The 144,179-nt window shown below is 36.9% G+C and overlaps 1 protein-coding gene across 3 annotated transcripts; it reads left to right on the top strand.

Moving 5' to 3' along the window:
* Positions 1 to 47,017: 47,017 nt before the first annotated feature.
* Positions 47,018 to 130,981, top strand: TRAPPC8 (trafficking protein particle complex subunit 8). Of its 3 annotated transcripts, none has more exons than XM_007093056.2 (29): positions 47,018 to 47,510; positions 55,924 to 56,118; positions 60,107 to 60,196; positions 61,714 to 61,888; positions 64,434 to 64,587; positions 67,102 to 67,195; positions 68,504 to 68,760; positions 69,113 to 69,228; positions 69,922 to 70,072; positions 74,805 to 74,905; positions 80,595 to 80,700; positions 88,241 to 88,372; positions 92,078 to 92,302; positions 93,116 to 93,224; positions 95,257 to 95,451; positions 95,870 to 96,000; positions 98,364 to 98,438; positions 99,000 to 99,126; positions 99,552 to 99,706; positions 104,786 to 105,228; positions 109,228 to 109,375; positions 110,709 to 110,805; positions 111,975 to 112,043; positions 112,132 to 112,190; positions 114,374 to 114,547; positions 117,365 to 117,466; positions 121,761 to 121,906; positions 127,440 to 127,529; positions 128,461 to 130,981. In XM_007093056.2, exons 1-29 carry the CDS (start codon positions 47,354 to 47,356, stop codon positions 128,693 to 128,695), a joined length of 4,308 nt encoding a protein of 1,435 aa, XP_007093118.2. In that variant the 5' UTR covers positions 47,018 to 47,353; the 3' UTR covers positions 128,696 to 130,981. The 3 variants fall into 3 exon arrangements, with proteins under 3 accessions (XP_007093118.2, XP_007093117.2, XP_042818915.1); XM_007093055.2 differs by having other exon boundaries at positions 68,501 to 68,760; XM_042962981.1 differs by lacking the exons at positions 47,018 to 47,510; positions 55,924 to 56,118 and adding an exon at positions 56,816 to 57,396 and having other exon boundaries at positions 68,501 to 68,760.
* The last annotated feature ends 13,198 nt before the right edge of the window (positions 130,982 to 144,179 follow it).

Here is a 144,179-nt window from a genome sequence, read left to right as displayed (position 1 = left end):
GCGCTCTGGGCTGACAGCTCAGGGCCTGGAGCCTGCTTTGGGTTCTGTGTCTCCCTCTCTCTGCCCCTCCCTCACGCATGCTCCGTCTCTCTGTCTCTCAAAGATAAACATTAAACAATTTTTTAAATAAAAAAATTTTAAGAAAAAATAAATAAACAATTGGAAAAGTGGGACAGGGTGGAGAGACATGGTCCATGTAGGTATTAGGTGCACACCCATGGACCAGGTGGGATGATGATATGTGGTGAGGCAATTCTCCAGATGCCATGCTAGGTGCACAGAGCTTTCTCACAGCAGGTGCCCCGCCAGGTCAGGTGGGGTGATGGCTGGATGGGGTCACTCTCTGTCCCTGTACAATTAGCAAAATTGCTGAAGGAACAGATGTTATGAATCGGTGGATGCTGGATTAGCCTTATTAATTTCACACTTCAACTGGATTGCTAGAAGTGTAGGATTTCTCCAACTTCAGTGCGATATACCAAAACAACATATCATCGCTGGTAATCAAGAGTTTATTATAAGCACAATATCCAAGATTATAGAAAAGATCGTTCAAAGGGAATTAACTTAAATCCATAAGTCCTTCTTCAAGGCACTGGGCAATTGGATACAGTGTGTTAGGAATCTGCCACAATTGTTTTTTAGCGTATGTATGTTTATATTGGCCATTTCCTCCTTTTATTGATTCTAATATAAAACTGGCTACTCTTCCAACATGAAACCAGCTGTTATTAAAATGCTACCATGCATAGGGGCATATGGGTGGCTCAGGCAGTTAAGTGTCTGACTCTTGGTTTTGGTTCAGGTCATGATCCCATGGTTTGTGGGTCCAAGCCCCACATCAGGCTCTGAGCTGACAGTGCAGAGCCTGTTTTGGATTCTCTCTCTCTGCCCCTCTGGCTCTCTCTCCAAATAAATTGGTAAGTTTTTAAATGCCAATATGCATATAGTGAGGAATTTTGTGATCAAAAACACATCAATACAGTCTGTCAGATTTGAAGCTATTAATTTTTTAGTTTACATATGAGTCTAATCAAAGATCATTCCACTTAAAGAAAAATAAGCAGCTCTAAGTTTGCCCTCTAGTTAACCTTTATGTGCAATTGCTAACCATAATACATAAACTAACAAACTCAGTAGACTTAATGACAGTATTGTTGTGTTAGGTTTGCTTTAGAGAATTATCTGGAACTCCATTGCCAAATGAGAATGGAGAGACAAAAGACTGGTCAAAAACTGAAGTTATTAATGGTGATCTGTAGACTAGCAATAATATAAAAGACAAGAAGACTTCACACGGAATGAAGTTCATGTTAGAGTAATATAAAATTGACGTTAATCAAAGATTAATTCTGCCATAAACAAGAACTGTAGGAGTAAAACCTAAACAAAAAATCTAAACTGAACCCCCATGCCCCTGGCACATATAAGGCCTGACTCAGAAATAATGGCCTTTTCCATGGCATAGCGGGACCCTCCATCTAGCTTGTCTCCGTAGTATTAAAGTGAATACAGAAAACTCAGGTGATTCTAGGTCAGCAGTTGCAGAGGTAAGGGAAAAATCATTGTTTTCTTCACTGTAAGGCTCTGGAGAATCCTCTTTCAGGAGACAGTGGAAAAATCGATGCTAGATGGCTCTCAAGGAGATGCTACTAATGGTTCTGCTATTGTCAACTCATCTGTGAAAAAAAAATTCCTTTGCAGTTAATCGATAGAGCAATGCAGCTCTGGAAACCTCATATCCTGTGAACTGCTGATCTCCCCAGGAGAGGAAGGCACCCTGCTCGGTCTCATTCCTCTGCAGGCCCTAGCGAAGACCATTGCTCACAGTGCCAATGATTCATGACTTGGTTCAGACAAAGCAGCAGAAAATTTCCCCTTTTCCCTTTTTACTTGTTGTTGAAATGGTATTTTAAGCAATTAAAGAAACTTTGTAAATGATATTAGATACTACTTATAAGGCACTAATATTGCCAGTGCATTACTTTTTCTATTGAGGCATAATCAACATACAACAATTTATTAGTTTCATATGTATAATATAATGATTCAACATTTGTATACATTATGGAACAATCACCCCAGTAAGTTGATTTTCTGTCACTACACAAAGTTACAAAAAATGTTTTTCTTGAGATGAGAACTTTTAGGATTTGCTTTCCTAGCAACTTTTTTTTTTTTTTTTAATGTAAGCTCTCTGCCCAATGTGGGGTTTGAATTCATGACCCCAACAAGAACTGTATGCTCTAGGACTGGATCAGCCAGGCTCCCCTCTTAGCAACTTCCAAATCTGCAATACAATATTATTGATTATAGTCCCCATGCTGTACATTACTTATTTATTTTATAACTGGAAGTTTATACCTCTTGACTTCCTTCACCCATTTCCCATCTACTCCCATCTATTCTCTGTATCTATGGGCTTCGTTTTGTCTGTTCATTTGGTTTGTTTATTTTAGATTCCACATATTAGTGAAATCACACAGGCGTTGTCTTGCTCTGACTTATGCCACTTAGCATAATACCCTCTAAGTCCATGTTGTTGCAAATGGCAAGATTACTTTCCTTTTTATGGCTGACTAGTACTCCATTGTGTATGTATACACCATGTTTTCTTTATCCATTCATCCCTCAGTGGACCCTTAGGTTGTTTCCATATCTTGGCTATCGTGAATAATGCTGCGATGAACACAGGGGTGCATGTATCTTTTCAAATTAGTGTTTTCATTTTCTTCGGATAAATACCCAGAAGTGGAGTTGCTGGCTTTTATAGTAGTTCTATTTTAAATTTTTTCAGGAACTTCCACCCCATTTTCCATAGCGGCTGCACCGGTTTACATTCCTACCCACAGGGGACAAAGGTTCCTTTTTCTCCACATCCTCAGCAACACTTGTAATGTCTTTGTCTCTTTGATAATAGCCATTCTGACAGGTGTGAGGTGATCTCTCCCTGTGGTTTTGATTTGCATTTCCCTGATGGTGAGTGATGTTGAGCGTCTTCTCATGTGTCCATTGGCCGTCTGCACAGCTTCTTTGGGAAAATGTCTATTCAGATCCTCTGCCCCTTTTAAAAATTGGATTGTTTTCTTGTTATTGTAACTCATTCATCCTTCACTCTTGGATGGCATTTTCACCATTTTAAGTGGAAGAAGTGGCATGAGGCCAGGCAGCCTGTAAGTGGTAGAGCTGGAGTGTAGACACAGCTTGTGTGGCTGAAGTTTCTGAACTGAAACTCAAGTCTCTGTTGTTTTTTAAAAATTTTTTTAAAATATTTATTTTTGAGAGAGACAGAGGGAGAGACAGAGTGTGAGCAGGGGAGGTCAAAGAGAGAGGGATACACAGAATCCAAAGCAGGCTCCAGGCTCTGAGCTGTCAGCAAAGAGCCTGACATGGGGCTCAAACTCCCAAACTGTGAGATCATGACCTGAGCTGAAGTTGGAGGCTGAACCAACTGAGCCGCTGGTAAAACTGCTTTCATTTCCTTGTATTGTCGCTCATATGAATATTGCTGCAAACTTCTTTTCGGTTTATTGTTGCCCCACTGTCTCTCTCCTTTTGGGTCAGCAGGAGTAACTGTTTTCCTAGAAATGACCTTGCACCCAACACGCCTTCCCCAGCCACCAGTCACTGTTTATTAGTTCAAAGATGGCTGCCTGACCCAAGCTGGGTTGAGAAGTTTGTTCTGTAGGAATTTTGAAATTTAGGCAGAAAGATTTCAAAAGCTAGGGAAGGAGAGAGCAATGGAGGGAGGAGAGAAAATGAATCCATTTCTCTCTGCTTTAGCTAGAACATGTAAAATTCAGAAGCTACATGTAGTCATATTCCACTTTTTGGACTGCAGGATAGAGAAGAAAGCCTTTGGGGAGTGACAAAAAGGCAGAAGCACCAGAGAGAGACAGAGAATGAGGACTCTTGGGTTCTCTACAGCATTTCAGGCTTTCTCTCTTCCTGAGGCCCAGCTGTGACTCTGTCCTTGGATTCTGTGAAATGTGTCAGTTTTCCAAAAAGTTCTCTTTTGCTTAAGATAGCTACAGTTGGCTGTTGTCATTTGCCACAGAAGAGTCTGAATGAATATTTTACAAAAAAAAAAAAAATTCTCTAGGCATTTCCCCAGTTGTCTGTCTCATAAACATATCGATAGGTCTGGAAGGAAGACAGTGTGAGTCAGGTCTGCAGATGTCCCTGCCATCAGCTGCGAGCAAAGACAATCTGAGTCACGCTGACTTAACCAGTCAGGAGACTCACTGGCTCATGTGGCTACAAGCCCAGAGCAAGTGCAGGCTGTGGGGTGACTTAATCCGGAGGTAGCAGCACCATTTCCTTTTGCCTTGCCTCCTCCTCCACGACCTCTCCCTCTCAGGCGGGTGGTGAGATAACTACCACGTACGACTTCAAGGAAACTCTCCTACTGTCCCCAGTGCGTTTTCACGGCCCTTAATTCTTGCTACCATTCCTGTGGCCAGGGCAGTGTCGTGTGCTGAGGTGGGGCCCGAGGTCCTGAACCAGCATCTGGAATGTTGGATGCAGGACAAAGATTCATCCCTAAGATTATGGCTGCTCTTGTAGGGCAGGGGTGGGACAGATGATGGAGTTTCTTCCACAATCTGCTCAACGTCCCTTGGGCTCGCTGGCATCCTTAAATGCACTCCTTCCTCTTCCTTGTTGAGAAGCAAGAGTTATGAACAGCACTGGCTGTAAAGGCAGACTGCCTGAGATTTTTCAGATTTCTGGCTTTCCTCTGAGTCCTGTTCCTGTCTTCAGCAGCAGCTGCCCCTGTCATGATTCTTGCTTAAAGAAAACGCTGAGGTCTTTGGTCTGCACTGAGGAGCCTTTGCTCCCCACTGACCCTGATATGGCTGCTGACTGCCCCTTCTGAGATAGCCGGGGAGGCCAAGGATGAGCCAGGGAGCTCCCAGAGTCAGGGATCCTCTTGGCCATGTGCAAGCTGAGCCCGCTGCCAAGCTTTATCTGGGCTGATCTGCTTCTTGTAGTAACTTGATGTTTTTCTTGGCCCTGAATTTCTCAGCAGTGATACTGGGTATGAAGGTAGTTGGCATGAAATGAGTACTACCCTAGTGGTTGAGAGGCAGAACAGAACTCTCAAAACGGAATGCCTAGGCTTGGATCCCAGCTTGGAAGCTTACCAGCTGTATGACCTTGGACAGGCTACTTGATCTCTCTGCCCCCCATTCTCTTCATCTGTAGAACGGGGTTAATGATGGGTTGTGAGAATTAAGTGAGTTAATATATGCGAATCCTTTTGAAGAGTGTCTGGTACATAATAAGCCTGAAATATTTCCTGACAATATTGTTATTGTCATTTATTATCTGAGGTTGAATTCCCAGGAAGTAGGTTCTGGGATAGGAATTTAGGTACAGTAAAGTTATCGGGCAGTACTTTGGGATCGACCACTGTGAGTGAGATTGGGATTGGGCAGAGGGAGGAATTTACCTGTGATGCAGTTGTAACGGAGCCCATAGGGAGAGGTGGGCAGGGAGTTGTCCTTCTTTGAAGCCTTTGTACCACCTCTCACTTCGCCTGCCTCCCTACCCCGCTATGAATAATGTTGGCTGCCGGCTTCCCCTGAGGACAGACGTAATAAGGAGGTGGGGCAATTTCCAGGGTGAGACCTGGCTGTGAGCCCCTAACAGACATCACGCTTGGAATGAGTGCTTTGGTCATGGAGGGGTGATCTGGGTAGTGCACTGCAGCATCCACAACATACATCATCCTACATGACCCACTTCTGAGATGCATTCACCCAGGAGTCAACACAAAGACGTGCAGTTGTGGGATCAGCAGCAGCTTCCACCATCTGGGCACTGTGTTGTCATCTTTATCAATCCCAGCTATAGCTCCTCAGGGGGCCTGTGTCTGAATGATAAATCACCCCCAGCTCCCCAGTATACAAAGAACCAGACAACTGATTAAAAAATGGTAAAACAGAAGGCTGGACAACAACACACCGTTCCAAAAACATATTCTATCCTGTTAGACAGGAATAACAAGAGCTCCCTGTCATGCAGAGAGGTGAGGTTCTTGGTTAACCACATTGCCAGCCTAAGCCTGTGCCCCCAAGAGGGTTGCCCTTTCTATTGCCTTTGTTGTGCCCTAGTTCTGTCCTCTGGGAAGATCTAGTCTGTCCAGTGTCCTCTTTGGCTATATCCAGGGTGAGCATCAACTCAGAAGCCTCTCCTAAGGACTACATCTGTTAAGCAACCTATTTCCTAATGGTAGGCTTTCCAGGTCATGGAACTGCTTGGAGATTGAATGGGCATAAGATATTTAAAAACACTTGCAAAAAAGCCACAACAGACTTTTCTTATTGGCTTGAATTAAGTCATATCCAAATTTAAAGTAAGAAAGGTCTAAATGACTTAGGCCTGGGATCCTGAATTAATAATTGGGGAAGGGGATGGGTTTATCCCATAGAGGTTGGGCATACCTCTATAGAGGCCATCAGTTTCTCAACCCTTTGGCTGCTATCCGATGGGAAAGAGAAATAATAGATGTTGGTGAGCGATCCACATATTGCCCCATTAGCAATTTAACTGGACCAGCTGGTGGAAGAGGCAAGATACATAAAGCAGTAATGAATTCAAAAAAATTTGCAGGCTAATCTCCTTCAGTCACACTCAAGAATCCCCAATTGTACTTCTAGCCTAAAGAATTGCTTAAGGGAGACCATCTATTCCAGAATAAGGTTGAGGTAAAGGCTTAACAAGGGATTATGTCAGCAGCAGAGAGGAACAATTAGCATATCAATTATTTGGCCTTACTTATATCACTGTATTGTTCATTTCAGGAATTCTGATTTTGACCTATGACCCAGGACTCGTACTACCAGGTATTTATCCAAAGGATACAAAAATGCTGATTTGAAGGGGCACATGCACCCCAATGTTTATAGCAGCACTACCAAAACAATAGCCAAATTATGGAAAGATCCCAAATGTGCATCAACTGATGAATGGATAAGAATGATAAAGATAAGGAATGTATACACACACACACACACACACACACACACAAAATGGAGTACTAATGGAGTACTACCCAGTGATCAAAAAGAATGAAATCTTGCCATTTGCAACAATGTGGATGGAACTAGAGTGTATTATGCTAAGTAAACTAAGTCAGTCAGAGAAAGACATATATATGATTTCACTCATATGTGGAATTAAAGAAACACAACAGATGAACATAAGGGAAAGGAAGGTAAAATAATATAAAAGCAGAGAGGGAGACAAACCCTAAGGGACTCTTAAATACAGAGAACAAACTGAGGGTTGCTGGAGGGGAGGTGGGGGGGGGGGATGGGCTAAATAGGTGATAGGCATTAAGGAGGGCAGTTGTTGGGATGACCACTGGGTGTTATATGTAAGTGATGAATCACTGGGTTCTATTCGTGAAACCGAAGTACACTGTATGTTAACTAACTTGAATCTAAATAAATAAAATTTTAAAATAAAGTAAAATAAAATAAAGAGTTTTGAAGATTTTTTAAAAATTCTAAAAAAAAAGAAGTTAAAAAAAAGAAATTCTGATTCTGACTAAAATGTAATTTGTGATCGACTTGTCTGTCTCCCAGTTAGGGACCCAATCTCATTCAACCTTATAGACCTAACATCTAGCAGAAGGTCTTAAACATGGTAAGAACATGACGAATGTTTGTTAAATGGCAAGTGGAAGTTCCTTGTAACTAGTCATGTACTCCACATTTACTGGCATTTTTATTTTTTAGAGAGAGAGAGCACGCAGAAATGGGGAGGAAGGGCAGAGGGCAAGAGAGACAATCTTAAGCAGGCTCCATGCTCGGTGCTGAGCCTGACATGGGGCTGGATCCCATGATCCTGGGATCATGACCCGAGCTGAAATTAAAGAGTTGGACGTTCAACTGATTGAGCCACCCAGGTGCTCAACACCCATACTGTTACTTTTAAAATGAGCTCTACTTGGAATGGAACTTTTTCTTCTCTCACCTCTCTATATACTTAGCACAAAATGCAGGAATATAGTACATTTTCGAGAAACGGAATCATTATTATTAATGTCAATATACCTTTATAAGCAAATGAAGTCTTCTAAATTATTTGAAAGTGGTTGAAAACAATTTGCTTTTGAGAGCGTATAAATATGTCAGCTATGTCCTGCAGGGAAAACTGTTCCTTATGGGAAAAGTGGAAATGTGTCTGGTTTTCCAAAGCCACATCTGTTTATAGAACACATGGAAACATACTAACAATTTCACAGATTCTCAGTGATGCAGGAGCTCTTCCACCCCAGTCCTCCGTGAGCATCAGTACTTCTGGGATTTATCACATGTTTCCCACATATGCAGCAGGGCCTGTTCCCATTGGGCACTCTCACTGCTTCACAGTACCTTCTTGGTCAGATCACACCACCCCTGGCTGGCTGCTGCTTTGTACCTTTGCAGGGCTGCCCCAATTCTCTGCCTAACACAGGTTTTTTTGCCTGGTATCCTTACCTGTTTTTTTTTTTTTTTTTTGAAGTTTTTTTATTTTGAGAGAGAGAGAGAGACAGCAAGTATGAGCAGGGAGGGGCAGACAGAGAGAGAGAGAGAGAGAGAGAGAGAATCCCAAGCAGGCTTTGAGCTGTGAGTATACAGCCTAATGTGGGGCTCAAACTCATGAACCGTGAGAACGTAACCTGAGCCAAAATCAAGAGTTGGAGGGGCATCTGGGTGGCTCAGACCGTTAAAGGGCTGACTTCAGCTCAAGTTGACCTCACGGTTTGTGAGTTCAAGCCCTGCATTGGGCTCTGTGCTGACAGCTCAGAGCCTGGAGCCTGCTTCAGATTCTGAGTGCGTAGGTCTCTCTCTCTCTCTCTGCCCTTCCCCTGCTTACTCTCTCTCTGTCTATCAAAAAAATGAATAAATGTTAAAATAAAAATAAATAAGAAAAAGAGTTGGACCCTCAACCAACAGAGCCACCCAGGTGCCCCTTTACCTATGCTTTTTTTATTGTTTAATTTTTTTTAAATGTTTATTCATTTTTGAGAGAGAGAGAGTGTAAGCAGGGGAGGGAAAGAGAGATGGGGGGACAGAGGATCCAAAGCAAGCTCTGTGCCGAAAGCAGAGAGCCCAATGAGGGGCTCAAACCCATGGACCACAAGATCGTGACCTGAGCTGAAGTCAGACAATTAACCAACTAAGCCACCCAGGCGCCCCTACCTAGGTTTTTAATAGGCACCCCTGTCTCTGTTGGCTCTTATCACTGATTCTATATTAATATAGAAGATGTGAAATATATAAAATATTTTCATTTGCTTATATTGTCATTTATGGACACATGATAATTTATATAGTTTTACTGCATATTTTCGTGGCATTTATCCATGTACCCTAATTGATTGAACTAATCCCCTAGTATTGGACATTTGGTTAGTTTCTTTTTTGCTATTATAAATAATGCTGCAGTGACCGTCCTTGCAGTCATACCTGTACATTTCCATAATTTTTGCTTTAGGATCACAATAGCGAATTTAATCTGTTTTACATGCTTCTTAAAAACGAGGCAATGATTTCGTAAGTAGTTCAAGGACCGAATAGTTTTCAGAATTTAGAGGAGCAGCTGATAAAAATAGAAAACACTAACAAACGTACTGTGTCTACCAGCTTAATTACCAGCTACAACAATTCAAGGAAGAGCTGTCCAGTGGCCTAGAGCTAGTATCTTCCTGGCTACTTTGGTTTTGTGTAAATGCTGCTTACCATCAAGTAAACAATGTGGTTTTGAAAGAATTTTCAGACGTTTTATTGCTTTTGCTTTAAACATGTAATGAAGGCATTTGAAGCTAAAGAAAAGTACAACAGAATAAGAACTAAATGAGCTCCTTTAACTTGACCGTTTTTTACCTGTTTGAGTCGTATAAACATTGAAACAGGAGAAGTAGAGTTTTAGAACAGTACATTCGGGAGAAGCTAATAAGGGGAACTCTAGTGAGGGCAAAGAAAGGGCTTCAGGAAATTTCTAAAGCAGACCTGGCTGTTTGATTTGCCAGGAAGCATAGGAAAACTAGCTGAAAAATGGAGATTAGGAAGGAGACAGCAGGTCTCACCATTTATGTTAGTTCTGCTTTGTTCCTTCTGCTGGCTTCTTCGCTGTCAACCAGCATCTGAATCTGGTTTGCCAGGGGCAAATCCCAGGTCAATCATGTACCTCTTATTCCAGTCTTCTTCCTTTTTCCAGAGTGGTTCTGTTCACCATAACCTTTACTCACCGAGAGGAAATTTCTCTATATCCACATAGATCTCCCAGTTGTGACACTACATGGGGTGACTTACAAAGTAGTCGCTTGCCTAAAATAATAGTAGCTATTATTTATATGTACCATGCACTTCCCCATTATTTGATTTTACCCTCACAATAAACCTAGGTTGCTGTAGTCTAACAGATATCTGGCTCACGCTTGCTGAAACAGTAGGAAATTGTATGGGTTCATATTAAAAAAAAAAAAGTGCAATATTGGCTTCAGGCAAAGTTTGATCAGGGTTCTGTTTCCATTTCCCTGCAATTCTGTTCAATTTTATATATCTGCTGTGTTCTGAAGCTAAACTCCCTGGTTAAATGGAATGGGTGCTGGTGGTAGTGGGCACTACATTTTTGCTTTTTGAAACACTGTTGAGGTAGGGCTCCGACATATGAATTTTGTGGGGACACCATTCAGTCCACAGTCTTTCATAATAGCTCCTTAGCCATCCCAGGTTCAATCATTAGCAAGGAGAATGAGATTCTTGTGATTGTCTTAGGTGGATCAGCTGAAGTAAAAGGAATTTGGGGAAGTCAACTACAAAGTGTATGGAAAAGTAGGTACAAATGAGGAAACTGAATTTAAGAGATGTTAAATGACCAGCGAAGGTCGTGTATATAACTAGTGGGAGAGTCAAGATTTAAACTCAGCTGACTGTGAAGCCCTTGTTCTTTGCACCCCATGACACTAGTGTCTCGTTTGCTCTTCTAGTTTGCAGTTTATCTGTTCCTTCTGGTTTTATTTTTTTAATGTTTTTTAATGTTTATTTATTTTCGAGACAGAGAGAGAGACAGAATGTTGCGGGGGGGCGGCGCAGAGAGAAAGGGAGACAGAATCCAAAGCAGGCTGCAGGCTCTGAGCTGTCAGCACAGAGCCTGACGCGGGGCTGGACCCCACAAACCATGAGATCGTGACCTAAGCCGAAGTTGGATGCCTAACCAGCTGAGCCACCCAGGCGCCCCAGTTCTTTCTCACTTGAGGCTGTTTTCTCTTTCCCTAGCAGATACCTTGCCCTGGCCTTGCAACCGGAGTGGATAACCCAGGACCCTGAGCTCCATGTCCCCACCTCGGGCTGCAGGCACGGAGGGCCAGACCCAAATGGGAAGGTTCCTGATGCTCTTTGGACCGCTATTTAAAAACTTTTTACAGGGGCACCTGGGTGGCTCCAGTCGGTTGAGCGTCCGACTTCGGATCAGTCCATGATCTCATGGTTTGTGGGTTCGAGCCCTGCGTTGGGCTCTGTGTTGACCGCTTGCTCAGAGCCTGGAGCCTGCTTCTGATTCTGTGTCTCCTCTCTTTGCCCCTCCCCCGCTCATGCTTTGTCTCACTCTGTTTCTCAAAAATAAATAAATGTAAAAAAGAAAATTAAAAAAAATTTTTTTTTTTTTTTTTTTTTTTTACAAAGTCCTTGCTTCCTAAGGGCCTTTTAAGTGCTCCTTCTTACCTTCTTTGGTGGGATGCCACCCCTGTACTTTCCTGAAATGCCCCCTCTTGTCCAACCCGCTGCTTGCAGAACTCCAAACAGGCCTTCCATTGTCTGATCTCCTCATACTTGTGCACACTGCTCAACCTGACTGGAGGCCCCTGATTATGCTGTGTGCCCCCCCAATGGAAAAAATAGAAATATTGAAGTAAGATACCATGATACTGTGATTTATAGTGGGAAATATAGATTTGGTCTTCATCCTTGTTTCTGTTTCACAGACCTCCAAAAACTCTTGGAATTTCTTGAGTGATAGGAGCACCGGCAGCAACTTTTGCTATAGCATTTGGTCTCTTATTCTTGGCTCCTGAAATAGCTTCAGAGCCGTAAAGCTGAAAGGATTGTCTTGTTATTTAGAACAAGCCCCTTTCAACTACACACGAGTTTATCTTACCGAGGTGACATAAACACAGACAGGTTCCTCTAAGGATGGGAGCTGGTTGCCAGGGGAACCAACCATGATCACAGGATGGCACTTTCAGTCCCACCCTCCAACCTCCAGGAAGGGAAGAGGGGCTGAAGGTTGAATCAGTTGCCAGCGGCCAGTGACTTAATCAACTTTGTCTATGTCATGAACTCTCCGTAAAAGCTTAAAAGGACAGGGTTTGGAGAGCTTTGGGGCGGGTAAACGTGTGGAGGTTGAGGGTAGGGGTGTGTTCAGAGAGGGCAAGGAAGCTCCACACCCCTTCCCAGATGCCCTGTCCTATGCATCTCTTCCATCTGGCTTTTACTGAGTTATATCTTTTTGAAATAAGCCGGGAATCTAGTAAATAAATTGTTTTCCTGAGTTCTGTGAGCCGCTCTGGCAAACTAATCAAAGCTGAGGAGGGGTTATGGGAACTTCCAATTTATACTTGGTCAGTCAGAAGCAAAGGTGGCAACCCAGACCTGTGACGGGCAGGTAAAGTGGTGGCGGTGGGCAGTCATGTGGGACTGAGTCCTGTTGAAATACATTTCTAGGCCCAAGATGGAGCTGCTTAGGGTTCCACATCAGCAAACTAAAACTTAGATAATGTCGGCATCCCTGTAAATGCTCACTTGACTAGAATCTCAGTATATCCAGCCAGCCAGTCCCCAACTGCCAAGAATCTGTAATTATTTCCCTGTTCTAAATAAGGTCAGATATGGGGTGCCTGGGGGGCTCAGTTGGTTAAGAGCCCGACTCTGGATTGGGTCATGATCTTGTGCTTCATGGGTTCGAGCCCCATGTTGGGCTCTGTGCTGACAGCTCAGAGCCTGGAGTCTGCTTCGTGGATTCTGTCTGTCTCCCTCTCTCTCTGCCCCTCCTCAGCTCATACTCTGTCTCTCTCTCTCAAAAATAAATAAAACATTAAATAAATAAATAAATAAATAAATAAATAAATAAGGTCCGATATGCAACCTCAGCCAATCAACTGAAAAATACTTTTTCCTTATTCTGATTGACCTGCCCCCCTTATAAGGAAATCCTCGACCTCCTAGCCAATCACGTCCTGTTTCCATATTGTCTCTTCTAACATTTTATAAACCTCGCTCTTTCCCAAACAGCCCTTTGGAAGAATGCTCCACTGCCTGTGAGGCACTGGACTCCCCCAACCATGGATTGCTTTCCAATGCATAAAGGACATCGAACTTCTTATTAAATTGCTTTATTTTTGTCAATTGAGAGCGCCTAACCTGTGGGATCTGACACTATTCCCAGGTCGATACTGTCAAAATTGAGTAAAATTGTGGGGCGCCCATCTGGGATCCCAGAATTGCTTGGTGTGTCAGAAGTGAGGTATTATTGTCATTGAGTATTGAGAGTAGGGGAGACACAGATGGGGTATACTTTTTGTCCTTTACAGACACGTGGGCTCAAGCCCTCTCTTCTGTTCCCTGGCTGAGTGACTAAGGAGAAGTTGCTTAAACCTTTGGAGCCTCAGTTTCTTCCTTTGTAGATTATGGATACTAATACCCATTTCATGAGGTTAATCTGAGGAATCGGAATTTGTCTGTGAAAATACCGTAACGAGTAATAAGTAAATAAGTAATAAATTACTTAATAAATGGAAAGTCTCACTTCCTTCATAAGTTGTCTTTCATCTTCTTGATCTGAAGTGGCTACTCTCTCTCTGAACTGTCATAAAAACCACAGCTAACACAACTGGTTTGACTATTAACCAGGTGCTATATTGTGATAATTCTCCTGTTGCGGTCTTAGACTTCATTTGAAAACTCATAACTATTTAACTTTCCAGTTGGATTATAAACATGTTGCCATCTCTGTATTATGCAGCATAGTGTTTTGCCCATATCTGGAAAGAATACCCAGTGCAAAACTTTCTCTTCTTCAGGCATGGTTAACACTACTTCAATATGCTAAACTAATACCAGTCATTCTTAACTATGAAGCTGACAGTAGAGACCTGACCTAGGAAGACTATGTCCCCCTGCATTTTGAAAGATTGCAGGGGTCATTGTGAATAAGGACACAGACTCTTATTGGTACTATTTTTTCTTTCTTTCTTTTTTTTCTTTCTTTCTTTCTTGCTTTCTTTCTTTCTTTTTTTTTTTTTTTTTTTTTTGAGAGTGGGGAGGAGAGAGTGGGTGTGAGCAGAGGAGGGCAGAGAGAGGGAGCGAGAGAATCCCAAGCAGGCTCCACCCTCAGTGCAGAGACTGATGCCATGATTGATCTCACTAACCATGAGATCACAACCTGAGCCAAAATCAAGAGTAGGACGTTGGGGTGCCTGGGGGGCTCAGTCGGTTGAGCGTCCGACTTTAGCTCAGGTCATGATCTCACAGCTCATGAGTTTGAGACCTGTGTCGGGCTCTGTGCTGACAGCTCAGAGCCTGGAGTCTGCTTCGGATTCTGTGTCTCCCTTTCTCTCTGCCCCTCACCCATTTGCATTCTCTCTCTCTCTCTCTCTCTCTCTCTTTCAAAAATAAAAATATTAAAAAAAAATTTAAGAGTAGGACGCTTAACCAACTGAGCCATGCAGGTGCCCCCACATTGTGTTCTGATGTGGATGTGGTTAGTACCGACTTTGAGATTCCCAGTCACTCCAAGGGTAGTTCACTCAAGCCCCCACATGTGGTCCTAGACCACAGTTCCCATTTTAATACCCTTTATCCCAATTTATAAAGATGGCTTCTGCCTTGGTTCCTGTTGCAAAAGTTGTTTTCCTGGTATCCTTCTGAGCACCCCCCCCCCCAAGAATGACAGGATGTATTGTCCTAAGTAGGAATCTCTTGAGGATGAAAAGGAATGTTATTCATACTTCTATTAAGACTCACTTATATTAAGGCATCACACAGTACTATTCTAGGCCAACTATCCATCCTTCTCCTGGTACTGGAGCTTTGCGTTACATTTGCTTCTTCTTCCTTTGAAGACTAAGAGCCTGTCCCTGAAATCCAGTTTGGTTGATGAGTGGATATCCCACACACAGACTGCCCTGAGGACAGTGTCTTTTGCCCTTGTGGATGAACTCCTGCTCTCAGCTGAGACAAAGTCTCCCATCCCCTTCCTAGGGGAATGAGTTGGGCCAAGTCCCAAGATGAGTGCCTGCTTTACTCTGAGAAAATAGCCATGTTTCCGTGTGATTGGGCAAGTGCTGCTGTTAGCCAATTATCTGGTTAAAGTACAAGCAGTGCTCAAATAAGGGCACATAGACACAAGGTGCTTTGCACGTAGAGCACTCTGCCAGTACCACGTGTGCTGTAATCTATCGCACTCCCAGCCCTGCACCAAGTAGGTCAATGGGTCAGAGTGCTTTTGGAAGTTCCAGCAAACGTATGTCACCTTGGCTGTGACTCCCAAGCAGCTTCTCTCTCACCCCCAGCTTTTCTCCTGGGGGCTCTCTCCGACTTTCTGCCAAGTCATGAACTTGGGTTTTAGGCACCACTTGACACCAAACTTCTCAAGTCATCTCTGCCTGTCATTACAATTCCTCCTTAAGTAAAAAGCACTTTCCCTAGAAGGCCATATCAAAAGTGTACATTCGTGGTGCCTGAGTGGTTCAGTTGGTGGAGCGGGACGACTTTGGCTCAGGTCAGGATCTCACGGTTCCCGGGTTTGAGCCCCGTGTCCGGCTTGCACTGACAGTGCCCAGCCTGCTTCAGATCCTGTCTCCCTCTCTCTCTGCCCCTCCCCCACCTAAAAAAAATTGCAAGTTTTTTCAAAAAATAAATAAAAATGCACATTCCCTTGAAGGGAAAGAATGCTAATTATGACATATAAGATGTCATTGCTTTTGGGTTATCAGAATAATGATAATTCAGAAGGCAGAGCTTTTAAAGGTGGGGAGGGTGTCCTAGACGTATTTGCCAAAGGCTTTATCAGTATAGTTTCATCTCCTTGAAGGTATTTCCGTTAAATAGGAAGACAAGATCGGAAGAGTCCAGTTAAAAGATCTTCCTTCAAGTAAGCTCAGTCCCCTTTTCCTGGTCTGTATCTCCCTTTGGTGATCTCTCCAATTCTGGAAATTCAGGTCAACTCAATTCAATGAGCATTTATTGAGGCCAACTTTGTGCATGGTATTGTACTAGGCACTGGTGACACCAAGGAGAATAAGACAGGGGCCTGGCCTTGAAGAAACTCAAAACTTGGTGGGCCATTCAAAAGAGAATTATATATCCCATAAAACTTACTATCTGCCTTCATTTAGTCAAAAATTCAGCCCCAACATGTTGTTTTACTTCATTTAAAAATTACACGTGCGCGCACACACACACACACACACACACACACACAATTATTAGAAAAACAAAACAATTGCGCTAAAAATGATCCACCACTCATGTATACCTGCTGAAAAAGAATACATTAGACATGTCTCTTTTAAGGAAAATTTCCCATTAGATTGCAAATGTATTCTAATTCTCTATGACTTCTAAAGGTTTGTTTTTTTAATTGTTGAGTCTGTATGTCTAAAGTAGATTAAATACAACTAGATTCACATTTACAGTAAATCCCAGTGCATGGTGCCTTCCCACCTGTAGGAGCCAGAGGAAAGACAAAGATGGTGGAATGGAGTATGATGGCTGTCTTCATAAAACTGAAAAGCTGCAACCTGCACGGGAGATGTGCTCACTCTGGTTTTCTTCAAAAGACACATGGGTCCGGGTAAGCATCTCTGGGCACATTTAGGAGGAACATTAGCAAAAGTCTTCTAATTACTAAATTTCCTAAAAATACAAAGAGTTTCCTAGAGATAGTGAGTTCTTTTTCACTAGCTTTAAATAAAGTTGAAGCTAGAGACCCTTGGGTAGCTCAGTGGGTTAAGTATCTGACTTCGGCTCAGGTCATGATCTTGCTGTTGGTGAGTTCGAGTCCCACGTTGGGCTTTGTGCTGACAGCTCAGAGCCTGGAGCCTGCTTCGGATTCTGTGTCTTCCTCTCTCTCTGCCCCTCCCATGCTCATGCTCTGTTTCTCTCTGTCTCTCAATAATAAATAAACGTTAAAAAAATTTTTTTAAATAAAGTTGAAGCTAGACAACCTGTTGAAAGGGATGCTATAAACATGAAGATGCCTTTATTTTTTACTGAGGCCTCTATGGGCTATACTCAAGGGAGGGAAGGAGGGACCCCCGAAGGATGCTGGGCCGGTTTGAATGGCACTGAACATTTTGAAGGCCACCTTTTTTCTAAAATATGAGTAGGGCATATTTATTGAATGAACCTCTTTTCTTGGGAATGGAAGGAGCTTGATAAAACACAATATTATCTTACGCAGATTTGGAAACTCTCAAGGAAACTAGGAGTGATGATTGGGTCCCCAGGTTTTGTCAACTTATAAACTCACCTCTGTTTGAGGAGTGACCCACTTGAAGCTGAAAGGCTATTGCTTTAAAAAAGAGACAGAATCTGGGACATTGTTCAAGAATTTAGAACAAAGTTTAAACCCAAACTGGGATCAGTGCCTGAGTATTCATCAACTTTGCAAATAAAAACAAAATAAAATTGAAAACAATCTGTTGATATTAAGTAAGGAAGGAAAAGAGTCATAGGTACATTTGCCTGTTTGTGAAGATGTACTTTTAATGTTGCTCCTTGTAATGTGCCATCGATGACAATTTAGATACAAGTTTTAAACCAATTGCACAATTCCTTCATAACTGTTTTAGAAAGGGCTGTATCATTAATTTGAAAAAACTGGTCACAATGAAACTGTGATTTATAGTAAGAAATGCGTATTTGGTCTTTATCCCCCTTGTTCACACAGAGCTCCTAAAATGCTTGGAATGTTCTAGGTGATGAGAGTAATAAAAGTATCTTTGGTTATGTTAATGAAACGACTTTGGAAAGCACCTAAGGAAACTGGAGCCAATCTCACTGTATGAAGGTTTGAGTTTTTAATCCCACCCCTCAACCTTGAGGGAGGAGAGAGAAGCTAGGGTGGAATCAATCACCAATGGCCACTGAGTTAATCACTAATATCTGTGTAATGAAGCCTCCATAAAAAACGAAAAGGACAGGATTCAGAGAGCCTCTGGGTTGGTGAACACATGGAAATTCAGGAAGAATGGCGTGCCTGTAAAGGGCTTGGAAGCTCCATGTCCTTGTCCTGTGCATCTCTTCTATCTGGCTATTCCTGAATTAGATCCTTGTATAGTAAACCAGTGATCTAGTAAGTAAGATGTCTCTCTGAGTTCTGTGAGCCACTCTGGCAAATTAGTCAAATCTGAGGAGGGTCTTGGGACCCTCTGATTTACAGCCAGTCAGAAGTACAGGAAAAAACCAGGACTTGTGACTGGCATCTGAAGTCCAAGGAGGAGGTCATGGGAACCTCCAGTCTGTAGTTGGTTGGTCAGAAGGATGGGTGACACCCTGGACTTGTGATTGGTGTCTAAAGTGGGTGAAGGGGAGAGACAGTCTATAGGACTAAGCCTCTACCCTGTGGGATCTGATGCTATCTCTGTAGATGTGCCAGAATTGAGTTGAATTGAGTTGACATCTAACTGGTGTCCCATGAATTGCTCGTTGGTGTGGAGAAACACCCCAGTCCAACACTGGAATTAGTATCAGAAGCTTTTTATTCATTTTATTTTATTTTTTATTTTTTTAATTTACATTCAATAGACCTTTTTCTTTTATAAGCAGTACATGTGTCAGTGATACACATAGCAGAAATCTTCTTTGGATTTTTGTTTTTGTTTTGTCTTAGGTTTTTCGTGTGTGTTTCTCAAGGGGATTGTCATGCTTCCCTTTATTTGAGCCTGTCTCAGAAGCTTCAGAAAAGGCAATTGATTCCAAGACTCTTAAGACTCACTTGTATCAGAATCTCTGGAGGCAGAGTGCTTTAGCAGTGTCCCCAATGATTTGCATGGATATTGAAGTTTTGAAACCCTCTGCTGTTATCGCTATTGAATTTCTCAAAACACAGGTAGCCCCTCTCCTTTTGGAGTCCTACCCTCTCAGGGTATTCCTCTTCTTCAGTTTCTTGCTTTTTCTCTGTCACTGGTGCTTCTACTGTTGCAGGCAAAATGGAAAACTTGCCTCATCCTGAGAAAATATAGTTGGAGCCCTCTTCCTGTATTTTTTTTTTCTTAATGCCGAATGTTGGGGAAGAGGTAGAATAGAGAACACACACCCTAGGCAGAGATGGTTTTGTTAATAAGATCAATCACTATAGTACACACATACACCATCAAGATTTGAAACTAGAGCTATCTTTGTGTTTTCTTTTTTTATAAATTTTTCTTAAATGTTTTATTTATTTTTGAGAGAGAGAGCGAGCAGGGGAGGGGCAGAGAGAGAGGGAGACACAGAATCTGAAGACAGGCTCCAGGCTCTGAGCTGTCAGCACAGAGCCCGACGCGGGGCTCAAACTCACAAACCGTGAGATCATGACCTGAGCTGAAGTTGGACGCTTAATCGACTGAGCCACCCAGGCGCCCCAAACCTAGAGCTATCCTTAAAAGTAATACATGCTTATGGCAAAAAATTAAAACAATGCAAAAGGATACACAGTGAAAAATAAGTACCCCCACCCCCCCCAGTAACACCCACCAATGACATACTCCTGTGGCCAGTTTATGAGGTATTCTCCAAGGATGCTTTATGCACATCAAGCATACAGATATACATATAAACCCCTTTTTGTACACAAATGGGAGCATACTATACACAACATTCTATGGCTTCCTTTTTTCATTGAATAGATCCTCTTTTGTCACTTCATGGGTCAAAAGATGATACCGAGATCTCTTCAATGCTATGCTCATTCTGTTTCTAGGCTTTCCAAATTATGCTTCCTTCAAGGCATCCTTCAGTATAACTGTAATGAGGTGGCTGTGGATTATTCAATTGCACTCTGTTATTTGGGTTCATCCTAGGCTGATCTTAGATTCAGTCAACAATATCGCACAGCTTACAGATAAGAGGAAGTTAAAAAGGATGCAGAATAGGAGAAATTGCTGAATCACACACTATGTATTTGCTAGGGCAGTAGTTTTCAACTGTCGATTGTGACCCACAGATAGGTTGTGAAATCCACTTATTGGGTTTTAAAATCCAGGATACATTAGAATGTAATAAACGTAGAATAGAAAATAGATACAGCACGTATAGAAGAGGTAAGTAGTATTTGATAAAACATTTGTTTCAGTTTTACATTCACAAGCATGTATGTGTACTGGTTTCTGACATGAAATATATCCCTAACTGAAGTCACAGGAAAAAAGAAAAAACAACAGAAAAAAAACATTGTCCCCACATGCGCTCCTTGGGAAAGTAAGTCCATTAAAACTTAAGAAAAAGTTAGAGGTGTGCGGTCAAATAAGTTTGAAATATGTCTGAGAACCAATTTGCCTTTTGGAGATTCAAAACTCAGGTTAGTATATGAAAAGCCCTTTATAGTCTTACAGTGAAGAAGCTTGTTTAACCAAACATTTCCCAAAGATTGGCTGCAGAACTTTTCTCGGTATTCCAGAGATAGCATTAACATCCTCCATCAGGGGTGTGAGAAGAAGCACAATTTCATCTGTGCTGTCATGACCTTCAATTTCTACTGGCAGGCTGTTTTCTTTGAGAGTGCTAAGTCCTGTCCCCAAATCCGATCTACTTCTGTCTCACCCAGAATGTTACAAAGAGGGCTAAGACCTCTTCTCAAGCTTCCTCCAATCCGGGCATGCTAAGGCAACTAGTCTGGGGCCAGAGTGTGAGAACCCAGGGCCTTCTCTTAATAATTCCTTTTGCAGCTCCGATGGTATAACAAGGAGCACTGGCTTAAGCGCCAAGAGTCCTAACATCTAGGAGTGATGCAGTAACTAACCAGATTAAGATACTATCACCTTGGACAAGTTACATACGTCCTTTATGTTGCCAGTTATCATATCTAAAATAAGGAGGTTGCACATTGATTTTGGAGGTCCCATTTTGCACCAATATTTGGGTCTTTATCTGGTGTTCTTCTTTTTTTTTTTTTAAGTTTATTTATTTTTGAGAGACAGAGTGTGAGTGGGAGAGGGACAAAGAGAGAGGGAGGCATAGAATCTGAAGCAGGCTCCAGGCTCTGAGCTTTCAGCACAGAGCCTGATATGGGGATTGAACCCATCAACCATGAGATCATGACCTGAGCTGAAGTTGGACACTTAACCTACTGAACCACCCAGGTGCCCCTGGGTCTTTAACTGGTGTTCTTAAATCTTTACAGTAATTCTGAAACTTCTTCCCTCCAGCCTTTGCTTCCTTCTTTATTTTTTTCTTAAAGTTTACTTATTTATTTTGAGGGGGGGAGAGAGAGAAATAGAGAGAGAGAGAGAGGGGCAGAGAGAGAGGGAGAGGGAGAATCCTAAGCAGGCCCCACCCTGTCAGCACAGAGCCTGACCCGGGGCTCAATCTCCTGAATCGTGAGATCATGACCTGAGCCTAAATCACGAGTTGGATGCTTAACCGACTGAGCTACTCAGGTGCCCCTCCTTTCCTTCTTTCTTGACTTACTTTCAAAAGTTGTTTTGAGAGCCTGCTCTTTGTCAAGCATTGTATCAACTGTTGGAGATATGGTGAACAAATTTTTACATCCCGTACCCAGCAATTACCTGCTTGGACAAAATGATAATTCCTAACTCTCTCTAACTTTGGCCCAAGTGAATTTTGAGAAGGATAGTCTTGTGTCTGATCATTATCATTACTACAGAAAACATTTCTTCATTTTACTGAAACATCTATTCTGCTCAAAGTAAATAAATATATGACTCATATTTACATTAGAAAATTGATCATGCCAGTTTTCTATTTGGGATGCTTCCCCAATACTATCCTCCTTGTTCCCTTGGAGAAGGGCCATAATATCTATAAGTGCTGCCACCATACAACAGCTGGTCTCAGTTCTTATATTCATGTTCTAAACAAGCCCTATCCAGTGGAAATTAGTTCAGGCAAGAATCATTTCTGAGCAGCTGACAGACTGACTTAAACCTAAGCATCAAGGTGGACACAAAATTAAATGTCCCATAACCTTTATCTTCTGCAAGTTTTCTTTAAAACACACATATATATGGGGAACCTGGGTGGCTCAGTCAGCTAAGTGTCAGACCCTTGATTTTAGCTCAGGTCATGATCTCACAGTTCATGAGTTTGAGCCCCGCATCTGGCTCTGTGTTGGAAGTTTGGAGTCTGCTTGAGAGTCCCTCTCCCTCTCTCTCTGCTCCTCCCTGCTCTCTCTCTCTCTCTCTCAAAGTAAATAAATAAACTTAAAAAAATAATAAAACATACATAAACAAAATAAGCAAAATATGAGGGCTATTCCGTTAACGGCCCTCAGAAATACCTGCTACATACATGACAGTCACCGTAAACTTTATTTTTAGAAAACTTCCTACTTGTTAGTTGACATTTAAAAATTTTTCTAATGTTTATTTAGTTTTGAAGGAGACAGAAACAGAGTGTGAGCAGGGAAGGGGCACAAGAGAGGGAGACACAGAATCCGAAGCAGGCTTCAGGCTCTGAGCTGTCAGCACAGAGCCCCACGCGGGACTTCAACTCACGAGCTATAAGATCACAACATGAGCCTAAGTCAGACACTTAACTGACTGAGCTATCCCAGCGCCCCTGTTAGTTGACATTTAAAAGGTATATTTTCCAAGGGTGCTTGTCTGACTCAGTCATAGGAGCATGAAACTCTTGATCTCAGAGTTGTGAGGTAGAGCCCCATATTGGATGTAGAGATTACTAAAAAAAATTAATAAAGTTAAAAAATAAATAAACTTTAAAAATAAATAACTAAAAAGTAAAAAAAAATAAGGTGTACTCTCCACATGATGGAAGATAATCATCGCATTTTACTTTGTACTCATCAGATCATATCTGGAACACTGTTTGATTCTAATTACTGCATTTTTATTTTTATTTTTTTATTGTTTAATATAACTTATTGTCAGGTTAGCTAACATACAGTGTATACGATGTGCTCTTGGTTTCGGAGGCAGATTCCTGTGATTCATCGCTTATGTACAACATCCAGTACTCATCCCAACAAGTGCCCTCCTCAATGCCCATCACCCATTTTCCCCTCTTCCTCCACCCCCCAATCAACCCTCAGTTTGTTCTCTGTATTCAAAAGTCTCTTATGGGTTTGCCTCCCTCTCTCTTTGAAACTATTTTTCCCCTTCCCCTTCCCCATGGTCTTCTGTTAAGTTTCTAAAGTTCCACATATGAGTGAAAACATATGATAGCTGTCTTTCTCTGACTTAATTCACTTAGCATAATACCCTCCAGTTCCATCCATGTTGTTGCAAATGGCAGGATTTCTCATTGCCAAGTAGTATTCCATTGTATATATAAACCACATCTTCTTTATCTCTTCATCATTCGATGGATATTTTGAAAATCTCTTTCCATGATTTGGCTATTGTTGAAAGTGCTGCTATAAACATTGGGGTGCATGTGCCCCTATGCATCAGCACTCCTGTATCCTTTGGATAAATTCCTAGTAGTGCTATTGCTGGGTCATAGGGTAGTTCTATTTTTAATTTTTTGAGGAACCTCCACACTGTTTTCCAGAGTGGCTGTACCTGTTTGCCTTCCCACCAACAGTGCAAGAGGGTTCCCGTTTCTGCACATCCTCGCTAGCATCTGTTGTTTCCTGATTGTTAATTTTAGCCACTCTGACTAGTGTGAGGTGGTATCTCAGTGTGGCTTTGATTTGTATTTCCCTGATGAGTGATGTTGAGCATTTTTTTCATGTGTCTGTTGGCCATCTGGATGTCTTCTTTGGAAAAATGTCTATTAATGTCTTCTGCCCATTTCTTCACTGGATTATTTGTTTTTTGGGTGTTGAATTTGGTAACTTCTTTATAGATTTTAGAGAAACACAGACAAATGAAAGTATTCTCAGAGAAGTGAAGGGAAAATGGAAAAGGAACTAAAAACCATGCCTGAATGGAACTGTTAAAGATGTGTATATTTTTAGTCTAGAGAAGAGCAGATTATAAAGGCACATGGTACTTAGCTGGCTCTCTTCATATATGTAAAAGGAGATAGTATTTTTGTTATATAATGCTCTAGAGAGCAAAATCCAGACAAAGGGTAAAAGTCATGAGGAAGCATGTTTCAGTTCAGGCTAAGATGTGGCTTAGACATTGGCTTTGGTATTCAGTCATCAGAAGCAACCAAGTAGAGGCTAGACTATCACCTGACTGGAATATTATAGCTTTTAATTCTAGTTTGAATATTAGATTTTATGTCCCTTCTTGTCCTTTGATCACTCGGTGTGAAACCCAGAATCTGATGAAGGAACTAAGCCACACTGCACAATTCTACAATATATTTGAAAAGCTTTAGCTGGTACAAGTTGATACAGAACCTAGGTGGGTTTTTTTGGAACTGTGTTACTCACAGCTCTAAACTGACTGCAATGTAGTGCGTGATCTCATTCATATTTTTGATGTGTATTTTCCAAGCATAAGTAGTATAAAATATCTCATACAATGACTTCATGGACACAATTTCAAGATATGTATAACTTGCAGGGCCAGAAATGTAGTCTTCTGGCTTTTTAAAAATTGAAACTTTAAGAGAATTTTCTTAAAATAGAATGAGTTGAACTTGCCCTGCAATTTTGTGGAAGAAAACCTGTTATCAATTTTCAGAGAACCATCCTGGAAAGTGCTCTCTGACTTTCAGAAGTAGGATGAAAATCATATCCCATGGGTATCACATCCTGTGTGTGGGTAAAGTGGCTCTATAAAGTGTCACTCATAGAGGCGTGCCCTGAGTGAGGGGTTGGGAAATGGGTGACAGAACAAAGCCGAGGAATGCATGTGGCCTGAGGTGGGAGAGGGGGCGGCCATGACATAAGAACGAGGCTCTGCAGGAGAAAACGGGAAGGACTGGTAGGGCCACTGCAGTCAGGGGTTTCAGCATTTAGCAAAGCAGATGAGATTAAGCACAGATCCATTCAAGGCTGCTGGAAAGAGTAAGAGTCCCCTTTCCTTTCCAGAAGGTCACTCAGATGGATGAAAGGAGAATTGTATACTCTCAGATTTCAATGCATTGGTGTTGAAGAATAGAGAAGCCTACAGATTCTGATGGTAAAAGTACTACTTTATATTTGCATACTATCTTTGAAATACTATTTTGAATAGTATAGGATTTTGAAGAGTATTTGAAATATTATTTTCCAAAGTTCTTTTCATTTAATGGAACCAGATATAACACTGTAGAAACTTTAAAATATGCTTGATATTTTTGGAGTTCCAAACCGGCTTAATGACTGCAAAATTCAGGCTATCGAATGTCTCTGTAAGGCCAGTGAATTTTGTGGGTATCAATAATAACTTCTGCATTTTATTTTTGTAGTAACTAATACAAAGATCATGTCTTCAACTTCACATTCTGGTCCATTGTATATTTCGGAAGGTTAGAATTATTTTTGTGATGCAAAATACTGTCCAGAGGGAAACTGGGCCAGGACATTGACTCGATTGCTTAAAAGCATGGACAACAGATCCAAGATGCATTTTATAAGTTTATTCTGGTTTATTCTAATAAACCTTATGTTCATATGTTTTTAAGGCTTGTGCCAGTGATTCCTCAAACTAAAGCAGAAATGTTGAGTATTATTTTCACATCAATATTCTTCATACTTTGTGGTCTTTTTTAAGAAAATGCCAACTCTATTATTTCTCAAGTACAATATTAAGAATTCTACTCACATCCATTTATTGAGTATTTTTTGAGGAGAAACTTGAAATACAAGTTATGACATTATAAAGAGTCAGGGCAATAGAAGGGGTACAGCATATAATAGATAAGAATGTGGAGTCAGAGTCTGTCAGAGTTTAGATTCTAACCCTACCACTTACTACATGGGACTTCCTGGGTGAGTCAATTTCTCTGTGACTTGGTTTCCTCAGTTGTGAAGTGAGGCTAATAATAGGATTCACTTCTTAGAATTGCTGAAAGTTTTCAATGGACTAATATATATAGAATACTCTGAACAGTGTCTAGCCTTTGGCAAATGCTCTGTAAGTGGTAGCTACCATTAGTCAGAGATTTCTACTTGAAGTTCTAAGAATTCAAGCAAAAGTTTCCTTAATCTTACCATGTATTTAGAAGTATTGGGAAAGAATTTTATATCTTAGAGCTTTGGGAGTGCCCAGCTGGCTCAGTCGATATAGCATGTTTCTCTTGATCTCAGGGTTGTAAGTTTGAGCCCTACATCAGATATAGAGATTACTTACAAAATAAAATCTTAAAAAAAAAAAAAAAAGATCTTAGACCTTTGAAGAAATTATACATCTTACTGTTTCGGGATTCCAAATCAATGAATAAATGTAAATATAGTATTGTTTAGATATTTAAAATGAAAGAATTTCATTTAAAAAAGTGAGAGAATTTAGATATATGTAGATTAAGGGACTTGCCCAAGATGTGAAAGGCAAAGATTATATTAGGAATTCAGTCTTCTTATAATCTTTAGAGCATTGCAAGCAAAAGTAAATGAATACCCAGAGCCAACTCTGGTTCACAGATACTATTAACACTTGTACCCTTCGGTGTTTTATGTACACAGCTTTAAATGCAAGGTGACTTATTCCAAGGGTGAGTTGAAATGAGTGAGTTGAGTCATCTTACCTTCTGGAAAATGTACTCATTTGTTTTTCCATGCTAGCAACCTTAAGACAATTATCTATACATAGGCAAGGTAGAAAGATTAACTGGGAAAGCAAACCGTATAATTCAAACCAAATGACCCCTTTGGTCTGAACTATCCAAATAACTATGACTATAAACAATGTGGTTATTTTTTTGTTTTTTTATTTACTTCATTTTGGAAACTGGAGGATCAGCAAAAAAGTAGATGTAGAAAGAACTGAATTATCCAAACAATTGTCTCAATTTTCTACTCAGGGACAGTCACTGTGGACCCTTAAAATAGATAACAGGACGTGCTATGAAAGTGTTTTGCCCTAAAATAAGAACCCTAGATCCTGTCATTTCACTATTATGCATAATTTCTATTTAAATTTTATGTTTAAAAAGCATTGCTGTTATTAAGATGTTTACTCTAAGCTGCTCTCAGCCAAAACCTGATAGTGCAGTGTCGCCACTGCCCATCAGCAGAAAGCAAGGTTAGCACATTGGTTTCTAAATATTTGTCTTGGAGAAGAAAAGGTCTTAGACATGAGGACTCAGTTTTCCAATATGCATGACTTGGATTTAGTCTAAAATGTAAACCCCGGAATCACCTGTCAGTATGAATTGAGTTATTACACATAGAAACGAAAAAGCAGGGCACCTGGGTGGCTCAGTTGGTTAAGTGTTCGGCTCTTGATCTCAGCTCAGGTCATGATCTCAAATGGGGTCCAGTCCCATGCCAGGCTCTGCAATGACAGAGCAGAGGCTGCTTGGGATTCTCTCTCTCCTTCTCTCTCTGCCCTTCCCCCACTCACACACATGCACTCTCTCTCTCAAAATAAATAAATTTTAAAAAATAGTTAAAAAATAGAAATGAAAGGGGAGCCTGGGTGGCTCAGTTGGTTAAGCGTGCAACTTCAACTCAGGTCATGATCTCACAGTTTGTGGGTTTGAGCCCCGCGTCAGGCTCTGTGCTGACAACTCAGAGCCTGGAGCCTGCTTCAGATTCTGTCTCCCTCTCTCTGCCCCTCCCTTGCTTGCACTCTGTCTCTATCAAAAATAAATAAACATTAAAAAAATTTAAAAAATAGAAATGAAAAAGCTAGAGCAAAATCAATTATCAGTTGCTACTATCTAAAAATATTAGAAACCTCTAAAAGTATTTGTCATCATAGTTGATGTGAATTAAACTATCAACTACCTTAACTGATATTGACAGAACTCTACACTTAACAACTATAGAGTTGTCCCCTTTGATTGCACCTTCCAAATTTTCAAATTTCTTTTCAAATTCATGCTTACTCATGAATTTTGACTCAAAGATGTTGACTCATTAAAAATATCTAATGAAAAAAATCATAATCATGTAGAATATGTTGCCTGACTATAGCAGTATTAAATTAGAAGTTACAAACAAGATATCTTGATATATTAGGCTCCTCAGGCTGCTACAACAAAGTACCACAGACTAGGTGGCTTAAAGATTTAAGGTGCCAGTGAATTTCTGGTGAGTGCTTTCTTCTTGTCTAGTACATAGCCAACTTCTTGCTATGTCTTCACATGGGTACATGAAGAAAGAGAGATGTGAAAGGGCTCTCTGATGTCTCTTATAAGGACATGCTAATCCTATCGGCTCAGTGCCCCACCCTTATGACCTTATTTAATTTTAATTAATTTCCTAGAGTCCCATCTTCAAATGTAACTACACTGGAGTTTAGGGCTTCAACATACGAATTTTGGAAGGACACAAACATTCAATCCATAACACGTGGAAAAGTTCAAATATTTAGAAGTTAAGCAACAAACTTCTAAGCGATCCATAGATCAATAAGAAATGACAGGAGAAATTGGAAACTATTTCAAACTGAATAACAATGAAAATACTAGATATCCATTTTGGGGAGGATGCAACTAAGGCAGTGCTCAGAGAAAACTTTATAGCTTTAAATTCTTATATTAAATAGAAGCAAGGCCTAGGGCACCTGGTTGGCTCAGTCAGTAGAGCATGCAACTCTTGATCTCTAGATGGTAAGTTCAAGCCCCATGTTAGGGGTAGAGTTTACTTTAAAAAAATAAATAAATAAATAAAAGAAAGGTCTTACATCAATTATCTAAGATTCTACCTTAAAAAACTTAAAAACAGAAGAGCAAAGCAAACTCAAATGTAGAAGGCAGGAAATAAAGCAAAGAGCAGAAATCAGTGTAATAGGAAACAGCAAACAATAGAGAAAATTAGTAAATATAAGAGCTGATTTTACATTATTCACTAGTAATGCTAAAAAGATTAGCATATGGGGCACCTGGGTGGCTCAGTTGGTTAAGTGTCCAACTTTGGCTCAGGTCGTGATCTCATGGACTCTGTGCTGACAGTGTGGATCGTGCTTCGGATAATCCATCTCCCTCTCTCTCTGCCCCTCCCCTGCACTCTCTCTCTCTCAAAAATAAATAAACATTAAAGAAAAAGACAAGACATTAGAAAAAAATACAAAAATATTAGCATAAATAGTCAAGCCTTAGAAAAGGAATCAAGGGAAAAAAATAATACATATCGCCAGTTAACAAGAATGATACAGGAATTATTACCATAGATCCTAGTGGATGCCTGAAACTGATCATAGTACCAAGCTCTACGTATCCTGTTTTTTCCTATACACACACACCTATGATAAAGTTTAATTTATAAATTAGGCACAGTAAGATATTAATAACAATGCTAATAATAAAGTAGAACAATTACAATGATATAATAAGTTTTATGAATGTGGTCTCTCCCAAAATATCTTATTGTATTTACCCTTTTTTCTTATTATTTATTTATGTGTTTTTAAAAAAAATTTTAGAGATAGAGCATGCATGAGCAGGGGAGAGGGGGAGAGAGAGAGAGGGAGAGAGAGAGAGAGAGAGAGAGAGAGAGAGAGAGAGAGAGAATCTCAAGTAGGCTCCATGCTAGGCATAGACACAGGGCTCAATTCCATGACTCTGGGATCTTGACCTGAGCCAAAATCAAGAGTGAGATGCTCAACCGACTGGGCCACCTAGGCGCCCCTGAAACAAAGTAATTTCAAAGCAAAAACACCAAAAATTGAAGGACTTAAGCAACCTGATTTCAAGACTTACTATAAAGTTATAGTAATCAAGAGGTGTAGTATGAAGGAGAAAAAACCACAAACAAACAAAACAAAACAAAACAAGGGGTGCCTGGGTGGCTCAGTCAGTTGAGCATCTGACTTCGGCTCAGGTCATGATCTCATGGTCCATGAGTCTGAGCCCTGCATCAGGCTCTGTGCTGACAGCTGAGCCTGGAACCTGTTTCAGATTCTGTGTCTCCCTCTCTCTCTGCCCCTCCCCTGCTCATGTTTTGTCTCTGTCTCTGTCTCTCTCTCTCAAAAATAAACATTAAAAATAAGTAAATAAATAAAAATAAATAAACAGAGCAAAGCAAAACAAAACAAAAAGATGATGTATTACTGGTATAAGGATAGATGTAGAGGGGCGCCTGGGTGGCTTGGTCAGTTAAGCATCCGACTTCGGCTCAGGTCATGATCTCACAGTCCGTGAGTTCGAGCCCCGCGTCGGGCTCTGTGCTGACAGCTCAGAGCCCGGAGCCTGTTTCAGATTCTGTGTCTCCCTCTCTCTCTGCCCCTCCCCTGTTCATGCTCTGTCTCTCTCTGTCTCAAAAATAAATAAACGTTAAAAAAAAAAAAAAAAGGATAGATGTAGAATAAAGAATCCAGAATTAGGACTTCAGATACATGGTAAATTGGTTTTCTACAAAGGTGTCAAGGCAATTCAATAGGAATGAAAATACTTTTAACAAATGATGCTGTAATAACTTGATATCCTTATGAAAAAAAGTTAGTGTTGACTCTTTCTCAAACCATTTACAAAATTAACTTGAAATGGATCATAAATGTAAACATAAAAGCTAAAAACTATAAAACTTGAAGGGAAAACCTTGGAAAAAACTTATGTCACCTTGGTATGTTTGAGGGGTGGTAAATTAAAAAAATCAAAATTATAAAGTATCAAGGAAAATATACAAATTTAAGTTTATAGATCACTAAATTCCTATAAGCGAATATATCTATGCAACCACTCCCTATATCAGGATCAAGAACATTACCAACACCCCAGAAACCTATCTCATGCCCCTTTCTAGTCAATATTTCTCCACCAAAGTTTACCACTTTTCTGACATCTGTCATTATAGTTAATTTTACTTATTTTTTATTCCATAAATGTGGACTCATATAGGATGTCTTTGTACATGTAGTATTGGTTCATCACTTTTGTATATATTCTATCATAGGAATATGCCCCAATTTATCCACTCTACTGTCAATAGTCATTTTGAGTTTGTCGAATTTAGAGCTATTATCAACAAACTCCTATGAACTTTCTTATACAAATCTTTTGGAGCATATATGCCTATGTGTTAAATATCTGAATGGAATTACTGGGTCTGTTAAAGTATGCTTGGCTTTATTAGATAAATGAGATATAATTTGTGTTTCTCAGAGGGATCTGGTCCAGATAAGCAGGACAGTAGTGGATTTATTTAGTTTCCACAATTCTAAATGTAAAGAGCAGCTGAAGCCAATGGGACTGAATCAACTTAAACTCCCATAGCAGAATATGAGAGTTCCAGTTACTCTACGCTATTGTGAACACTGAGTATTGGCCATGCCATAACTTTCGCCATTATGGTGTGTGACAAATGATATGGAGCACCCTTTCATTTGCTTATCAGGCATTTGGATGTCCTCTTTTGTCAAGTACCAGTTCAAATCATTTGCCTATTTAAAAATTGCAGTGTCTGTCTTTCTTACTGATTTGTAGAATCTGGATACAAATTTTTTCTTGTCAAATATGTATATTGTGAATATCATCTCCTATTCTGTAGCTTGCATTTTCATTCTCTTAATAGTACATTTGTTGTACAGAAATTTTAATTTTAGTCAAGTCCAATTTAGCAATCTCTTTCATTATGTGTCTTGTGTTATGTTTAGGAAATCTTTGCATATCCTAAAGTCATGGGCATATTCTCCTATGTTATATCTAAAAAAGTTTTTGGGGCACTGGAGTGGCTCAGTTGGTTAAGCATCTGACTTGATTTCGGCGCTGGTCATGATCTCCCAGTTCACAAGATCAAGCCCCACGTTGGGTTCTGTGCTGACAGCACGGAGCCTGTTTGGGATTCTCTCCATCTTTCGCTGCCCCTCCCCTGCTCATGCTTCAGCTCTCTCTCTCTCTCTGTCTCTAAAAGATAAAGAAACTGAAAACAAAAGTTTTTTTTTTCTTAGACACTTAAGTGTATGAGCATCTGGCATAGATTTTTGATGTCTGTTTTTGAAATTTGTTTTCTGATCCACTGATCCATTTGCTACATTTGAATCAATACCATGCTGTTTTTATACCTGTATTTAAAAATAATTTTTGATATTTGATAGTGTAAATTCTCAATTTTGTCCTTTTTCTTCAATATGGAATTTGTTATCCTTTAGATTTTGATACAAATTTTAGAATCAGTTTTACTAAATTTTCTATTCCTTTCCCCCCAAAAATATTCTTTGATATGGAAAGAATTGTCATCTTTAAAATATGGACTTCTCAAATCCGTGAAGATAACACAACTTTGATTTATTTGGGTCTTCTTTAATTTTTCTCTGTGATGTTTTGTTGTTTTCTGAATATAGGTCTTGGATATTTTTTATTAATTTTTTCCCTTAGGTATTTGATGTCTTTTGATGCAATGTTAAGTTACACTGTTTTAATATTTTATTATCTAATTTTTTAGATTTTGTTATGTAGTTTTTTTCCTAGCTTATAGAAATACAACTGATTTTTATATATACTGACCTTATATCCAGTGACCTTGCTAAAATTACTTATTAATTCTACTGGCTGATGCAAAGTTCTTCCTGATTTTCATGTGTGCAATTGTATCATCTGTGAATAATGACTGTTTTATCTCTTTCTTTCCATTCTTTGTAGATTTACTTTTTTTTTTTTTTTTTTTTGCTTAATTGCATAGTTTATATCAAATAAAATGTTGAATAAAAGTGGTGATAGTGGATATCCTTTTTTTTTCCCCAGGAAGGCTTTGGAGATTTCATCATCAAAGGTATTTTCTGTATGAGTTTTGTAGATACCTCTTTTCAGATAGACTGTATTATTTTTCTTTATTTGCTGAGAATTTTTAGATCAGTAGGTATTTTCATATGAAGGGATATTAAATTTTACCAAATGCTTTTTGGCATCAATTGAAATTATTAAATGATTTCTCTCCTTTGTTTTGTTATTGTGGTAGGTTACAATGATTGGTTTTTCAAATGTTTAAATGAATTTTATATTCCCTGGAATAAAAGCATCTTGGTCATTATGTAACACGTATATCTGTATGAATTTAATTTATTAATATTTTATTTATAATATTTGTACCTATGTTTATGAGTAAACCTATAACTTGTTTTTGTAATTTACTGTTAAGTTTTGATATCAATGTTATGGTGGTTAGGTAAAATGAGTTGGGAAGTATTCCCTTGCCTATCTGGAAGAGTTTAGGATACTTTTTTTTTTTTTTTTTTTTTTTACATGTTTGATAGAATTTACTAATGACACCCCTTGGGACTGGAGTTTGCTCTGTGAGAATTTTTTTTTTTAATTATAGATGCAATTTCTTTAATAGTATAGTATTATTCACCTATCCTATTTCTTTTGGTTTCCTTTTTGTGAGGGATTTGTCGGCTTCATCTAAATATTCAAATGTATTGACATAAATAGTTCATTCTCTTATTATCCTTTTAATGTCTTTGGCATCTTTTTGTCTTCTTTTTCATGCCTGTCTTTGAAACTTCTACCTTTTTCCTGTTAAGCCTTACAAAGGGTTTAATAAAAACTTCAAAGAAAAAGTATTTTGCCTTGTTGAATTATCTCAATTTGTTTTCTATTTCTTTGATTTCTGATCTTATCTGTATTATTTCCTTCTTATTTTCTTTAGATTTAATTTGCTAATTTTCTCTTATTGCATAAACAGTTAACTGATACCATTTCTTTTTATTCATAAATATTTAAGTCTTAGATTTTCCTCTATGCACTACTTTCACTGAGTTCCATGACTTTAAATGATATGTTTTCATTAGCATTTAGTTCAGAATTTTTCTAATTTCATTCTGATTTCTTATTTAGCCAAGAGTTATTTAGAAGTATGAAATTTCCATGCATTTGTGGATTTACTAGTTATGTGTTATTTATTTCTAGCTTAATTTCTTTATAGTTAGAGAACATACTCTCTCTGTAATCTTGGATATTTGATTAGTCTTGATTTATGACTTAGCATATGATTTATTTGAATAATTGTTCCATGTGTATTTGAAAATTATGTGTTTTCTACACTTGTTGAACTATATTTTATATAATGATTAGGTCAATTTTGTTAAGTGTGTTATTCAAATAACCTTATGGACTCTTTTCTGCTTGTTTATCAATTATTAAAAAGATTTGTCTGCTTTTGCCCCTAATCCTTTAAATATTAGCTTTGTATATTCTGAGATTATATTATTAGGCAAACTACATTTTTATTTTATTTTTAAATTGAATTTTATATTAAGAGCATTTAACATGAGATCTATCCTCTTAACCTATTTTTAAATGTGCAATATACAATTGATGACCATATGTGCAGATCTCTAGAGCGTATTCATCCTGCTTGACTGAAACGATAAGCCCATTTATTTGTAACTTTCCATTTCCTCCTCCCTTCAGCCCGTGTCAACCACCACTTCACTCTGTGCTTGTATGAACATTTAGATATTTCTTGTAAGAGAGATCATCCAGTTTTTATCTTTCTGTGTTGGGCTTATTTCATTGACCAAAATGTCCTCAAGATTCATCCATGTTGTTGCAGATTGCAGAATTTTCTTCTTTTTAAGACTGAATTATAGGGGCGCCTGGGTGGCTCAGTCGGTTAAGTGGCCGACTTCGGCTCAGGTCATGATCTCGCGGTCCGTGAGTTCGAGCCCCACGTCAGGCTCTGTGCTGACAGCTCAGAGCCTGGAGCCTGTTTCAGATTCTGTGTCTCCCTCTCTCTGCCCCTCCCCTGTTCATGCTCTGTCTCTCTCTGTCTCAAAAATAAATAAACGTTAAAAAAAATTAAAAAAAAAAAGGACTGAATTATATTCTGCTGCATGTATGTATATACCACATTTTCTTTATTCATTCATCAGTCAACGGACATTTAGTTTGTTTCTACATCTTGGCTATTATGAATAGTGCTGTGTGGGACATTAGTGTCCTAACATTTCTTCAAGATTCCAATTTTAATTTTTTTGTAGAATTTTTCAGAAGTGGGATTGTTGGATCATATTGTAATTGTTTTTAATTTTCTGAGGAACATCATACTGTCTTCCATAGTGGCTGCACCATTTTGCATTCCCACCAACAATGTACAGAGCTCCAACTTCTTCATATCCTTGCCAACAGTTATCTTTTATTTTTTTGATAATTGCCATCCTGACAAGTGTGAGATGTTACCTCATTTCGGTTTCGATTTGCATTTCCCTGATGATTTGTAACAGTCAGCATTTTTTTTCATATGCCTGTTGATCATTTATATATTTTTTTGAGAAATGTCTATCACGTCCTCGGCCCATTTTATTGGTTATTAGTTTCTTTGCTATTGAGTTGTAGGATATATTAGATATATGATTTGCAAATATGTTCTCCCATCTTGTATGTTGCCTTTTCATTCTATTGATTCCTTTGCTGTGGAATTTTGCAGCTGAAACCACCTGAAAATAATCTCAAAATGAATCTCCTTTTCCACCTGAAACTCTAACCTTTGGAATAATCTCTCTTCCTCTTTTACATTTCTTTCTAATAACCCTCTCTTCCCTACTCTGCTTCACATATCTGGGGGAAAAATTACACAGGAGATATTAGTGAACTAAATTAGTGTCTTGATTGTCAAGTATAGTTCAGAACCATGGAGAGCAGCCCATATGGTTTAAACTTTTAGCAGTTAAGATATTATTATAGAAGGATTGTATGCCTTGTTGTAAACCAATTGGGGCAGGGCTATGAACACTTCCATAGCCCTTGATACATGCCACCAAATTGCTTTTGAAAAGCGAGACATTAATTTACAGAGCTGCCAAGTAAAACTTCTATGATCTCTCTCTTTATATCTTTCTTTCATTTATCTTACACGGGTGATGAAATGAGTGCCTACTGTGTACTTGCTCTCAAAAAACTCAAAATTTATATGTGAGAACAAATAAGAAAGCAAATGATTATATTACAATGGGACAGTCTATATTAAGTTTTGCTATGAGACACGTAGAAGTACACGACATTGCTAAACTTGAAAGAGAATTCTATCTCACGAGAAGATGAAATTTGAGCAGAATGCATTTGTGGAGGAAGAGGCTGGGGAGAGGACAATGGCTGGGTAAAAATATATCCTAACATGTCATGTTAGGGATTTGGGCTATGGAGAGTCACTGAAAATTTTTACAGAAGTGAATAACATGTTTAGATATGCATTTTAGAGAGTTCACTCTAGAGAATGGCATTGAAGCTGAACAAGATTGGAGGCTGAAAGAGCAATTAATGGGCTATTGAAAAATTGAGGTGAGGTATAATAAAACAGTAAAGGCAGGAAATACCTGAGGATAGAAAGAAGTGGGACTAATTTGAGAGATGCATAAGAACAAAAAGATATGAGGAAAGATTTATCATAAATATAACAAAAAGCAAATATGTTTCTCCTAGAAAGGAAACTCTGTATATGAAAAACATTTTATTTTTGTTATATTTACGATATACCTTTCCTCCTGTTTGGTTATTTTCTGATTATCCCTTTTTTTGTAAATAATAGTTTTAAATTTTGAAGTAGTAAAATTTACTTATTTCTGCTTTTGTAATTCCTCATATTCTTTTTTTTTTTTAAGTTTATTTATTTATCTTGAGAGAGATAGCATAGAGCCCAGTGCAGAGGTCAAACTCATGAACCAGAAGATCATGACCTAAGCCAAAATCAAGAGTCGGATGCTTAATCAACTGAGCCAACCAGGCGCCCCTGATTCCTCATATTATTAAATTTAGAATTGAATTTACAGATTAATTTGAGAAGAACTGCCATCCTTACAGTGTTGAGTCCATAAACAAAGTGTATCTATTTACTTAAGTATTATTTTAAATTTTTTAGTTTTTAAAAAAAATTACTTTTTCAATAAAGTTTTAAGGTTTTCTCCACAAAATAATTTCATGTTTAAAATTTACATGTAATAAATTTCATATTAAAAAATAATACAAAAAATAAAATTTCAAAAAGCTAAAAAAAATTTACATGTATATCATACATATAAAAATACATTATATATATTCCAATCAGGTCAAATATTTAATTGCTGTTGAAGAATTATCTTTTTAAATGTCTATTTTCTGGGTATCTGTTGCTGATATGTAATAGCACAATTGGTTTTTTGATCTTTTATCTAGCAATTCTCTAGAACTCTCTGTTGTAAATAACTTTTCTATGACAATAAAGTAAATTTTCTCCTTAAGTAATATCATCTGTCAAATAATGAGAGACTTACTTATTTTTCTTTCTGATCCATAGACCATATATTTCTTTCTTGCCATATTATGCAAACTAAGACCTTCAGTATTATGCTGCATGGGAGAATGATAGTGTTCATTCTTCACTAAAAAAGCCAATTCTTCAAGAAGACTTAGCAATACTAAACATTATTGCACCAAATTGAGAGCTTCAGATTATATGAAGCAAAAATTCATCGAACTGAAATGAGAAATAGGCCAATCTACAATTATAGACAGAGATTTCCATACTTCTCTCTCAACGAATAGATGTACATCAAAAAATCCACTGTAAGTCTAAAGATACAGAATGACATATCCTTCTATGAGGATAGATATAGGGATATAAGAATAGATATAAGAATAGTGTTGTGGGTTCAACTGCATCTACGAAAGAGGTGTACTGAATTCCTAACCCCCATATGTATAAATATGACTTTATTTGAAAAAGGATTTTGCAGATGTAATCAAGTTAGATGAGGGTGGGACCTAAATCCAATCACTGGTGTCTTTATAAAGAGGGGGAAATTTGGAGACAGAGACATAGGAAAGCAATCCAAGTGACAACAAAGTCAGAGATTAGATTTGCCACAAGCCAAGGAATGCCAAGGATTGTCAATATTCACCATAAGCTAGAAGAGGGAAAAGGAAGAGGATTCTTCTTTAGAGTCTTCTAAGGGAGCACGGCCCTGCTGACACCATGACTTTGGACTTCTAGATTCCAAAGCTGTGAATAAATAATTTTCTGTTATTTTAAGCCACTCAGTTTGTGGCAATTTTTGCTACAGCAGCCCTAAGAATAAACAGATAATAGAGGCGCCTGGGTGGCTCAGTAGGTTAAGTGTCTGACTCTTGATTTAGGCTTAGGTCAGGATCTCATCATCATGAGATTGAGCCCCACGTGAGGCTCTGCACTGACAGTGCTAAGCCTGCTTGGGATTCTATCTCTCCCTCTCTCTCTGCCCCTCGCTCTTGAGTGCTCTCTCTCTCAAAATAAATAAATCAACATTAAAAAAATTTTTAAAAAGATATTAATAAGGTAAAAGATAAATATAATAGATAGATGTAAGAGTACAAGGCAATTGAAGATCATGACCAATCAATGTTACCTAATTAACATTTAGAGAACAACCTTCCAACAAGAGCAGAATGCATAATTTTTTTTCAAGTATGCACAGAACATTTACCAAGATAGACCATATTCTGAGCCTTAAACCAACTCTCACTAATTTAAAATTATTCAGTCATACAAAGTATGTTTGATCACAAAGGCATTAAATTATGAATCAATAATAGAAACATATCTGGAAAGTCCTCAATATTTGAAAAATAACTGAAATTTTCATTGATTGAGATAACCTTCCAATTCAGGAGTATAGATTTGAATGTGACATCTTTTTTTAAAAAAATTGTATTTTCCAATTAGGTTATTCTTGTTCATTTCTATTGATTTTTATGAATTTAGGACACTTTGTTGAATAATTTTTATTAGTTCTCATGATTTTTTTTCTAAATTTGTCTGGGTTTTCTGAATATATAACAGCCTGTTTTTCCTTTTTCAATATTTATACCAGTTATTTTTATTTCATTTGTCCAAAATTTCAAAACAATATTAAACATTAATAATAATTAACAGTGCCTTATGATTTATACCAGAATGCCCCTGATGTTTATCAACTTCTCAAAGAGATCTGTGATCCTAAAAATTAAGAACCATTGTTTAGAATCATAAGTTCTTTAAAAAAAAAATTTTTTTTAACGTGTACTTATTTTTGAGAGAGAGAGGCAGAGCATGGCGGGGGTGAGGGGGGGAAGGGCAGAGAGAGAGGGAGACACAGAATCTGAAGGAGGCTCCAGGCTCCAGGTTCTGAGCTGTCAGCACAGAGCCCAACGCAGGGCTTGAACCCAAGAACCGCAAGATCATGATCTGAGCCAAAGTCAAACGCTTAATTGACTGAGCCACCCAGGCTCCCCTAGAATCCTAAGTTCTTAGCATTTGTACAATCCTTAATCTACAGATGATGATTCTTGAGATCACAAAGGTTAAGTGACTAGTGTTCCAAGGTCTTACAACTAGGCAGTGGAAAAACCATGACTAGAATTTCTTTCCATTTATGGTTTTGTTGTTACCAAACATTACAACACAAATTGTAATGCTTTTCCTCATCTCTGATCTTTTTTAATTGCAAATTATTGCAATTGCACTTTTTGAGTAACAAGTTTATTGAGATATAATTCACATACCATACAATTTCACCCACTTAAATTACACAATTCAGTGGCTTTTTAGCACATTCACAGAGTTGGGCATCATCATCATAATTATTTTAGAATATTTTTATCACCCCAAAAGAAGCCTGGCAGCCCTTAGCCATAAGCTTCCAACTCTGCCACTCCTCCTCCTCACTCCCCCCAACCCTAACCTATTTTGTATCTCTATGAATGTATTCTGGATATTTCATATAAATGGAATTATATGTGGTCCTTTGTGACTGACTTCTTTCACTCAGCATGTTTTCAAGGTTCATCCATGTTGTAACATGTATCAGTAATACTAACAGTAATAATATTCTGTCGCATGGTATATACTTACTTATTCGTTCATTAGTTGATGAACATTTGGACTGTTTCCACTTTTGGGCTATTATGAATAATATCATTATGAAGGTTCACATACCACTTTTTGTGTGGACATACATTTTCACCTCTCCTAAGGGTAAAAGTGCTGAATCATATGGTAACTCCATGGTTTTTTTGTTTTTTGTTTTTTTACTTTTTAAAAAAATGTTTATTTCTTTTTGAGAGAGAGAGAAAACACAAGCTGGAGAGGGGCAGAGGACCTGAAACGGGCTTGGTGCGAACAACAGAGAGCCCAATGTGGGGCTCAAACTTGTGAACTGCAAGATCATGACCCGAGCCAAAGTCTGACACCTAACCTACTGAGCCACCCAGGCATCCTGGCAACTCCATGTTTAATAGTTGAGAAACTCTGTTTAACAAGCTGTTTTCCAAACTGCTGCACCCCTTTAACCTTCCCACCAGCAGGAGAGGAAGGCTCAAATTTCTCCACATCCTTGTCTCGTTTGTTATTCTTTGTTCTTTTGATTACAGCCATCCTAGTGGGTGTGATGTCGTATTTCATTATGGTTTTGATTTTCATTTCCGTGATGGTTAATGATGTTGAACATCTTTTTATGTGCTTATTGCCTATTTATTATCTTTCTTTGGAGAATCATCTATTTGTATCCTTTGCCCATTTTTTTTTTAACTTTGAGAATATTTAAATGTTTATTGACAGTTCAAGTTTCCTTTTCTGTGAAATGACTTTCTGTCATTAGTCCATTTTTCCATTGTATTGTTTCCCCTTTTCCTTATTAAACATAATTCCTTAGTGTAGATACATGTCTTTTCACATCTGTAGCTTGTATTTCTGCTATCTTTGTGGTCTTCTAATGAAAAGAAGATCTTAAATTTTATTTATTTATTTATTTTGGTTTTTTGTTAAAAATTTTTTTTTAATGTTTATTTATTTCTGAGACAGAGAGAGACAGAGCACAGAGCAGGAGTGGGGGGGGGGGGCAGAGAGAGAGGGAGACACAGAATCCGAAGCAGGCTCTAGGCTCTGAGCTGTCAGCACAGAGCCTGATGTGGGGCTCAAACTCACAAACTGTGAGATCACGACCTGAGCCAAAGTCGGTCGCTCAACCGACTGAGCCACCCAGGCGCCCCTAGAAGATCTTAAATTTAATTATCAATATTTTCTGTCAGGATATGCACTTTTGGAATTTTAAGAAATCTGTCCCTCCTCTGTCCGAAAGGGAGACAATATAATGCATTAACATATGGCATATTAAAATGGTCTCAAGAGGCAGATTACCTAAGTTCAAATCACAGTTCTTCTACTTAGTGGCTTTGAGACAATTTAATTAACTTCTTTTGCCTCAGTTTCCTCATTTATAAAATGAGATGATATTAACAGTACCTATTTGATAGGGTTCTTATGAGGAATAAATAAGTGGCATATGTAAAAGGCTTAAAATACCAGGCTTTTAATAGGCATCAAGTAAGTGTTTGCTATTGTTATTTGCATCTTTATTCTATCTAAACTGTTTTTTTTAAATCTTTTTTAACATTTATTCATTTTTGAGAGACAGAGTGTGAGTGGGGGAGGGGAAGAGAGCACAGAATCTCAAGCAGGCTCCAGGCTCTGAACTGTCAGTACAGAGCCTGATGTGGGGCTCAAACTCACGGACCACGAGGTTATGACCTGAGCTAAAGTCGGAAGCTTAACGGACTGAGCCACCCAGGTGCCCCTACCTAAACTGGCTTTTTTAATGAATTGGATTTTTGTTTCAAAGAGATAACTGATTATTAAAGCGCCATTTATTGAATACTCCATCCTTTCTATATTGCTTTGTTTCAAGTTGGTCTATCCTGCAGCTCTCTATTCTATTCCATTGGCCTATTTGTCTACAGCTGTCTTTTGACAACTGTATTATGACCTTGGTATGGCTGGCTTTCTGGTAGAGTAAATACCTTGGAATTTGTCTTCAAAATTATCTATTCTTAGACCTTTGTTCTTAAATGTTGATTTCTGAATTAGTTTGTCAAATTCCATAAAATCTCTGTGGGTATTTTGATGGAAATTGCATTGAACCTGTAGATTAATTTCAGTAGAATTGACATCTTTGTGGTGCCTCTGCCACTACCAGGGAGAGCAGAAGTTAAAGTTCTCCAAAAGCATATCTTCTCATGTAATTCACTTTCAGATAGGATTTTTGCAAGTATACGCCTAGCTGACCAAAGCCAAGTCAAATGATGATGCCTTAACTCTAAGAGCTGAAAATATGAGTTCTGCCTTCCACTTGTGAGAGAGCAACTGAAGAGAAGATGAACAGCCACATGAATATGATGAAGGGGCACTGGATATTTACTCCACTATATCATCTCCAACCAAGTACAGCTTTGTTTCTTCCTTTTGAAAGCCTATAAATTTTGCTTATTTTTCTTTTCTAGCTGCTTTTGTAGGAAGCTAGAAAAGTATTGAATAGCAACAGTGATAATCCTGTTTTATTCTGACTTTAAAGTAAATGCTTCTTATATTTCACCATTGGGCATAATATTATGGATTTTTGCTACATTTTTATCCAGTTTGGGGAAGTATTTATATATAACTGAAAAGCAAGCATTTAAATTATTATTATTTTTAATGTTTGTTTTTGAGAGAGAGAGTATGCGTAAGTGGGGGAGGGGCAGAGAGAGAGGGAGACACAGAATCCGAAGCAGCATCCAGGCTCTGAGCTGTCAACACAGAGCCTGACGTGGGGCTCGAACCCATGAACTGCAAGATCATGACCTGAGCCAAAGTTGGACACTTAACGAACTGAGCCAAACAGGTGCCCCTTACTATATTTTTTAAATTTTAGTGAGAGAGAATACACAAGCAGGGGTGAGGGGCAGAGGGAGGGAGGCAGAGAGAGAGAGAGAGAGAGAGAGAGAGAGAGAATCCCAAGCAAGCTCCACGCTCAATGTGGAGCCTGATTCAGGGCTTGATCCCATGACTCTGGGATCATGACCTGAGCCAAAATGAAGAATTAGATGGTCAACTGACTGAGCCACCCAGGTGCTCCTAAAACCAAGCATTAAAAAAAAATTAAATCAAGCATTGATACAATCTCTTATTTTAGAAGCATAAAGGAGAAAAATATTTACAAAAGATTTTTACCTGCAGATTTAATTAGAGAAGATTTATATGGAGTGTAAATACCTGTAATAAGTATAAAATAGAATTATGAGCTTTGGAGTACAAAACTGTGGTTATGATTCATCCTTAAAATAATTAGAAAATGGATGTCATGTGTTTTAGAATGTTAATAAATAATCTTAAAACATCCAGTGCAGTAAATAAAATAGAAAATATGGGCCAACATGTGGGTTATATATTTAAGTCTTTTTTCCCCCCTAGCGTTTCAAAGCAACATAATGTAAAATCTTTGAGCTTAAGAAACTTTTCGTGTATGAATTTTCTGGTCATCCCCTGATCTCCAATGCTCTGATATACAGGTAAGTGTCTCCTAATGAAAACTATGTATCCAGGAATTTGAACGGCCTTTACTGGGTTTTAAAAGCCAATACTCAATAGCACCATCTACTGTTTACACAATGAAATTTAATAATAGTGGAAAGAATAGATTCTCAGATCTTCACCTTCGGATGAATGCAGCAAATCTTCTAGTCTCAACTTTCTAAGCTCACAGATAAAGAATGTGAGGCTCAGGAAAGATAAGTGACTTGTCAAAAGCCACAGATTTCTTGCTAAAACTATGCATACGAAACTATGCAAATGAAAATTTCTATAGGTGCTTTCAAAGCAAGGAAACGTGGAAAAGCAATTTACCCTAGTGATCAAGTCTCTAGGTTAAACTGTGCTGGTCCTGTTCCACGCTCCATTGCTGATTATCTTTGGGCAAGTTAATTAACTGTTCTGTGTTTCAGTTTCTACATCTAAAAATTGGCGATGCAAATACTTCTAAGGGTTTGTTGACAAGCAAAAGTAGTAGAGAATGTAAAGCATGATGCCTGGTGGATAGTGACCAATAATCGTGATATTATTTCTATTCACAAGTGGTAGAACCGCTTTTTCACCCAGGCCTCTCTGACTCCAGTGTCTCTGTTCTTTAAACTTGACTTCACCAGCCATCAGAAGAGATCAGCAATACCATACACACCAAATAAAATAATCAATGAACGTTTGATAGCACAGTATACCAAAATATAAGCCCATTGGCTTAGCAGAAGTTTTATGTCATTCTTTGATTTTGGGGAGGGAAGGAAGATAGTCCTCATATTTAATACTGGAAAAGAGGTTCTTAGTTGTTTGTGTTATTGTTACTATTTTGTCCAGCAAGTTTCCTCTTTTAGTGATAGACCCTATCCTCTTGACTTTGAGGTTGGGCACATGACCAAAGCCTGCCAATCATAGCACCTCATTTTTCCTGGACACAGTGAATAGTCTCAAGGACATGAGATACAAAAAGCTCCGGTGTCCAGAGGAATCAGAGAAATGAGAGATGTGTGATATCTTGGACCCTATATAATACATTCAGTTACATACAAATACATTCTGCAGGGTATCTCATTAATAATAAATAATGAAATGTAGTGGACACCTTGACTTCCATCCCATATTCCCTCTCCTCCTCTTCATTTAACAACAGAAGACTATGTTTTTCAGTCTCTTTTGGAGAGATACATGAGATTGTGAGACTCATTAAAGCCAGTAGTATGTGAGTGAGATTATTGAGTGCCATTAATACAATTTGAACTTAAACTATTAATCATGTACTTTTCCATTCTTTTGTCTACTCTTGTAGCCTGGAAAGCAGTGACTCAGCTTTAACCTTTAGATGAGGACACCTTAGAAGATCAGGATAGACGAAGAAAGAAATAGATTTTTACAGTGAATTACTCACCCACTCTGTGGATGTGGTGTTAGATTGTAAAGTCAGTGCATAAGACACAAATCCATTGAGGTTCAGCCATAAAGAGGAATTAAGTACTGATAATATGCTATAACATGAATAAACCTTGAAAACACGCTAAGTGAAGGAAGCCAAACACAGAAAGTCACATCTTCTATGATTCCATTCATATGTAATGTTCAGAATAAGTAAATCTTATCGAGACAGAAAGTAGATTAGTGATTGCCAGGGGCTGGAGAAGGTATAGGGGTAGAGAGTGTCTGCTAATGTGTACCAAGCTTCTTTTTAGGGTGATGAAAATGTCCTGGAATTAGATAGTAGTAATGGTTGTACCACTTTGAATACACTAAAAGCCACAGAAATGTATACTTTAAAGGGGTGAATTTTATGGAATGTGAGTATCTCAAAAAATTCATTTAGGCTAAAATATTTGAAAGTCCTCCTCAGGGGTGCCTGGGTGGCTCAGTTGCTTAAGTGTCTGACTCGTCATTTCAGCTCAGGTCATGATCTTGAGGTTCATGGGTTCAAGCCCTGTGTAAGGCTTTGGGTTGGTGTTGGCAAGCCTGCTTGTCTTGGGATTCTCTCTCTCTCCCTCTCTCTCTCTGCCCCTCCCCTACTCATTCTCTCTCTCAAAATAAATAAATAAATAAATAAATAAATAAACTTTTTAAAAAAGTGAAAAAAATAAGAGTCCTCAGAGAGGTTAATGCAAATAGTTTTAATTTTAGTGTAAAAAATATGTTGCCTTTTTAATTACTTTGAGTACTAAATAAAGTTGTATGCTTGCATTGAGGCGCCCTGTTACCAAAAAAAAAAAAAAAAAAATGTATAACTTGAGTCATACTCACTTTTATAGGATTCTCACATAAGGGATTGAGGTCCAAGGTATTCAAAAGGGGATGTGTGGATACAAGAAGAATTTCCAAGAGATGCTCAGGCACAGTTTTAAGGAAATGAATTCCCAGATCCTCAACTTGCACGTTATGTGTTCTAAATTGATTTGTGGCTAAAATGTCATGTCATTAGGTCCTGTCGTCCTTTCCTACCTTCCATCAATTTACAGGAGAAAGGCATACCTCTTGCCTGTCATAAATTTTTACCAAGGTAAAAACCTCAGGGTGCCAAAGAATCCGACAATTTGAGATACTGGTGTTGGTGATGCCTCCTTTAAATTAAGGTACCATAAAAGCATAATAGAGCATTGTAGTTTTCCTTGCCTTGTATCTTTGGCTTATAATTCAGAAGGAATTCAAACAATTGAGTGACACTGTAATAGAATCCCTTTCATTCACCTCTACTTACATAACCGAACAATCTCTAAAAAGGCAAACTAAGAACGGAAGCCAGTTTAGGACTTCATTTGGTAAGGAATTACTGGCTTCCCGCAACTCCATCACTGTGAAGAAAACATCCAAGCATAGTGGAGAAACGAACGTGGCGGCGGACGACTCAGATGTTTGCAAGCACACCACTTCCCTGCGACCAACAAACATACAGTAGTGCCAGGAGTTTCCCCTTACACGCGTGTTAATTCCAGTACCCACGAGACCACACATTTCTGCTCACTGGTTGGGTCCACGTTTGTGGTAGTCCATTTCTAAAAGCATGGCTATTTAAACGATACAAGGTCTGCTTAGGCCCGCGCCACGAGAAACAAGCACACATCGCCCGGGCAGCACACTTTTCCTTGAGCAGGTGTCCCTTGCTGCTCTACGGGGAGCGTGGGAAACAGCGCGAACAGCCACATTATTTTGCCTACTGTTTCCAGGGAGAGGCTTTGGGGCTCCAAATAGGCCCGACCCGCGTGGAAAGCGAGCGAGTTCCCGCACCACTGTGACAGCACGGATCTCGCACACGCTCGGCGCCTGCACCCCGCTCTGCTTGCCAAAGGCTTGTGTGAGAATCAGGCCTAAAGTCGCGCGTCTCCTGTTTGGCTCCGCCCACCGCGCTTGTAGCCCCGCCTCACTCCGTAGGGGCCCACCCATCGCACCACTTCCGGCGCCAGCCTCCCAACCGGCCTCCGTCGCTCTTCATTTCCCTCTCCTCTGCTCTTTCCCCGCCCCATCGCCTCCTTTAATACCGTCACGTGAGGGGCGAGCGCGGGGCCTGCTGGGACGGGTACTGCCGGTGGGTCAGGGTTCGGCCTCAACATGGCGGTTCCGGTCGAGCAGTGACCAAGGTTTTACCGTCTGGAGGGTTAACTGGCGATTGTCGGCGTCTCCACCCACCACGGTGGAATGCGAGGACGCCGGGGCGAGCCCTGAGGAGCGGCGGTGCAGGGGAGGGGTCCGTGGTGTGTGCCTGGGAGCCGAGGCAGCGGCGTCTGTTCCTTCTGTTGGTCTCAAGGCTTCAGTGTGGGGCCCCGCCCGGCCGGGCTAGGCCGGCGGGCGGCGGCAGTAGCTGCTGCAGCCGCAGGATCAGTCTCTGAGAGCGGGCCGGAGGGCGGGCGCCGCCGCTGCTTGTGCCGCGGCGATGGCCCAGTGTGTACAATCAGTGCAGGAGCTAATCCCGGACTCCTTCGTCCCCTGTGTCGCCGCGCTGTGCAGCGACGAAGCCGAGCGGCTCACTCGCCTCAATCACCTTAGCTTCGCGGAGTTGCTTAAGCCCTTCTCTCGCCTCACTTCGGAGGGTATGTGGTCTCCTCCCTTTTTCACTGTGCTTCCTCAAAGCCGGGCCGGGAAGGGAAGAAAAGGGCGATGTTTACATCTCGGAGCCGGTAGAGTGGCGTCCGCGGCTGGGGCCCCGGGGTGTCTCCACTGGCGGCTGGGGGAGGGGCCATGAGTGAGGTTGTCAAGACAGCGCGGTCCTAACCTCTAGTTTCTCTAGGCACTTTCCTTCTTCCCCGGACCAGCCGGGCTGCTGGGTAATTGGGGGGGGGGGGGGGAGAGCCCCAGAGAAGGGCGTTGAGACTGTTTTCAACGACCATAGGGAGGGAATTAGGAAGTTGCAAGGCAGGTAAGGGTAGGAAGATGCTGAAGTCTTAATGAAGAAGGCGAATCATCTTCTCCTGGGTGTTAAACTGGACTTTCAAAGTTGTTTTGAGTAGTATTCTTCTGGTAGTGGGGCCTAGCTCTGTCTCTTTTTAAGTTTATTTATTTTGAGAGTGAGAGAGCAGGGGCGGGGCAGAGAGAGAGAGAGAGAGAGAGAGAGAGAGAGAGAGAGAAAATCCCAAGGAGGCTCTGCACTGTCAGCACAGAGCCTGCTGCTGGACTTGATCTCATGAACCTGAGCGGAAATCTAGAGTTGGATGCTCAAATCAAATGAGCCACCCGGGTGCCCTCCTGGGGCCTATCTCTTTCTAAGCTTCTATTTAGTTATGTTTTTTCTTTGACAATGTAAACATTTTCTTAGGCATATAGTATTTTATTTAACCTCTTGTGAAAAAAAAATTATAAAAATAATAAAACTTGCAACAGCCTTTTGCCTGATGGATGAAGAAGTAAGGACAAGTTGTAATTTGGATGGTTGGAATTAAATAGATTTATAGGAATGGAAAAGTCGTAAGATTCAGTTTTTCAGATAAAAGTTTAATCAACAGGAGAAATGTGTCTTTAATTGAAGAGCCGCCTGTTTTCATCACCTTTACATTCTTTATTAGTGAAAAATAAGCATAATAAAACTCCCGAGTATTTAACCAATATATTTACCTTTGCAAATAGAACATAGCAAAGTATAAATAAAGTTCTTTCTTCTTAAGGTCTGAATAAAATGAAGGGTTCTATGATGAGGTTGTATCAAGCAAATGACTATGATGTTTATTTGGTTATGATGATTTCTTCACAGAAAGTGCTGTGCCATACATGTATGTATTTACGTGCCACAGGTGTGTATTCTTTGAGAGAATAGCTCCATAAGTTCACTTTATTATTTAAAGGAGAGTGGGAGCTGTCCAAAAAAACAAAGTTTGGGAACCTTTGGATTTTCTTCAGCTTGTACTTTAGCCATCAAGCTCAGCTCCTCCAATGTTCTACTAAATCAAGAACAGCAAAGTGCCCTACATTCTGTTTTTGTTTTGTTTTTAAAATGTTTATTTATTTTGAAAGAGAGAGTAGGGGAGGGGCAGAGAGGAAGAGACAGAGAGAGAGAGAGAGAGAGAGAGAGAGAGAGAGAGAGAATATCCCAAGTAGGCTCCATGCTGTGGGTGCAGAGTCCTGCGCGGGGCTTGAACTCACGAACCAAACTGTGATCATGACCTGAGTGGAAATCCAGTGTCTGATACTTAACTGACTGAGCCACCCAGGTGCCCTTAAAGTGCCCTACATTCTTAAGTTCTTAAAAAAAAAGTGTGAGAATCAGTTTGACTTTGATGTGTATGCTCTTTCCTGCTTTGTTGATGAGGAATAATAACGCTACTACTTGATACCTGCTTTATTTAGCTCTTCTCTTCTAGTTCTCGTTGAATCCTATAGAGTAGATAACTCTTCTCACCATTTTAAATTTGAGAACATTGAGTCATAAAGATGTTAACTTGTCTACAGTCCTATATGTGGGAAAGATTTAAAAACAGGCAATGTGACTCAAAGTATTCTTAAGTCATCTTATCTCTTGGCAGTAGGATTGTTATTCACACCAGAGAGCAGTGCTGTCCAGCAGAAATATGATGTGAGTTACATATATAATTTAAAATTATTTAGAAGTCACACTATAAAAAAAGTAAAAAGCAGGTGAAATTAGTTTTAGTATTGTAGTTAACCCAATATTTCCAAAATGTTACTATTTCAACATGTAATCAGTATAAAACATCTTAGTATTTTATGTTCTTATGGCTAAGTCTTTGAACTTTGGTATGCATTTAGACATTTATAAGGTTTACATTTTAGTTTGGATTAGACATTTCAAGTGCCCAACCCAATAGCTTCATCTGGCTGGTGCTTTCTGTATTGAATAGTGCAGTGAATAGGGGCCCACCTCAGGATTTTTCTGATTTCCTTCTGTAAACTGCGAAAGATTTAGGAAGAAACAAAATGAATTGGACTTTCATGGTTAGGTAGAGAGTTGATGGAAAGGAAGAGTGCCAGCATTTCCCGTTGAGGATGGGGATGAGGTGAGAATGGCAAAAGCTAGAAGTTAAGATTGAGTGCTTCCTGAGCAGTGAGGAAACTGCCCCATCAGAGTACAGTATAGTAAGGGAAGATGATTCCTAGGTAAGGAAGGATCTTGAATTCTGGGAATGGGATTTTGGATTTCATATCTAATGGTAAAAATGCGTGGTAGTCATAGATTCTTGAGCAAGGGTATCAAGTTGGGGAGATTAGAATTGTATGGTTTATAATGATAAATAAGAGTTGATAAACATTTCAAAGTTTAAGGTGATTAGGACATTGGACTTTGGTGGTGGCATTAGAAATTTGGTGAAAAGGACATAATTTTCTGTAGTTTAATTTTTTGCTGATAAATAAATTTTGGGGTTCTTAGCCATCCAGAAAAGGCTACTGTTTTTGTTTTTGTTTTTGTTTTTTGTCTCAAGTGTGGGGATTCCTCAAAGATAGCGTATCTTTAGGCACTGAGGCATGAGAATATAACTTCAGGCACATAGTTTAAGAACACAACTAACTAAAACAGCTAAAATTTCCTTAAAAGGAGAAAGGAGTGTTAAAAAAAAATAATTGGACTCCATTCTGGCCTGTGGGTATATTGTTATTTGAGGTCAAAACTTGCTTTGACTATTGAGATACCAATGTACAGTGCACTTTTTTTTCAATTTCAGTAGAAAAACCCATGGTTTAAAGCTATAGTGAGGGGCGCCTGGGTGGCTCAGTCGGTTAAGCGTCCGACTTCAGCTCAGGTCACGATCTCGCAGTCCGCGAGTTCGAGCCCCGCGTCGGGCTCTGGGCTGATGGCTCAGAGCCTGGAGCCTGCTTCCGATTCTGTGTCTCCTTCTCTCTCTGCCCCTCCCCCGTTCATGCTGTGTCTCTCTCTGTCTCAAAATAAATAAAACGTTAAAAAAAAAAATTAAAAAAAAAAAAAAAAAAAAAAAAAGCTATAGTGAATAGTGAGGGAGGGTTGATAAAACAAATTTGAATACCATGCATGTGTAGGGCCTTAAAAATAGAGTTTAAATAAAAATAATAAAAAAAAAGTTTAGACTTGATGTGTTAGTCAGTGGAGAGCCATTCTAGATTTCTTGGATACATGTTTTAAAATCCAACAAGTATTTCTTTATATTAAGTAATGATGAGTATATATATTTTTCTTATCGTTATGCTAGATAGATGTTTGAGACCTAAAAGAATATATATTCGTCATTTCAACACAAAGTTTGTAATCTTAATATTGCTTGAGAAATTTCTACTGGCCATTTATTTCAAAGAATAGTGGTGGTAGTATTACTTAATCAGACTTCACTGTTTTTGCTGTCATAGTGATAGTTCTTCAGTAATTTTAAATAGTATTTCAACATATCATTTAGACATTTATAAGACTTAAGAAAATTTCACTTAAACATCAACTTTTGAAAGTACTTGACTGTCACTTTCAAAAAGTATTATTTTTAACTGGAGTAAATTAAGGGTTTAAAAAGAACAGAATGTAAATCTTCAGTGTAAATCTTGAGTATTTTCTAAAGGACCTTTGAAGGAAACTTATTGCCTCTAGTTTTCTTTAAAAGGAAATATTTTATTAATTTTAACTACCATGTTAGTGTGACTAGATAATTAACCTACAAATTTTTCAAGTACCAAACTTTGGATGAATTCAAGTCAAGTTTCAAAATTAAAATTTGTTTTTAGTGTTTTTATTTTTGAGAGACAGAGTGTGAGCGGGGGAGGGGCAGAGAGAGAGGGAGACACAGAATCCGAAGCAAGTTCCAGGCTCCACGCTGTTAGCATAGAGCCTGATGCAGGCCTCGAACTCACAAACTGTGAGATCATGACCTGAGCCGAAGTCAGATGGCCTAACCAACTGCGCCACCGAGGCACCCCTTAAAATTTAGATACATATGTTGTTTGTGTCATTTTTGTACAAGTTATGATTATTTTTCCAGCAATTCAGGTTTCCTGTATATAGTAAAGTCTCGTGTGCTAGGTAAAAACATAGAAGATATTATCATTTTTAAAAATATATTCCATAGGACACCCAATGTGTTATACATGCCCTGCAAATGAGTTTTATGATCAAATAAGTTTGCTTCAAATAGCATGTGTTTGGGAGAATTACACATTAAAGCACATTAAAGGCTCTGGGAAGACCTGGTATAAAGAGACTTTTTAAAAACTTAATCCTATGTTTCTCAAATTTATTTGAACATGAAATTGATTTTTCTGAAACAACTCTTAATTAGCTTGAGGAAACAGTAGTCTGTGGACCTGCACATACTGGGAAATTTTACTTCATAATACAATATTCAAGAAATTATATTTATGAGGCTACCTGGCTGGTTCAGTTGGAAAAGCATGCAAGTCTTCATCTCTGGGTCGTGAGTTCGAGCCCCATGTTGGGGGTAGAGGTTACTTATATAAAACAACAAAAAAATTATATTTATATGGTAACTTGTAAAAGTAAGACAATGGTAGAGCTGAATTTCATTTTGAAATTGAGATGTCATGTGATTATGATGTCACCTTTTGTGATATACTCTTAATGAAGCCAAGCTTTAGAACTGTGTGAGTTTTTTCAGAGTATTTTTTTAAATCATTCTTAGCTCTTATCTTCCTCTTTATTAGGTTAGTTTTGGGATATTCCAGTGTTTTACTTCTCTGTTGTTGTATAACAAATTACTCCAAAATTAAGCACTTTAGGGGGGACAAAAGCATTATCTTGTCTCTCAGTTTGTCAGGAATCTGGGAGTAGCTCAGCTGGGTAGTTCTGTCCCAGGGTCTCTCTTGGACAGGGTCTCTCTTGAGGTTGCAGTGGTACTGTCAGCCTAGACCGTAGTCATCAGGGCTGGAGGATCTGCTTCCAAGCTCACTCATGTGGTTGTTGGCAAGTCTCACTTCCTCACTAGATGTTTTCCTGAGATCTCTGTTGTGTGCAGTGTAGGCTTTTCCATAGGCTCCTTGAGTATCCCCATGGCACGGCAGTTAGTTTCGCTAAGAGGGAGTGATGAAAGTGCACCCAAGATAGACCCTGTACTCTTTCATAACCTTATTTCAGAAGTGATGTACTCTTGCTTTTTCTGTGTTCTGTTGGGCACATATAACAACCCTGGGTGGGAAGGGATTACACAAGTGTGTGCATAACTCAAAATACAGGATTATTGGGGACTGTTTCAGAGGCTGGCTGTCACATCTGTTAACTCATTTCTGGATGTATTAGTAGGATTACCTAATAAATGATAAACTCATTCTGAATATGGGCAAAACTAGAATGTCTTTTTTTTTTTTTTTTTTAAAGTAACCTCTACCCCAAACGTGTGGCTTAAACTCATGACCTCTGAGACCAGGAGTCATGTGCTTTACAGACTAAGCCAGTCAGGCGACCCTAGAATGTCTTTTTTGTGTTGACACTTTTTTGTGTTGATACTAACAGTAATTAGCCAGTTTAAAATTTTGAGAGACACTTTTATGTTTTTTGACAATTAGAGACCAACTTTAGGGAGAATACTTGTACAGTATTTTCTAAAAGATATCAGAAATGCAGCATAGTATTTTCATGCTTTTCATTTTCTCTATTTCATAGTTAGACCAGCTGGGAAATTTAATTAGGGCAAAAGGCTTGTGTGTGTTTATTTAAATTAGAAAACAAACAATTATTGAAGAATTCAGAGAATTTCCTACTAAGCTTCCCACTACCCAGAACCAACTAATATTAATCTTATTACATTTACATTGTATTTCTTCCTTTTCTTTAAAAAGAAATCAAATATTATACATTTGAGGTTCCCTTTCCTTTCTTCCTTTTTTAATCATAGCCAGTCATAATGGAACTTATATGTATACTTTCTTTTTTTTTAATTAAAATTTTTTTTTTATTTTAATTTTTTTAATGTTTATTTTTGAGAGAGCTAGAGAGACAGAGCGTGAGCAGGGGAGGGGCAGAGAGAGAGGGAGACAGATTCCAAAGCAGGCTTCAGGCTTTGAGCTGTTAGCATAGAGCCTGACGTGGGTCTCGAACTCATGAACCGCAAGATCGTGACCTGAGCCAAAGTCGAGCGCTTAACTGACTGAGCCACCCAGGTGCCCCTGCATGTATGCTTTCTATACATATATTTATTTTTATAATACAAGTGTACATATTTATGCCATATATAGTATTTTTAAAAGATTATCGTCTTATGTTTGTTAATTAAAACTTGAGAAGTCAACAGAGAGGACACATAGGAAATTTTAGGAAGACATTTGATGTAACTTTATTTTAAAATATGGGCTTCATATAGAGGCTCAGTCAGTGAAGTGTCTGAATCTTGATTTTGGCTCAGATCATGATCTCACGGTTGGTGGGTTTGAGTCCCACGTCTGGCTCCATGCTAACAGTGCGGAACCTGCTTGGGATTCTCTGTCTCCCTGTCTCTGCGCTTTTCCTGCTCTCTCTCTCACACACACACACACACACACACACACACACACTCTCAAAATAAATAAGTAAACTTAAAAAAAAAAAAGTTTGATGTAAAGATTCTCGTCTGAGGAAAAAAAGTGTTTGTTTTTTTTTTTTAATGGGTAGGTATCCAAAGCCAGTTTTCCAGTTTGCCTCTTATTTAAAAATGATGATCCATGCTGTACTTGAATGTGTGTGATACCTGCTGCTTTCATTTTTTCTTAAGCACCTAACTATATAGTTATGTATATGTCAGGTTTGGTGCTCAGTGCTTTTCACTTAATTGTCTCATCTAACGATATCTCATCTAAATTCTTAAAGTAACCCTTTGAAGAAGGCATTAATTACATGTTATAGATGAGGAAATTGAAGCATAGAAAAGTTGAAAAGTTTTTAGGATAACATGTGGTGGGCTAGGATTTAAAGTAAAGTCTGACTTTAAAAGTTGAGTCCAGGGGCGCCTGGGTGGCCCAGTTGGTTAAGCGTCTGACTTCAGCTCAGGTCATGATCTCGCGGTTCATGAGTTCAAGCCCCGCGTCAGGCATCTGTGCTGATGGCTCAGAGCCTGGAGCCTGTTTCAGATTCTGTGTCTCCCTCTCTCTCTGACCCTCCCCCGTTCATACTCTGTCTCTCTCTGTCTCAAAAATAAATAAACGTTAAAAAAAAATTAAAAAAAAATAAAAATAAAAGTTGAGTCCTTAATATAATGGACTGCTTTTAATACTGTTATGGAAACTAATGATCTTCTTTGATTATATTTATGTGAAAAGAATATGTTCACATTTCCTGCTGTGCACTGTGGACACCGTCTTGTTACAGTCCCCTGCAAACCTATCCCCTGACCTAAAGTTCTGAAACACTGGTTATAAATCCTGTCGCCTTGGCAAGGCCTATAGCAGGGTGGAGTCAGGGTTTTGGGGTGGGGGAAGGGATCTGGGCATTTTCTTCTTGTTTTTTTTTAAAGTAGACTTTCTTTTTTAGAGCAGACTTTCTTTTTTAGGTTCATAGTGAAGTTGAGCAGAGAATACAGAGTTTTCATATACCTTATGTTCCAGAACATAGCCTTACTACTATCAACATCTTTCTCCGGGGTGGGCACTGAATTTTGTGATGGTAGAATAGGGCTGAGAATGCAGGCAGTATACTAGGAGAAGCAGAGGAAACCCACATGCAGCACTTAATTCCCCTTTCTTCCCCTTTACTATTTTCAGCATTGCTACTACAGATCTCACAGGTCACACTGCCTGGGGATTGCCCTTAGGGTGAGTGAGAATTAGGGATTTGATATAGATGGGGATTGGTTCCTGGCAACTCCAGAAAATAGGGGGAAGGAAAGGACCTACAAATAACAAAGTTGTGAGTAGTAGCATTGAGGGAGAAGGTTAGACTCTACCTAGCCCTCTTGGTATATAAGTAAGTCAGTTGTGTTGTACTTCTGGAAGACTTCCACTTGGAATTCCTGGTTTTTGATTTGTGCATTCTTTTTGTAAACTATTAACCCAATTGTTTATTGTTGGATTGTTATTGTGTAGGATTAATTTCAAGTTTTTTTCCTTTTTTTTTTAAAGTACATATGAGAGATCCTAATAATCAACTTCACATAATCAAAAATCTGAAGATAGCAGTAAGCAACATTATCACCCAACCACCTCAACCCGGAGCCATTCGGAAGCTTTTGAATGATGTTGTTTCTGGCAGTCAGCCTGCGGAAGGATTAGTAGCTAATGTGATTACAGCAGGAGATTATGACCTCAACATCAGTGGTATGTAGTAAGTTTTATTACTACTATTTAAATGAAATTTTCTTTTGTTAGAAAAAGTAATTCTGTATCTTGGAAATCATTCAATATTTAAATGCCTACTGGGTGCTAGAGCCTGGGAATACAGTATTGTAAAAAACCAATCCTTGCTTTTACAGAGATTATAGTCAAGTAGGTAGCCAACTATGAATTACATCATTTCATTTTATTTTTTTATAATGAAAATGTTTTTATAGTTCTAATTGTAAAGTTAATAGAAGGCTCCATGAGGACAGGAACTTTGGCTCTTTATTTTCTTTCCAGTACTTAAAGTAATGCCTAAAACTTATGCATGATAAATCTAGAGTGAAAGAACTAGCAGTAGATAAAAAGCAATATATTCTTTTGTGACATAAGTGATACTAAAATAAAAAGAATTAAGTTTATTTTACTTTTTATCCTACTTGGTGTTAAGTTGAAGACATTTTTCTAATATATGAGTAAATATTTAATTTTTTGTAAGAGCTTATTTTTTAATTTTTTATTAAAAAGATTGTTTTTAATGTTTATTTTATTTTTGAGAGAGAGAGACAGAGCATGAGCGGGGAGGAGCAGAGAGAGAGGGAGACACAGAATCTGAAGCAGGCTCCAGGCTCTGAGCTGTCAGCAAAGAGCCCAACGCGGGGCTCGAACTCACAGACTGCAAGATCATGACCTGAGCCGAAGTTGGATGCATAACTGAGCCACCTAGGAGGCGCTCCCCCAATTGCCTTTTTAAAAAGCAAACTTGCTTAGAGTTCTTTGTATCTCTTCCTAGTCTTTTAAACTTCCAATAGCCTCTTGATAAGATTTCATGATTGACATTAATTTATCAGATAATCTGTTTATCAGGATCTCCTTCCTGAAGTTTTCTCTCTGCATTCTTAGTGAGGAATGATATCATCTGTCAGTGGGGGAGAAAATTTGGTTCTCAGTGGTGCAAAAATCCTAGATATTACAATGGTTTGTGACTCTCCAAAGGACCATGGTACATAAATAGGTGCACGGTACATGTATGTATCTGTGAAGACTAATTAGAAATGTCTAAAAGGCTCATAGGGGAGATTACAAAATAAAAGTTGCAAAACACTGTTCTGCTGCACGTTGGACTAGTTACTTTTCAAGGTCTGTTCCACAGCTGTCAGCCTGGGGATTTCCTTCCTTTCTCTTCTCTGTAGACTCTCAGTTTTATCTTTTTTGGTATATTTTCTTAATTTGGTGAAGGACATCTCCAGTAGCTTCCTGAGAAAGGTCACTTGGAAGGTAAAGTTTTTGAGCCAATTAATGTCTGAAAATGCTTTTAGCTTTTATATTTGATAGTTTGGCTATATATATTGTTAGAAATAATTTCCTTCAGATTTATTCCACTTTCAGTTTCTGGTATTGCTGTAAAGAAGCTGGATGACATTAGGATACCTATCCTCTCATTCCCTCCAGCCTTCAGAAGCTTTTAGAGCCTCTTTATCTCTGTTTTGAAGTTTCATTTTGGGCCTAATTTAACTTTTTTTTTTCACTTGTATCAGCAGCCCCTTTTGATAATTTGGGCATACATACTCTTTTATTAAAAAAATTTTTTTTTAATGATTTATTATTTTTGAGAGAGAGAGAGAGAAACAGAAACAGAGCATGAGCAGGGGAGGGGTGGAGAGAGAGAGGGAGACACAGAATCCGAAGCAGGGTCCAGGCTGTCAGCTGTCAGCGCAGCCCTATGCAAGCGGGGCTCGAACCAGCAGTGAGATCATGACCTGAGCCGAAGTTGGCCGCCCAACTGACTGAGACACCCAGGTGCCCTGGGCATACATACTCTTAAACTTGACAAATTTTTTTATACTGTTTCTTGGTTAATTTCTTCCTCATTGTTTTTCCCTGTTCTTTCTGGAACTACTTGTTAATTGGATGTAGAACTTCTCAGTTGCTCCTTTAGTGTTCTTTCCTTTTTTTATAAATATTGTTCATTTACAGCTCTGTGTCTTTTTGTTTTACTTTCTGGGTGATATCTTTATCTCTGGCTTTATTTTCCTAACCTTCCATTGAAATTTTAATGTTTATTGTGTGTGTATGTGGTTTGTTTTTTTTTTTTTGAAACTTTGCCTTGCTCTCTTTGTTTTCCTATTTGTACTGGGCAGTTCTTGTGTCATGTGGTATTTTAATTCAGGAAATTAATAAATTGTTGTTGGCTTCTTTTAGTATTTAAGTTTTCTTTTATCCTGTGTTTTCCTCTCATTTGTATTACTTTTTTCAGTTTGTTTTGGTCACTTTTTCACATTGGAAACTTTTCTCACATATCTGCTGAGCCCGTGGCATTATTTTCTATTTCAAACTGAGAATTAAAAGCCCCGCTGGGCATAATAAACTCTTGTTATCTAGTGGACTTCTGTACTGGGTGGTGAGGCTGTGAATAGGCTTTAGAGTTGCCCAATACTTATGGTTCTTTTATTTGGGGCCATTTCATTTCTCCAGAGAAAGATGCTCAAGTCTGATGTCTGACTATCTGTAAAATGGGAGGGGGGGGGCTGTTTTATGACTGTTTGTTTTTTAACAGTCTATTAAAGTAGTTTGGTAGATAGAGAACATCATTTCCCCAAGTCTGTGAAGATTCCTTCCTATTTAACCAAATTTTCATTATCTTTTATTTTCTTGTCCTTGGTGCTGAGTGAAAATACATATTAATTTTCTAGCTAGACTAATTTTGACTGATTTTGGGGGAAGATATAGGTTATTGGTTGGTTAGAAAGAAAATGGGTTATAACATTGGCTAGTATTGTCATTTATTCTCCAATTTTTGTCACTTTTCATATAGATTATGGTATTTCTAAGAAAGCTTTTCCTCTCATATAGCAATGAACATGAAATTGTTACATTGATAGCCCTCCTAAACAATATATGGGTTATTCTCATAAGGTATTTGTTGGAATTAAAATTTTATATATTTATATATGGCACCAGGTTAGATACTACTATTTGGCCAAGATTGAATGGTTTTTTTTCCCCTTTACCTTCCAGTTGGTTAATGTAGTATTATAATGTGAACAAAGTATATTAGGTTTTTCAGTGATTGAGGTGAAAGGTTTGGTAGTCGGCATAAATAGCTAGGAATAGAATGTCCTTTAGTAAAACTGTGATTTATATAATCTGTTTAAACCTTGTGAAATGACCTGTCTAATGACTTAACTGTAAGTTAGTTTAAAAACAAATAAAGAATAGTTGTAAAATGCTTAGCATGGAGCAAGAGAGGTTTGACATTTTAAGAATTACATTATATACATTTATAAAAATGTGAAAACACACCTCCTTATATTTGATTACAAGGTAAATATACTTTGAAATTTCATTTAAAGAAGTTTTGTTATTGTCATACTCAAGTAATCAAATTATAAAGTAGATGTTGTCAACCTTACCACTATTGACATTCTGAGCTACATAAATCTTTTTTGTGGGGAACTGTCTTCTGTTCATTGTAGGATGTTTTGCACTGTTCTGGACGTATTTGCCTAGAAGTCAGTAGCACACAACCCCATCCCTACTGTGACAACCCAAAGTATCTCCAGACATTGCCAAATATTTCCTGGAGGTCAAAATCACTGTTGGTTAAGAAACCATTGTTTTGAAATGATGTTTATGAAGAGGAGAGGGGCACAAAACTTTAGTTTCAGAATCTTTTTACTCATGTAGGTAATATTTAAAGGATTAATAGGTAAGTAGGTTGTGGATCATTGTGTAGGTTTAGGAATAAGTCAGTTTTATTTTTGCAAATGTATATTCCTATATTTGAATATATTTGTGTGTATGGCACAGACACTAATTTTAAAGCAGAGGTAGAAAATGCTTGTTTATATCTTTAAGTACAAGTGAAAAATGCTTATTTACTGTTGGGAATCTTTCACACCTTTTAGGAGTATGGACTTGACATTTTTTTTGTTGTAAATTGATTCTGTTGAGGAATTTTAACTGTTGTATATCTTGTTTATTTTAGCTACCACTCCATGGTTTGAGTCTTACAGAGAGACCTTTCTTCAGTCGATGCCAGCATCAGATCATGAATTTCTGAACCACTATTTAGCATGTATCCTTTGACCTTTGTGTTTTCTTTTTTCTTTAATTTATTTTTATTTTTTGACAGAGAGCGCACTAGTACACAAGTAGGGAAGGGACAGAGGGAGAAGGAGGGAGAGAATCTTAAGCAGGTTCCTCCCTTAGTGCAGAGCCTGAAGCAGGGCTTGATCTAATGACGGTGAGATCTTGACCCAAACTGAAATCATGAGTTAGATACTTAGCTGACTGAGCCACCCGGTGCCTGACCTTTGTGTTTTCTTTCCTTTCCTTTTTTTTTTTTTTTTTTTTTTAATTTTTTAACGTTTATTTATTATTGAGAGATAGAGAGAGCATGAATGTGGGAGGGGCAGAGAGAGGGGGAGACACAGAATCCAAAGCAGGCTCCAGGCTCTGAGCTGTCAGCACAGAGCCTGATACAGGGCTTGAACTCACAAACCATGAGGTCGTGACCTGAGCCGAAGTCGGACACTTAACTGACTGAGCCACCTGGGCGCCCCCTGACCTTTGTGTTTTCTTAAAATCAAATGTTTTGGAAATTAGTAATCTCAGAAATAGTTCTATGAAGGCAAATTTTTAATTTTTTTTTTTAATGTATATTTCTGAGAAAGAGAGTGCAAGCGGGAGAAGGGCAGAGAGAGAGAGAGGGAGACACAGAATCTGAAGCAGGCTCCAAGCTCTGGGCTGTCAGCACAGAGCCCAACGCGGGGCTCAAAGTCACAGACTGCGAGGTCATGACCTGAGCTGAAGTCAGACCCTTAACCAACTGAGCTACCCAGGTGTCCCCTATGAAGGCAAATTTTTTGAGAGGACATGGGAGAATAGAAAAATTATTTTTCATTGATGATGCTTCAAGTTTTTGTAACTGTTGTTTTTGTTAAATGACATCCTAGACAAGACTGGTTTTAATAAATTAATTTTTATTACAGAGTAAGAATACTGATGGCTTACTTACTGTTTTTCTTTTTTCTCCAGCTCAAATATTTCATGTTTAGTAAGTTTCTGAACCAAAGAGTAAATGTGAACTGTCATTGTTAACTGCTTTTGCTGATTGCCTCAAGATTAGTTTCTTATGCAAGATCTCATATATAAAAGCAGTTTTCCATTATTTTAGTAACCTGTTTTATAGCTGTTAACCTCTTTTGATGCTTATGACTTTTTAGTTTTCTTAATGAGGTTGCAGAGAAAGTTAAGAGGTAGGATAGAGTATGAAGCCGCAGTGAGATGGAATGGAGAGGAGCAAGATTCAGCAGAATTGTTCATTGTGTTGATGTGTAACTTTGATATTGTCCATTTTTATGTTCATGGATTTCCTTATATATGTAAATGACCTAAAAGCCATTGTCAAAAAAGTATTTGAGATTTAAAACCTTGAGTTATTTGGAAATGCTGGAGAAATTATTTTGTGTTTGCAGTGAAAATCTATGAAATCAGATTTTTTAGCTTAGAAAATTTCCTCAAAGTTTATTTTAATAGGATAATATGTATCATTTAGTGATAAGTGATAATTACCTTAATATGGTTTACAAGGTATGTTGGTAGCATCATCTAGTGAAGCTGAACCTGTGGAACAGTTTTCAAAGTTATCACAAGAACAGCATCGAATTCAGCACAACAGTGACTATTCCTACCCCAAGTGGTTTATACCAAATACACTTAAATATTATGTACTTTTACATGATGTAAGTGCAGGAGATGAACAGAGGTAAGCTTTATTTTTTTAACTAAAAATGTTTCCCTGTTATATGATTAGATATTAGTTTGCATGTTTTATTTAAATTTTAGATGTATTTTTTTATCTAAGAAAGTAAAAATACTAATAAAACATTTAACTATATCTTTGTTATGTTCAACAGCTAAGTTATTTTATGTTAGATTTCATATGCTTATCCAAACTTTGCTTTCAATATATATCTGTTACTACAATCTTTGTACCAAAGTGCCTGCCATTTTACACTTGTAGGTCTTAGCTGTTATTTCTTACTTTGTCATTTTTTTTCTTTTCTCAGTTTTCCTTTTAACTTTTCACTTCTTGACTTTTTTTAAGGGCATTTCTGTTTCCACTCTTTACCCTATTGTCACTTTGTATTTTTAGCCTTGATGTTTTCATAGTCTCAAAAACATGCAGACATTTCTTTATTTTCTCTACTCTTCTCTTTCTTTCTTTCTTTCTTTCTTTCTTTCTTTCTTTCTTTCTTTCTTTCTTTCTCTCTCACTCTCTCTCTCTCTTTCTGTCTTCCTTCCTTCCTTCCTTCCTTTCTTTCTGTCTGTCTTTCTTTCTGTCTTTCCTTCTGAGAATGGGCACAGCGTGAGCGAAGGGCAGAGAGAGCGAGAAGCGGGCCTCACTTGGGGCTCGAACTCACCTTGAAGCAGGGTTTTGTGCTCCCCTTATGCTCACCTGAAGTGGTGCTCGAGCTCACCCAAAGCGGGACTTGAACTCAGAAACTATGAGATCATGACTTGAGCTGAAGTCAGATGCTTAGTGACTGAGCCACCCAGGTGTCCCCAGACATTTCTTACATGTCCTTTAATATTCATTATTAGTGATTTGCCGTAGTCCTTTTATCTTTGGAACAAATGATTAACTTATCTTTAAAAATATAGTAAGTTCTTAAAAAATAAGATAACATAAAAAGCAATTTTATTTTTATGATTTTGGAGTTTATTTTGACTTTTGATTTGGGATGTGGATCAAATTAATTTTTTGTTTAAAATTGTCAGTCTGATAAATCAGTGCCATTTAGGATATACAAATAATCATTTCTTGCCATTGTTTTGAGCACATATCATTATCTTTTAAATAAATTTTCCTTTTATGTATTTATTATTTTAATTAATTTATTTGAAAGATTTTATTTTTAAGTAGTCTCTACACCCAACGTGGGGCTTGAACTTACAACCCCAATGTCAAGAGTCGTATGCTCCACTGACTGAACTAGCTAGGCACCCCATAAATTTTCCTTTATAACCAAAGAACTTTTCTGAGGAATAATTAATATTTAGGATTTTTTCTGAAATCATAAACAGTCTGTAGCCTGTGGATGAAGTATACTATGTAAATAGAAATAATTTGAACTGGCTATTAAAATTAGTTTCTATCTATAGAATATGATATGTATCTTTCATATTGAAGGGTTGTAACTAGGATATTTAAGTGGTAATTCAGGTATTAGATCAGTGGTTCATATCTTTAGCAGTATCACTGGTAAAGTGAGCAGTATATTTTATTGTACTTGAGTGTATATACACATACATATACTTATATCTGCTTGTATACATTTATAACTTTTATTAATCCAGCCTTAATTTTATAGTGTGTAAATATGATTTGGTAGTCTGGCAGGCATGTTACTTGTATAGTATTATCTTGCATTTAAATATAATAAAAAATTTTTTGTTCCCCCCCCCACCCCCCCAGATGGCTGATTGACTTAAAAAGATACCATTTAAATTAGGTTAGCCCTATGTACTAAAATTTCAGTTTTCATTAGAATATGCTGTTTGCTTCCTAGGCTGTGTTATCACTTGAATTATTTTTTCACCTACCAGCTAGCATAGCTTAGTTAACTTAAACTATGGCAATAAAACTACTTTTTATTGCATCTAAGATGTAACTCATGGATTCAGCTATTATAAATTTTGCAAGAAAAAAGGGTGGATTTCATGTAATAAATAAGTCAGCTGCTCTTCTTGAGTTTTCTTTCCTTTTCTGTCTTTGAACTGTGTCCCTTTGAAAACAGCTAAGGGAAGGATAAACTGTAGCAGTGAAAGATGTTTTGTAAGTTTTGGGGTGCTATACTTTTCTGTTTCGGCGCTTACGTTTTTTGATAAATGTTTGTTTTCTCAGATGGAATTTCCAAAACCTTCTTCCCTAAAGCCTGGTACTTACAGTTGAAAGAGTTCTTGATCTAGAAGTTTGAAGCCATTCTTTGGAAATTTACAGTGCACATGAGTAAATGGAAGGCTTGGAGGTGGTCTGCTGGTTTTGTTTACTGTAGTTCAACTAGTTTGACCACCAGAATGGTCTCTTTGACCGTTGAAGCACATTTTGTTAACTCTGCTTTAAGGTGATATCCAAGCTAGCTAAATTTCAGTTAGGATCATGATCTTTGTTTTAATTTTTTTACTATTTTATATCTGATTTTCTGTTCTGCCTTTTTTGGGGATTATTTTTGCATTATTTTAATATCTGTTATTGCCTAAGGTATGCTCTCCATTTACTACAAACTTTTTTCCATTTTTTATTTTAGAGCTGAATCAATTTATGAAGAAATGAAACAGAAATATGGAACTCAGGGTTGCTATTTACTTAAAATTAATTCTCGAACATCTAATCGAGCATCAGATGAACAGATACCAGATCCTTGGAGTCAGTATCTTCAGAAAAATAGTATTCAAAACCAGGTATATGTAAAAAACAACCATGAAGCAAACCACAAAAGCTGTATTTCAGTTTTATGACATAATGGCATCATTGTAGAATTTTTTAAGTCTTCATTTAACTAGTAGAATTGTTTATTTATTTTGTGGAATCTAGCTAGTTCTGATCTATCAGCATGTGAGCTCTTAATTCAGTGGTTTAAAACTGTTTTTAATTAACACATAATCCCTTATATGTATTCCATTCAGGTATATAATATCCGTATTAATTGATCTTTTCTTAAAAAAATGAAAAGTGAATTACATAAGAATTGAATGAGATTGGCTAGACATGTAGAGAATAGAAGTTTTTACTTGTACATATAATTCCTTATGAATGCTTACAGTCAATTCTTTATTATCCACATGCTCTGGGGTTGCCTTCCTTCATTTTCAACATGCTGTTCTTATGGCCACCTTTTGGAGCTCATACTTTTTAGGTGGGTGGGCTTTTTTCCCTAACTTTCCTTTGATTTCCTTTCCTTCTGAATTTTCAGGAAGTGTTATTTCTTCCTAATTTTCTCCTTTCTTAATCTAGAGTCCTAGTCTAATGTTAATTGCCTATTAGTTGAAGTGGGTAGGTATAAGGTTTCATGGTCTGTTGAACTTCTAAGATAGAATTGTATGCCACTTGGTAGTAGTCAGATGTGAAGTTCCCATGTTTAGTTCAGATAATCAGGAGTTGACTTTTCTGTGTGTGTGTATAGAAGGGGGATTTTGTAAGTAAATGAAAATATAGTTGTGTTCTGTACATTTGAATTACATTGGGTACTCTGTGATATTCTTTTTAAAATAACAATTATAAAGTTTGTAATTTTTGATGTCTTAATATAAATATTGTTTAATAATCTGTTTGCCTTATTTTTCTATCTAATATATGGAATTTTTGGTCCAAATATAGTGTTATACTGATATTTACTCACTTTAAGAAAATGCTGGGAAAAAGTGAGAAAAAAGAAAAACCAGTTGCATATGAAGGAGTTTTATTAAAAAAAAATGGTCTTTCAGGGCCACACTCAGAATAGGGACAATATTGAAAAATGGAATTTATTATTATTTTTAGTGTTTATTTGAGAAAGGGTGTGTGAGCAAGCAGGGGACGGGCAGTGAAAGAGAGAGGGAGAGAGAGAATCCCAAGCAGGCTCCATACTGTCAGTGCAGAGCCCGATGTGGGGCTGAATCTTACAAACTGTGACATCATGACCTGAGCTGAAATTAAGAGTCAGATGTTTAACTAAGTGAGCCACCCAGGTGCCCCCCAAAAATGGAATTTAGAGTCCAATCATTCTAAGGAAGGGAAACATAAGTCAAATTGACCAGTTTGAGAACTTTTAAAGAAGACAGAGGTATCAGAAATTCTATAGCTAGATAGCCAGGATTGGAGGATAGCTTTTTTATTTTTTATTATTGTTTTTATTTTTTATTTTGAGAGAGCAAGCAGGGGAGAGGGGCAGAGAGCAAGAGAGAGAGAGAGAGACATTCTCAAGCAGGTTCTACATGGAGCCTGATGCAGGGCTCAATCCCATGACTGTGAGATTTTGACCTGAACCAAAATCAGTAGTCGGATGCTTAACAGATTGAGTCATCCAGGCACTCCTGGAGGATAGTTTTAAAGCTTATCAAACCTAACCCCTAATCTATTTTAATTTCCTTTACCTGTGAATAACCTCATCTAGTACTCTCTTCATGTCTGAACAGCTGGAGGATCAACCAAAAATTATGTCCCTTAGCTTATACTCCTTGGTCCTTTGGGACCAGTTTTTCATTAAGTCACCTTTCAAAATATAGAAGGATAGTTTTTGTGTCCCCTTCTGTATTTACCAGGCTAAATATAACCACTTTTTTCAACTCTTTCTTGAGTGGCAGTTTCTTGTCCTGATCGCTTTTATCTTATAAAGTACTAGTTTGTAATTTCCCTCAAAGCATGACACTCAGAATAATACCTCAAATTATTGCTCTCGCAGAGTAGTCTGGGTATTTTTAAGTTTGTTTTGTGACTGAGAAACCAGAGCCTTTGTACAAATAAACACTGCATTGGATATATTTCTAATGCACTGTGATATATTCAGAATTTACTCCAACCTGTTAACACATGTCCATAACCCAGGAGATTTCATACCATCCTCTTATTTTCCCCTGCCTGACTCTAGTAGTCCTTCTCTCTTGGCATTTATTTCTTACTTCAGACAACTCTGCAGGTATTCATGTACTTATTACATATAAACAGGTAAACTGAGGTAGAGATCATTTGAATTCAGAAGAATTAGGATAGTAGATTGAACGTGAAAGGGCGTTTAGGAATATAGTAGATGTGGATTAGAATGGTAAAATATATGAAAGAAATTAAGAATTTGGAGGACTAAAAAGAAAGTGTCTTGCTAAAACAAATAAATGAGGCTTATAGTCAGCAGAAAAACCACAGTTGTTGATGGATTTGGTGATATCTTAAACATGATTAATTAACTAACTGCTAATGCTTTTTTTATTTTATTTTGATAGGAATCATATGAAGATGGCCCTTGTACTATAACTTCAAATAAGAATTCTGATAGTAACTTGCTTTCATTGGATGGATTAGATAACGAAGTCAAAGGTCTTGATATACTTTCTCTAAGTTTCTCTTTTAGTTGAAAATCTGCACTGTTGTCAAAGCATGCTAATCTTCATAGATAAAAGATGGGGGAAATTTTCATAATAAAAATAAAATGGGCTTCTCCTTTGAAGAGTTTTTTGAGTCATTTGAGTTTGACGTTTTTTGACATTTAAAAATTTGTTTACCGAGAGTAATATATACTATTTCTTTTAAAAATTTTTTAGGAGGCAAGGGGAAAGATACTGTGTGCAGCATTAATTATTCCCAAAGTTGACATGATTTTGAGAGCTTTATTTCTGTATTTTAAATTACAGTTGTTTTCTTTTAATTTTTTTTTTTTTTAACTTTTATTTATTTTTGAGACAGAGAGAGACAGAGCATGAATGGGGGGAGGGTCAGAGTGAGAGGGAGACACAGAATCTGAAACAGGCTCCAGGCTCTGAGCGGTCAGCACAGAGCTTGATGCGGGGCTCGAACTCACGGACTGCGAGATCATGACCTGAGCTGAAGTCAGGCGCTTAACTGACTGAGCCACCCAGGCGCCCCTAAATTACAGTTTTTGATGGTGATAGTTCTACAAATGTTTTTTAAAATTTTTTAATGTTTAATTTTGAGAGAGAGAGTGCACGAGCAGAGGCGGGTGGAGAGAGAGGGAGACACAGAATCCAAAGTAGGCTCTAGGCTCTGAGCTGTCTGCACAGAGCTTGACAACGGGACTCAAACTTACAAACCTTGAGATTATGACCTGAGCCGAAGTCAGATGCTCGACAGACTGAGCTACCCAGGCGTCCCTCTAAAATTGTTTCGTTAACATTTTTGTTATTGCTTAGTTGTGTTATTTAAATTTATTCGTTATATTATTTTAACACTGTAATTTTCTTCATTTATTTATATGAATCTAATTTTTTTTAAGTTTGAGAGGAAGAGCATATGCATTCACATGCCAGCCAGGGGTGGGGAGAGGGAGGCGCAGAGAGAGAGGTGGGAGAGAATCCCAAGCAGGCTCTGTGCTGTCCAAACCCTGAGATCACGCCCTGAGTCGAAATGAAGAATTGGATGCTTAACTGACTGGGCCACCCAGGCTCCCCTATTTAAAATCTTTAAATTGCTATTACATGTAACAAATATTAACTCAAGTCCTGTAGTTTTAGGAGGGAAAATGTTAATGTTATTGTATCTTAGACTTCTGAGATATACAGAAAGATGAAGGGTTCCAACATTCTTTTTTTTTTTCTTTAGCAGTATGGTAGTAATATCACAATTTTCTGTTGCATTCTGAAAGTAAAAGAAAGATCTGTTTTTCAGTAGATGGCTTACCAAATAACTTTAGAGCTCACCCACTTCAGTTGGACTCATCCAGTGACGCTTCTAACAGCATTGATGGCCCAGATCATGTAAAATCTGCTTCATCATTACATGAAACAAAGAAAGCAAATACTGGAATTATTCATGGTGCATGTTTAACCCTTACTGATCATGATAGAATTCGACAGTTTATACAAGAGTTCACTTTTCGGGGCCTTTTGCCACATATAGAGAAAACAATTCGGCAATTAAATGATCAGGTAAGATTTAATTGTTCGGATTAGTACTTTTAAATTTTCAGTAAAGAGTAAATTTGGGAATATAGTAGTATAAGTTATTTAAAGTACTTGAAGTTGTTTTGTTTTTTTTTTTAAGATAGACTAATGCCAGTATTTATTGGCATCACTGTCAGTGATGAAATTCTCTTAAATCCTAGAAGATACTTATTTACATTAGCGATTTTGCCAGCATATTGGACAATTTTCTTTAAATCAGTGTTGTTAAAATGAATATTTGCTCACTGTTAAAGCTTTTTAGTTATTTAGAATATATTGTATGTAAAAGTAAAATACTAAATCTCATATGTGTAACGTATACTCTTTTTTTTGGTAGCTAATATCAAGAAAAGGTTTAAGTCGATCTCTATTTTCTGCAACTAAAAAATGGTTTAGTGGCAGTAAAGTTCCAGAAAAAAGCATTAATGAGCTGAAAAATACATCTGGATTGCTGTGAGTAAAATATTATTGTTTTTGTTTTTCCTCTGTTTAACTCTGATTGGTGTGTGACTGTGTGATGTCCTGCAAAAAATGATCTCTTTAGTTTTTTAGTTTCATGTTGGTTAAAACTTCAGTAGATAAGAACAGTGACTATAAGTTAATTATATTAAAAAATGTTTTTAAACCATTAGGGAATTGGGTATCTAAAAATAAATAACAATGGAGAAAGTCCCTTACTTTGGGTTTCTTTCCCTATTTGTAAAAAGATGGAATTAGAACAAATATTCATTAATAACTCATCTAAATAAAATATTGTGGTCTAGTGGTTCTGAGCCATGGCATATATCTAGAAAATTTTGTTTCAAGGGAAAATAAAGTTCATTTTGGGTTTTTATGTTTTTTGTGGTTGTATGTATAGTGAGTTACCTAGTATTGACCATTTGCCTCATAATTTGACCATGGAAAAATTTCTTGCCTCTTGTTGAGAAGTTCTCAGTATAGGGCTATAAATTATATAAATATAAATGCTTCCAAATGTCTTTGAGAAATGACAGTCTCCCACTGGAGACAGAATTCTTGTTGAATCAGATTAGTTTTCCTAATATTTTAGACTCAGTTGTCTAGCTTGTTAGACATTTTATAATATTTGATGGTTCAGGGGTTATAAATTACAAATTCCTTTCTTAATTCATTTTATATTTATAGGTATCCGCCGGAAGCACCAGAGCTTCAAATCCGAAAAATGGCTGACTTATGCTTTTTGGTGCAGCATTATGATTTGGCTTATAGTTGCTATCATACTGCAAAGAAAGATTTTCTTAATGATCAAGCAATGCTTTATGCAGCTGGTGCATTGGTTGGTATTCTGTAATATTACAATTTCTTATTTCTACTGTCATAAATGATTTAGAAATCTCTCTTTATGAAATGGAAAACAAAAAACCTAGAGATAAAGTTGTACTCAAAGAGGACATAATGCTTTATGGGTTTTGAATTAGTTTATGCTGAATTGATGGATTTTCCTCAAACTGGTTTAAACGTGGTCAGATATAATGGTTGATGTCTTAGCTTTGTCTAGTACCTTCTAATTTTTGTGCATGCTTTCAAAATTTAATTTGAGTTTCTGTTATTATATTGAGTAAATTTTTTTTAGCAGATGCTTTTAGATCTACTGAAAAATATTTTAAAATTGCTTAAATGTTTTTTTCTGATGTAAGACTATACATTGGTTAAGAACATGTACTTTGGTGTGAGACAAACTGTCATCTTAGGCATGTGTTGAACATCTCTAAGCCTCAGTTTTTTCGCCTGTATAGTGTGAACCCTTACGGCATAGGGTTGGATGAAGAGGTATAAGGGCATGTGATGTGCCTAGCACACTGCCTTGTATGTTATAAGCTGTCAGTAAGCATCAGCTATGTTAGTTTTTATAATTGATATGTAAACCTTGGTGTGTCAGAGATTTATTTTGAAAGGGAGAGAGAGTGAGCATGAGCAGGGGAGGGGCAGAGAGAGAGAGAATCCCAAGCAGGCTGTCAGTGCAGAACCAGAGGCGGGGCTCAGACCCACAAATTGCGAGATCATGACCTGAGCCGAAACCCAGAGTCGGACGCTTAACTGACTGAGCCACCCAGGCATCCCCAGAGAGAATTTAATATACTTGTTGCCTTATAACATTTTCATGTTCTTTTAAAGTTGTCGTATGTATATGCGTAATTTGCTTTCTGTGTGTAGAAAAGAGTAAAATCAGCACTGTTGCATTCTACATAATCACTTTAAAAGTATGTAAGCTTGTAAACAAAGTGCGAAGAACAAAAAAGTATGAGAATAAATATTTCATTGGGAATTATCATGTAGGCGCTTGTTAGTAATTGCCACTTATTTTGCATTTATTTTAATATTATGTGTGTATAAAACTAAAATAGGCAAGTTAAAAATGTAAAGCTAAAATTGCAAAATTATATTACTTTTCCTTTTCACTTCTGTAATTTTAAATGTTTACTTTTGAGAGAGAGAGCATGAGCAGAGAGGTGCAGAGAGAGAGAGGGACAGAGGATCTGCAGCGGGTTCTGCATTGACAGCAGAGAGCCTGATGTGGGGCTCAAACTCATGAACTCTGAGATCATGACCTGAGTGAAGTTGGATGCTAAACCGACTGAGCTACCCAGGTGCCCTTGTAATGTTAAAAAAAACATTTTTTTTTAAGTTTCTTTATTTCTGAGAGAGAGAGAGAGAGAGTGCGAGCATGAGCGGGAGAGGAGCAGAGAGAGGGAGACACAGAATCCAAAGCAGGCTCCAGGCTCTGAGCTGTCAGCACAGAGCCTGATGCAGGGCTCGAATTAGCAAACTGCGAGATCATGACCTGAGCCAAAGTCGGACGCTTAACCGATGGAGCCACCCAGGCACCCCTTTTTAAAAAAAAAAAAAAAAAAAAAATTTAAAGTTTCTTTATTTCTGAGAGAGCGAAAAAAATATTTATTTATTTTGAGAGAGAGAGAGAGAGAGAGGGAAAGAGAGAGAGAGAGAGAGAGAGAGAGAGAGAGAGAGAATTCCAACCAGGCTCTGTGCTCAATTCCATGAACTGTGCAGGCTCAATTCCATGAACTGTGAGATCATGACCTGAGCCAAAATCATGAGTCAGATGCTTAATTGACTGATCCACCCAGGTGCCCCTTCCTGTAATATTTTTAATGAAAAACATCTAACTTTTGAAAACCTTGTTCAGGAACTTAAAATATGCTATCTTTATAAATTGAAGTGTTTGAAAACTTACATGAATTGTCCTTGGCCAGACATTCTGTAATCTTTTATTATAGTCATCTAAAATGACGACTATATGGATATGAAATAATAAATAATGTTATTTCATAAATATAACATATTTATGAATTGATAAAATTTTACATTATGTACTTGCTAATGCATTGCTTGTATTTAGGTAGGTCTTTATAAAGGTATGGCAAAAAAATGTCAGTGGTTTTATGGTGTGTAAGCTTTTTCATTTTTATCTATAATCTGATAAATACTGTATTTAAGCCATTTAGGTGGTGGTATTAATAGCAACTATATGAGAAAAAACAGTTTAGCAATGGAAAATAAAGGTATATCTGCTATAACATAATATATGTATACCTGAAAATCCTTGTAGTCTATAAAACTGTCCTAAAAATAATAGGCCATGGAGAAAAATAGGGTCGGGAAGTCTTCTCAAAACCTATGTATGTATCTTTGAAAACAAAGTACAAATAAGAACACAAAATTTGTACCTTGAGAGATGATATATGTAATCTAGTGAGGCTGCTCCATCATGCCTAGAAGTTACTTAAAGGCATTAAAAAACACACACACACAAAACCAGTATTTCAGTACTGGCTGGGAGAAGAAGAGCTCCTAATCCGTTATGGTGCCATGATGGGGAGCACGGAGGGAAGTGAAGCTGTCTTGAGCCAAGAACTGTGCATTTACACTGGGCATGTACTTCTCTAGAGAGAGAGTCAGTGAGCACCAAAACTCAGGCATTCGTTTTCTGTAAAATACAGATAAAGGGAGCTCCTGCTTGTGCAACAGCTGAGCTTAGGGCTTGCTCCTTTCGTGCTGAAGGTTATAATTTTATATTTGCTATTTTTGATCCCCTTGCCCAAGAAAAATTGTTTATAAATGAATACAAATTTTATTTGTGTTGATACCACTTTCCTATTTACCATTCACATATTTAGCTAATTGATAAGGTCAAAATATGTTGTAGTAGAACAGACTATATTGCTTGCCTTTTTAGCTGAAAATTGTAGAAGGTATTTAGTTATGCTATCTTTAAAATTAAGTATCATAGCAAAACCAGTAATAGGAATTCTTAATACTGTTTTTTTGTAGTTCAGTTATATAACTACCTTAACTAACTGAAGGGTAAGTAGATCACTGTGGTTCTTGATGAAAATTTTTGTAAAAAGTATTGATCTGTTATTGATGACTATAAGAAATGATTTAATGGTTTGATATAATAGCTGGGGGTGATCATTCTGAATGTTCTCACCAGATCTGTAAAAATTATGTCGGTTTTGTTTGAATGTATATTGATTTAATACTTGCAGAATTAGAAAATAACTTAGAATTTGGGGGCATATTTTTCTCACAGGATTTTTTCTTAGTACCCTTTAATATATTTAATATATATTGTTTGTATGTAGTAAATAGGTATTTTGTACAATATAGTATTATACCATATGTTCAATGCATATTTGCTTTTTTGTATAATATAGAAGCATATGTGTATTCATTACATTAGTTAAAATATAAAGTAGTTAAGAAACCATGTTTCAGAGCTGTAGTATACTTTGTCACATGGGTATAATGCTTTTTCTTTAAGTTTATTTATATTTAGAGAGAGGGAGGGAGAGAGAGAGAGACAGAGAGAGAGAGACAGAGAAAGAGAGAGAACAGGGGAGGGGCAGAGAAAGAAGAGGGAGAATCCCAAGCAGGCTCTGCACTGTCAGTGCAAAGCCCTACGTGGGGCTCAAACTCACAAACCGAGATCATGACCTGAGCTAAAATCAAGAGTCAGACACTTAACCTAATTGACTGAGCCACCCAGGTGCCCCTGGATATAATGTATTTTCATTCAGCTTTTTCAGTAAATTTTGGAGCAAACACTGCTGGGTACTGAGGATGGAAAGACATTCTGAAACAGATACATTTTATATTGTCATGAAACCTATAGTCTGTCACGTTAAAGGTTTTAGTTATTCTCTGGTTTTTAGGTAATTATTTGTATTTTTTTCTATTTTAAAAGTTGCAGATAAATACATATGTTCATCCTAAAAGTGTTGGCATTAACAGTTTTCCTTCCCAATTTATGAAGGTTTCATTTATTTTTAGTTTTTATTAAAACTTGGTCTATAAAAGGACATAGGATATTTTACTAAGAAAGCCAAAACCCATATTTGGATCATCATTTCTAAATTCATTAGGACTATTGTATATTTTTTGCATTATTAACTGAAAGCATACACATTGACAATAGATTGGCTTTTAAAAATGAAATACAAAGATCTAGAAAACTGACAGTAATTTAAGTCTAAGAAATAAGGTCTTTGTGCCTTTTGTATGGTATAGGATATACATTAGAGTGTGTAAATAGCTGAAAATATATATAGTTCAAGTTGTTGAGAGCTCTCTTCGCCTGTTCTGATGCCAGTAATTAGAAAGAGACGTGCTTTATTTTGTCTTGCTTTATATGGTCTTATCATTGGTCTGTTTCCTCATTGAGGAATAGGGAAAAACAGAGAGGAAGTGGTAGCAGAATCTTAAGCTAGGTGTACTTGGTAGTTGTATATATACACCATAATTCAAAATGCTTCTCAGGTCTTCTTGAAAATCTCATTTAAATTCTGAATGACAGACTTTGGTATTTGACTGTAGAATTGAAAAACAAAAAGCATATAAATATATTTTTCAAGCCTGCATTAACCCATGAAATTTCTATATCATACATAAAAAGCCCCAGCAAACTTCAGTCCAATTTTTAGGTTTCCAAATGCTAAACTATAAGAATATTCCTCTTTTTGAAATAGTATAAATATCTTTTTCTTTAGGAAATGGCAGCAGTGTCAGCTTTCCTTCAGCCAGGAGCGCCTAGGCCATACCCTGCGCATTACATGGATACAGCAATCCAGACATACAGGGATATCTGCAAGTAGGTGACTAGAATGTTTATGTTCTGTCCATTTAGAGGTAAATTTAACACTTACATCATTATTAGATGTAAATGGTTCTTTGTTTTTCAGGCTTTAAACTTAAACAAGCTCCCAAATCAACTCAGTATACTCAGATAAGATGAGGTGATTTTTTTAAAAGTCCGTGTTTTCTTACATCCCTTATTTTCCTCTTTTGTTTGGATTTGTGGTTAAGAATTTGTTACATGTAAAATTGGGGTTATATGTTACATTGGATGATTTTATTGTGAGGATAGCTCTAACCTAAACTATTGTTAAGCCAGGGGTTAGCCATTTTGAATTTTTCTTGTTAAATAGGCAGAACACAGAGAATTAAATAGTAGTCCAGGGAAGAAAACGAGAAGTGTTTTCTTCACACATAATGAGTTCTCTTGGAACTCTATAGTAGTTAGAACTCACCACCTGTAAGGAGACCATGAACCGGTGCAGAAAGTGTTCAGAGGAGGTTTCGTAGTATTTTTAAGGAATGAATCTAGAAGAAAGGTAGTGGGGATTTGACAGCCATGAATATATTTCAGGAATTGTGATTGGCAGGAATAATGTTTTGGTTGAACATCACTGGTGAAAGGAAATGGAGCCTTGGCTAGGTTAGAAGGTGTACATGAAAAGGTGTTTTGAGAGACATTGGTGTGGGGGGGCCTTCACTCTCACTTACTATTGTTATTCTTAAGCTGTAGTTAAGATTTATGTATTAGCAATGGAGAGTTCCTGAATATTCACATAGAACCTTGACATAATAAAAGTGATTTTTCAGGAAGATTGATCTGACTGTTCTATGTAGAATGAATGGGTTGGAAGACAGATAAAGAGGCAGTCTTGTCTCTTATAATGTTGTTTAAGGATTAGTAATAGCAGTGTGTTTTTTAGTGTTTTAACAGCACTAATAAGCATTAACTTTTTTGTGTGTGCCCAGCATTTGCCACTATGCCAAAGTAATTTACATGCTCATTGAATCTTTACAACAAATCTGTGAAATGGTGGTTACTATCATTATCCTCACTTATAGATTAGAAGAATGAAACTTAGAGTTTAACTTGCTCTAGGGCCGCGCTAATAAGTGGTGGAGCCAATTTTGGATCCCACCTCTTACCTTTTACAGTCTGTTCGAAACTATATTTAAAAAAAAAACAAACAACATATATATGTATATGTTTGGAGAGTCTGGCAGGAGATATGCCCTGTGTGAAGGAGGACACATTGAAGGATTGTGAAAAGGTGAGGTTCAGAAGGTAGAAGAACTAGGAGAGTGAGGTGTCATAGAAACTAGAGTAGTAAAAAACTTTCAAGAAGTTTGAATATTCTTTCTCTGAGAAGATTTTCTTGTTTTCACAAGGTACATAGCTTTCGGTGAGAGGCACATGGAATGATGCAAAAGAGAAGGCATAATACCTAGTGACTCAGATAGCCAGATATGTCTGGCAATCCAATTTTGTCCTCCTGTTTGCAATAGACTATCATCTTTTTCTAAGTCTACACTTAATTGTTTTGCAAAAAATTTACTTTATAATCTTCATTTTAAGTTATCATAATTGATAAGATTTATCATCAATTTAATATATATTTTGGGATAAATGAGAAACACTACATTCATTATACATGTGCATTTTAAGAAGCTCCCTGATCTCAGAAATATTAAAATGTAAATAAATTTTCTTAAAGTACAGGAAATGCAATATTACTTTTACAATGCTCTCCTCTTAGAATACCATGCTTCACCTTTTAACTGATGAGATCCTGTTTATCCTTAAAAGATTTTCTTAAATATTCTTTTATGATGCCATCCATTCCCTTTCTCTCCCCAAATCATAGTAAATATCAAGTATTCCCTGTTGGTTATCTATGACTGTGAGATCATGATGTGAGCTGAAATCAAGAGCTGGATGCTTAACTGACTAAGCCACCCAGGTGTCCATTACCTGTTTTATACCACTTTCCTTTTTTAGTTAAGGATTGTGTCATGGAAATACTTGAGTTCGTAGCACTTCCAATGCCTGAACCAAATGATTTTTTAAAAAATTATTTATTTAAAAAATGTAGATATTTTTGTTAAAAATTCAAAATTTTGGCTATTCTGACAGGTGTGAGGAGATATCTCATTGCGATTTTGATTTGCATTTCCCTGGTGATGAGTGATGTTGAGCATCTTTTCATGTGTCTTTTGGCCATCTGGATGTCTTCTTTGGAGAAATGTTCATGTCTCCTGCCCATTTTTTAATTGGATTGATGCTTAATTGTATTTGGTGTTGAGTTATATATGTTCTTTATATATTTTAGGTACTAATCCTTTATCAGGTCATTTGCAAATATCTTCTTCCATTCAGTAGATTGTTTTTTAGTGTGGTTGGTTTCCTTTGCTGTACAGAAGCTTTTTATTTTGATGTAGTCTCAATATTGTATTTTTGCTTTTGTTTCCCTTGCCTTGGGAGATATCTACAAAGATGTTCCTGTGGCCAGTGTCAGAGAAGTTACTGCCTATGCTCTCTTCTTGGATTTTTATAGTTTCAGGACTTACATTTAGGTCCTTAATCCATTTTGAGTTTATTTTTGTGTGTGGTATAAGAAAGTGGTCCAGTTTCAATCTTTTGCAGGTAGTTGTTCAATTTTCCCAATACCATTTGTTGAAGAGACTTTTTCCCATTGCATATTCGTGCCTCGTTTATCAAAGATTCGTTGACCATGTAATTGTGAGTTTATTTCTGGGCTTTCTGTTGTGTTCCAGTGATCCATGTGTCTGTTTTTGTGCCAGTGCCATACTGTTTTGATTACTACAGCTTTATTTTTTTTCAGTCTTTCTTATTTATTTATTTATTTATTTATTTATTTATTTATTTATTTATTTATTTAGAGAGGGAGTGAGTGTGAGTTGGGGAGGGACAGAGAGAGGGAGAGAGTGAATCCCAAACAGGCTCTGCGCTGACAGTGCGTAGTGCAACATGGGACTTGAACACATGAACCGTGAGATCATGACCTGAGCCGAGATCAAGAGTCAGACACTTAACCGACTGAGTCACCCAGGCTGCAGCCACCCTGATTACTGCAGCTTTATAATAAAACTTGAACTCTGGAATTGTGATATCTCCAGTTTTATTCCTCTTTATTCAAGCTTGCTTTGGCTATTCAGGTTCTGTTCCATATAAATTTTAGGATTATTTATTCTAGTTCTATGAAAAATGCTGTGGGTATTTTGAAAGGGATTGCATTAAATCTGTAGATTGATTTGGATAGTATAGACATTTTAACAGTATTTGTTCTTTCAATCCATGAGTATGGATTGTCTTTTCGTTTGTTTGTGTTGTCTTCACTTTCTTTCATCAGTGTTTTACAGTTTTTAGAATACAGGTCTTTTATCTCTCTGGGTAAGTTTATTCCTAGGTATTTTATTATTTTTGCGACAGTTGTAAATGGATTTTTTTTCTTATTTGTCTTTCTGCTATTTCATTATTGGTGTATAGAAATGCAGTGGATTTATATCCTGCAACTGTACTGAATTCATTCATCGTTCTAGTAGTTTTTTGGTGGAGTCTTTCAGGTTTTCTATGTATAGTATCATGTCATCTGCAAATAGTGAAAGTTTTACTTCTTCCTTGCCTATTTGGATGCCCTTTATTCCTTTTTGTTGTGTGAGTGCTGAGGTTAGGACTTCCACTGCTGTGTTGAATAAAGGTGGTGAGAGTGGACATCCTTGTATTGTTCCTGACCTTAGGAAAAAAACTCATACACTGAGTGTGATGTTTGCTGTTGGTTTTCATATAAGGACTTTATTATGTTGAGGTATGTTCCTCTAAACTTACTTTGTTTGAGGGTTTTTATCGTGACTGGATGTTGTACTTTGTCAGATGCTTGTTCTGCATCTATTGAAATGATCACATGGTTTTTATACCTTTTGTTGATGTGATGTATCACATTGATTGATTTGCAAATATGAACACAAATGATTTAAGAAAAAAATTTTTTTGTGACGTTTATTTATTATCGAGAGACAGAGAGACACAGAGCATGAGCAGGGGAGGGGCCAAGAGATGGAGAGACACAGAATCTGAAGCAGGCTCAAGACTCTGAGCTGTCAGCACAGAGCCTGACGTGGGGCTCGAACTCACAAGCTGCGAGATCATGACCTGAGCCGAACTCAGACGCTCAACTGACTGAGCCACTCAGGCACCCCCAAAATGATTTTTTTAAATGTTGCTTGAATAAACAAATTAATCAAATCTTGGACTTGGTAGCGTTGTAACCTAATAACTGACCACATGGAGAACATAGGTGAGGAATCAAACAAAAATAAGTAAAACAATAGTGTAAGATGTAAGAGTGTTTATAAAGTTTACTTAAAACTCGTTAAGAAATGAGCATATTTAAGGGGTGCCTGGGTGGCTCAGTAGGTTAAGCATTGGACTTCGGCTCAGGTCATGATGTCATGGTTTGTGAGTTCTGGCCCCACATGGGGCTGTGTGCTGATGGTGTGTAGCCTGCTTGGAATTCTCTGTCTTCCTCTCTCTCTCTCTGCCCCCCTCCCACTCTCTTTCTCTCTCTCTCAAAATCAATATACTTAAAAAAAAAGAAGAGAGCATATTATATATGAGTAGATGTTACTAATTAGGAGTTAGTCTTTTGTGTTCATTAAAATAACCTTAGATGTTTATAAATACTAACCTAAGAAAACATGATTTGTAGTAAGCTTAAGGCAGATAACTTTTGGAAGTAGAAAATTGTATTTTTAAAATATCACTGTTCAGAATGACCTTCAAGTTAGTAATCTGTGCAATTTTAAGGCCAATTTTGATATAAGGATTAGAAAATTAAAATAAAAAACTTTGCTATTTCCCAGCAGAAGCATTCCATCTTATAATTTCATAGTAAGAATATTTTAATTTATTATTATTATTTTTTTTTAGAGACAGAGAAGGAGGGGCAGAGTGTGAGGGATAGAGAGAATCTTAAAAGCAGGCTCCACGCCTGCCGCAGAGGCCAACACAGGGCTCAATTTCATGACTGTGAGATTATAACCTGAGCCGAAATCAAGGGTCAGACGCCTAACCAACGGAGCCACTCATACGCCTCTATTTTATTATTTTTAATAATGATATTTTATTATTTTTAATTATTGATGATAGTAGTCCATGACGAAAAATCAGCTGATTGTGTGTTTTTACAAAGATTTTGCTTAAGAATCAATTAGGCATCACTGCCCCTCGTGTTATCTCCAATTGAAATATCTCAATGCTACTACTAGATGGAAAACAAGTATTCCCAGAAGTAGCCGTAAATTAAAACACACATAACCACAGTTTGCAATGAGGAAAGAGAAAGAAATATGGTGAAATGTATGTATTCTTTTGTGTTCATAGCAAGTTTTATTTGTTAACCAGCAGCTGGTTCAAATATACCATTTAGGTTCTAGTGTTTTGTGTATAGAAAATGTGACTTTGCACTGTATTCTTACCATGAAATTATATGATGATCAAAAGTTTTGAATACTTATGAGAATTCTTTGAATTTTCTTTTTAACCTTTTGGTAAGTGGAAAACAAGAACATGGATTTCTTTTTACTCAAAAACTAGAATTGGAACTTTTATTTAACACATGGTTACTATGATGTATTAAGATATTATTGTAGTGCTAATTATATTTTTCTTGTCTTTTTTTCTTTAGGAATATGGTATTGGCTGAAAGATGTGTATTGCTTAGTGCTGAAATCTTAAAAAGCCAAAGCAAATATTCAGAGGCCGCAGCTCTCCTAATACGGTTGACCAGTGAGGTACTGAAAATGTATTTACTTTAATAACACTTTATAAATTTTAAAAAGTGTGTCTTTTTTCTTGAAAGGGTGTGCAAAACATAAAAGTAGAGGGGAATTTCCTTTTGGGAATTTACACTATGCTACTTTAGCTATTTGTTGAATTAATTTTAAATGTGATATTTCATAAATATTTTGAGAATTTATTTTATTTCTAAATTTTAAGTCTATGCTATTATTAACCACAAACATATATTGTACATCTTCTGTGAATTAGATTCTGACTTATGTATTACTATTTATTTATTTAGATTATTTTTCTTTTAAAATTTTTTACTTTGAGTATAGTTGACATACAATGTTACATTAATTTCAGATATACAACACAGGATTCAACTTCTCTATACATTATACTGTGCTCACCACAAGTGTAGTTACCATCTGTCACATACAGCACTATTACAGTATCATTGACTATTCCCTATGATATGACTTATTCCATAACTGGAAGCCTGTATCGCCCATTCCTTTTGATCCATTTTTGCCCATTTCCCCAACCCTTTCCCTCTGGCAACCATCAATTTGTTCTCTGTATTTATAGCTCTGATTCTGCTTTTTATTCATTTGTTTTAAGTTTCTACATATGAATGAAGTTATATGGTATTTGATTTTCTCAGTCTTTTTTCACTTCACATAATATCCTCTAGGTCCATCTATATGTTGTTGCAGATGGCAAGAGTTCATTCTTTTTTATGGCTGTGTAATATTCCCTTTTGTATATAGGTATCCATTTGTCTACTAGTGGACGCTTGGGTTGCTTCCGTACCTTAGCTGTTGTAAAGCTGCAATAAACAAGGGGTGCATATGTCCTTTCAAATTAGTGTTTTTGTATTCTTTGGGAAAATAAATACCCAGTAGTGTGATTAGTGGATCATAGGGTAGTTCCATTTTTAACTTTCTGAGGAACTCCATATTATTTTCCGCAGTGGCTGTACCAGTTTGCATTCTCAACAGTGCACAAGGTTTCCCTTTTTTCCACATCCTCACCAACACTTGTTGTTTCTTGTGTTATTGAGTTTAGCCATTCTGACAGGTGATGTCTCGTTGTAATTGTGATTTGCATTTCCTTAATGATGAGTGATGTTGAGTATCATTTCAAGTGTCTGTTGACCATCTGTATGTCTTCTTTGGATAAATGTCTGTTCAGGTCCTCTACACCACTTTCAATGGGATTGTTTATTTTTTGATGTTGAGTTAGTGTAAGTTCTTTATATATTTTGGCTATTATCCTCTTATTGGTTATATTATTTGCAGATATCTTCTCCCATTCAGTAGCTTGCCTTTTTGTTGACAGTTTTTTCACTGTGCAAAACTTTTTATTTTGATAACAGTCCCAATAGTTTATTTTTGCTTTTGTTTCCCTTGCCCTATACAAAAAAAGAGACATATCTAGAAAAACCTTGTCATGGTCGATGACAGAGAAATTACTGCATTCTCTTCTAGGATTTTTATGGTTTCAGATCTCACATTTAGGTCTTTAATCTATTTTGAGTTTATTTTTGAGTGGTGTAAAGAAAGTGGTCCAGTTTCATTCTTTTTGCATGTAGCTGTCCAGTTTTCCCAGCAGCATTTATTTAAGAGACTTTTCCCCATTGTATTTTATTGCCTCCTTTATCATAGATTAAATAGATAGATCATTGATCATATAAGGATGGCTTTTATTTTGGAGATGTCTATTCTATTCCATTGGTCTGTATATCTCATTTTTGTGCCAGTACCGTGCTGTTTTGATTTTTAAAGCTTTGTAGTGTATCTTGAAATCTGGGATTGTGATACCTCCAGCTTTGTTCTTTTTTCTCAAGATTGCTTTGGCTATTCAGGGTCTTCTGTGGTTCCACAAATTTTAGTATTGTTTGTTCTATTTCTGTGAAAAATGCTATTGGTGTTTTGATGGGAATTGCATTGAATCTGTAGATTGCTTTTGGAAGTATGGTAATTTTAACAACAGTAATTCTTCCAGTATATGAGCATGGATTAACTTTCCATTCGTTTGTGTCATCTTCAGTTTCTTTCATCAGTATTTTACAGTTTTCAGAGTACAGGTCTTTCACCTCTTTGGTTAAGTTTATTCCTAGGTATTTTATTCTTTTTGGTGCAGTTGTAAATGGAATTGTTTTCTTATGTATAACAATATTTAAAGCAACATACATGTGCATCATTCTCATATACAGTTGATACTTAAAATGAGTAATCACTGAGGACTTTTTAATCTTGTTTTCACTAGTATGAACTTTTAAAAACAATAATCTTAAGCACTGAAAATAATCTATATTATGAATATTTCAAAAGACAGAAAAAGTAATCCATTTATAGTTGCTGGTGAAGGTTTACAACAGATATTATTAAGTTGCATTGACTCCTGGCTTGTAAAGTACAATGGTAGTGATTTTGTGAGTATGGTTAAAGATAGGCTTTTTTTTTAGATGAATGCTTAAGAGCAAAAGAACAAAATCAAGCGCCTCCTTTGTTTGCCTTTTAAATGTTAATATACCCTATGGTTTTAATCCTTGGACTGCTGTACTTTTTACTCTACACATTTTTGGGTGTGGTCAGTTCTTAGTGATGATTTTTACTCTTAAATCTGTCTTCAACACTGATCTCTTTGAGGTTTATAGATTTGTAATGCCAGCTGCCTTTTAGACTTACCTACTTGGATGTTTCTAAAACACCTTAAGTTAACATATCTAAACACAGAAACTTTCTTACCTTGTTGATCATGATTTAAAATTATGGTATAACCATCTAGCTCCTTGTTTGCTCAGCACAGAAACTGAGAGGTGCCTGTATTCTCCTGTCCTATCACTAATCCAGTTGGGTGTTTTTTGTTTTTGTTACTTTCTTTCCGTATCTCCAAATAATATACTCCCTCCACTTTAAGTCCTTCCTACTGCTGTCTTGGTTCATGTCCTTGATGTCCTTCTGGACTGTGGCCCTTTTCCTCTTTGTTCACCTTGTCTACAAGTCCTTATATCAGTCTTGTCCTAAAGATAGTTATCTGCAGTGCCCCAGGTTATCCTGTGTCTCTATCCTCCCCTCTCATATAATGCTGGAAGACCTGACTTGTCATGTAATACTGGAAATCATATTTAAGTTCCTGAGGGTAGGGAACTGTGTTGTCTTCTACATTTTTGTCTTTTGTGCCTAGCACTGGCCTTGGCACATGGTATATAATTTACCTGTATTTGTTGAGCTGAACCATTAATTACTCTAAAAAGGTTAACTAATTAGGTTAAGGGATGATATTAACGATGTTGAGTAATTGATATTGCATTGACAACTGATCAATATGAATAGTTGCTAGACATAAATTATTTGGTAGAGCTGAACATGTAGACGCTTGAGGGCGATGATGTTCTGTATTGTAATAAATAATCTTAATGTGGGTTTGAATATGTTGCTGTTTTTCAGTCTAGGAATTATCAGTGAATATAAAGGGAATTTATGCTTTAGGAGCTTGAATAAAAATTATCTAGCGAAAATTCTTCTGGCTTTATTTTTTGGACTGCAAATTTATGGGCAAGTGGATCTTACTATTGTTACGCCCTGGGATTCTCAGGATGACAGAGCAAACCCAGCTAATGATATAATATGCCACATTTACCACCACACAGGACAGCGTGTCTGAATTTGGTGCTTAAGATATGATGCTTTTCTTCTACTTATGTCTTTGTTTCTGTGCTGAACATTTATTCTGGTCTTAATAGCCCCTTTGTCTGTTACTGCATTTAAACACAGTAAATCAGTTTTTTGTTTTTTTGTTTTTTTTTTTTTTTTACTATCTGGGATAGTTAATAGTTTTTACAAGGTTCTTCACCTTGGCAGGAACTCTTCCTGTGGTAAACTCATCAGCTCATAGCACCTTTCCTACTAACTTCATAGTTACCCAAAGAAAAAATCTGAAAGCCATCCTTGAGATTTGATTCCTTTAAGTTTGTGCCACCAGTACCTGTATCAGTTCTGTAGTATCAGATATTTTTTTCTTAGTTCCTTATGGAGCGTATGTAATAGACTTACTTGTTCATATCATAGATGTGAACTACCACTAAAATAAAATTTTATTCAATTCATTCAAAGCCTCTGCTTTCTAGATAAAACTGTCACTCTGTGAAATCCTTTCATTTTTCTTCCATCAACACTGATGGCAGTTGTGATTCTTTGCGGGGCTATTTTTTTGGTTTCAGGGGAATGTTTTTTCTCCTTTAGGTGTCACTGTAAGCGATAGGGACTACTAAAGAACAAAGTTGCAGTGAGTCATGAGTGTAGGGCATTCAGCACAGCAGATTGATTCTTTTTCAGACAACTGCCATACTGGATTCAAGAGTCAAATTTTGCTTCAACTAAATTAATAATATGCCATGGACTTCCAGGTCTCTTCTAAATTGGTCAGCCCTTGAGTATTAATTTTGACTGTGCTGAGGGTTTACTGTCCTGGTCTCAATTGGGTTATACATTAGAATCATTTACATACCATCAAAGATTCTAAGGCGTGTTCCTTATCTTAATTAAAATGTCCAGGATTGCTGCCCTTCCAAGTTTTTGAGTTTAATGAAGCCTCATAGGCAATTAAAAAACATATATATGTATTTATGCTGTATGTTTGTATGTGCCAGCGTGTGTTCACTTGCACATTACTAGGTATAGACTTAATTTATAGCGCTTAAAAAAACCTGTGAAATACTATTGAGAAGCCTAAATAAAATTCTGAAATAGAAGAAGTAATTAGAGGGAATTGCTCTTCCAGATATTAAAATGTTACAAAGCTACAGAAACTGAAACTTTTTACAGTGATAAAAAGAGACAGAGTAATGGAATAGAATGAGAATTTAAATACAACATATGATTAGGTATCATTAAAACTAGTGGGGAATGTTAGGTTATTCACCAAATAGTATTGTGACATCTAACTGTTTGAGGTTGGATTCCTGTCTTACTTGTTACATGATAATATAATTATAGCTTGATTAAGTTATAATATAGAAAAACAACCTAACAGAATATGTAGGAAAACATTTTTTTTTTAATCTAGGAATGATACCATCCTTTCTTAGTTTGATGCAGTATTTTGAAGCTATAAAGGCAAAAGATAGTATGCTTGACTACTAAATAAACTCTTTCATGTAAAAACTGGGAAATATTAATGCAAATGTATGACAAAGACCTAATATTGATTAAGCATACAAAGGGCTTTTAGAAACCCCATAATCACAAAAACCCATTCACAAAAAGAGTATAAATGGGTAATTCACAGAAAAAATACAAAGATCCTTAAACGTATGAAAAGATTACCAGCCTTACTAGTCAATGTATGTTGAGCAAAGTGGTTTTTTTTTTTTTTTTAAATTAAAGAGGTAAAAAAAAACTTAAATGATTTTTGGCTGAGTGGAATAGAAAACATACACTCATTCTCTGTTGAGATGACTATATGTTGGTATTACTTTTTTTGTAGTAGTTTGGCTCTGTTGGCTAGAATTTGAACTATATACATAGCTTTCATTAACTAACCAGTTCTACTTCCGGAAATGTGTCTAATAAAAATGTATAATTACTCAAAAATGATTTTGTAAAGATGTTTATCAAAGTATTTTTTTGTAGTAACAAAATTCTGAAGCAATATTAAATCAGTTGGACACTGTATTAATAAAATTATGGTGTATTTATATAACAGGATACAATGTAGCTTTAAAAGAAATAAGAGATGTAGGTGTCTTGGAAAAATGTCCGTGATATTATTGTAAGTCAAAAAACGAGATAAAGAATATTCTGTATAATACCATTTTTGTATAAAAAAGTATGTGTATTTTTAGAAAACTATGTGTTACATAAAAACTAATATGGAGCGAGAGAAATGACAAACACCAACACCAAGCTGGTAACTGTGTAGGTACCTCTGGAAAGTCAGATGAGGCATGGGGTAGGAAAGAAAGATGTTCACTTTTTTTTTTTCTGAACATTTATTCTTTTAGAAAAAAGTATTTTTAAAGAAAACATTTTCCTAAAAAATAAAAAAAGTATACTCCCTAGCTGCCTTAAGTAATTCTGATGTAAACCCTTGGATAAGAACTGCTTGTTAATTGTACGTTCCTGATTTTCCCACTTACTAGCTTTGGGATCTTACTTAGAAAAAAACACCTGATCAGATACTTAGTTTTTGTCACAAGGGGGTTGAAATAATATCTGCCATTTACTGGATGCTTTCTAGATTTTTCCCTCAGATCTGTTTCCACTCTAATTTTGTGATTGCTGCAGAGATAGTTATAATCACTGATTACACTGATTATGAGCACTATTTGATGTAACTATAATTTGTTGACATTATTGCATTTAAAGTAAATGTTTTCTGTTTTCAACTTTCCCTGGGGAAAATAATGGCAGCAGAACACATGGAAGGGCATGGTAAGTTCAGCTTGAGAACAGCTGAAAACCTAGAGAAAGTTTTGGTGAAAATGTTGTTGATGCTTGATCAGCAACCTTCACTACTTTCTCAGTTATTTGTAAAGTGATGATGGCTCTTTCATTTGAAAGGTTGTCCTTATGGGTGAGGATGTAAATGCGGTATGTGGTTTTTGTAGACACTGTTGTAAGAGTCTGTTGAAGCGGAAACTAATTTGAGTTGTACCATTTACTAATAATACTAATAGTAGGTGATAATCTTCGAAGGGAAAAGCCTTCTAAATTTTTTAATGAAAAGCAGTCATTTTGACATTCTTGAATTAAGCAAAAATTGAGAATTGCTTTTAAATCCAGTAAAGTTAATAGAGGATAAAGTAGTAGATTGGATTATTTCATAATCTATACACATTCTCTTTTTATCTTTCCTTTTTTCTTGGATGGAAATAGGCTATTGGATGTCACAGATCAGTTTCCGGAAGAAATTAGATAATTGTGAATCTATTGTTTTCTGCATTCTCTTTTCTGGTTTATCTTTATTCAGTATACCTGTATTAAATTCTCAGTTTATATACTTTTTTCTTTGCCATTTGAAAAAGGATTACATTTCTTTTGTATATTTTTGAGACAGAGAGAGAGCATGAGCAGGGGAGGGGCAGAGGGGGAGGGAGACACAGAATCCAAAGCAGGCTCCAGGCTCTGAGCTGTCAGCACAGAGCCTGACGTGGGGCTCCAACTCACGGAGTGTGAGATCATGACCTGAGCTGAAGTCGGACGCTTAACTGACTGAGCCACCCAGGCGCCCCGAAAAGGGATTACATTTCTTCAGAGATTTATTACAGGGTACATATCATAACCACACATTTGGCTTTATGAAAAACAAAAGAAAATATTTCATGGTAGAGAATGTTTTGAACGATTTTAAGAAAAGTTCATGCTTATTGGAAGAAAGAATCATCAAGATTAGATTGCCCCTTGATCTCTACCCTCAGATACTCTTAAGTTAAAGTGCATATGCTTATATTGTTTTTAGAAAGTAAATATTTTTTTACCAGTTATCTTTTTACTTTTAATTTTGTGAAACTAACCTTATTTTCTCTTAAACATTCAATAGGATTCTGATCTTCGAAGTGCACTTCTTTTGGAACAGGCGGCACATTGCTTTATAAACATGAAGAGCCCCATGGTTAGAAAATACGCATTTCATATGATACTGGCAGGACATCGGTTTAGTAAAGCAGGGCAAGTGAGTGCATTTTATTTAACAAATAAATTATTTTAATTTTTGTTACAGTTTGTTATGTATTTTATAAATATATGTCATTTGTCAATTTTTTATGATTTAAAATTAATCCTAAAAATGGAAGTAAATTTTGTTATATTGGTAAGGGCATGAGATTTGGATTTAGGTAAATGTGGGCTTCAGTCTTGATCTTCTACTCACAACATGACCTGGGTTACTTCTCTGAGCCTCAGGTTTTGTATTTATAAAATTTGAAAATTCTCCCAAAGTTTTGTGAGCTTAAATCAAAGTATATATGTGAAAGTTCCAATATACTGAATGTATTCAACCAGTTTTAATTATCCTTCACAGTGGTTGGACTGTCCCTACTTCAGCTCTAGTCTTCTGTTACCTCTCAAAGTGCCTTATAATGATATTTACTAAATATTTAATGAGTAGAAATCATCTCTCTCTCATACCTGGAAGCAGTTGGGTTGGAGAGATCTTTAATTTAGATCGATTAATTTAGAGCAGTTTCTCCAGCCCCAGTTGCCTCTTTAAGCATTAGTTGGAGGGACTTTGCTGGAGGCAGAGTGGTAGCAGTAGTAAATGGTGGATAGAAATGTGGATTGAAGAATCCTCCCTGTGTTCCTGTCTGTCTCTGTCTCTGTCTCTCTCTTTCAAAATAAAAAAGTTAAAAGTGTTCTGTTAAAAAATTTACAAAATGTATAAAGTATGTGGTTCCCTTTGCTTGGGAGGAAAATTATATACCTCATTGGGAATGGTCCATTGTCTCTTATTAAAAACAAGTCATTCTTTTTCCACATCTTTGTCCACTTTTGTGAATGGTTTCATTTGTGAACATGATGATGTCATTGGAACTGGAAATAGCCACACATATTTCATCTTCTGAAATTGTAGGGCATGTTGCTTCTAGGAAATGCATAGCAAATTAAAAATGGCTACATTTGTGGTAGGTTGACATACATTTACTATTTGGCTCAGTAATCTAACTATAGTTATATCGTGGAGTTAATGATTCCAGGGTACCCGGTTTTGTATTTTGAGAACATTCTATATAGACCCTGAACCTCTTTCTCAGACAGTATGTAGCAGCTGAAAGCATGACTAGAAATGCTTTTCTGTTGGAAAAGCAAATACATATCCTATTGAAGTTGGTCAAGAACAGTATCTTCCTGGGAAGGTAGGACGTAGAACACAAACAGTTGTGACTGAGGCCAAATTGTTTCTGAGAAGCACCAACTTTTCATGACATTTCCATTAAAATGTGTGTTGTTGGCAAGGATGAGAGGACAGTAGAGGAGATACGTGTGTATAGTAATGCCATTTCTCAGTCCTCCCTGAGAATTTGTGCTGGATTGCTTATCTTGTCCCTAGAAATTTTTCCTTTTTCCTTTTTTTTTTATTTTTTAAGAGAGAGAGAGCCTATGCATGAGAGCGCAAGCTGGGGAGAGGTAGAAAGGGAGGGAGGGAGAGAATCTCAAGCAGGCTCCATGCCCATTGCAGAGCCTGACGTGGGGCTTGATCTCACAACTGCAAGAACATGAACTGAGCTGAAATCAAGAGTTGTATACTCAACTGACTGAGCCACCCAGGCGCCCCTAGAAATTTTTTATAGGTTTTTTTTCCCATTAGATTTCCATTATGATTATCAACTAGTGAAAGGCATTTAAAAAAAAGGAACTGGCATTACCAAAGATTAAAATTAGTAAATTTTTTTTATGATAATTAGTAAAAAAAAAATTTTTAAGGAAGTGCTGGGGAGAGGGTGCCTGGGTGGCTCAATCAGTTGTGTCCGACTCTTGATTTCATCTCAGGTCATGATCTCATGGGTTTGTGAGTTCGAGCCTTGGCTTCAGGCTTCACGCTGACAGTGTGGAACCTGCTTGAGACTCTCTCTCTCCAGTTCTCTCTCTGCCCCTCCTGCTCTCACTCTCTCAGAATAATAAATACACTTAAAAAAAATTGCTGGGGAGGGTATATGTATATGTGTCCAAGTATACCCCTAGACAGTCTTTCAATTCTTACTTTAAAAAGCAGACTTTAAATCCTTTTTACCTTTTAAATCTCGTTGGGTGTTTTTCCAAGAAATCCTAAAAATGTACTTGAACTCAGCATTTTGACATATTCAATTTTTTCTCTGTATCTCTTAGTTTGTAAGACTTGTTTGTATTCCTTTTTACTAAATGCAGTATGGAGATTAGGGGTGTTTTCAAGAAACATCACTTTAAAATTATTTTGAAATAGTCTCAAACTTATAAAAATGTTACAAGTACAGTTCAGAAACTTTACCTGAGTGTTTGATAGTTGTCTGCCTGGTACCTCATTACCTCCAAATACTTTAGGACATTATTTCCTGTTTCCTAGAAACAAGACTTTTTCTACTATATAACCATAATACAACCATCAAATCAAGAACTTAGTACTAATACAGTACCACCCATCCTTAGACCCCATGTGGGTTTTGACAGTTGTCCCATAAAAATGGTCCTTTATAGCATAAGGATCCTGTTCAGAAAGATACTTTGACTTGATCACCTTGATAGTTTTGAAGATTACAGTCCAGTTATTTTAGTGGAGTATCCCTCAATTTAGGTTTGTTTGGTGTTTCCTCATGATGAGATTCAAATTGGGTATCTCTGTAGGAATATCACAAAAGAGATACTGAGTTCTTAAATTCTATGGTATTAAGTGGCAGATGATTTTGATTTGTTTTAATTATTTACAAGGAAACATTTCTTTTAAAAAATGAGCAGTCTTGGATATACATACTAAAAGTTTGTAATCCACCCTGGAGAGGAGAGGAGGTATAAGAGTATACTCTGAAGCAAAAGGTTGAGTGGGGAGAAGCCTCTTCCTTGGTACCAAATCCAGGTTTTAAGATAAAGGTTGTCTGAGTTCAGAGTGTGGCAGTGATAGGTAATTAATGCCAAATAATTGCTCACGGGTGTGGCAGGATGCAGCAGTGGGCAAAAAAAAAAAAAAAAAAAAAAAAAGAATATATCATACTCTTACTCCCAAGTGAAACAGTAGTTAAAAAATGTGTATACACATATAAATACATAATATACACACATATGGGGTATCCATTCAGCCCAATGCAGTGGTATAGAGATGATCATAACAAAATTAGTAAGATAGTTCTCAGTTATAAAATAACAACCGGGGCGCCTGGGTGGCTCAGTCAGTTGAGTGGCCGACTTCAGCTCAGGTGATGATCTCACAGCTTGTGAGTTCAAGCCCCGCTTCGGGCTGTGTGCTGACAGCTGGAGCCTGGAGCCTGCTTTGGATTCTGTGTCTCCCTCTCTCTCTGCCCCTAACCCACTCTCATTCTGTCTCTGTCTCTCTCAAAAATAAATAAACATTAAAAAAAAAAACATTAAAATAACAACCAAGCCTCTGATTCATGACTGCATATACTGCCGTTCTGAGAACTCCCAGATGGTTTTTTATAAAGTCCTTATTATTTCTGACTTCTTAGACTTCCTGCCCTTGGACAAAGCAATTAACTTGCCTGCTTCAGGATCTCTTGGTTTTTAGTAATAATTGCAACGGGGTTTTCATAAATGTTAGTTTCATTTTCCTCATCATTCCAGTCTCTGTTAGAGGAAGTACCAATTAACAGTTACGTGGTTATGTGTGTGTGTATTTGTTTTTTCTAGTCCAAGAGAAATTCAGATTGTAATACTTTGTTTATTTTTTTTACAGAAAAAGCATGCTTTACGCTGTTATTGTCAAGCCATGCAGGTTTACAAAGGAAAAGGCTGGTCTCTGGCAGAGGATCACATTAACTTCACTATTGGGCGCCAGTCCTATACCCTTAGGCAACTGGACAATGCTGTGTCTGCTTTTAGGCATATTTTAATCAATGAAAGTAAACAATCTGCTGCTCAACAAGGGGCCTTCCTCAGAGAGTATCTTTATGTTTACAAGGTGAATACTTATTTTCAGGACTAGATATTAAAATTATATTTAAGTTATTACTTTCAGCAAAAAGCATATTCAGTGGTGTCTAGTAGGAGTTTAATAAAATGGCTTTCTTAGAATTTATGTACTTATCTGCCATAATAAAGTGTGGCAGGCTATGCTCTTGGGTCATAGAACTGAGTTGCATTGCTCTTCTACACTTCTTTAAAAGAGGATTTTAATATTTCATTAAGCATTTGATTTATATTGGAATTAAAAACATTCTGGACTATTTCTTCATTATTTCTTTTTTTTGAATCATGCAAATTTTTTTATATTGGGTCCTCATACCATCCCTTGGTGAGAAAATACTTCACTGAGACAAGAGGGTAGAAAATACAAAACATTGTTTTACGGAAAAAGTGGAAAGTTGTGAATTTTTTTCTCAAGACCTATGGATAATGAATATTTTATCTGTCCTGCAGAAAAATACCTCTTTCTAAGAAACTTTATTAATTTGAGATCATATGGGTTAGAATTTTGGCAGATAGGATGCTGTAATGAGTCACAGGAAGTAAAGTGCACCAAAATAATATTTGGAAGTTTTAACTTCCAAAGAGAGCTAATAGCTAGCTGAGTAACTTTAGGAAGATTCTCTTGGGCCAGAATAAATGAGACCTAAAATTTTATGACTGATGTATTAAGTAAAACTATTAATTGTTAACCTTAATATTCTTGCTTAACATGTTTTTAATACCTTGCATATTAAAAAATGAGGAGGCAAATATGAAGGAAATGGAATTTTCTCAAAAAAACTTTTTTCTTTTGTATTTCTCCTAGAACGTAAGTCAGCTGTCACCAGATGGCCCTTTACCGCAGCTACCTTTACCGTATATTAACAGTTCAGCCACACGGGTTTTCTTTGGCCACGACAGACGACCAGCAGATGGTTCGTAAAATTTTATTTTGCCTTTTTACCTAGTGACTATTTTTTTAAGTGCTTTTTTCTTTATTTAAGAAATGATGTTGTAATTGTTAAAGAATGTTTGAAGATAAATAACTCTGTACCATGTCACCATCCTGCCACCTTGAAGATAACCACTACTTCAGTGGTTTTTCTTCCGGCTCTAAAAGCTAAAAATAACAAAATAGCTATAATTATAATGGGTTTTCTCACATAATAGGAAAAATGCCCATGTTATTACATACCTTAAAAAAATTTTTTTTTTTAATGTTTTTTTATTTTTGAGAGAGCGAGGGAGCACAAGCAGTAGAGGGGCAGAAAGAGAAAGACACAGAATCCGAAGGAGGCTCCAGGCTCAGAGCTCTGAGTACAGAGCCTGACGTGGGTCTCGAATCCACAAACCATGAGATCATGAGATCGTGACCTGAGCCGAAATCAGATATTTAACCAACTGAGCCACCCAGGCATTCCCATGTTATTATGTAATCTTAATGAACAATGTTAATGGCTGTAAGATACTTTATTCAGTACTTACAAAGTACTGTAATGTTCGCGTCTTATATAGTTGGACTATTTTCTTCTTTTTCTTATATAAACATTGTGATGGATGTTCTTGTGGATAAAACTTGTTAACTTTTTATTATGGAAATTTATTATTTATTAATTTATAATTTATTAATAAATTTACTAAATTTATTATGGAAATTTCAAATGTACACAGAAGCAGAGAACAATTGCCAATATTCTGCTGTCCTTGTTGTAAGACTTTTTAAAATATAGGCTTATTTTCGTAGGATTGAACCTTAGAATGGTATACTGGGCCAAGAGTATAAATATACTGATGTATGTTAGAGTAAACTTTGTGATTCTGTGTATTCTTATATTTAAGCTTACTATATTTCTCCTTGAGATTTAATTTAGTATTTTATTTAAAAATATTTATCAAGATGTTTATGGCAACATTGATGTTAACAGCAAAAAAAAAAGTGAAACAGTAGCAGGAAATGAATTGATAAATTTTGGCATATTTATACAATGGATTCATGCTGTAGAAATAGTTCTGTATGTTTCTGCATGGATAATACACCATAATGTTGAGTGAAAACAGTTACAGAACAGTCAGTCAAATGTAATTCCATTTCTATAAATTTCAAACATATAAGCCAATTCTATGCATTGTTTATGTATACATTCATGTGATCAACTAAAAAACAAATATGGATGAAAACATTATATTTCAGCTTTGGAATAGCCCTGGGAAGAAGGGCTAGTGGACATGAAGGAGAGCAGTAGGATTTGGGAGGGTTACACAGAGGGCAATAATTCTATCTGTAACATTTATTTTATGAAGAGTATTTGGGATCTTACAACAAACATTGGCATTTGTTAAATTTTAATACATAAATATTTGTATTCCCCATGTGTTTCTGTATGTTTGAAGTATTTCATATAAAATTATTTGGAATATTAGGAAAAATATATTCTTTCAGAGTCAAGAGGAAAAGAACATCAATGTTATAAGCCAAGTTCCAGTTAGACTAGGGTTAATAAGAGGATATTCTTCTCTCAGATAATTATAGGCAAGAGTGTATATGTATATGTATTTATTCGGATACCTCATATTTTTATTTAAAATAAGTTTCGGGGGTGCCTGGGTGGTTCAGTCGATTGAGTGTCCGACTCAATTTTGGCTCAGGTCATGATCCCGGGGTTGTGGGATTGAGCTCGGTGTCGGGCTCTGTGCTGAACGTGGAGCCTGCTTAAGACTGACTCTCTCTCTCTGTCTCTCTCTCTCTGTCTCTCTCTCACTCTCTCTCACTCTCACTCTCTCTCTCTCTCTCTTTCTCTTTCGCCCCACACCCCCACCTCTTCTCCCTCTGCCCTTGTCCCCTGCTTGCGTGCACATTCTGTTTCTCTCTCAAATACAATAATTAATAATAATAATAATAATAATAATATGTCTCATTGAAGGCAGGTGTTAATAAACGTGTTTAATTGTGACACTTTTTTTTTTTAGGTGAAAAGCAAGCAGCTACTCATGTAAGTCTCGATCAGGAATATGACTCTGAATCCTCTCAGCAGTGGCGAGAACTTGAGGAACAAGTTGTAGCTGTGGTTAACAGAGGAGTAGTTCCATCCAATTTCTACCCCACACAATATTGTTTGAATAGTTATTCAGATAACTCAAGATTTCCACTGGCAGTTGTAGAAGGTGATATACTTGAATTTTTATTCATGGTTTTTTGTTTACCTACAGTAGATGCAAGATAATTTTCTATGTGCCAAAAATTACTGGAAGCCAGGCATGCAAAAAATAAATTAGGAATCATAACTTAGTGAGCTGTATGTATAAAACCAGGCACTATGTATGAGATGTAATACTAGTATATAAGTGTGCTATTGGAATATAGAAGAGAGAGTGACATTCGTTAGCACATAGGAATTGGGGAAATCTTCTAGAGGAAGTAGTTTTAAAACTGAATCCTGAATAAATGGACATTTATAAGCTGGTAAAGGACAGTCTAGGCAGAAATGCAGAGCTGTGAAAGTAAGGTGTGTTCAGAGAATTGAAGCATAGGATGATAGGTGGGGTTTATTGAAGTTACTAATTTAGGCCTTTCTTTTTGTAGAACCAATAACAGTGGAAGTGGCTTTTAGAAATCCTTTGAAGGTTCCACTTTTGTTGACTGATTTGTCATTGCTATGGAAGTTTCAACCTAAAGATACTAGTGGAAAGGATAATGAAGAAGTTAAAGAACTAGTAAGTTATTAAAAGGTATTTGTAATAAGCATGTTTCAGTAATAGCCTAGCAGATACATAACATTTCAATATTTTCTGTTCAGTGAACTACACTTATTCTTTTTTATGCCTGTTTTCCCTAGTTATAAAAAGTATGATATATGCATATTGTTGAAAATAGAGAATACAAAGAACATACAGAATAAAGATAAATCTGTCTTCTCAGTATTTAGAAATAACCACTTTAACACTTTTCTATATATCTTTCCAGTAATTTCTATTTGTATGTTTTCTCTCATATATGGGATTTTAAAAATATTGTGTGTGTTGTTTTTTTTTCATTCTGTTGATTTGTATGTGTATCTTGATATTAACATGTCTTAATATTTCATTTCTGTGTAATATTCCATCATGGATGATCTATAAGCTCTTCTGTGTCTCCATTGATAGTTGTTTTAGAAGTTTCCATTTGTTTACTATCCTCATAATTCAATGGTTAAATTTGGGTGTATACTTTTTTCATCCTGATAATTTCTGTAGTAATGATTCCTAGGCATGAAGTTAAAAAATTTTAGGGAATAAGTATGTTAGTGCTCTTTTGGTTTCCCAAGAGGTCATACCAAAGCTTTTTACCAGCAACACATGGGATTGGATATCTCATCTTTGCAACATTAAGCATTCTTATTTATAAAAAAGCATCTTAATTGATTTACTAGGTATGAAAAATGCTGTTTTACTTTATTATTTTCCATCTCATTCATTAATTTCTGGTGAAGTTGAAGATCTTGGATTTCCTTTTTTTGGATTATCTTTATATGTATTTTATCTTTTTCTTACTCGTGTCTGTAATAAGCTCTTTATCTAAGATAGTTTTTTTTTTATTTTTTTTATTTTGAGAGAGCACACACACACGTGTCAAGGAGGAGCGGAGATAGAATCCCAAGCAGGCTCTGTGCTCACGAACCATGAGATCATGACCTGAGCTAAAATCAAGAGTTGAACACTTAACTGACTGAGCCACCCAGGCACCCACCCCTAAGATAGTTATTATTGAAGTTGGAATGACTTGGACAAATAATCTTTATTACCAAGCTGATTGTAACAGAAATAACTGGGAAATAATATTTTTTTCCACTTACTGGGCTATTCACCACTACCTACTATATAACTTTTACTTCTTTGTACTACCTTGATATATGCTTTAATCATTATTTTGGAACTGGGAAATATCCCAACATTTTGGCATTGATTTATGAAGGGAGAACTGGAAAGAGATGTATGTTGTACTAAACTTTACTATTAAATTATTTCTCTTGGAGTGTTTTGATTTTTAAAGATTTCCTTCTGTAAAGTCTTGTTGGTTAAATTCATTGAAGACGTGTTGTGATTAAACTCATTGTGGATAGTTCCAAAGATTGAGATTTTGTAGGCTCTATTCTGACTTGAATTTTAGCAACTCCATGAATTTTTCTAATTTTTTTTTTCTGATGCCTGGAATACAAATAAGAAGCTTATGAATGGTTCACTCTTGGTAGAGTTTTTTAAAAGATCCATTAGCTTTTTAGTATATTAGTCTGTTTAATATATTAAATTTTAAAGGAGGTTTATTAAAGTGAGATTTTTCATTGTGTATAATTAAGTTATACTTTATCCTGTAAATTTCAAACTCTTTGGATTTCTTCATAACTTTCTGCTGCTGATGGATTAAGATACTGAACTGAAATTTAGGGAAATGTAATTTTAATTTATTGTATGAAATAACTAACTTCATGGTAAAAGTAAAACAGTGTTTATGAGGACCAGCTTTACCCCAAGTGTGAGCCAGTTAACTGTGCTTTGTTACATGACCAAAGATTATAGTCTCTTACAGAAGTCATTGATTTGGAGGAGGCCTTTTTTTTTTTTGTTCTCTCCTACTGCCCATATTGTCCACCAGTCTTTTATGCATGTTGCTTAGGCTGCCATTACTCGATACAATTGGACAATGTGGAAAAAGAGACCAGTCAGAGTAAAAGATGGAGAAATTTGCTCTTACTGCAAAATTAAACTAAGCGGCCATTTTGGCCATTGTTGACAATTAGTAGCTGAACTTTATGTCTTGAAGTTTTAACCTCTTGGTGGCTGCAACTTTGAGTAGATCACTTATCCTCCTCACTTGAATTGGACTGAATGAAATAGAAAAATATATCACATGTTAGATCACTCCAGGTGTGAAAGTAAAAAAAAAAAACAAAAACAACTTTGTATATTGATTAGCACATAGTAAGAACCTGGTAAATGCTAACTGTAATTATTGTTATTGTTCTTAAATATTGATGTATAGGAATGTTAATATTCTTCTGATACTTTTCATTAGAATATGTATTTTACAAAATATTTTTCAGGTAACAGGTGAACCTAAAATGATTGGAACTGAAGTTATTTCAGAATTTTTAATTAATAGTGAAGAATCTAAAGTGGTAATTATTTTCTTATTTTTATGTCTTAAGCCTTTCAAAAAAGTAAGTTGGAAACAAATTTAAAAAACCAGTTTGTTAGGTTTATTTTATATTTTAATTTTCTTAAAAGCTAAAATTTGGAAGATTCGGAAACAGGAATTGCACAAGAGGAAATTGGTGGGAGAAGAGTAGTCTGGTTTGTTAATTTGGCTTGTTAATTTTCAAAGAAGCCTGGTGCAATGTTTTTGGTTTTTTGTGTTTTTTGTGTTTTTTTTTTTTTTTTTTTTTTTTTTTTTTGTGGGGTGGTCAGTATGGTAATTTCATATGACATTTGGTTGACCAGAATATTTTGGTTTTTGTTGACTTTGAAGTATTAGTTAAGATCTGTGCCTGTAATTGTAGAATTTACAGAATTTACAGATTTTTCTTTTGAAGCAAATGCTTTCCAGTCTAATAAATTAATTCATTATTCAAAAGCTTAGGTCATGACTTTCAATTTCTGCAATATTGCAGAATTTAGGTATTGCACTATTTAAGATATTATGAAAACAGATAATAAGAGTGACTTAAATATCTCCACAGGCAAGACTAAAGCTCTTTCCCCATCACATAGGGGAGCTGCATATTCTCGGAGTTGTTTATAATCTTGGCACTATTCAGGGCTGCATGACAGTAGATGGCATTGGTTCTCTTCCTGGATGTCACACAGGTAAAACCATAGCATTGCTAAACAGATACAAAACTAGTAATTAAATCTTTATAAAATAAAATGAATGAAAATAGCATGTTTGAAAAATAGGTCTAATGTACCTTTAACAAAGGCAGTTAGTCAGATTATTTGGATTATTTTAAACTCTGCCATTGCTTCAAAAATAAACAACTGTATTCCTTTCTAATGTATTTTGTATTTGCAAAGTAAGTAAGTCTCATTTCTCCTAAATGAGAAATTGAGCAGCATACAGTAGGTATGGTTAAACATAAAAGTAAAACATGCCTAATTCTTTGATTAATCATGCTACTCAGTAATTGTCTAGAATTTTTCTAGAAATAATATGAAAGTTACAGTATTCAAGCTAAATTTATGTCACTTAACATATCAAATTATTTTAGGGCGTTGATTATTTTTTGTTTCAGGAAAACATTCCTTGAGTATGTCAGTCAGAGGGAGACAAGATTTAGAAATTCAAGGTCCTCGACTTAACAATACAAAAGAAGAGAAAACATCTATCAAATATGGTCCTGATCGACGTTTAGATCCCATTATCACGGAGGAAATGCCACTGTTGGAGGTATTTCACTTTTTAAAATTTCATGGACTTAATAAATTATAAGGTCAGATAATATTTTCAGTAAATTAATTGTAGACTTTGAAGGTACTGATGTTACATTGAACCATACTTTTTAATTATTGCTAAGCTAGGGTTAAATAGGTCTAATTTACAAAGATAAGTCACAGCCAGGTTATAAAATATAAACCTCAAAATATTGATGGAAATTGAGAAAATGCATTTAAAGAACACTTTATTAAAATCAGTGGCTCTTTTTTGATAAGGTACACAAATAATATAGGAATTAATGGTTGTAAAAAGTTTACACAAAATAGATAAATATATTCGTAAGAAACAATATTCCCTTTATTCTCTCTGTTTTCCTACCCCACCCTACTTTTATGCCATATAAGTTCCAGCTTTTTTAGTTGCAGAAGATAGAAACTGATGCTAGGGAGCATAAGCCAAAAAAGAGAAAATGTATTATTTAGTTAAAGGATATTGGAACATCTCTTGGAAACTGAAGTATTCTAGAACAGTAAGTCTCAGAAAAATAAGGACTTGGCACCTCCAGGAAATTTAGCAGCAAATGTTTGTGAGCCTTTAGAAAGCATTGCTTTTGGTATGACCTTAGTTTAACAACTTTTCCAGTCTTTGTGCCACTTTATTACTAGTTTCAAGTTTCTAGGAGAGAAGTCTGGCCTACCTTGGATCAGTTGTCTACCTGAGAGGCAGACCAGTGGCAGGGTTGTATAGTATTACAGACACTGGCAGAAGGTCTTTCCTCCTGCATCCTCAAGTTTTCTTAGTAGGGGAGTTAGAAGCTTAGCCACTTACCTTCTACAAGTGCTCGTGATACTAAATTGGTGTTTTCTCCTTTCAGACCTTTCACTGAACACTTATGTATAGTTTTAGTAATTATAAATGGAATCATACTGCACATTTTATCCTTACTTTTTGTCTATAACAACATAACTTGGTCTTTGTTTTCATTCAGTAAAAATTCCTTATTTTACAGCTGTATATGGTATTCCTTTATTTAGATACCATAATGTATTTTAACCATTTGTCTGTTGTTGAGTGTGGTTCTGGTTTTTCATCATTACTGATAGTTCTGCAGTAAATCACATTATGTATATACTCTGTGTTCTAGTTTAGACTAAAGTGGAATTGCTGGGTCAAAGGATATGTAAATAAAATGTTTTGTAACATACTACAGAATTACCTTCAGCAAGGCTATAGCAATTTGCACTTACCTTGAGTATGAGAATATCCATTGTCTCACATTTATGACATACTGGGTATTATCGCTTTTTTTTTTTTTTTTTTTTTTACTTTTGCAAATCAGGTTGGTGAAAAATGACATTCTTTTTATTTACATTTCTCTGATGTCTGATAAGATTGATCAATCTTCATACGTTTTTTTGTTCATATGATTTTTTTTGTTCTATATGTTTATATGATTACCTGTTGATACCCTTTGAATTGGGTACCATTTCCCTTTTCTCATTGGATGGTTTTTATGGGCACTAATCCTTTGCCTGTATGGGGAGGGGGAGTTATACTCATTAAAAAAGTGAAGGGGAGGGTTGTGTTTGAGGGAGGGTATTGCTGAGCCACATGTATTCTGCCCAAGTTTTACACTTGGTTAATTATGGTTCACTTAAAGAGTTATGTAGGGCAAAAAAAAAAAAGACTTAGGGACTGACTTCAGTGCTAGCTTCTGCTTGATAAATATTTTATATATTTTAACTTTGATTTGGTGTCTTTCACCATGTTAAGGCTTTTAACATATATGAAGGCCTGATTGTCCTTTGTTGCGTCTGAGTTTTACAAACACTTTTAAGAGACTTCTATAGTCAAAACTTTTACTGTTTTATTTTTTAATGTCTGTGTTCTGTTTTAAATCCAAGGGAATAATACTCTTCCGAATGTCAAGGGGTAGCGAGTCAAACTTTATTTTTACCGTTAATTGAATATTGGCAACTCATTATACCATCTTTCTAATATACTAATATCCTTAACGTGTGTATACCTATTTTTATTTTTTTCTGTGGTTACCTATTCTTGCCGATAATAATTCCTCATCTTTCTTTGTCAATACTATATTCTTGCTTTATAATTTTTTGAATCTGACAAACCAGATTAAAAATTAGTCTTTAATTTTTTTCTTTTTTCTTATACTTGTGCCATTTTTGTGTAAGCCTGTCAAGTTCCCGTAGTAATGCATTGGATTTTTATTAGGATTTGCATTGCTACACCTAGGCTGAATCTAAGGCTGAAGATGGATTGAAATGAGTTGGGATCCAAATTTTATTTTAGGGCTATTCATCATTATAGCTAGCTAGCTAGCTAGTTATTTATTTATTTATTTATTTATCTATTTATTTATTTATTTATTTATTTATTTATTTATTTATTTATTGTTTTTCAGTTTATATGTATTGAGAGAGAGAGTGCATGTGTGAGCAGGGAAAGAAAGGTCAGAGAGAGAGAGAGGGAGGGAGAGAATCCCAAGCAGGCTGTGCACTGTCCACACAGAGGCACACAGGACTCAATCTCACAAGTGTGAGATCATGACCTGAGCTGAAATCAGGAGTTGGATGCATAATCGACTAAGCCATCCAGGTGCCCCCCATCATTATAGTTTAGAAGTCACTAATTTATACAGTTTGCTTGGAATTCTATACATAAGAATTTCCTAGAGCTTACTTTTGAAAGGGAAGATTCTGACCCCTCTGGTTAATTGAAATCAGTCCATTGAGGACACCAGAATACTCAGTTTTTATAGCTTACCCCTTTTTTGTTTTAAGCTTATTTATTTATTTTGAGAGTGTGAGAGAGCATGAGTAGGAGAGGGGCAGAGAGAATGAGAGAGAGGAGAGAGAGAGGGAGAGAGAATGAATCCCAAGCAGGCCCTGCACTGTTAGTGCAGAGCCTGACTCAGGGCTTGATCTCAGGAACTGAACCATGAGATCACGACCTTAACCAAGATCAAGAGTTGGATGCTTAACTGACTGAGCCACCCAGCTTATACTTTTCATTGTATCTGATGATTAAGATGTTCTTTGTTACTAAGATTGGTAAAAGTACAAATGGTTTTTAAGTGCGGTACTTCTCAGATGATAGATTATTACGTATAGAGCCTTTCTTTTAGACTTTTTTCTAAGCTCCATCTCTAATTATCTGAACTTGGACAGTTTCTTCTCTTATGAAATGAGGAAAATTGAACCAGATGATGTTTAATTTTAAATGTTAAACTGAGTAGTCTTTAAAATTATTTTGTTTTTGATATTGCTCATTCTGTATTTAAGTTTTCTTCTTGCATACCATGGTGGTTTAAAAAAAAACTTTATTGTTATAGATGTAATTTTCCTTGCAGAAGGTAGAATATGTAGAGGACCTCTTATTCTACATAGTAACAACTGGTGTTTGGTTGATTAAACAAAAAAGCTTGTAGTGAATAACAAAAAAACCCCACAATAGATCCATATCATAAATATTTTGCCTTAAGAAAATACACAAATGTACATTTATTCACTGTCTTGCCATCCTCTTACCTTGGGTGGGGGGAGGATTTAGGTCAGAGGCCTTTTCTTTTCTTTAAATTTTTTTAAATGTTTGTTTATTTTGAGAGAGAGAAAGAGAGAGAACATGCATGAGCAGGGGAGGGGCAGAGAGAGAGGGAGACATAGAATCTGGAGCAGGCTCCAGGCTCGAGCTGTCAGCACAGAGCCCACTGTGGGGCTCAAACTCGTGAACTGTGAGATCATGACCTGAGCTGAAGTTGAACACTTAATTAACCAACTGAGCCATCCACGCACCCCATTTTCATACCCACTTTTAAAGCTTCTGACATCCACAGAATTTATCTGCTTTCCTTAAGACTATGGCCATAGTGAAATTCCTTTCAAACTTAGATTAAGAAACAGGTTTTTCCACTGGATTTTTATAACTCCTCTGGGACTACTAGTCATAACTTCACTAGAACATTTTTTCTTACACTTTTACCTTTATGTTCCTCTTTTCTTGGATACTTTCAGTGTACCTCTGATATTTACACTTAAGGATCTTTTATTTATTTTCTTAAATTTTATTTAACTTTATCTATTTTGAGAGAGAGTGCGCATATGCACGGAGGACGGGTAGAGAGAGGGGGAGAGAGAATCCCAAGCAGGCTCTGCACTGCCAGTACAGAGCCTGATATGGGGCTCAAACTAACAAACCATGATACCATGACCTGAGGAGAAAGCAAGAGTCAAATGCCCAGCCACCCAGGCGCCTGACTTAAGGGGAAATGCAGATAACTTACTAGATGGTTGATAGCCCATATTTCTACCTCTGTAATACAGGTTCACATTCCCTTATCTGAAATCCTGAGGCCAGATGTGTGTTGGAAATCTGTTTCTCCTTTAATTTTTAGAAATTGTGTGTGTGTGTGTGTGTGTGTGTGTGTGTGTGTGGTTTTTTATATAAAGTGTTATGTAACCCCTGTTGGGTTTGTGGTAGCATCTGGAAATCAAGCAAATTAATATTGTGTGACTGAACCATGGGACTATCACACTAAATGGGAAAGGGTATAAAAAGCCTCTGTTAGATCGGGTTTTGTTCCCATGTGAGTTACTAAACGTTTGAGGTCATTTGGAGCTTTTTGGTTTTAAAATTATGGATATGGAATCATGGATCTGTACATTCCTCCCATTTAAGACTTATGGGGTATCTTTTCATCTTGATGTGTAAATAAATAGTTGAGCTACTTTTCAAGTTGACATTGATAAGGGCTTTTCAACTGACAATTATTTAATTCACATAGTCATGTTAAATTTCTTATAACTTCTCTTACCCATAGTCTACACAGTCGTCAGAGTTTTGCTGATACTCACTTGTCACTGATGTTTTGTCTTTAATTCATACCTCTGACATCTGCTGTTGAATAACATTTTCTAAAATGGTATTGTTAATTGCCACATATTCAGGGAGATATCAAAGAGAATTAATGAAATTCTCTTTATAAAGAAATATAACATCTTAACTTATTATTCATTAGAGGTTCGGAATTTTTAACAGACAATAAAATAATATTTTTTCCCTCCAATGCAGGTATTCTTTATACATTTCCCTACAGGGCTCCTCTGTGGAGAAATCCGAAAAGCATATGTAGAGTTTGTCAATGTCAGCAAAAGTCCTCTTACTGGATTGAAGGTTGTTTCTAAACGTCCAGAGTTCTTTACTTTTGGTGGTAACACAGCTGTTCTAACACCACTAAGTCCTTCAGCTTCTGAGAACTGTAGTGCTTACAAGACTGTTGCGACAGACTCTACCGCTGTGTGTACAGCACTCATATCATCGGCTTCCTCTGTAGACTTTGGCATTGGCATAGGGAGTCAGCCAGAGGTGATTCCTGTTCCCCTTCCTGACACTGTTCTTCTACCTGGAGCTTCAGTCCAGCTACCAATGTGGTTACGTGGGCCAGATGAAGAAGGTGTCCATGAAATTAACTTTTTGTTTTACTATGAAAGTGTTAAAAAGCAGCCTAAGATCCGGTGAGTATTATAAAACTTTCTTGATTTAAGCTCTGTGTTTAATGTATGTGCACAAATTCAAATAAACATTTTGATATTTGTTAACATCTGTCATTGTTTATTTAAAAAATTACCCCCTTCTATATTATGCATGATGTTTATAATTGAGTTTGTCCCTAATCTAAGTTCTAAGTAGCCAAAAGTGAAAAAAAATTAGGCTACTATAATCTTCTTAGTGGCTTCTGTCTGTTAACTTCATGATTCTCTGATTCGACCAAGTACCAGGGCCAAAGTTACCACATAATAATGAAGTTCACAGGTACCATTTGTATGTGAAAACAACCTGTCGATAGTCATCCTGTTTCAAGAAAATTACTTTGTTTTACCTTTCCTTTTCCCTGTGCCCTCTCCTGACTCCTGGGAATGTATGGGGGGAAGATATATATTTGCAGAACAGATGATTAGAGTGGTGTTATAATAAGGGTCACTGAAGAAATTTACCTTGGCACTCACAAGGGTCTGTGGCCTATAAATCATTAAACAACAGGTTATTTTATTTGTGATAATGCTGCTGTCATTTTTATAAAATTAACTAGGAATAATTGTATTACTCCATTTATTAATGGAATATCTAAAATATCTAAGACTTCTGAGGACAAAGTGATACAGTATTTATAACGGGGACATATTAGATACTCAATAATATTCTCCTTCAGAGTACAATAGAGCATACTCTGGCCAAGGCAGTCAGAGAAGGCTTTGTAGAATATAGTAGTGGTGAAATGACCTTCCAAGGAAAGTAAAGATTTCAAAATTTGGATATCAAGGGGGATAGGCAAGAGAGTAGTGGGTGTTCCAGGGAGTGGCTGTATATATGAATGAAGATTTGCAAATTAGAAAATATAAACTGAATATAGTTAGTTTGGTCGCAGTGTAAAATATGTGTAAAAGAAGGGAAAATTGTTAGAAGTAATGAATTCAGTAAAGTCGTAGGATCCAAAATTAACATACAGAGATTGATTGCATTTCTAGATGCTAATAATGAACTATCAGAAAAAGAAGTTAAGAAACCAGTCCTATTTACAATTGCGTAAAACAGAATAAAATACCTAGGAATAAATTTAACCAAGGAGATAAAAGACCTGTACTCTGAAAACTGTTAAGACATTGATGAAAGAAATTGAAGATGACATAAATAAATGGAAAGATACACTGTGTTCATGGATTGGAAGAATTAATATTGTTAATATGTTCATACTTCCCAAAGCAATCGACAGATTCAGTTCAAGCCCCATCAGAATACGATTGGCATTTTTTACAGAATGAGAACAAAGAATCCTAAAATTTGTGTTGAACCACAAAAGACCCCAAATAGCCAAAGCATTCTGGAGAAAGAAGAATAAAGCTGGAACTGTCATGCTACCTGATTTCAAACTATACTACAAAGCTATAGTAATCAATACAGTATGATACTGGGACGAAAATAGACACACATCAGTGGAACACAATAGAAAACCCAGAAATAAATGCATGCATATGTGGTCAATTAATCTTGACCAGGGAGGCAAGAATATACAATGGAGAAGATAGTTTCTTCAATAAATGACGTTGGGAAAATGGGACAACTGCATATAAAAGAATGAACCTGGACCATTACCTTACACCATAAACAAAGATAATTCACAACGGAGTAAAGGCTAGAATGCAAGATTTTAAACCATAAAACTCCTAGAAGAAAACATAGGCAGTGAGCTCTTTGACACTGATCTTAGCAATATTCTTTTGGACCAGTGTTTTCAGGCAAGGGCAGCAAAAGTGAATACAAATGGATCACATCAAACTTGAAAGCTTTTGCACAAAGAAACCATCAGCAAAACAAAAAGGCATCCTACTGAATGGGACAAAGTATTTGCAGATCATGTACCCAACAAGGGGTTAATATCCAAAAATATAAATAACTTACACAATTAATATTAAGAACACCCCAATTTAGGGGCGCCTGGTTGGCTCAGTCGGTTAAGTGTCAACTCTTGGTTTTGGCTCAGGTCATGAATTTGCAGTTTGTGAGTTCGAGCCCCACGTTGGGCTCCTCACTGATGGTACAGAGCCCGCTTGGGATTCTCTCTCCCTTTCTCTCTGCCCCTTCCCCACTTACTCAAAATAAATAAACTTTAAAAAAAATTTTAAAAATAAAAAAAATCCCAATTTAAAAATGGGCAGGGGATCTAAGTAGACATTTTTCCGAAGACCTACCGATGGCCAACAGGCACAAGAGAAGATGCTCAGCATCACTAATCAAGGAAATGCACATCAAAACCACAATGAGATATTACTTCACACTTGTCAGATTGGCTGTTATCAAAGACACAAAGTAATATATATTGGTGAGGATGTGAAGAAAAAGGAACCCACATATACACTGTTAGTGGATATGTGAATTGGTACAGCCACTTAGAAAAACAGTATGGAAGTTTCTCAAAAAATTAAAATGGAACTACCATATAAAGCAATTTCAATTCTGGTATTCATCTGGAGAAAACAAAATCACCAATCCAAAGAGATACATACATTCCTTTGTTCACTGCTGTATTATTTATAATATTAGCCAAGTTGTGGAGGCAACCTAGGTGTCCTGTTGATAAGGATAAAGAAGATGTGCAATGCGCATGTGTACACAAACACACTCAGAGGAACGTTACTCAGCCATAAAAAGGAATGAATCTTGCCATTTGTGATTACATGGGTGGAGACCTGGATGGGTATTATGCTATGTAAAATAAGACCACATTATTTCACCTATATGTGGAATCCCAAAAAAACAGAAACAGACTCATAGAAGAAAGAAGCTGTTGGTTACCAGAGTAGGGAGGAGTTGGTGGAGTAGGCGAAATAGGTGAAGGGGATTAAGAGGTACAAATTTTCAATTATAAAAGAAGTCATGAGGATGCAATGTACAGTGTAGGGAATATAGTCAGTAATATTACAATAGCTTTGTATGATAGGTGGTCACTAGATTTATGAAAGGGATCATTTCATAATATATAAAAATACTGAATCACTATGATTTATCCCTGAAACTAATAGGATATTGTATTTCAATTGCACTTAAAAAAAAAAAAATTATGGGGTGCCTGGGTGGCTCAGTCAGTTAAGCGTCTGACTTCGGCTCAGGCCATGATCTCACAGTTCGTGAGTTCTAACCCCGCGTTGGGCTATGTGCTAACAGCTCAGAACCTGGATCCTGCTTTGGATTCTGTGTCTCCCTCTCTCTCTGCCCCTCCCCCACTCACACTCTGTCTCTCTCTGTCTCTCAAAAATAAGTAAATGTGGGGGCGCCTGGGTGGCTTGGTCGGTTAAGCGTCTGACTTTGGCTCAGGTCATGATCTCACAGTCCGTGAGTTCGAGCCCCGCATTGGGCTCTGTGCTGACAGCTCAGAGCCTGGAGCCTGTTTCAGATTCTGTGTCTCCCTCTCTCTCTGCCCCTCCCCTGTTCATGCTCTGTCTCTCTCTGTCTCAAAAATAAATAAATGTTGAAAAAAAAAATTAAAAAAAAAAAAAAAGTAAATGTGAAAACATTTAAAAAAAATTTAGGAGGTAATGTTAAAAAAAAAGTAAAGGGGAATTAACATGGAAATGTAAATAGCTGTATTGTGGAGGGCTTTAAATGCCAAGTTAAAGTTTGAAGTTTACTTGATAGGGGATCAGTTACTTTGGAACCACTGTCAGAGAAGAAGCATAATTAGGACATTGCTGCATGAAAATTATTTTCCTGTGCTAGACTGATGAGTTTGGTAAGCAGACATGCCTAGAGTCAAGGTGACTATTAGTTTCCTTCTGAACTGAGAAGAATTGAACTGAAGTTACACTACATAATTTTACTTTATTATTCTGTTTTTGTTTTGTTTTCTGAGTATAAATGGTCCTGAGAGCAATTAGGTTTTAAAAGCTTTATTTGGAATTAGAGAATCATAACACATGGAGAGGTTCTTACATTAAACTTGCTATTTTTTATTTCTTTAGTCACAGAATATTAAGACACACTGCAGTCATTTGTACCAGCCGATCTTTGAATGTACGGGCCACTGTCTGCAGAAGTAATTCTCTTGAAGATGAGGAGGGCAGAGGGGGCAATATGTTAGTCTTTGTGGATGTGGAAAATACCAATACTGTAAGTTGGTTTAAAACTAAATTTTATTTTTAATTATAGTGGAAGTGTTTCCTTTGTTTTTAGTAAAGGATTCTTTTTTCACAAGATAGCATAAGCTAGGAATTTAGGAATATTCATATACAACAGTGTGAAAACATCTTAATTTTCTATCAGCTTTGTGATTTTAAGTCTCTTCAAATAAAATGACCTGGTGGCATTAATATGGTACATATCATATGAAAGGGTAGCCCTATACGTGAGTAATTAAACCCAAAAGAGATCTGATAGAGTGCTTTCTAGTCTCACCATTCAGAATCTGTTGATGTAATTAAATTTACAAAGTTCTGTATTAGGATTTCCCATTCAGTATTATTAACTTGATAATTGTCACTTACATATTTCTGAGAGTACCATTTTCCTTATATAAAGCATTTCAAACATTTTATCATTCCTGTTTATTTATATACTCTAAATATATAAAAATGAGTATTAAAGAAGGAAATGTGATCTCATTATTAAAATAACATCTTAGTGGGGCACCTGGGGGGCTCAGTTGGTAAGGCATCTGACCATTGATCTCAGCTCAGGTCTTGGTCTCAGGGTTGTGAGTTCGAGCCCTGCATTGCACTCCACTCTGGGCGTGAAGCCTACTTAATAATAATAAGATAGCATCTTAGCATCAGATTGATTCAGTTCAGATACTTACATGAAGTGTTGCTTATTCTGTAATGAATTCTGTAATGTCCTTTTTTTTAGCTTCATAAATTTGTAAGGTTGCCTTTTAGGATATTTAGGATTTATGTGCTTAATACTTTGGTGATCTTTAAAGAAAATAACATTTGTAAAAGTAAGAAAATTGTAATAATTTCAAATTAGCTCTTTTCCAGGTAAATAAAAAATTGTGTACAGATTAACTTTATGTACATTGGCTGTGTATGGAGATTCTGATTTGTTCAATTTTTGTTTATTTCTGCCTTAATGACAATGAGATATCTCAGAAAGATGAGAAGGAATAAAAAAAATGCTACAGTTTTGATTCAAAATTGACAACAAATACTGTTTGATTAAATACTATCAGTAACTCATTATGATAGGTTCTAATGACTGAATACTCCAGTGGGAGTACATCATAGTTAAATACAGTTCTCATATAAAATGTTGACTTCTCTAAGTTTAAGGAGGGATTTAAATAACGTAAGCATTCCGAAATGTATATTATTTATTTCAAAATAAAAATTTAATCTTATGTTAATTAATACTTACTTTGGTAGAAGAGTCAGAATATTATTTACATTAGAATATTCTAAGTTCATGCCCCTAAATCTTAAATGACTCTTTTATTTCTTTTTGATAGAGTGAAGCAGGTGTTAAGGAATTCCATATAGTACAAGTATCGAGTAGTAGCAAACACTGGAAATTCCAGAAATCTGTAAATCTCTCTGAAAACAAAGGTTTGTGCTTTATTTTCCTTTTCATAGTAAATTTTCAAATCTTCATTGCTTGATATTTTTCAGAATAGTACTATAATATCAGAAGATTGTTGGTACCTTTTTTATAATTAAGTTTTTTAAGCATTAAGTTGTGTTTTCATTAGTGCAAGTGACTGAATCAGATTACCTATCTTAATCCGTTCTTTCCCATCTTTTTATTCCCTTCCACATATTTCTATTTGCATTTTCTTTATTCAATTGGAAAATCAGTGCCTGAGTAGATGATCACTTTCAAAATTTCAAACAGTACAGAAACATATAGACTAGAATGTGGAAGGTTCTTTTTGTGTCCTTTGCCATTGGTAGGCTGTTTTTTCTGTGTATAACCATACCTCTGTAGTGACTGACTTTATACCCATATACACTTAAAAGAATATACATACTTGTGATATATATTGACAGATTGTTTTCCAGAATATTTCTGTCAGTTATCCTGGTAGTAATATGAGAATGCCAGTGCTTTTAAGAGTGGAGGGAAGCCGACAAAATATTTGCTCTTTCTGGAGAAAAATTGTACAGTATTATTTCAGAAGCTATAAAAATATTTAAACTCATACTTAGCCTTTCAGTAATCCTTATTTTTGGAATTTGTACAAAGGAATTAATTCAAAACATAGGAAAATCTGTATACTGAGAGCAGGGCAGTTAATTGCAAAGTTGTGTTTAATAGGGAGAAATTCAGTGTAGCTTTAATGTAAATTATAACAGACTATTTTTTAGTCACTAAAAAATAGTGGGCTCCCTGGTTGTGGGCTCCCTGGTTCCCAGGTTCGGATCTTTTAAACTTTTATCTGTAATTTGACACACACACACACACACACACACACACACACACACACATATAAATATAAATATAAAATGAGTATTATTTATTCACACACACACACACACACACACACACACAAGCACATGTGTGACCATGTATTTCAAGAAAATTGAATTTCATCCTTTTTATGGGCTGAGTGAAATTTGCTTTATTGAGATGAAAACAAAGATGTTTTTCATTAAACATTATTTATAATTATGAATTATTTTCCAGTATTGTTAAGGAAGTCTGAAGAATAAATTAGGTTTTACCATGTCAGAAGCTGAGAAAGATCTTTGAAATTTTTTCTTTCTTTTCTTTCTAGATGCCAAACTTGCCAGCAGGGAGAAGGGAAAATTTTGTTTTAAGGCAATACGATGTAAGGAAAAAGAAGGTAAATTCATTTTATTTTCAGACTTTCTTAATGGTATTTTATATTTCATTCCAACGATATGATTAGTTTGTTTTCCCCTGTTTTTTAGTTGCCACACAGTCCTCAGAAAAATACACCTTTGCAGATATCATCTTTGGAAATGAACAGGTATGAAAGTAAGCACAATAGCATTTGATCTTCTGGATCAAAGTCACAGTTCTTGAATATCTATTTTGGCAAAACTATTGCTTTAGTAATCCTCAAAATCTTTAGTGGGTGAATATGTCAATATTGTTGGGTTTTGCTGCTTCCCTTCATGCTCTAAAACAGACCAGAAATACTATGTGGATTATGCCATTTTAGTTAGTTATTCAAAACTAACTTTCTTTTGAGGGTATCACAGGAAAAAAGTATAAACCTTGGTATTAAAGAAAGAAGCCAGATTATACAAGGGAACCAATTTATTAGGGAAAGTGGTTACAGTGGAACATAAAGATGATAATTCTCTGGATTTTGGTGTATCATATGGTTCTGAGACCAAAATAACAAGCTCTTTTGTAGTTTTAAATGTATTTTCCAAAACAGTGGTATTTCAAGTTAATTATTTGTAAGAATCACTTAGAGTAGGTTTTCAAACTTTCACAACATGTGGGGCTCTTGTTAAATGCAAATTCTATTTCAGTAGGACTAGGGTGGGACCTGAGATTCTAAATTGCTATAAGCTGGAGCATCTGGTTGGCACATTTGGTAGAATATGTGACTCTTGATTTGGGGGTTGTGAATTCATGCCCTGCATGGGGCATAGTTTACTTAATAAAAAATATGTATACTAAATTACTGTAAGCTCCTAGATGATGTTAAGGTTATTAGTCTCTTTTTTTTTTTTTTCAGACCCGCTTTTTGATCTGAGAATTTTGTAAAAATGAAAATTTTGCTTTCCCGCCTCCAAAACTTTGATTTGTTATGTCTTGGGGGGAGTTTGGGAGTATGCATTTGTTTGGGAATATGCATTTTTTCCTTCCCTCCCTCCCTCCCTCCCTTCCTATTTATTTATTTTGAGAGAGACACAGAGACAGGGACAACGTGAGAGACACAGAGAGGGAGAGAGAGAGAATCCTAAGCAGGTTCCACACTGTCAGCACAGAGTCCGATGTGGGGCTAGAACTCACAAACTGTGAGATCATGACCCAAGCTGAAATCAGAGAGTTGGAAGCTTAACCCCAGGAATGTGCATTTTCAACCAGCTCTGCATATAATCTGACGAGGCGATGTGGTGATTTGCTTTGAGAAATGCTGGACCAAGGGTGTAAACTTCCACGTAGGCATGCCCTGGTACTGTTAACAATGTTACTGTTTGTGTTATTGTTTCTTCTTTGTGTTTTTTGATTTGATAATTCCAGACATTCTTATGCTTTTGTATTTCTCTTATCGTTGGCCTTCATCTGACTCACTCTTTGTGGCTATCTTTTGACTATTTGAAGAAGCAGTTATTTAGAAATATCTCAGAGTACCAAAAGCCCAGTAATTCCAAAACAAGTATACTTTTAGCAATGCCATGCCTCCTGAATGACTGAATTTAGGTTTCATGATTTCAGTTGTTTGTCCTTTTCACTTCTTTTTTAAATTTAAAATCCCTAGAGACATAATCAAGACCCTTAAATCGTATTAAGTGTATAATTTTTATTGTATTTATTAGCAAATAATTTTGTATAGGAGTACTGAAGAAAGTAAAAACAAAAAAGGACATTTTCCCTTTTGATGAATCTGGTTGAGTAAATAGAACTCCCCAAGCACTACAGATTAATGAGAAAACTATGGGGACAGTTGCTTACCAGAAAATAGTTTATTCTTAAAGGGAAAATGTGTGTATTTATTAATATTTAATAATTAACTTGAAACTTAGCATCTATATAATATAGCCTATAATGAAGGGAATCCTAAGTGTAGACAGTTTACTGTGAAAATAATATCCCATTAAAGGAAATCCTGTACTTCTGATTCCATTAAGAAGTTTTTAAAAAATTCTTTTCTCATGTTCTCTTCCTTCAAGTAGAAGAGCCACATTAAGACCAATTACTCAGTTTGCATTCTGTTTCACTAGATGTTGTCTAGTATTCTAAGTATTCGAATGAGAACTATTTCTGTTATTTTAATAGCACAAAAAATATTACTTTTCAATAATTTATTTTTTATTCATTTTCTTAGAGCTACCCATCATCTTCCCTGGATACTTGACCAGAAATTTTTTAATAAGCATTTTGGTTATACAGAAATATATAGAGAAATATAAATTTTGGTAGGGTGCATTTAATTGAAAACATTTATGTAGATAAGTGATTTTCTTTTGACAGATAATCAGTTCAGCAAGTCCATGTGCAGACTTCTTTTATCGAAGCTTATCTTCTGAATTAAAGAAACCACAAGCCCAGCCGTCCGTGCATACTGAAAAACAGTCATTAGAGGATGCTGTGAGATTGATTCAGAAGTGCAGTGAGGTGGATTTGAATATTGTCGTATTATGGAAGGTATGTGTTACTAAATTATTTCAGCAAGCCTTGCTTACGGATACTTGAGCCTCAAGCTAAAGAACAAATGTAAGCTGGTATTTGCATTTTTTCTGCTTAAGTTTTTCAGTTTCAATATTAAAGTTGTTTTATAATTTTATTTAATAGTTCTATAATGACTTTTTTACTTAATTCAAATTAGATAGCTTTCTTCTTTGTTATTGTTACTTCTAAGTGGTACTGAGAATATTAGATTTGTTAACCTCCATGAAAACAACTGTTATTATTAAATTCTTTATTATTGGCATTTTCAGAAACTGAAAATGGAAAAAAATAGCACTGTGAACCTTCAGGTACCCATTACTCAGACTCCACAGTCACTAATTTGTTGCTATTCATCTTTCATCTATTCCATTAGCCCCTCTCCTTTGTTTTCTTTTATTTTTACTTTCCTTTATTATTTGCTATAGTATTTTTTTTTAGTGACATAATATTTTACGTGTAAATGCTCTGTATTCTAGCAGATGAAGACTTTCTTTAACATCTCCAAAATATTGTTATCTCATCCAACCAAATTAACAGTACTTCTTAATTATGATCTATTTGTTGGTCTGTTTTTGTTTTTCCAGATTATTTTAAAATATTTTAATTTTTTAAAAATCATATCCAAATAAGATCCACACACGACAGAGCAAAATGAGATTGCTTAGGCATTAGTCTTCCTTAGAGTTACCTGTTATACAGAGCAGGCTTGTTTCGCACAGTGTACCCTCTGTATCTTAGAAATTTATAATTGCATATAAATTGTATACATTACATAGAATATATGATACAATTATATATTACTTTTTAAAAAACAATTCTACAGTGAAATTAAGGATCTTGCCTAAGGATATTCACCTGCACTGTGTGGAAAGGTTTCATTTTGTGTTGTCTGATACAAGAGCTCTCTCACATAGAGGTATTTTCATAGTAGATGATCAATATATGTATTTTTAAATTGGTTCAGATATTCTAGACTATTATTTTTACTAAATCACACATTTTTAAATAAACTTTCTTGAAACTAAGCTGGCATGAGTTTTTTATTTTTTTGCATGAGTTTTAATAAAACTGCTTAAACAAATTGGTACTTTTGTTGACTATAGATGTTTAATATTTAAAAGGTCAGTTACACATTTTTAGCTTGAAATCAGATGTTCTTGGGGCTTAGAATCAAGAGGATTCTATTTTCAGGCTTAGCAGTATTTTCCTCTTAATGTAAACCAACCAGTCATTAAATATATACTATAACCGTGGCGTATGTGGCTGTCACTCCACAGATTCCTGCCGTGTAACACTTTGTAATATTACTGAGACAAGATTTTGAGTAATCTGTACTCTGTATTCATTGTTAAGTCCACAGTAACTTTGGCTGGGGGTGAAAGTGTTACCTTTTAAAAAACAGCCCGGAATAAAATCCCACTACTAGTAGTACTGCTGATCACATGAAGAAGAAAACTAAGATTGTGATGCTCCGTGGCTAGAAAATGGAAATTGGAATAGAATGAAGAATGGGATATGAAGTTGGTAGTGGCTCGTATTTGTGTTTATCACATACTCATTTGAGAAAGTGGTAGAGTTCCTTTAGTGAGGTCTCTAGATAATGCAGAAATGACACACTGAATGAAATGAAATTTGAAAAGTCATTTAAGCTGTGGAGGAGGAAACACAGGATGCCTAGGACTCTTTTAATAAAATATAATTCAGGAGAAAAACCGAGCTCAGACATCATCTTTGTGAAAAATAATTGGAAAAGAGGCACAGAACAACTCAGCAGTTTTAACCAAGTATAAATGTTTGTTTTAAAAAGCGAAGCCTTTGTGCAGAAAGGAGAATGTTATTTATAGAATTAGACATGGCTAGGGGTGATTTTTGTTCGATCCCATGAGACCATTGGAAAAAACGTGACATGTCTCAGAACCTTGTATTCAACCTCTCAAAGGTCCACCCCGTCAGGTGTTTAAGTCCAGCATTTTGGGTTATGTATTGGTTCACACGAGCAGGTCCTGGGCTGTCCAATGCCTTAGTGCACTACTCCCAAGTTGGTCTGCAGATGACATGCTGTCACTGGTCATGATAAAATGAGTACAAAAATTGAACATAAACATTTAGAAACTTCTATAGCATTTTGGCTGAGAAATTTTGTGTCTGTTGAATCTAATAGTAAAAAAATTGGGCTTGTTAAAAAATTTTTAAACCTTTGTATTTGCATAATGTGGCAATAACAGCATATCAGAGCCATTTACGTATTATATTTTCTCTGGGACAGAAGCGGTTCAAGAGGGAGATGAGTTATATGCTGGAACCAGTGTTTTGATATAGATGAAATTGGCCTTTTTTTTTTTTTTAAGTATATGTACTTATGTTTAAGATATCTCCAAGGGTGTGACATTTCCACTTATAAGATTTATGATTGTTTTCACGATTATGTTCTTCTAGGTGATAAACCCTGTGGCATTTCAGAAGCATGTACGTTTTGCCTGTATTTTGGTAGTTCAATCACAAAAAGACTTGTGTTATAGCACTAGTTTCTTAAGAGCTCTAGAGAAAACTGAAGAAAGATTTTAAGATGTATCCTTCAAATATCCAGGCCCAACTGTATTATACTGAGGCAAACAGATTTTGACAGATTCTTTATTGATTGAATGAGTAAATAAAAGTAGAAATGCTGACATAGCCATCGTGTTGATAATTGATAAACAGCCATGATATTTCTACCTTCCATCAAATAATTGCATTCATTACTTTTGAGGTATTGCCAAGCAAGGTAACATTTTTGTGCTTTGTATGTCTTAGGCTTATGTAGTGGAAGATAGTAAGCAACTAATTTTGGAAGGTCAGCATCATGTTATTCTTCACACTATAGGAAAAGAAGCATTTTCATGTCCTCAGAAACAGGTAATAGTAATGTTTGCTTTGGGTCTTCTTGTGAACTTGGGGTTTTTTGTTTGGTTGGTTTTTGGGTTTTTAAAGGGATCTGCTGGTATATGCAGGCTTTTATATTGAGATTTGAGTGGGGGGTTGGTGGCAGACGACTAATTAGAATGAGAAATGAACATAAATAAAATTCATTAGCATCTTGTAAGAGTATTAGATACACTTGTGATCTTGAGGTTTCCTAATATTCTGTATTGAATCTAGAATTCATAGTTACAAAAAGAATTGATTTGCTTGAGAGGAAGGAAAACATGCCCTTGCCACTGCAGAACTCCAGAGGAGGCATATCGTGAAATGTAAAGATGGCCCCTGGAGTTGTGCAGCAGCTGGGAATAGTATTTAATATTTTTTCTCATTTCTCATAAAATACTATTTCATCTTACCAAAAAGTTCTCGTATATATGAACAAAATTTCCAGTAATTTGAACCATGACTTTGTATTGCATTTCTAAATAATGAATCTTAATTTCAAGCTTTCTTACATTATTTTTGAAAACTTATTTTGAAACAATTTTCAAACTTGTAGAAAAGCTGCAAGAATTGTGTAAAGAGTGACTCTCTTACACCTTTTACCAAGGTTCACCAGTGGTTAGCATTTTACCTTCTTTGCTTTATCATTCTTCCTCTGTTTATGTACACATTGATTTTTTTCTTAATTATTCTTAAGTAATTACTCTCAAGTAAATTTGCAGACATCCTTCTCCTCTGCCCCTATTTACTTCATTGAGTATTGCAATGAATAAGAATAATCTCTTAAATAGGGGTGCCTGGGTGACTCAGTCAGTTAAGTGTCCGACTTCAGCTCAGGTCATGATCTCACGGATCGGATGGTGGGTTTGAGCCCCGCATCAGGCTCTGTGCCGACAGCTCAGAGGCTGGAGCCTGCTTCGGATTCTGTGTCTCCTTCTCTCTCTGCCCTCCCCTGCTTGCACTCTGTCTCTCTCTGTCTCTCAAAAATAAACATTTAAAAAAAAAATCCTCTCCCAAATCATAAAAAAAAAAAAAAGAATAATCTCTCAAATAATCACAAAAACCATTATTAAATTCACGAAGTTTCACATTGATGCAGTACTCCTGTATAGTCCATATTCAAATGCCATCAGAGTTCTCCATTTTATCCTTGTAACAGTTTGTGTTTTCTTACCAGGATCCAGTCCAAGATCATACATTGCATTTACTTGTCCTGTTTCTCTAGTCTCCTTTAATTTGGGACAGTTTCTGAGCCTTCATTTGTCCTGTGTCATATGATATCTTTGAAGAGCATGGGCAAGTTATTTTAATGTAAAATAATACCTCTTTGGTTTTTTCTTGTTTCCTCAGGACTAGATTAAGGTTATACATTTTTGGCAGGGATACTACAGAAGTGATGTTATGTCCCTGCCAGTGAATTACATCAGAAAGCTCTTGATATTAATTTGTTTCATTATCAGTGATGGGTCACACTGATAAGGTCCACCTTATTTCTCTACAGTAAAGTTACTGTTGTTTCTAATAAATAATTTGTGGAGAAATAATTTGGGCCTATGTAAATGTCTGATTTCTTGTTAAACCTAGTTCCACTAGTTTTAGCATTCACTGGTTGTTCTACAACTTGAATCAGTTTTTACTTTGATGATTACTAATGGTAATATTCCATTAGGTTTAATGAAGATATCAAATTTAACCCTGGATCTATTTCTTAATATAAGAAAATTGTTTTTTCCCCTTTGAAGTCCCAAGTTTTGGTTGTCTATGTTACAAACTTTTGATAATTTAGAATATCTCAAACATAGGCAGAATAAGTATTTAGAAAAGGAAGAAGTGATTAAAAAATTTTTTTTTGAATGTTTGTTTATTTTTGACAGAGAGAGAGAGAGAGAGAGAGAGAAAGAGAGACAGAGCATGAGTGGGGGAGGGGCAGAGAGAGAGGGAGACACAAATCTAAAGCAGGCTCCAGGCTCTGAGCTGTCAGCACAGAGCCCAACGCGGGGCTTGAACTCACAGACCGTGAGATCATGACCTGAGCTGAAGTCAGATGCTCAACTGACTGAGCTACCCAGGTACCCCAGAAATGATTTATATAAAATATATTTGTATTCTTGGGGCACCTGGGTGGTTCAGTCAGTTAAACATCAGACTTTGTCTCAGGTCATGATCTCTCAGTTCCTGAGTTTGAGCCCCACATCAGACTCTGTGCTGTTAATGCAGAGCCCATTTCAGATCCTCTGTCCCCCTCTCTTTCTGCCCCTCCCCTGCTCTCTCTCTCTCTCTCTCTCTCAAAAATAAATAAACATTTAAAAAAAAAGTGATATTTTCATTTTATGTACCATGAATAGCATATCCTTTTTATTTCTCTGTATTTCACTTTTGAAATATTTTATATTCTCTTTATATGGTTAACTGAGCTTGGGACATAAAGCGGTTTCATCATACTGTGAATGATAGATTTGGAGCCCCAAAACTTTCAGATTGATGACCTAGTATAAATTACTTGCATAACTTAATGAACTTTAGCTTACTACTCACTTGTAAAACCAGGATGATAATTCTTTACACCTTGTCTGTCTTGTGGTAGAAATGTCATAAGGTAGAATCAAATCCTTATTACCAAACTGCTGCACAAATATTTAGTGCTGATTGTGAAAATACTTTTTGCTACTCTAAAGCTGCGAGAGGGGGAAACTCTTTTAAGTATTCTCTTAGTAAATTAGCTTGGGCCTTTGGTATCCTTTTCATGGCTGTTGTTCATGTATTTTCCTCCTAATAAGTGGCATATAGAAATTTATTTAGTATAACTTAGAAGTCTCAAATAATAGCTTATTTTTCGATGATTGGAATATATTAAAAAATACATTTTTTGAACTTTCAATTGAAGTGTAAGATAAATACAGAACAGTTGAATAGCTCATTGAATTTCACAAATTGAATACTCCAGTATAACCAGGACCCAGATAAAGAAATAGAACATAACCAGCACCCCAGAAATTCTGCTTCCGTTCTCTTCTTTCTTCCAGCGTAAACCTCTAGTCACTTTTCTCTGACTTATAAATCAAAAGCAAATTTAGGTCTTACTTTTACAGCTATATAGATCAGGGATCAGCAAACTTTTTCTAAGAATAAGCAGATGGTAGGTAATATTTTAGGCTTTACTGGCCAGAAGGTCTTTGTCTTAATTACTCATCTCTGTTGGTGAAGTCCAGAAGTAACCGTATGACAGTATGTAAACAAATGGATATGGCTATGGGTCAATAAAACTTTCTTTCCAAAAAACAAACAAACAAACAAAAAACCCAGGAGGCAGGCTGAATTTGGTCCATGGGCTGTAGTTTGCCAATCCCTGGTGTAGATCAATGTCCAGCTAGGCTAGCAAGAAATTAAAAATCAAAATTTTCCTGGATGGTAAAGGGAAATGGAGAAAAAATGGCTAAGAAAAAAATACCACTAGAAAGGGGACAATACTCTCTGTTTTCATTTAGATGATAATGATATTGAAATGTTTACAGTATGCCTGACATTGGCTATATTGAGACTTTTACATGTGTGTTAACCTTCAGTTAATACAGATGAAGGATTACAATCTATAAAACACAGCAGTCTATTTTCAAAATGAAATTTTAAGGCAACTTTAGTTTTTTATTAAAACAGATGCTATACAATTGAATGTCTGTAGCTTAAGTACTAAGTAATAAGGAATTTTACTAGATGAGACCCACAACAGATTTTGAAATTATTATGAGACTTTTTTATAAATGAGGAAATTAAGTCTTAAGACATTAAATGCCTTATCCAAGATCACAGAGCTAATATGTGAAGTTGTTGGAATTCAAGTCTAACTCCACATAATAAATAAGGAATGAATAAATGATTCTGATCCTAGATTCTTTTTTTTTTTTTTTAAGTTTATTTATTTATTTTGAGAGAGAAAGGGAGAGAGCATGAGCAGGGGAGGGACAGAGAGAGGGAGAGACAGAATCCCAGGCAGGCTCTACACTGTCCGTGCAGAGCCTGACATGGGGCTCCAACTCACAAACTGCGAGATCATGACCTGAGCTGAGATCAAGAATCACACACTTAACCAACCGAGCCACCCAGGCGCCCCTGAGTGTAAATTCTTTATCCTAGATTATATCGCAGATGATTCTATTGGTTTAAATAACAGCAGAAAGTATTGTTCATGCTTTCCGTTATCTCAGCTGTTTTTTACTACTTTTGTTTATGCTATATTTTAACAAGACAGTGTTTTTATTGTCATATGTATATTTTTTTCTTTTCTCAGGAACCACCAGAAATGGAACTATTAAAATTTTTCAGGCCAGAAAACACTACAGTTCCTTTAAGACCGTCAGTAGAGCAGCTTTCTAATCTCATTAAAACGAGTCTTCACTATCCAGAATCATTTAATCATCCATTTCATCAAAAAAGGTCTGAGGCTTATTTTTGTTAAAATTTTTCTACATGCGCACACCCACGCAGAGACTCTTATTTATTTAAACTATAGCATTAACCCAAATATTGATGAAGAAATTTAGAATAATATTGAGTATCTGTAAAGTGCTCTTAAATATTTTACCCTTTACTCTGATTACTGTATGTTGCACCTGTGGTTAGAGATGGCTATTTGCCTTAGACACCTCAATTGCCAAAAGTTTCTGGTGGGCAAGTTTATCACTAAGTCAAAAACAAGGAAAAAATATGTTATTTGTTTTTGTGTTGGACACAAATTAATTGTAAGAAATGACTATAGTATAGACTCATCAAACAGTTCAAGTTTTAATAGCATCATTTACTTAAGATTTACTAAGTGCCAAACTTCTTGGGGAATGATGTTCAGTTCAGTTGAACGATGAAGTTCAAACTGTGTGGGTCTACTTATACATGATCTTTTTTATTGTAAATGTGTTTTCTCTTAAGGGTTTTCTTAATATTTTCTTTTCTTCAGCTTCTTTTATTATAAGAATATAGTATATAACTCATATACCATACAAAATATGCATTAATAGACAGTTTATGTTATTGGTAAGGCTTTGGGTCAACAGTAGGCTATTAGTAGTTAAGTGTTAAGGTAGTCAGAAGGTGTATATGATTTCCGATCGTGTAGGCGTTGGTACCCCTAACCCCTGTATTGTTCAAGGGGCATCTGTATTTGCAATTTTGGTAAGTAGGTTGATTATATAAACTTAAGGTTCTGTAAATAAAAAGTCCTAAATCAGATGACACTTCAAAAAGTTGCTGGTTTGCAGGTATAAAAACATGGAGAGAAGTCTATTAGAATCAGTCTATAAGTGAAAATTGAAGGTATGAATTTTGGTGAAGTCACCCTGGGTAGGGTGGGGATGAGGTGGGATAGAACAAAAAGAGAACAGTGACCTACAGAACAGTGACATCTGAGAGAAAAGCTAAGGAAAAAGAAATCCGTGAAAAAGACTTGTTGAGAAGTAATTAGGAAGAAAAGATCAATGAGAAAGTGATATCTCAAAAGTTCAGTGAGAGAGAAATGGGTTAACTGTTTAAAATGCTGCAAAAATGTCAAATAGTAAAAGGATGAAAAGGTTACTTATTGGATCTGACAATGAGTGACTACAGTCATTTCCTCCCCACCCCCCACAAAATTAACACCCAAATAACCAAACTACCTGTATTCAGGAAATAAAATATTGCTAGCATCACAGAAGCCCGCTGGTACTCCCTCACAGTCACTACCCTGCCCCCCCCCCCCATATTGGTAGTCATTTCTTTGCTGCTTTTTATAATTTTCCCAACTAAGTTTATATGCATCTCTAATTTTGATTTTCATGGGGCATTTTTTGAACTTTATTATATAAGTGGAATTATACAGAGTATCTTCTTTTTATGTCCAGCTGCTTTCATTTAATATTATGTTAGTAATTGTCAGCCACTGCATGAAGCTATAGCATTTTCATTGCCATATGAATATGTTTGAATGCACTGGAATAATTTACTCTCTTGATGGACTTTGGGATTATTTTCATATTTGAGCTATTTTGAATTCTGCTGTGAATAATCTTGTGTATAATCTCTTGGTTTATGTGAACTTGCCCAGCCCCCCTTATTTTTGCATGCTTATCTAGGAATTTTTCCAAATAGTTTGACCATCTTGTACAACTCACCAGCAGTTCCCTTTGCTTCATATCTTTACCACCACTGTTGTCAGATTTTTAAAAATTTTAACCATTTAAATTATTTATAAAATTCTTTTTGCCCAGGTCTTAATGTTGCTCTAATATGCAGCTGTAGTTGAGGGGGAAGATGGTATGTTTTATCCCTATCAAGTCTGTCATGACTTCATGTACTTTCATGGGAAATTTGGATTCCCTGATGTTTCTTTTTTTTTTTTTTTTAATGTTTATTTACTTATTTTTGAGAGAGTGGAGGAGGGACAAAAAGGGAGAGGGAGAGAGGGAGAGAATCCCAAGCAGGCTCCACGCTGTCAGTGCAAAGCCTGATGCAGGGCCTGAACTCATGAACTGTGAGATCATGACCTGAGTCAAAACCAAGAGTCAGACACTTAATGACTGAGCCACCCAGGGCCCCCCCCCCACCCCACCCCGATGTTTCATTGTAACCCATTGTTCTACTTTATCAGACCTATCCTGCTTCATATCTTAGATTCCATGGGGTTTCTTTTTAACCGTAGCAGTTAAAACCTTGGCTGTACTTTAGAGGTAAGGATATTTAGGAATTGTCCACATGATTCAATTGGAGTTAAAAAGCATCACAGAATCTGGGAATCTAGCATGGAATTATGTGAAGCAGGGCAGGTTTGATCAAACTAGAGTAGAGTGGTGGGTTAAAAATAAAACATCACAGAATTAAAACTGTACACAAAGTATGTGAAAACAAGGCAGGCTAGATAAGGATGAAATGTGGCAGTTTTTTTCCAGCCCTTGCTGCCCATTAGAATTACCTGGGGAATTTTTAAAGATTCTAGTGCCAGTTAAATCAGAATCTCTTGGGAGTAGGACCCAGGCATCTGTATAATTTAAATGTCCTCAGATGATACCAGCATGCACCTGTATCCATCACTGTTGCCACAGAAATGCTTCACAACAAACCACTCCAGAATTTAGTTGCTTATAAGGCATTCTTATACTCATGGATCCGCAGATCAGTTTACCGTTTGGCTGCAGCTCACCTTCAAGCTGTGGTTGGTTGGGTTCATGTCTGTACCACGTATATTTTGGGCTCAGTGCAATGGGCAGCAGCTACTTGGATATGTTCTTCTTATGGCATATCTCTGGAGTACAAAGGTGAGTTATACTGAGATAGCACATTTAAGGCTTTTGTTTGCGTCAAAGACATTAATATTCCATTGGCCAATTAGCCTCACCTTCACATCAACAAGAATGACTCCTAGTCCCACAGTGGGAAGTAAATAATGGCTAGGGGAGTAAATAATGAAGTGAGGGGAGTAAATAATGGCTAAACAGTAATTATAGTTACACCGCAGCCACCAAGATGGAGAAGCACTGATGTAGAGGGCCAGAGTGGTTGGTCATCCTTACAAAACTAAGAATAGAAGTGTACTTGAGTGAGAGAGCTGGAGAAATGGGAGATGGTTGTCAGAGAGTGGAGTGACAGTATTATTTCAGAGGTAGCTATTTTAGGTGACTAAAAAAAAATTACAATATGGTTAAGGAAGGTAGATGGATGAGTTTTGAATAGTACTGATGGTTATGAGGTGGTAAGAATTTGGGAAGGTGTCGAATGAGTTATCTACTTAGTAAAGTTGTCAGGATTGAAAAGAAGAAAGCAAATTCCTGCTGAAGCTTTTAACTGAAGCCAGTAGATGATCTGGAAGAGAAGCCTTCGGGCAGTGTCTCTCACGTAGGTGGTATGCCTCTGCTTCCCAGACGTGTAAGATGAATGGGAGGTGGGAGGTCAAGCAGATGGTTCCCTCATCTTTACCTCAGATATTTCAAAATACTCATCCTTTCTCCCTCCCCCAAAGAATCTGCTGTACTGAGTTACTATTTTTGGTTTTAGTATTTTAGTATGAGGACATAAAAAAAGATTAAAAACCATGGAGTAATATGACCCAAAAATGGATGTTTTGACAGAAGGGGTAGGAGGAAGAAATCATCAAGAAGTGGCATTGAGAACTACATTAATGATACATTCTGACCCGAGATATGGAAGCTGTTGGAAGAAACACAGCATCTAATGTTGAGAGGACTGTAGAGGAAGCCGTGTATTCAGCCAAATTTCAGTTAAAGCAAGATATAGAAACATAGAGATTAAGGGTCTAGGGGAGTGTTCTTAATGTAACATAGAAATGTGGGAGGGAATGCGACAGCAGGAGGTTTGGTTATGGCAGTAGCACACGGATCATACAGGAACAAGTATATGAGGAAGAATATTTGACCAGAGATAACAGAGGTGAAACACTGGGTTTAGCTGCCATAGTTTTCAAAATAAGAAGTCACATTAGACATTGTTTATGGAGCTTTTGAGCATTATTCTCAGCACTTAGCATATTTGATCTCACCTAATCATCATAACAAACCCAAGAGGTAGGTACAATTATTGTTCCTAGTTTGCAGTTGAGAAAACTGAGTACAGAATTATTGAGTAGATATTTGAACCTTAGTCAAACTGTAGTATGCTTTTATTAATGCTAAATTTGGTGGTGGGGGGATAGTTGTCAGCAGTTTGGTCTCTAGGGACTGTTTGTGCCTCATCAGATTAGCATTTTTCAAAGACTATTAGTATAAAGTGTTTTTTTTTTTTTTAATTAATTAATTTTGAGAGAAAGGGAGCAGGGAGAGGGGCAGAGAGAGAGAGGAGAGAGAGAATTCGAAGCAGGCTCTGCATGAGAGAGACCATGAGATCATGACCTGAGCCGAACTCAAGAGTTGGACACTTGGGGCGCCTGGGTGGCTCAGTCAGTTGAGTGCCGACTTCAACTCAGGTCATGATCTCACAGCTCATGAGTTCGAGCCCCACGTCAGGCTCCGTGCTGACAGCTCGAAGCCTGGAGCCTGCTTCGGATTCTGTGCCTCCCTCTCTCTCTGCCCCAACCCCAGCCCACTTGCATTCTGCATTTGTCTCTCTAAAAAATAAATAAACATTAAAAAAAAAAAAAAAAAGAGTTGGACACTTAACCAACTGAGCCACCCAGGCACACCTAGTTTTTACTATCTCTTTATTCTTTGTGTTTATAGAATAAAATATTAATACTAGTATGTAAGCAGGCTTCATTTGTGCCCAGGTTATGTCCATTTATTATATTCTTGATTTGAACATAACACCAGTCTATTCATATATCCTCTTCTGTCACTGCCTGTCCTTTCTGTGCTTAGTAATACTTTAGTAATTTATTAATTCTAAAGTGATAGGAGAAACTAGGTTACCTGAGAAAATGTGTCCACTTAAAAAGGCTTTCCTCATAATTTGTTCTATAGAAAGAATTTTCATATTCTCTGTAACACAATGGCTTTTATGCAAATTTGGTAGAAAAGCAAATGTCAATCTAGTCCAAGTTCCCAAAATAAAGTAACTTTCAAGAAACGTAAAGAGAACAGGATTAGTTGTTGGCATTTTCATGATTTATTTTTTTCTTCATTGATCTGAGTTTTACTTTTGTTTTTCATTTTGAGAAATAACCACTTAGAAACACTTGGGTGTTTTTTTTTGTTGTTGTTGTTGTGGGGTTTTTTTTTGGTTTTTTTTTTTTTTAGTAGTAGCTATAATAAATGGAAATAAGATGGTTTTGTGGATGTATATATTCTGGGATTTAGTATGCAAGTATTGTAGTAACAGGTTTTTCTTATATACACAAATAATTTGTCTTGAGTGATTTTGGAACTCAGTTTTTTTCCCTACTTGAATCTAATTAGTTTTAAGGAGACTGTTAGGTATTCTTAAGTGTTATTTTCAAGATAGCTGATTTAAAAAAGAAAATACACAGCTTAACCTTTTCATTTTTCTTCCACAGCCTTTGTTTAGTACCAGTCACCCTTTTACTTTCCAATTGTTCTAAGGCTGATGTTGATGTAATAGTTGATCTTCGGCATAAAACAACAAGGTAAAGATGTATTTAGTGCAAGATTGTTTTGTGGCTTAAGATTGATTTGAGAACAATTTATGGATATAATTACCTAATGTGGATAGAGAAAGTTTATTCAGGTGTGCCCTGGGTGTTTGGTTTTACAGAAATGTTACAGAAGACTTACAGAGGGTTGTCTCAGCATTACAATAGTGATAAAATAACAAGCAGTTTCCAAAAGCAGCAAATTGTTTTGATTGGAGACAGAATTTTTCAGAAAAGTTTGTTGGTGATAAAAAACTCTAAAATTGAATATCAGCAAGTTTGTGATAGAAGTTTTTTTCAGGTTTTTTTTTTGTGCGTGTATGATTGTAAAATAATACCCCAAAAATACAGGTACATACTTCCATATCTGATACCTCAAGGCTAGATGCTTTTTGGAATTCAGAAATTTTTGGATTTTTGGAAAAGTAATATGAAACGTGAATGGATTACTACTGTATAAACTAACTCCAAATAGGATCTGGGGCAGCTGTATGGAATCCAGACACGTCCTATGTATGATTATGTGTGTCATAAATTGATGCCTTATTGGTAGATACTGGGTTCCATTTTTCAGCATTATAAATGGTTTCAGTATTATAAGCATTCCTGTATATGAATTTTTTTTAGGTACAGATAACCAATTGGTTAAAAGCTGAGGTTTGAAATCAGGTTCCATTATTTCCCACCTGCTGTTGTGAGCATTAAATGCAATAATGCTTGTGCCTACAACATAGTAACTATTAATAAATGTTGACTATTAGAGCAATAGTAATACTAGCTGTTGTCATTGTTGTTATTAAGAAACAGTTGGCTTCATGAAAAAGTTTCTAGAAGTAGAATTGCTAGATGAAAGGGATGTGTTACTGAGACTTGGGGAAAATTTTTATAAAACCCTTCAACTTACCATTTTCCTTCTCCCACATAGTCCAGAAGCATTGGAAATCCATGGATCATTTACATGGCTTGGACAAACACAATATAAACTTCAGCTTAAAAGCCAGGAGATTCACAGTTTGCAGCTGAAGGCATGCTTTGTCCATACAGGTGTTTATAACCTTGGAACACCTAGGGTATTTGCCAAGTTATCGGACCAAGTTACAGTGTTTGAAACGAGTCAGCAGAACTCCATGCCTGCTCTGATCATCATCAATAATGTGTGATGACTTGCAAATTTGTACTGAAATCCACAAGAATCAGTTTTATTTTACTGAATGGGTTTTAACAGCAGTATTTGTTATACCTAACTTGTTATGGAGGTTGGTGTCGGGTCACTGCAAAATACTTTCGACTTGTCAATCTGTTGATGATGCAAAGCACGTTGGACTGAGAATACTCATATTCTTTTTTTGTATTTCTTTAAACCCTGGTAATAATTTACATGCTCATAATACGGAATTTCAACATAGCCACGCACCTTATTAAGCCCTGTCTTAAAAACCAGTGTCTAAGTCTGCTGTTACAACATATTGATGGTATATGAATATTACCAGATGATTTTGAGGAAGGAAAGGCCTTGTTGGTGATACTCCTGTTAAGCCATTAGTCTATAAATTCCAGCTTTACTGTGAAGTTCTATAGAGTGTTAAATACGGATTTTCCTGTCTTGCTTCACACAATTCTCTAAAATACATTTTGAACTTTGGTTATAGAGTCTTCATACTTCAGTATCTGGTGGTTCCTATGGCTTATACATAACTTTGTAAAAAGAAAAAAATTTTTTCTGATGCTTTGAATATAGTTTTGAAAGGAGTTTGACTTTTTTTTCCTCATTCATCTCAGTATAGGGTGCACTATTTCACAATATGAGATTTTTTGTCATTTAAATTATCATATTCTTTATTATGTAACTTTAACATTTGAGTTGATCTGTTTAAAATATGAATCTCAAGTTAATTAAAAATAAGCTTTTCAAAAATGTATTATATTTATAACAAATGTAAATAGAATAAAGACATGCTATTCACTGTATAGATTTATTAGATGCCTTTTTTTAATTCTGAGGACATAATATATTCTTTATTTAAAATGAATGCTAACCATATTAATTATAGCAGGAGAAACTAGTTTCCTGAGAAAGCCTTGTTTCCAAACATGAAGTACAAGGCTTTGTTCCAGTAGTCCTTGGTGGCCATGTTTACATGAGCAAACAAATTTTGTCTTTAAATATGTCATGTCTGACACCCAGTTACAAATTTGGAGAATTCTTTAATATCCTGGGAGAAAGGAAGATCATGCCTACTGAACTATTGAAAATAACCACATTGCAGACTCTGATGCTGGGTATGGTAGACGAGGTGATTAGCCTTCCTGCTGAAGAAAAGTAGACTCTAGACAAAAGAGATGAAAACCTCTTACAAAAAACAAAGTGTTAACAGTATAGTCAGTTATTAGTGGACCAAAATCTAGAAGAAAGTCTAGAGGGGAGAGACCAACATTTGAGGCTACTTTGCCTTGGGAGTGTTTATCTACTTAGGAAGAAGCAGCCGATGCACAGAGCCTTATGTTTGACATATTTTGAATCAAATACAGGTCAGGAGAAATCATCAGAACTTCTGAAGCAAGGAGACAGTATTTGGAAAATAGGCACAAGAAACTAAGGGACCTACTGGGTTCAGTGAGAAAATTTTATGTTTATCTGGAGTCCCAGAAGGAGGAGAGAGAGGGTAGGGCAGAAGTGGTATTTGAAGAGAATCTCTGAGAATTTTCCAAGATGAACACCAAATTACAGATTCAAGTGGTTTAGTAAATCCCAAACAACAGAAATATAAAGAAGCCTATATCTGGATGCCACGTAGTGAAAATGCTGGGAATTAAAGAAAAGGGGAATACAATCTTGAATACAGAAGACAATTGGTAGCATAACTGATAGCATACCTCGGAATAAAAATAATGGAAATCAGAGAAGGGGGGGGGGTATCTTCAAAGGGCTGAAAGGAACTAACTGCTAAGCCAGAATTTAAACTCAGCAAGAATACTTTCAAGAATGGAAATGAAACATATTTTAAGACAAAACCAGAGAGTTTATTTCCAGGTGGCCCTAGGATAATGATGTCTACCTAAATCTTCACCTTTCCCTTCATTCTGCAATTAAGTATACAAATCAAGGAGAGCAAGTGAAGCCGCACCCAACTCCTACTTTTAGCATAACTAGACAGAGAATACTACTAACTTGAAATTATCTGTACATGGAGAATCTAGCACTGAATTGCAGCAAACTGTCTCAAGCATCTACTACAAGCCTTTGTAGAGAGGAGGTGGGGAAGACAGGAATCCAGAAGGAACTGTGGAAAGGAGCCAAGAGAACACAGGGGTTAAGGGCCAGCGGAAGTCACTTTCAAACAATGTCTACCCTCACTGCAAAAGTACTCAGCAAGAGGGGCACCTGGGTGGCTCAGGCGGTTAAGTGTCCTGACTTCGGCTCAGGTCGTGATCTCACAGTTCTTGAGTTTGAGCCACGCGTCAGGCTCTGTGCAGACAGCCTGGAGCCTGCTTGAGGTTCTGTATCTCCCTCTTTCTCTGCCACTCCCCTGCTCACGCACTGTCTCTCTCAAAAATAAACGTTAAAAAAAATTTTTTTTAACAGGAGATCTGGCAGATGGAGCTCTGATGACAGGCTTTGCAGTGGGGCCTCTTAGGAGCAGCAAGAAACGGTCCATTCATCAGGCAGCTAAGGAAACGGGAATAACCTTATCAGTTGGCTACTTAGGAGAGTATTGAGTATTATGAGGCTTGTGCAGCTCAAAGAACTTTCAATCTCAACAAATTTTTTCATTAAGTTTCACACCCTTAGGCCTGATTTCCAGAAGACTCCATTAAAATGCAAATAACCTGTGAGTGCCGTAATAACCAAATCGATAAGATTCGTCAGGCTGCTTGTAAGAGCAGGTCTCGGCTCCCGGTGGCAGGGGACACAGGAACAGTGCCTAGAAGGAAGGTGAGGAGTGCTGGTGGGAGGTGCAGGGGTGGGGGCAGGGATTGGAGGAGCCAAAGAGAAACTTGATCCATCTGATGCTTTTGCTAGTGTCAGCGCTGTTTGATAATATCCCATTGCTTGTTTCCAGGGTTATTGGGCTGTAGTTTTGGGCCTCAGAAGAGTTTGCATTCCCTGTGTTTCCCCCCTCCTCCCCAGGTTTCTGTTTTGATCTTTAAGCTGTGATAGAAGTCAGCTTTACTAACCAACAGTTTGCACTTCCTTAGCTGTTGAATTAATTATGCTGTACTTGGTGGGAGGAAGGGACACATCTGAGAATTAGATGCTTTTGTGAAAGGCACCCCCCTCCCCAGTTCGTTTTTTGCATTTGAATGGTATGTGTTAGTTCAGCAAACATTCCAGGAGGATTATTTCAAGGCTATTATCTGTTGATTAGAAAGTCTGGTTTCAAAATAACTTACTAACCAGAGGAGAGGCTTATTTGACTGGGACCGGCAACTCCCAGAATTTTACCACAAAACCCTGATACATGCAGTAAAGGAAGAGGAGGAGCTCTTTCCAAGGCTGGCCTCTGTAATTGAAGGAGGACGGGCTGTGGTGTGGGCCAGAGGGAGCCAGGCTCAGCCAAGTCTGAAACAGGTGGAACCTCAGCCCCTGTGCTTTCGGCGGTTGCCACAGTTTATTCTAGTATGTATCCCGGCAACCTTCTAGGGGAACTGCACAAAAGTGAGGAGAGATCAAAATACCTCATTTTCCAGATTCAATAACTTTGAAGATTCAAAATCTGGCCACAGAGCAATTTCTGTTAGGGTTGCAGGGGGGCGCCTGGGTGGCTTAGTCAGTCGAGCACCTGACTCTTGATTTAGGCTCAGGTCAAGATCCCAGGGTTGTAGGATCAAGCCACATGTTGGGTTCCGCACGGAATGTGAAGCCTGCTTGAGATTCTCGCTCTCCTGCCCCTCTCCAGTCGAGCACATGCTCCCTCTCCCAAAACAAAACAAAACAAAGCACTTCTGGGTCTTAGGCTACTGCTCATCTGTTCCTGACTCTGCATTCAATGTTGTCTTGCTCTGGTGAAGTTTGAAATTATCCATAGTGGGAATATTTACCCCAGAGGCATCAGATGCTACACATTAGGACTTGATGTATTGATTTTTGCTGTTTAGTTCTCAGAGAACAATGGGGAATATAATAATGTAGGTTAAAAGTGTTGCATTCAGGTAGCTGTTACATTATGAATAGCACAAATATTTGAGGAAATATCCCTCCAGAATCTGAAAACTATTATCCAGATCAGCAAAGAAGTTGCTCATGTCATTGATGAACAGCATCAGGTGAGGACCCGGCATGGCATGTCTTCTCACTTTCCTCTTCCTCAACGTAAACAAAAATATCAACCAACACTCATTGGAATTATTCTCATTTGTTGATTGCAACATAAGTTGGTTGTGTAAGAGTTTGGCAAAACTCAACAAAAGCCTTCTGTGAGGATCAGTGAGCTATATAGAATTTATAATACAGAATATTACATATTTTATTATTTGTAAATTGTGCTGCAAAGACTTAATATCTGCTTAGAAACTTTTTTCCTGTAAGTTGATAAACATTTACCAGCAGACCTCTGGGTATGGGCATAGACATAAAGAAGTTCTATATTGTAGTTAGCCAAGAGCTAAGGTGTCTTATGGACTATTCCAGACTTTAGGACTCAATAGGGCAACAGTTCTCAAAGTGTATGGGCATATTGGTCACTACTAAAAATGGAATTCCATACACTACTTCCCCAGAAATCGATGGTCTACCTGCCTAGACCAATTTTGTTGGTTTGGTTTGAGTGTGGAATCTTGTTTTTGTTGTTGAGGTTTGTTTGTTTATTGTTTTTAAATCTTGTGGTTTTGGGCATGTGGGTGGCTCATTCAGTTAAGCATCTGCTCAGGTCATGATCTCACAGTTTATGAGTTTGAACCCCACATTGGGCTCTGTGCTGACAGCTCAGAGCCTGGAGCCTGCTTCAGATTCTGTGTCTCCCTCTCTCTCCGCCCCTCCCCTGTTCGTTCTCTCTCTCTCTCTCTCTCTCTCTCAAAAATAAATAAACATTAAAAAATTTTTTTTTAATCTTGTGGTTTTTAACAAGTCCTGAAGCTAATGAGGGGGCCTGTCCACCACACTTTAGGAAACATTGCCGTAGGGAGCCTGCAAAGCACTGTTTTTTTATCAAGTTTGTTTCTATCTAATTTTTAGTCACATCATAGAAATATTATTCTTTAAAAGTTCTAGGTGGCTAGGCCAGTTTTTTTAACCATAAGCCCCTAAAATATGGCAAATTGTTCAAAGATTAGTTTTCTACTTAAGGATATTGAAATAAAAATTCAGTTTACAATAGCTCTTATGCTCAATTAGTTAAAGTAAACAATTAGGCTGTGGTTGATGTTCAATCCCAGCTTGCCTGTCAACTTCACTATTTCTTGGCCATTGATCATCCATAACTATTAACTCTTAGTAGCTTTTGACGTTGTCAGTTTTGCCATTCACAAATACTAGGCATAGGTAGATGAGAGCTATAAATAGGATAGCCACATGGGTTTTCACTGAAAATGAGGTATTTTGAGAGTGAAAGGGGGCGCTGTTAATTTCAGTGGGACAAACAGGCATAAACTGGGTCTGTTCCAGGCTCACCGGGATGTGTGTTCATATCAGCCTCAGCTTTCCTTCCTCTCGGGTTATTTGCTGGTTGACATGTTACAGTGAATTCTGCTACACATAAGTACTGCAATTCACAAAGCAGCCATAAAGACTCCTTCCTAGATGCTGGAGAAGTTCTAGCTCCCTGCATTTTGGCAGAAATGTTTACTCAATTCTTGGGGTACCTGGGTGGCTCAGTCAGTTGGGCGTCTGACTTCAGCTCAGGTCATGATCTCTTTGGTCAGTAAGTTCGAGCCCCACGTTGGGCTCTGTGCTGACAGCTCAGAGCCTGGAGCCTGCAGATTCTGTGTCTCCCTCACTCTGCCCCTCCCCCACTCACGCCTAGTCTCTTGAAAATTAATAAATGTTAAAAAAAAAAAATTAAGATGTTTACTCAATTCAGATGTGATGGTGAGTGGCAAAGATTCAGCTAATCTTCAGATTGGAATCAAGTGACAGAATTTCTTGATACTTAGTGGCCAGAACCAGGACTGAATTTTAGCCCTCCAAGGGGAATAGGCTACTGGCCTATCTAGTTCCTTAAACCGTCTTCATGTAAGCATGGAGGACCTTGTAGAATATCTCTGGCCAATATGCATATCTTGAACACCACTTATATCAGTCACCTTACGTTGATTAAACTCACTACTGCTAAGTGAGATAACTGATATTTGAAAGGTTTTGGGGGGCGCCTGGGTGGCTTGGTCGGTTAAGCGTCCGACTTCGGCTCAGGTCATGATCTCACGATCTGTGAGTTCGAGCCCCGCGTCGGGCTCTGTGCTGACAGCTCAGAGCCTGGAGCCTGTTTCAGATTCTGTGTCTCCCTCTCTCTCTGCCCCTCCCCTGTTCATGCTCTGTCTCTCTCTGTCTCAAAAATAAATAAACGTTAAAAAAAAAAAAAAATTGAAAGGTTTTGGTAGACATTTTTGGATTATGGACTGAGGAGATATTTTCAATGGCTAAATAACCATTCCTGGGTTAGGTACTTCAAGTGTTTTTTAACTACTCCTAGGTGGTTAAAACGAACTTAATTTATATATCCCCTATGTTGGTGAACTATTTTTTTTTAATTTTTTAAATGTTTTTATTTATTTTTGAGGCAGAGACAGAGCATGAGCAGGGGAGGGGCAGAGAGAGAGGGAGACACCGAATCGGAAGCAGGCTCCAGGCTCCGACCTGTCAGCACAGAGCCCGACGTGGGGCTTGAACCCATGGACCGGGAGATCATGACCTGAGCCGAAGTCGGACGCTTAACCAACTGAGCCACCCAGGCGCCCCGTTGGTGAACTATTTTAAAGTAAATTACACTCAATATAACATTTAATTATAACTTAAGAAATGAGTACAGATGCACCAAGATGGAATATTTCCTCTTAGACTGATAAGAACTGTAATAAGACTTAATGCTTTAAGCACAATATTATAAAATAGTATTTCCCAAAATGTTTTCCACTGAATAGGATGTAAATAGGTATTAGATGAAAAAAAGAGTTCCCTGACTGAACAAATTAGGGAATGAGGGAATTAAAATTAGAGGTTTCTTTACTGCTCATGTGCATTCATGGGGGTTTCCCAGACATTTTCGACGAGGGACCAGCCCTTCCTCGCCAAGCGTTTTTCAGAGCTAGTGATAACGCTTACAGACCAGAGATCAGCAAACTTTTTCTGTTCAGTAGCAGACAGTAAGCCTTTCATGTGTTCGGGATCATACAGTCTCTGGCTGCCAAACATGGGATGTAAATGAAAAGGTGTGGCTATTTTTGTAAACACCTGTTTCTGTAAGTAAAGTTTTATTAGTTTTGACACTGAGTGATATCATCAGTATATTTTGGGAACCCGGACAAGACCAGAGAATAAAGGAGGAGAAAGGGGAGAGGACAAAGCATAGTGAGAAGAAATGCCTCATTCCTCTTTGGCAGGTTTCGCTAGAATTTAGCAAGTGATTCCTGAAACCAACCATGTCCACTAGAGGGCACCAGGACTGCAATTTTACATTGGTGTCATCCTTCCCATTTGCTTTTACAATGTTGAAATTTATCATTTTATGAGGTAGCACTTAGTGGAGTTTAGGTTAGCATTTTCCTTCTTCCTTCTGCTACAGAGAATTAGAATCAGGCAAATTAATAATTTACCAACCTAACATTAACGATATTAAGCCAGTATATACTTCATAATTAAAACTTAATTGACTTTCTAGTAGCCTTTACCTCATCCAGAGAATCAAGATGGATGGATTTTCTTGAAACTTTTAATAACTTAAGGCACTGAAAGTTGCCTTAAGGCACTGAAAATAAAACTAAAGTTTTACTGATCAGAAAGTCATTTTAATTTGTCATAGTGCAATCTAAAATGGAGGCTACATTGGGAAATTGTTAAATCAACAAAACCTCTGATAAAAGATGACGGTAAGAATTCCTCCATCTTGGGGCACCTGGCTGGCTCAGTCACGGAGTGTGTGATTCTTGATCTTAAAGTTGTGAGTTCAAGCCCCATGTTGGGTGTAGAGATTACTTAAAAAATAAAATTTTAGAAAAAAAATTCCTCCACCCCCACTTGTTGGTCATGGACAAATCTCTTAACCTCTTTATTTCCTTGTAACGTGGTATTCTTTTATGGTATATTTAAGTGAGATAATGAGTTTTAAAGCATTTGAAATGGGGCACCTGAGTGGCTCAGTCAGTTAAGCATCCAACTTCTGGTTTCCGCTCAGGTCGTGATCTCATGGATGTGAGTTCGAGCCCTACATTGGACTCCTTGCTGACAGTGGGGAGCCTGCTTCAGATTCTCTCTCTCCCTCTCTCTATGCCCCCTCCCCCAACTGCTCTCTCTGTCTCTCAAAATTAATAAATAAACAAACCAAAAAATAAGGTGTTTGAAACATGGTTGGTGTCCAATACATAATTTGCTAAGTCATATTTGGGTAGGCTATGTGTTGGAGTTTCAGTGTACCTGTAGAAGTCCTCCCAGTGGGATATGATACCATAGGGTGAGATGACTGAAACTGGAAGTCCCCCCAGGCTGTTGGGGAGAACAGGAAAACTTACGAGCTGGATTCAGTCATTGGGGCAGCTTTCTGAGTTACCTCACGGTTGCCCAAAAGTACATGTTTGGGAAAATGTTTGCTTATTGGGGTTGTATTTCTGGAAGGTAACAGAAGAACCTGGTAATAATGATGGTTGTCTCTGGACTGGAAAGTGGATGCTTGTGGGACAGGAGCAGGGGGCAGCCTTCCTTTTACTTGATATTCTTTGTTACCATTTATACATCTAACCATGGAAATACCTTTACTTAAAAATTACAATAGTTAAAAACAAAATTATTTTTTTAATGTTTATTTTTGAGAGAGAGAGCATGTGCAAGTGGGAAAGTAGCAGAGAGAGAGAGAGAGAGAGAGAGAGAGAGAATCCCAAGTGGGCTCTGTGCTGACACCAGGGAGCCCGATGCAGGGCTCAAATCCACGGACCATGAGATCACGACCCAAGCCAAAGCTAGAGGCTTAACCGACCGACTCACCAAGGCACCCCAAAACAAATAACTTTAAAAACTAATTTCCAACCCCTATGCCTAGACAGATCTGAATAGGAACCATGAATGTACGTATTTAACAGCAAAAATGTTCATGTCTTAGGTTTCTCGGGAATGTGACATTTTTATGAGTATAATGATAGAATTTAGAATTATCTCCTGAATGAATGTATAGTATCAGTATTTACCATTTGTTGCTGGTAAGTACCATATTCTTCACATTATAAGTGACATTTTGGATCCATTCCCCTTGATAACAAGGAACTAGAGTATTCTCACAGAGATTCTCAGGAATTATTTATTGAGGTATAATTAACATGTAACATTATGTTTCAGGTATACAACTTACTGATTCAATATTTGTATAGGTGTGGGAGTGGGACCTACAGGCTTCCAGTTAAGGAATGAATAAGTCACAGGGATAAAAGGTACAACAAAAGGAATATAGTCAATGGTTATCGAGATAGTGTTTTATGGTGACAGATGGTAGCTACACTTGTGGTGAGCACAGGTCAATGTATAAACTTGTCTGTCAAATCATTATGTTGTACATGTGAGACTAATGTAACATCGTAACATCGTGTGCCAACTATACTTCAATAAAAAAATCTATATACATTGCAAAATGATCACAGTAAGTCTAGTTACTATCTGTCACCATACAAAATTATACAAATGTTTTTCTTGTGATGAGAACTTTTGCAGTGTATTCTTTTAGCAACTTTCAAATATGCAATACGATATTACTGACTACTCACCATGATGTATATTACATCCCCATGACTTATTTATTCAGCAACTGAAACTTTGTACCTCCTGATCCCCTTCACTCATTTCACCCACCCCAACCCCCTCCTTTCTGGCAACCACCAAGCTGTTCTCTGTATCTATGTGAGTTTTGTTTTGTTTTGTTTTTCAGGAATTATTTTACATCACTCATATATGACTTATGGACAAAACATGTGCCATTTGCTCATGCAATGCCAATCGTTTCACTTTCTTTTCTTTTTTAATTTTATTTTTTATTTTTTAAAATTTACATCCAAATTAGCATATAGTGAAACAATGATTTCAGGAGTAGATTCCTTAGTGCCTGTTACCCATTTAGCCCATCCCCCCTCCCACAACCCCTCCCATAACCCTCAGTTTGTTCTCCATATTTATGAGTCTCTTCTGTTTTGTCCCCCTCCCTGTTTTTATATTATTTTTGTTTCCCTTCCCTTATGTTCATCTGTTCTGTCTCTTAAAGTTCTCATATGAGTGAAGTCATAGGATTTTCATCTTTCTCTGACTAATTTCACTTAGCATAATACCTTCCAGTTCCATCCACGTAGTTGCAAATGGCAAGATTTCATTCTTTTTGATTGCCGAGGTATACTCCATTGTTTATATATATACCATATCTTCTTTATCCATTCATCCATCGATGGACATTTGGGTTCTTTCCATACTTTGGCTATTGTTGATAGTGCTGCCATTAACATGGGGGTGCATGGGTCCCTTCGAAACAGCACACTCATATCCCATGGATAAATGCCCAGTAATGCAACTGCTGGGTCATAGGGTAGTTCTATTTTTAGTTTTCTGAGGAACCTCCATACTGTTTTCCAGAGTGGCAGCACCAGCTTGCATTGCCACCAACAATGCAAAAGAGATCCTTGTTCTCTCTGCATCCTCACCAACATCTGTTGTTGCCTGAGTTGTTAATGTTAGCCATTCTGACAGGTGTGAGGTGGTATCTCATTGTGGTTTTGATTTGTATTCCCCTGATGATGAGTAATGTTGAGCATTTTTTCATGTGTCGGTTGGCCATCTGGATGTCTAGGAGAAGTGTCTGTTCATGTCTTTTGCCCATTTCTTCACTGGATTATTTGTTTTTTGGGTGTTGAGTTTGAGAAGTTCTTTATAGATTTTGGATCCTAACCCTTTATCTGATATGTCGTTGACAAATATCTTCTCCCATTCTGTTGGTTGCCTTTTAGTTTTGCTGATTGTTTCCTTCACTGTGCAGAAGCTTTTTATTTTGATGAGGTCCCAATAGTTCATTTTTGCTTTTGTTTTCCTTGCCTCCAGAGACGTGTTGAGTGAGAAGTTGCTGCAGCCAAGATCAAAGAGGTTTTGCCTGCTCTCTCCTCGAGGATTTTGATGGCTTCCTGTCTTACATTTAGGTCTTTCATCCATTTTGGGTTTATTTTTGTGTATGGTGTAAGAAAGTGGTCCAGCATCATTTTTCTGCATGTCGCTGTCCAGTTTTCCCAACACCACTTGCTGAAGAGACTGTATTTATTCCATTGGATATTCTTTCCTGCTTTGTCAAAGATTAGTTGGCCATATGTTTGTGGGGTCATTTCTGGGTTCTCTATTCTGTTCCATTGATCTGAGTGTCTGTTCTTGTGCCAGTACCATACTGTCTTGATGATTACAGCTTTGTAATACAGTTTGTAGTCTGGGATTGCGATGCCTCCTGCTTTGGTTTTCTTTGGTTTTCAAGATCGCTTTGGATATTCGGGGTCTTTTCTGGTTCCATAAAATTTTAGGATTATTTGTTCTAGCTCTGTGAAGAATGCTGGTGTTATGTTGATAGGGATTGTATTGAATATGTAGATTGCTTCAGGTAGTATTGACATTTTAACAATATTTGTTCTTACTATCCAGGAGCATGGAATCTTTTTCCATTTCTTTGTGTCTTTTTCAAGTTCCCTCATAAGCTTTCTATAGTTTTCAGTGTATAGATTTTTCACCTGTTTGGTTAGATTTATTCCTAGGTATTTTATGGTTTTTTGTGCAACTGTAAAGGCAATCGATTCCTTGATTTCTCTTTCTGTCGCTTCATTGTTGGTGTATAGGAATGCAACCAATTTCTGTGCATTGATTTTATATCCTGCAACTTTGCTGAATTCATGAGTCAATTCTAGCAGTTTTTTTGTGGGCTCTTTTGGGTTTTCCATATAGAGTATCATGTTATCTGCGAAGAGTGAAAGTTTGACCTCCTCCTGGCCGATGTGGATGCCTTTTATTTCTTTGTGTTGTCTGATTCCAGAGGCTAACACTTCCAATACTATGTTGAATAACAGTGGTGAGAGTGGACATCCCTGTCTTGTTCCTGACCTTAGGGGGAAAGCTCTCAGTTTTTCCCCATTGAGGATGATCTTAGCATTGGGTCGTTCATATATGGCTTTTATGATCTCGAGGTATGCTCCTTCTATCCCTACTTTCTTGAGGACTTTTATCAAGAAAGGATGCTGTATTTTGTCAAATGCTTTCTCTGCATCTATTGAGAGGATCATATGGTTCTTGTCCTTTTACTGATATAATGAATCATGTTAATTGTTTTGCGGATATTGAACCAGCCCTGCATCCCAGGTATAAATCCTGCTTGGTCGTGGTGAATAATTTTTTTAATGTATTGTTGGATCCGGTTGGCTAATATCTTGTTGAAGATTTTTGCATCCATGTTCATCAGGGAAATTGGTCTGTAGTTCTCCTTTTTATTTTTTATTTTTTATTTTATTTATTTTTTTATTTTTCTTTTTTTTCAACGTTTTTTTATTTATTTTTGGGACAGAGAGAGACAGAGCATGAACGGGGGAGGGGCAGAGAGAGAGGGAGACACAGAATCGGAAACAGGCTCCAGGCTCCGAGCCATCAGCCCAGAGCCTGACGCGGGGCTTGAACTCACGGACCGCGAGATCGAGACCTGGCTGAAGTCGGACGCTTAACCTGCGCCACCCAGGCGCCCCTGTAGTTCTCCTTTTTAGTGGGGTCTCTGTCTGGTTTTGGAATCAAGGTAATGCTGGCTTCATAGAAAGAGTTTGGAAGTTTTCCTTCCATTTCTATTTTTTGGAACAGTTTCAAGAGAATAGGTGTTAACTCTTCCTTAAGTGTTTGATAGAATTCCCCTAGAAAGCCATCTGGCCCTGGACTCTTGTGTTTTGGCAGATTTTTGATTACTAATTCGATTTCCTTACTGGGTATGGGTCTGTTCAAATTTTCTATTTCTTCCTGTTTCAGTTTTGGTAGTGTATGTGTTTCTAGGAATTTGTCCATTTCTTCCAGATTGCCCAATTTATTGGCATATAATTGCTCATAATATTCTCTTATTATTGGTTTTATTTCTGCCGTGTTGGTTGTGATCTCTCCTCTTTCATTCTTGATTTTATTTGTTTGGGTCCTTTCCTTTTTCTTTTTGATCAAACTTGCTAGTGGTTTATCAATTTTGTTAATTGTTTCAAAAAACCAGCTTCTGGTTTCATTGGTCTGTTCTGTTTTGTTGGTTTCAATAGCATTAATTTCTGCTCTAATCTTGATTATTTCCTGTCTTCTGCTGGTTTGGGGTTTTATTTGCTGTTCTTTTTTCAGCTCCTTAAGGCGTAAGGTTAGGATGTGTATCTGAGATTTTTCTTCCTTCTTTAGGAAGGCCTGGATTGCTGTATACTTTCCTCTTATGACTGCCTTTGCTGTGTCCCAGAGGTTTTGGGTTGTGGTGTTATCATTTTCATTGACTTCCATATACTTTTTAATTTCCTCTTTAACTTCTTGGTTAGCCCATTCATTCTTTATAGGATGTTCTTCAGTCTCCAAGTATTTGTTACCTTTCCAAATTTTTTCTTGTGGTTAATTTCGAGTTTCATAGCTTTGTGGTCTGAAAATATGCACAGTATGATCTCAATCTTTTTGTATTTACTTAGGGCTGATTTGTGTCCCAGTATGTGGTCTATTCTGGAGAACATTCCATGTGCACTGGAGAAGAATGTATATTCTGCTGCTTTAGTATTAAATGTTCTGATATATCTGTTAAGTCCACCTGGTCCAGTGTGTCATTCAAAGCCATTGTTTCCTTGTTGATTTTTTGATTAGATCTGTCCATTGTTGTGAGTGGGGTGTTGAAGTCTCCTACTATTATGGTATTACTATCGATGAGTTTCTTTATGTTTGTGATTAATTGATTGATATATTTGGGTGCTCCCACCTTTGGCACATAAATGTTTACAATTAGGTCTTCTTGGTGGATAGACCCCTTGATTATGATATAATGCCCTTCTGCATCTCTTGATACAGTCGTTATTTTAAAATCTAGATTGTCTGATATGAGTATGGCTACTCCGGCTTTCTTTTGTTGACCATTAACATGATAGATGGTTCTCCATCCCCTTATTTTAAATATGAAGGTGTCTCTTGTAAACAACATATAGATGGGTCTTGTTTTCTTATCCATTCTGTTACCCTATGTCTTTTGATTGGAGCATTGAGTCCATTGATGTTTAGAGTGATTACTGAAAGATATGAATTGATTGCCATTATGATGCTTGTAGAGTTGGCGTTTCTGGTGGTGTTCTCTGGTCCTTTCTAATCTTTGTTGCTTTTGGTATTTATTTATTTATATATATAAATATATATATATATATATATTTTTCATCTTTTCTCCCCTCAGAAAGTCCCCCTTAAAATTTCTTACAGGGCTGGTTTAGTGGTCATAAACTCCTTTAATTTTTGTTGGTCTGGGAAACTTTTTATCTCTCCTTCTATTTTGAATGACAGCCTTGCTGGACAAAGAATTCTTGGCTACATATTTTTCTGATTCAGCACACTGAATATGTCCCACCACTCCTTTCTGGCCTGCCACGTTTCTGTGGATAGGTCTGCTGCAAACCTGATCTGTCTTCCCTTGTAGGGTAAGGACTTTTTTTCCCTTGCTGCTTTCATGATTCTCTCCTTGCCTGAGTATTTTGTGCATTTGACTGTGATGTGCCTTGTTGATGGTTGGGTTTTTTTTAACCTAATGGGGGTCCTCTGTGCTTCCTGGATTTTGATGTCTGTGTCTTTCCCCAGGTTAGGAAAGTTTTCCGCTATGATTTGCTCACATAACCCTTCTACCCCTATTTCTCTCTCTTCCTCTTCTGGGACTCCTATGATTCTGATGTTTCTTTTTAATGAATCATTGATTTCTCTAATGCTTAAATCGTGCCCTTTTGCCTTACTCTCCCTCTTTTTTTCTGCTTCGTTATTCTCTGTACATTTGTCCTCTATATCGCTGATTCTCTGTTTTGCCTCGTCCATCCTTGCCGCCGTTGCATCCATCCGTGATTGTGGCTCAGTTATAGCATTTTTAATTTCATTCTGGCTATTTTTTACTTCTTTTATCTCTGCAGAAAGGGATTCTTACCTATTTTAAATTCCACCAATCGTTTCACTTTCTGAAGTGCCAGTGACCCAAACTCTATGTTTCACGGAAGCTCAAAGGTCTGTGGCAATGGAGCGTTGTTACACTGGAGCACACCCCAACACAACAGAAACTGGAAACTCAACACCAGACATCCAGGCAGCAGTCCTTTGATGACCTTTACCCCAGGCATCATTTTCTGCTGACCTGTTTTCCCAGTTTCCCATCATCTGGCCACCAAACCTCGCTCTCTCCCTTTTCCCATCTGCCTCCTGGAATGCAGTATTCATGTCTTATGTACTTATGGACTCCATAGGATGCAGCAGAAAACAATTCTTCTTCTTTT

Source organism: Panthera tigris, chromosome D3, assembly GCF_018350195.1.
Source record: "Panthera tigris isolate Pti1 chromosome D3, P.tigris_Pti1_mat1.1, whole genome shotgun sequence".
NCBI classification, from domain to species: Eukaryota; Metazoa; Chordata; class Mammalia; order Carnivora; family Felidae; genus Panthera; species Panthera tigris.
The sequence above is the reverse complement of the archived record's forward strand: the minus strand, read 5'-3'. Positions and strand labels throughout refer to the sequence as shown.

What these genes read in the sequence shown, in the direction of transcription:
- TRAPPC8 (XM_007093055.2), top strand. Translation starts at nt 47,354, where the DNA reads ATGGCCCAGTGTGTACAATCAGTGCAGGAGCTAATCCCGGACTCCTTC. An exon ending in CTCTCGCCTCACTTCGGAGG is followed by an intron (nt 47,511 to 55,923) that starts GTATGTGGTCTC and finishes TTTTTTTTAAAG; the next exon opens with TACATATGAGAGATCCTAAT. An exon ending in ACGATGTAAGGAAAAAGAAG is followed by an intron (nt 112,044 to 112,131) that starts GTAAATTCATTT and finishes CCTGTTTTTTAG; the next exon opens with TTGCCACACAGTCCTCAGAA.